At 34.7% G+C, this 140,909-nt stretch overlaps 19 protein-coding genes, 1 long non-coding RNA gene and 2 pseudogenes across 23 annotated transcripts; 15 read left to right on the forward strand and 7 right to left on the reverse strand.

Moving 5' to 3' along the window:
* Positions 1-2,670: 2,670 nt before the first annotated feature.
* LOC18009819 lies at positions 2,671-6,421 on the reverse strand. 2 transcript variants are annotated; one of them, XM_006391614.2, is made up of 7 exons: positions 5,992-6,421; positions 5,358-5,660; positions 5,056-5,181; positions 4,245-4,579; positions 3,594-4,113; positions 3,483-3,515; positions 2,671-3,405 (listed from the first exon to the last, which is right to left on the reverse strand). In XM_006391614.2, exons 1-7 carry the CDS (start codon positions 6,182-6,184, stop codon positions 2,906-2,908), a joined length of 2,010 nt encoding a protein of 669 aa, XP_006391676.2. In that variant the 5' UTR covers positions 6,185-6,421; the 3' UTR covers positions 2,671-2,905. The 2 variants fall into 2 exon arrangements, with proteins under 2 accessions (XP_006391676.2, XP_024004306.1); XM_024148538.1 differs by having other exon boundaries at positions 5,358-5,654; positions 5,992-6,415.
* Positions 6,422-7,202: 781 nt separating this feature from the next.
* On the forward strand, positions 7,203-9,504 carry LOC18009597 (serine/threonine-protein phosphatase PP1 isozyme 3). Its single transcript, XM_006391615.2, has 4 exons — positions 7,203-7,662; positions 8,284-8,843; positions 8,959-9,171; positions 9,257-9,504. The coding sequence occupies exons 1-4, from the start codon at positions 7,485-7,487 to the stop codon at positions 9,269-9,271; spliced, it is 966 nt and encodes a 321-aa protein (XP_006391677.1). The 5' UTR covers positions 7,203-7,484; the 3' UTR covers positions 9,272-9,504.
* Positions 9,505-16,744: 7,240 nt separating this feature from the next.
* Positions 16,745-17,143, forward strand: LOC112089865 (serpin-Z2-like). The gene is made up of 2 exons (XM_024160628.1): positions 16,745-16,749; positions 16,834-17,143. Exons 1-2 carry the CDS (start codon positions 16,745-16,747, stop codon positions 17,141-17,143), a joined length of 315 nt encoding a protein of 104 aa, XP_024016396.1.
* Positions 17,144-26,664: 9,521 nt separating this feature from the next.
* LOC18009661 (factor of DNA methylation 5) lies at positions 26,665-27,924 on the reverse strand. Its single transcript, XM_006391616.2, has 5 exons — positions 27,886-27,924; positions 27,744-27,806; positions 27,387-27,620; positions 26,985-27,197; positions 26,665-26,886 (listed from the first exon to the last, which is right to left on the reverse strand). The coding sequence occupies exons 1-5, from the start codon at positions 27,922-27,924 to the stop codon at positions 26,665-26,667; spliced, it is 771 nt and encodes a 256-aa protein (XP_006391678.2).
* Positions 27,925-30,962: 3,038 nt separating this feature from the next.
* LOC18009749 lies at positions 30,963-32,177 on the forward strand (annotated as a pseudogene).
* Positions 32,178-33,488: 1,311 nt separating this feature from the next.
* Positions 33,489-34,228, forward strand: LOC18009587. Its single transcript, XM_024160674.1, has 2 exons — positions 33,489-33,968; positions 34,064-34,228. Exons 1-2 carry the CDS (start codon positions 33,489-33,491, stop codon positions 34,226-34,228), a joined length of 645 nt encoding a protein of 214 aa, XP_024016442.1.
* A 1,527-nt stretch (positions 34,229-35,755) lies between these two features.
* LOC18009850 lies at positions 35,756-38,386 on the forward strand (annotated as a pseudogene).
* A 4,517-nt stretch (positions 38,387-42,903) lies between these two features.
* Positions 42,904-44,177, forward strand: LOC18009763 (serpin-Z1). The gene is given in 3 exon segments (XM_006391620.2): positions 42,904-43,305; positions 43,447-43,711; positions 43,714-44,177. Coding segments are annotated over 3 exon segments (1,116 nt in total). The 5' UTR covers positions 42,904-42,918.
* A 12,658-nt stretch (positions 44,178-56,835) lies between these two features.
* Positions 56,836-57,631, forward strand: LOC112089872. Its single transcript, XM_024160683.1, has 5 exons — positions 56,836-56,958; positions 57,051-57,120; positions 57,235-57,285; positions 57,369-57,434; positions 57,579-57,631. The coding sequence occupies exons 1-5, from the start codon at positions 56,929-56,931 to the stop codon at positions 57,629-57,631; spliced, it is 270 nt and encodes an 89-aa protein (XP_024016451.1). The 5' UTR covers positions 56,836-56,928.
* Positions 57,632-68,781: 11,150 nt separating this feature from the next.
* Positions 68,782-69,276, forward strand: LOC112089873 (toll/interleukin-1 receptor-like protein). The gene has a single exon (XM_024160686.1). It carries the CDS (start codon positions 68,782-68,784, stop codon positions 69,274-69,276), a length of 495 nt encoding a protein of 164 aa, XP_024016454.1.
* Positions 69,277-88,641: 19,365 nt separating this feature from the next.
* Positions 88,642-89,327, forward strand: LOC18009678. Its single transcript, XM_006391621.2, has one exon. It carries the CDS (start codon positions 88,677-88,679, stop codon positions 89,325-89,327), a length of 651 nt encoding a protein of 216 aa, XP_006391683.2. The 5' UTR covers positions 88,642-88,676.
* Positions 89,328-90,120: 793 nt separating this feature from the next.
* LOC18009839 lies at positions 90,121-91,154 on the forward strand. Its single transcript, XR_002896759.1, has 5 exons — positions 90,121-90,260; positions 90,353-90,421; positions 90,542-90,592; positions 90,679-90,744; positions 90,858-91,154. It is a non-coding gene; the product is annotated as an uncharacterized LOC18009839 (long non-coding RNA).
* Positions 91,155-91,959: 805 nt separating this feature from the next.
* Positions 91,960-92,454, forward strand: LOC112089874 (toll/interleukin-1 receptor-like protein). Its single transcript, XM_024160693.1, has one exon. It carries the CDS (start codon positions 91,960-91,962, stop codon positions 92,452-92,454), a length of 495 nt encoding a protein of 164 aa, XP_024016461.1.
* A 6,577-nt stretch (positions 92,455-99,031) lies between these two features.
* On the forward strand, positions 99,032-104,268 carry LOC18009696 (disease resistance protein TAO1). 3 transcript variants are annotated; one of them, XM_006391624.2, is made up of 6 exons: positions 99,032-99,795; positions 99,934-101,059; positions 101,139-101,549; positions 101,637-103,226; positions 103,310-103,890; positions 103,960-104,268. In XM_006391624.2, the coding sequence occupies exons 1-5, from the start codon at positions 99,323-99,325 to the stop codon at positions 103,841-103,843; spliced, it is 4,134 nt and encodes a 1,377-aa protein (XP_006391686.1). In that variant the 5' UTR covers positions 99,032-99,322; the 3' UTR covers positions 103,844-103,890; positions 103,960-104,268. The 3 variants fall into 3 exon arrangements, with proteins under 3 accessions (XP_006391686.1, XP_024004356.1, XP_024004361.1); XM_024148588.1 differs by having other exon boundaries at positions 103,310-104,268; XM_024148593.1 differs by having other exon boundaries at positions 99,655-99,795; positions 99,891-101,059; positions 103,310-104,268.
* Positions 104,269-104,880: 612 nt separating this feature from the next.
* Positions 104,881-107,266, reverse strand: LOC18009781 (probable WRKY transcription factor 56). The gene is made up of 2 exons (XM_006391625.2): positions 106,795-107,266; positions 104,881-105,067 (listed from the first exon to the last, which is right to left on the reverse strand). The coding sequence occupies exons 1-2, from the start codon at positions 107,187-107,189 to the stop codon at positions 104,881-104,883; spliced, it is 582 nt and encodes a 193-aa protein (XP_006391687.1). The 5' UTR covers positions 107,190-107,266.
* A 1,753-nt stretch (positions 107,267-109,019) lies between these two features.
* LOC18009701 (meiotic recombination protein SPO11-2) lies at positions 109,020-111,269 on the forward strand. The gene is made up of 11 exons (XM_006391626.2): positions 109,020-109,103; positions 109,204-109,287; positions 109,461-109,590; positions 109,686-109,823; positions 109,928-110,016; positions 110,129-110,257; positions 110,336-110,430; positions 110,515-110,577; positions 110,667-110,743; positions 110,822-110,949; positions 111,100-111,269. The coding sequence occupies exons 1-11, from the start codon at positions 109,020-109,022 to the stop codon at positions 111,232-111,234; spliced, it is 1,152 nt and encodes a 383-aa protein (XP_006391688.1). The 3' UTR covers positions 111,235-111,269.
* Positions 111,270-111,300: 31 nt separating this feature from the next.
* LOC18009857 (PIN2/TERF1-interacting telomerase inhibitor 1) lies at positions 111,301-113,986 on the reverse strand. The gene is made up of 11 exons (XM_006391627.2): positions 113,812-113,986; positions 113,647-113,731; positions 113,344-113,420; positions 113,212-113,248; positions 113,030-113,123; positions 112,878-112,944; positions 112,603-112,699; positions 112,354-112,517; positions 111,998-112,258; positions 111,793-111,915; positions 111,301-111,574 (listed from the first exon to the last, which is right to left on the reverse strand). The coding sequence occupies exons 1-11, from the start codon at positions 113,887-113,889 to the stop codon at positions 111,509-111,511; spliced, it is 1,149 nt and encodes a 382-aa protein (XP_006391689.1). The 5' UTR covers positions 113,890-113,986; the 3' UTR covers positions 111,301-111,508.
* Positions 113,987-114,347: 361 nt separating this feature from the next.
* Positions 114,348-116,126, forward strand: LOC112081856 (2-C-methyl-D-erythritol 2,4-cyclodiphosphate synthase, chloroplastic). The gene is made up of 3 exons (XM_024148629.1): positions 114,348-114,771; positions 114,883-115,013; positions 115,683-116,126. Exons 1-3 carry the CDS (start codon positions 114,432-114,434, stop codon positions 115,914-115,916), a joined length of 705 nt encoding a protein of 234 aa, XP_024004397.1. The 5' UTR covers positions 114,348-114,431; the 3' UTR covers positions 115,917-116,126.
* Positions 116,127-116,554: 428 nt separating this feature from the next.
* LOC18009776 (heavy metal-associated isoprenylated plant protein 15) lies at positions 116,555-117,758 on the reverse strand. Its single transcript, XM_006391628.2, has 2 exons — positions 117,677-117,758; positions 116,555-116,865 (listed from the first exon to the last, which is right to left on the reverse strand). Exons 1-2 carry the CDS (start codon positions 117,756-117,758, stop codon positions 116,555-116,557), a joined length of 393 nt encoding a protein of 130 aa, XP_006391690.2.
* A 1,049-nt stretch (positions 117,759-118,807) lies between these two features.
* LOC18009719 (monodehydroascorbate reductase, chloroplastic/mitochondrial) lies at positions 118,808-122,604 on the reverse strand. The gene is made up of 17 exons (XM_006391630.2): positions 122,476-122,604; positions 122,210-122,384; positions 122,022-122,121; positions 121,834-121,911; positions 121,583-121,654; positions 121,320-121,438; positions 121,116-121,200; positions 120,918-121,007; positions 120,608-120,709; positions 120,404-120,493; positions 120,202-120,282; positions 120,004-120,075; positions 119,824-119,918; positions 119,639-119,727; positions 119,486-119,548; positions 119,330-119,370; positions 118,808-119,163 (listed from the first exon to the last, which is right to left on the reverse strand). The coding sequence occupies exons 1-17, from the start codon at positions 122,483-122,485 to the stop codon at positions 119,044-119,046; spliced, it is 1,482 nt and encodes a 493-aa protein (XP_006391692.1). The 5' UTR covers positions 122,486-122,604; the 3' UTR covers positions 118,808-119,043.
* Positions 122,605-123,246: 642 nt separating this feature from the next.
* On the reverse strand, positions 123,247-124,550 carry LOC18009794. Its single transcript, XM_006391631.2, has one exon. The coding sequence runs from the start codon at positions 124,511-124,513 to the stop codon at positions 123,260-123,262; it is 1,254 nt and encodes a 417-aa protein (XP_006391693.1). The 5' UTR covers positions 124,514-124,550; the 3' UTR covers positions 123,247-123,259.
* Positions 124,551-132,830: 8,280 nt separating this feature from the next.
* On the forward strand, positions 132,831-134,852 carry LOC18009787 (transcription factor MYB46). Its single transcript, XM_006391632.2, has 3 exons — positions 132,831-133,089; positions 133,200-133,329; positions 133,850-134,852. Exons 1-3 carry the CDS (start codon positions 132,957-132,959, stop codon positions 134,679-134,681), a joined length of 1,095 nt encoding a protein of 364 aa, XP_006391694.1. The 5' UTR covers positions 132,831-132,956; the 3' UTR covers positions 134,682-134,852.
* The last annotated feature ends 6,057 nt before the right edge of the window (positions 134,853-140,909 follow it).

Genomic DNA, 140,909 nt, shown 5'->3' on the forward strand with positions numbered 1-140,909 from the left:
TTCAATATATTTTCAAATAAATATATATGATGTAAAAGTCAAGATTGATTCTAGTTGCTTAAGAAATATTTTCCAACGTAACTAATCTCATTTTAAAAAAACCTAGGTTTTTCACGCTACACGTAATCTCGACGTCAATTTCAATTTCACGAAATATATTACTGTTGATGTATTCACTCTTGTAATATTTTATATGGATGAATAAAGCCAAGAGGGCTTTAAATAATTTATAAACACGTACTTAAGTGAAAAAAAATGTGTATATACAGTGTGTAGTTATGTACACACATGCGCATATCGTAATTCTTAAGACAATGGTATATAACGTATATATAACTTTAGGATTTTGATTCACTATTTTCTGCAACTTTTGACGAAAGTAACTTGTCCTATAAGTAATTCTTGAAGAAGGAGAATGTGATATGAATATTCTATATATCAATCATTGTTTCGAAACAATCCTTATATTTTAATATTTGGACATATATATACATCTGAACTCCTTATCACAAAAAAAAAAATATATATATATACATTTGAACTTCAATGTTGTCAGAAAAAAAGCACCCCACTCTAAGAAAAGATTTATATCAATATATAACATCTTTCTCTTAACTGTATTCTATAATATCAAAGGGAAGTTAACCAACCTGCTTGACTTTTAAGGTTTTCAAATTTGACATACCCATTGCTTTTATTGATTCCAAATGTTTTTAAAATGATGGATTAGCTCTAAACTAGTGTTCTATTTTCTCTGTTTTTTTTTTCCCGTCCCACAGAAAAAGTCATGTACACAATTACGCTAATAATTATATCATATTGGTTATTTGCTTAAGAGATCAGACAAGAAAATGGAAAACCTTTTATTAATCGTAATATGGAATATATTCAAAGTCAAGCGGATAGAACACACGGTGGCGGCTGCTCGGCTGACGTCGTGCCTTAGTCCCTTAGAACAACGACCAGAAGCAGCCGAGCTCTCTCTCTCTCTCTCTCTCAGGGGTACTCTCTGCTGCATTATATTTCTCTCGACCTTTGATACTCTTTTCTGCTTTCTTGTTTGTGAGTAGCTTTTTTTCGATTCCTTATCTACATAACTACATTTGATCATTCTTTCTCTGAGTCGTTATAATTTGCAATTCTGTGTGTAGAATTTTTGGTTGCTGTGACCTGATTGGTGAGCTCGCATTATAGTTTGATACTTATATGGTTTGCACATTATTCATGGGTATGCCTCTTAGCACTCGGTTTTGTTAGTTAAACTTTCATAATTAGATTGATACTTATATTTGATACTTATATGTGAAGTGTTGCACGCTATATAGTTTTTATCCTATTCTGTCTAATGCTATGTTTATTACTTTATGACTATGTTTAATGCAAAATACAAAATATCAGTTCATTATATTGTTTTCTCTTACCAAATACAGAATTTGACGTTGTTTATGAAAATGGATGCTTACGAAATGAAGTGAACCATAAAAATGATAAAATGATACCGAGAATGATGCGTTTGCTTCTATAGTTCTAACATCTATTACATCGGCAGACATAATGACTTTAGATTTTCTCGAGACAAAATATGTAGGCAGATTTAGAGGTGAGAGATAAAAATCAGGAGTGTTTGGAAAACATAGGAGAGGAGATGATTCTGAACAAAAGTAGAAGCTTGTAAACTACACTAACTTACCCTTTGAACTGTTTGGTCCGTCTAGCTTCCCTTATCCGATTAGGTTTAGATCGGTAAAGGATGTTTCGTCGTTCCTCGTGTCTCTCCGACGCCGGAAGTCGATTGTTTTCGGTTCTGTTTTACCGTTTTGCCGACGATCCTTTGGTTGAAAAAAGCAACTCAATAAACTTTAAAAAACCAGTAATTTAGAGCAAAATAATTACAAACTAACCGACCGTGATCGGTGTGACACCACATACATACACAAGCGATTCAAGTTTGAATCAAATAAACGACTTCATCATGATGGCTTTCCAAATTTAATATGTTATCTTACTTTTATAATCATTTAATACACAACCAAATTCATTTACATCCTTAACAAATAAACACGATTGGTTATAAGGTGTTCAAATGAATCATACAATGTTTTACATAGTTGTATAAGAGATGAACACTTGTTTTTGTTCGTTATCTTTTTACAATCACATGTTTATTAAAACTAAAGTCAATAATTTATTTTAATTATTACTGGTAAACCTAAAAAGCACATCAAATTCATGAGAATCTTAGGCGTACGCGTCGTCTGATTTGTGACCATTAGTGTTGGTGGAGAGTAATAAAATTTTAGGAAATATTCAAAGCTAATAGTCTAATTATGATATGATATCTAGAAGCAGACCAAACTCTAACAACCGATTAAATTGCGTAATGTTTTTTTCTTTATCATATCGAGTATCTCAATGATGGAATTATTTTTTTTTCGGAAAAAATTCTACGTTTTGACTTGTGACAAAGTGATAACTCTTAACCCCAATTATTGAAAAAAAATAAAATAAATAGAAGTGCAGTTGGTTCAGCACGTTAATGGGATATGTTTCATTTCAATGCTACTACTAGACTCGAATTAGAATCCCAAGTTTAAAGATATACAAAGATATTAAAGTTGAGATTTATACCATTAGCCTCGTAGAATTAATAAACTTTAAACACAACAGACCTTGAAAAGAACTGTTTGGTTACAACTAAGACTGAAAAATGTTACAACATGAAGGCAATACATATATAAACTATATAGATATATATATATGTAGTCTTCTGCACCTAATTAAACTGCGCACATAGAGAAGAACTTACCTTATACCGTGACAACATTCATATTTACAGACGACGCCTACGACGTGTAACAGATCGTTTTTCGAGTAAACAAGATCAGTTTCTATGGATAAACCAGGCTTATTTCCAACTGATTCCTGGAAATTTCCGAGGTTTCTGAGGATAAGTGGATGCTTTTTGGAGTGTTCTTGTTGGTGGTGGAGGCGGCGGCATCATCATACGGGAATGGTTCTTGAACTTGCTTGAAGATGAATGTTTTCTGTCTGATTCTATTGCGGCTGATGATGAGCTTGGGAAGGATCCTTTCCTGTTCTCCATCGTTGATAGTTTCAGTCTCTTTGAAGGCTTAGGATGATGATGACGATTCTGCTCTGCTGCTGAATCTTTTCTCACGTGGTGGTTGTTCTTGCTGCTTAAGTTATGATCAATGGAGGAAACAGTAGCTCCGTGCCTTTCCAGAGGCGTTTCGATTAGTATGGATTTGCGGGCTTTCATGGACTTCTGCGAGAGCTTCTTTGGCCCTCTGAGGATTCCGTCTGGGTTGTTGTGGTGGCTTCCGGATTGGACTGCAATGTCACACAGCGTTTGAGCAGCTGCTAATAGCTGAGGACAGGATAGAGCTGCACCACAACATATCATCATTATAAGAAGATTCGAGGTGATGATAAATTGAGTAATAGCATTTGTTAAAGCATACCATCGTCGTGAACATCTCGTGTTTCCTCTGGTTCTGCATTTGATGAGAAATAAATTGATATTATATAGTCTTAGATAAGAGAAAGAAAGGAATACGTAGACAGATTCTTACCTGTAGGAACAAAGGAAGCTTTTTGAAAGGTAGAAACAGATGCTTCTGTGCATTGGCACGAAGTGGTGTTAGCGAAAATTTTCTGAGACGCCTTGGTTCCAGAAATAGTTTGCTTCTGTACTGGAAGGACTAAGCTTTGGTTGAAAGTGAGTGAATCCAGATTTGCGAAATGATCGGTTATACTATCTGGAGAAATCATAGTAGGATCGGCTATTCGTAGCCATCGTCCTTGACAAAGCGTTTTGCCGTTTAGAAGCTTTGCAGCTTCTGAGTTCGTTCTAGAGCTATTATAAGCCTGTGACCAAGGGAAATGTGGCAATCCACCACGAGGAGGTAGTTGTCTAGCTGAGCGCTGCTGATCCGACATATTCTTAGGGTTCTGAGAAGGTTTTGAAGCATCTTGGAGCAGAGAGTCTAAATCTTTCGGCGGAGGAAGGCCTAATCTTTTCAATACATCGCTAGACTCGCATAATGGAAAATTAAGTGGCGTGGAAGGAATTTCAGGGTTGACACAAGGATCCTGAAAAATACAGAAAGTAGAGAACTTTTGAGTCAAAGCAACAGAGGCATCTACGCAATATTATACTCGAATACAGGTCATTTCGGAATATATCGGAGTTTTCAAAATGTTGAATCAAGTCGAAAATCCACCTTAGAAGATGAGGATACATCTCCATCAAGTGCATTTACTTTATCGCTGTTTTCACCATTGAACGTGGCAGAGATAGAGCTTGGTGAGCCCAGAGTTCTGCTGATGCAAGAGTCTAATTCAGCAGAGCTTTGTGATTGAAGAGGCCTTCTAGTTGGAAGAACAGACCAAACATTCCTGACCACACTTAGCAAAATGTCATTAGTATTGTCCAATTTCTTCATCTTGTCTTTGCCCAAAGCAGGACACTCATAAGAGCCTTCAAGAAGTTTGTTCAATGACAAATCTTCAACGAGTTTGGTAACATCATTTATTTCAGGCTTCAGGCCATAGGCACCTGCATGTAGGGAAAATTAAGAGGTAGACACAACACTAGAAAAAGTAAGATCAGAGCATATCATGTGAGGAGGATATACTGACAAGACCTTGCCATATCAACAAGGTCACGATTAAATGAAAATAGTAGTGAAATGCACTGGTGCTATGACTCTCACATTGTCCTTTTGGTACCTTAGCGATACAAAGAATATGTCAGCCAATGAAATTTTCCAATTTGATGTTAGGGAGATTAAGAGAAAAGAAACTCAAAATCACCAAAAATAACCGAGAGAACCTCTAAAACTACCTCAGAACAGGTTCAATGGTAAATCACCACAAAGTTCAAACGATGCAATCAATATAACTGAAAGTATACAAGAAAAAGAATTAACTAGCCAAAGTAAATGGACTATGTTGAGGACTCATGGCTTAAAACTGGCACCATGCTATTGTTGGGTACCACGGGGCTGTGCTAGTTCAGAAACAGTGACATACCGAAAAATGCATTCTCGCCAGTAGCTGAATTGACGGTTGAAAAATTTCTGGTGGGAACTTTTGTATTTCTCTTATCACCTCGCCTGCCGTTACAGCTGCTTCGTTGCTTCACTGCTAGGGGTTTATCTATGTAGCATTCAACACAATATAAATAAGTAATCTAGCCAAGCCAAAGTTTACACACAAGGAAATCACGTGAAAATTGCAGATAAGGATTCTTATCAATTAGCAGCATCAAATTAGTCAAAAATTTTATCAGTCCAAGGCTCATGAAAGAAGAAAGTAAAAAGCCTGAGAGTTACCCGAGTGAGTAGATACTTGTCCACAAATCTCCTTAGTCTCATTTTCTCTGACTGTGTTCACCGTGTCATCTAAAAGAATCAATTTTGTCCTTTTCGAACTGACATTACTACTACTTCTCGAAAGTTTTCCTCTTTTCCTAGGAGACTCGGCACTTTCTGGACTGGCAATTGGTAGATAACCGTTTTGAGGCTCGGATGAATTCTCAACGCGAAGTTTGGTAAGCCTATCATGTACAAAGTCGTGTGAGTGCATTAATTTGCGCCATAACGATGAATCTGAAGCCCCACTGCTGCTTCCTGCTCCTGGATCAAGTAGAAGAGTATATAAACATCGGTACTGATTGATTGCAAAAGTCCTTATCAAACTTGAGCAAACGGAAAAACGCACAAACCTACAAGTAGCCAACGAATCTTTGAAAAGCTTGCAAATTTACCAAACTCACATATTGGATCTACAACTATAAACTGTACCCACTTCGTAACTATCCGATAAGTCTAAACTCAATACAAATTGAATAGACCCAGATGATTTCAAAAGTCAAATTAGAAAGGAGGCAGAACAAGAACACCAAAGGAGATTACAAAAAACATCAAATGAAGAGGTAATAAAAAAAGCATTAAAATTTAGCTGAACCTTTCTTGCTAATTGAAGCACTGCAACGCTCAATCGAAGAATTTACACCAATCGAGACACGACCCGTCTCACAGTTGTTATCTGCTTTGTTCGACGAAACCCTAACTCCACCACACCCTTCAGATCCCATAAGCTTAGCCGGCGGAAGAACGTCCACGGGAAAAGAAATCTCCAGACCATCCATCACCACCATGAGAAAACCAAATCGACGACGTCGCAACCGTGTAGGCTGCGAGACGAAGCCATCTCTTTAAAGCTAAACCCAGACAAGTTCGAAGCTTCGATCGAGCTAAATCGCAGAAATTCGTGGGAAAAAAGAACCAAAAAGGAAAGTGAGCTAAAAGAGTGAGATTGATTTGGGGATTTCTCTGATGGGGTGAAGAGGAAACGCAATAGTGCGGCTGCGTAAATCGTGGGATTTTTCTAGGGCAAATGAAATGAAGGGAAAAAGATGACTATTTATAGTTTTCGGGAAATTAACTTTGGGCATCTTTAGATAAGCCGTCGACGGTGAGATATTCCGGTGAGCTCGTTCGTACCCGGTAAGAATGACGTGGCGGATACATTAGACTGCGAAGCTTAGTGATAGAGTGCCGTTCGATACAGAATGGTGACGGGGATTTTATGATCTAGCGGCTTAGAAAATGCCACGTAGACAAGTGAATTTTCACTTGTTCATGTGATTTTTAGGTGAGTTTCCAGAAATGCCACTGGAGGGAGTATTCAGGTGTTGGCTTGGGCACGTAAATTTTATTTGACGATATTACCCCTTATCTGATTACGAACGCCGTTAGATTATGTAGATTTCGTTATACATATCTATTTTCTTTTATTAATTAATTAGAGATCACTTCAAGTCTTGAACAAGTCGCAATGATGAAAAACAATTTAAAGAATAATTACAAATACTTTTATATTGGCGAACGGATTTTATTTTATTTAATATAAATCAATCAACGTTTGGATCCGTCGGAGAGACAAATTGATGATAGGCCTAAGCAATATTTGATTGAACATGGCAAAAAATCGTAGAAATATTAGTTTAAATTTGTTTATACCCGAGCCAATTTGTTGAACCGAAAAAAAAAAAAAACTCGAGCCGAATAAAAATGTTGTAGTATCTGCAAACAATAGTGTTTAAATGTCAATTTCTGTTTAAAAAAATAAAGATAAAAGAAGTACTATACGTTTGGTCAAAAGACAAAGCCGTCCCTTCCGGTTCACACGAGCCGCACGTGTGTATCCTTTTCTCCTTCCCCGTCTCTAGCCCGATTCTGTCTAGGGCTCCGTCTTCTTAGCTTCACAAATCCTCTCTCTCTCTCTCTATTGATTCTGTTCAAAGAGGTGATTTTGAGCCACCTTGATCAGGAAGCTGAAGCTCGGAAACGGAAACGCTTATCTCACCCGGTGTTTCGACTTTTGATTCCTCTGGTGTTTCAGATTCGAGGGTTTTTGTTCGTCGCTTGTTTGAGGTTCTTTAGTGTTTGAATTTGATGGAAGATAGTGTGGTGGATGATGTTATAAAGAGATTATTGGGGGCGAAGAACGGGAAGACGACGAAGCAGGTGCAGTTGACGGAGGCGGAGATAAAACATCTCTGTTCGACGGCGAAACAGATCTTTCTGAGTCAACCAAATCTTCTGGAACTCGAGGCTCCTATTAAGATTTGTGGTATTGATTGATGATGAAGCAGAAACCTAAATAAATGATTTCTCTTCTTTCTTTTTATTTTTTTGGTTTACTCTGTCGTCTTTAAGTTCTTGATTTCGTTTGATGGCTTCTAACGAGAACTTGCGTAGAGTCTGTTGGTTATAGCTTGATTAAGGGATGGTGATGGAGATTGATAGCTAATCAGAGTGATTGGAATCTAGAGAAATGCATATGAAATTGGTCAAACTGCTGTTTTTTTTTTATGGAGGTGTTTCGTCAATAGCTAAGCAGAGCTGTTGAGATTTATACAAATGCATATGAACCTGGTGAATCTGGTGATTTAGATGAAGGTATTGGGTTACTTGATCAGTAATCATCAGTGAGATATCAAGTGAATTAGATATGATCATTGATCTTTATTTTGGATTGTTCTGTTCATTTACGCAGGAGGCTTAAAGAACAACTTTTTTTCACCTGCATATTTTCTTTCATTTTGCTGTATAGTGGTATCAGAAAGTTGCTAATGTAGTTGATTTGGGTTTTTTGCTCGGCTTCATTGCATACAGTAGCCTGTATTCTCGTGGCTTGAGTGTCTAGTGACATTAGCACTCTTATAACGGTGTTTTTTTCATGTTTTGACAGGAGATACTCATGGTCAGTTCTCAGATCTCTTGAGATTGTTTGAGTATGGTGGCTACCCACCGGCTGCAAACTATTTGTTCCTTGGGGATTATGTAGATCGTGGGAAGCAGAGTGTAGAGACTATATGCCTCCTTCTAGCCTACAAGATCAAATACAAAGAGAATTTCTTTCTTCTGCGAGGGAACCATGAGTGTGCTTCTATAAACCGCATATACGGATTCTATGACGAGTGCAAGAAGAGATATAGCGTTCGAGTGTGGAAGATATTTACCGACTGCTTTAATTGTCTCCCTGTTGCTGCTCTTATCGATGAAAAGATACTCTGTATGCATGGCGGGCTATCCCCTGAGTTGAAGCACTTGGATGAGATCCGGAACATCGCTCGTCCTGTGGACATTCCTGATCATGGACTACTGTGTGATCTGTTGTGGTCCGATCCCGACAAGGACATTGATGGATGGGGAGAGAATGACAGGGGAGTCTCTTACACCTTTGGGGTTGATAAGGTCGAGGAGTTTCTTCAAACACATGACCTTGACCTAATCTGCAGAGCTCATCAGGTACCTGAGGAAACTGTTCTCGACAAGTCAGAGCTGATGACTTTGCTAACTCTTGAAGAGTATAATCTTGAATTCTGTCTTTTAACCCATTCAAGTTTAATTGTTTTACCTATAGGTCGTGGAAGACGGGTATGAGTTCTTTGCAAATAGACAGCTAGTTACGATATTCTCAGCCCCAAATTACTGTGGAGAGTTTGACAACGCAGGTGCCATGATGAGTGTGGATGATTCCTTGACATGCTCTTTTCAAATCCTTAAAGCATCTGAAAAGAAAGGAAATTTCGGATTTGGCAAGAATGCAGGAAGACGAGGAACCCCACCTCGCAAGGTAAGGTTCTTTTAAAGCATGAAATGATAAAACTTTCTCGGGTTTTGATTCTTACGCATCTCATTCTTTTGTTTTTCTCTTTTAGGGTGGAAAAGGCTGAAGGCAATATCCCATAAACATTACTGTGTGTATGCAATGTTTCTTGGCTCAAAACACTTGCCTGAGCTCAAGTTATCATCAAACTGTCTTCTTCTGCTCTGAATCACTTTTGGCAAGGGGTATTCCTCCTGTATTTTCCCTTAACTTTTTTTCTCACGGAGTGAATATGAAATATCTGACTTTATATAATCTTTTGTATCTTTGAGCTATGTGAATCTGAGATATTATCTGTGAGATACACTTTGTGTTTTTTTTTGTGTTAATAAATAACCCTGAAAACTTGAACAAACCGGAACGTTTATTTAGTTTGGAAACTTTAACAAATGATAGGTCGATTCGCAAACCCTATGTGTCTTATATCTTCTCTATGTACATACCATTCACAATAAACAGAAAACGCTTGTGAGAGTATATGCTCGGAAGAAATAAACAGAAAACTCAAAAAGAATGATTGCTCAGACTATTCGCAATGGCAAGATCCTTTCTTTCAAAGATGAAGATAGAAAAACTTTGCACATTTTCAGAAACAGCAATTACTCCATTCATAAAAGACATGCTATTGAATGTCTTCCTAAGTAGGTATTCAAATGAAGGTCTTTTGCGAGTAGTTCCTCAATCAAAGGAAGGAAGGGGTTAACTGGGATATCAGAGTAATTTTAAATCAAACTTTAATTAATTGAATACCCGTTGAATAAGACATTCAAGATAATGTCTTTTAAGAGTATGCCAAAATTTCATTATATATTTTAGGTTGTACAGCGTACTATACAACTACATACGGTGAATTCTCGATTCTTAGAAATTAGAATACATGCCATTGAACCACCGTGTGCTATGAATAGAGAATCCACCATATGCATATTTGTACCTTACGCAATTAAGATCTTAGTGAAATAATGACGCAAGAAATCCAGCATGTGTGGTCAATTTCTTTCTCTTTGCCACGAGAACACAGCAAAAAATGTCATACAAAAAAATTAGCTAGATAAAAAGACGTGAGTTTTGAAGTTTAATAAACAAGTTTACATTCATTATGAAATAGCTCCATAATGTATTTTAGATGTTTATTTTTACTACTCATATCATGCATGTTGAATTGAACACATGACTTTGCATTTATATATCTTTTTTAAAAAAAATATTATTCGAAGTAGGAAAAAAGTTAGTATGTTATTCCGTGAGACATACGGGAAATAACAACTTGTAATTTTTTAAAAAATTTTTACTTCTTTTATCAATAATTTTGTTATAAAGTAATGAAATACTGTAAGTAATTTCCAGTAATGGAGTACAACTCCACCTCTATACAAAGGGTTGAGGAAGTAATGATAAGAATTACGTGTTTTTTTTTTTTGGCAAACCAGTACGTGTTCATTTTATGAGAACAATATATTATTGAGGCTTATGATAATTTCAAGGTCACTGAACTTACCATACCAACAAGGCGATGCTGCATGCCTGCGTGATACCAACCAAATATTTCTTTGTGACTTCAGATGATGGATGAAACGGCACGCCGTTTCTTTTTTGCAAACTTAACAAATTGATAAAATGGCACACTGTTTCGTTTGGAAACTTAAACAAACATTCGCAAAACCCTAGTTCTATCTTCATTGATCAGAAATTAGGTCTCTTAATTATATCTTCTTCTTCTTTTTTTTTCTCTCTCTCTATATATATATATATATATTTATAGACACACATAGATAGATGTATGTGAGAGTATATGCTCAGAGGAGATAAACAGAAACACGTAAAAAAGATGATTGCTCGACGATTCGCAATCGCAAGCTCCTTCCTTTCAAAGATGAAGATACACAAACTTAGCACATCTTCAGAAACGGCAGATCCATTTCTCTCAAAGATGAAGAAAAAGCAAGAGGTAAGAAAATCAGAAGCAATCGAAATTCCATCTCTATCAAAGAAGGATTTGCGAGAAGCATTGAAAAAGCAAAACGACGCCGACATGGTCCTTATGCGTCAAGTAATCGCTTCCGAAGGAACAAAGTCAAACTTCATCTTCTCTCCGGCATCACTTAACGCCGCCTTCAAGTCTACCGGCTCCGGGTCCAGTTCCGACGAGCTTAACGCCGTCTACAGCGAAATCGCTACGGTAGCGCGACCGGTGGCCACAAGATCACGGCGATTAACGGCGTTTGGGCCGAGCAATCACTACCGGTTGCTAATTCGTTGAAGGATCTCTTTGTGAATGTCTTCAAGGCTACTTTCACTCTACTTCTGGATACATATGAAATTTAAAAAATGATTATAATGAAATTCTTACAGCCAGATAGTTTTTTTTTTTGGTATAAATGTTAAGAGTACAGCCAGATAGTTGAATACCTCGAGTTGATTTTCTTAGTATAATTAATGCTTTAAGATTTTTTTGTTGTTGTTTAGGGTTTTAGACCATTTAAAACATATTTATATGACAGTAATAATAAAGATCAATGATATTTCCGGAATAAGAGAAGATTTGTACATCGGCTTCGTTGAATTCATTAAACATAGAGTGTTTAGAGGACTTATAATTTTGTCTGTGTATGCTAAATTATAGGACTTATAATACCAAGAAGAGAAGATTAGCACAAAAGCTATTTGAATGATTCATGTTTTGAAAAACCGAATCTGGAATCTATGCAATTAATTGGAACTAATACTGACATATATGTTTTACTGTCTTCAAGGCTGAACAAGTACGCATGGAGGTGAATAAATGGGGTTTCAAATCACACCAATGGTCTCATCAACAATATTCTTCGTGGTGGATCCGTTACATGCGACACCGAGTGGATCTATGGAAATGCGCGCATTGTACTTCAAGGGAGCTTGGGAACACAAATTCCCCAAGTATTTGACGAAAGACAGAGACTTTCACCTTCTCAATGGCACCTAAACACCTCAGTCTCTGATCACATTCCTGTTGGTCGTATAATTGAGTTTAGTTATGTTAATTATACAAACAGTTATACAGTTAGAGTCAAAGGACGTGTGTGTCTATGTGTCAAGAGTCGTGTCTTGTTAGTGTGTCAGTTATGTCCAAATAGAAGAGTTGCATCTCTTCACTTAGTGTCTGTTGTTTTAGTTTATAAGTATAACGATGTCGTGATGTAAAAACACAAGTTTGATATTCAATAAAGTCTCTGTTTCTTTACATACTCTGTTTATCAAACGATTAACATGGTATCAGAGCCCTACTGATTCAAGGGCCAAATTCAAGTAAAAAAAAAAAAAAAAAAAAAATCAGAGAGTGATGGAGATGATGTCGCATATCGTGACACCAATCTTCAATGGTGAGAATTATGGATTTTGGCGTATCAAGATGAAGACAATCTTCCAGACGAAGAACCTGTGGGAAGTTGTCGAAGGAGGAGTTCCAAATCCACCTGTACAAGGTGATCACAGTCCTGAAGCAATTTTACAGAAGAATCGAAGTGATGAGGCAGTTCTACAAGACTTAACTGCATTACAAATTCTTCAAACAGCAGTCTCGGATTTCATATTTCCTAGAATTGCTCCTGCATCAAGCGCAAAAGAGGCTTGGAATGCTTTGGAGATGGAGTTTCAAGGATCTCCACAAGTAAGGATGATAAAGCTTCAATCACTGAGAAGAGATTATGAAAATTTGAAGATGAACGAAGATGATAATGTCAAGGTTTTCACGGGAAAGTTAATTGATTTGGCAAATCAATTGCGAGTCCATGGAGAGGAGAAAACAGATTATCAAATTGTTCAAAAACTTCTCATCTCTCTTCCTGCAAGGTTCGACAGCATCGTGGCTGTGTTAGAACAGACGAAGGATCTACAAACATTGGCTGTGACAGATTTAATCAGCACACTTCAAGCACAAGAAAATCGTTTCTCATTACGATATGAGAATTCAACAGAAGGTGCGTTCAATGCACAATCAAGAGGAAAGAAATCTGATTTCAAAAGGGAAAACAGATTTGGTGAAAATCAAGTAAAAGAAAAATGGTGTGATGTCTGCAAGAAAGACAACCACACAGAGGCAGATTGTTGGAGGAAACAAGGTTCAAATGTTCAAAAAAAGGGTTCGAAGAAGAAGAAGAGATGTTACAACTGTGATAAGACAGGACATTTCTCAAGGGATTGCCCTCTAAAGAAACATGAACGAGCACACATGAGTCTTGAGGAAGAAGACGATGAAGACGAAGGTCACATGCTCTTCAGTGCAAGTGAAGAAACACCAACAATCACCAAAGAAGAAGTATGGTTGGTAGACAGCGGTTGTACCAATCATATGACAAAGGAGGAGAAATACTTTATCAAATTGGATAGAAGTATTAAGGTTCCAATTAAGGTTGGAAACGGAGAAGTTGTAATGACAGCAGGCAAAGGCGACATTGCTATCATTACAAACAAAGGAAAACGAGTCATTAAAGATGTTTTCCTTGTACCTGGATTAGAGAAGAATCTACTAAGTGTTCCACAAATAATATCTCATGGATACCGTGTCATGTTTGAAGACAAGCGGTGTATAATCTTAGATCCTATGGGGAAAAAGATTATGGAGATTAAAATGGTTCACAAGAGTTTTCCAATAAAATGGAATTCTTCTCAAGAAAGTGCTATGAATGCTCGTGAAGAAGAAGACATGGAGTTATGGCATAGGAGATTGGGTCACGTGGGAAATTCAAGAATTCAACAAATGCAAAAGAAGAAGATGGTGGATGGCTTACCAAAATTTCAAGTGAACAAAGAATTGTGTGGAGCATGTAAACTTGGAAAGCAAGCAAGAGATGCGTTTCCGAAGGAGTCTCATACAAAAACAAAGGAGAGACTTGAACTTGTTCACACCGACGTTTGCGGTCCGATGCAAACTGAGTCACTTGATGGAAGTCGATATTTCTTATTGTTCGTAGATGATTATACTCACATGTGTTGGGTATATTTTCTCAAGAACAAGTCTGAAGTTTTCTCGATGTTTAAAAAGTTCAAAGCCTTGGTGGAAACTCAATCAGTTTGTAAGATCAAGAGACTTCGATCTGATGGCGGCGGTGAATTTACTTCAAGTGAATTCATCAAATTCACTCAACAATGCGGAATCGAGAGACAAGTAACAGTGCCGTATTCGCCTCAACAAAATGGTGTAGCGGAACGTAAAAATCGTTCATTGATGGAGATGGCACGGACCTTAATTACGGATCAAGGACTTCCATATAAATTATGGGCAGAGGCGGTGTATACGTCGGCATATTTGCAGAATCGATTACCCACAAAAGCCATAGAAGATGACATCACACCTATTGAAAAGTGGAGTGGTCATAAACCGACAGTTGGACACTTGAAGATCTTTGGAAGTTTATGCTTTGTACACGTGCCCAATGAGAAGAGAAGAAAATTAGATGAAAAGGCCAAACGTGGAATCTTCATTGGTTATAGTAGCCAATCAAAAGGCTACAGAGTTTTCATCTTAGAAAGTGAGAAAGTGGAGATATCAAGAGACGTGGCATTTGAAGAAAGAAAGAAGTGGGATTGGGATAGAAAAGAAGAAATCAAGAGAAACTTTATCGTACCCGTGAATAATTTACAAGCACAAGGAGATCATGTCGAAAATATCTCCAGCCCTGTTTTATCTCAACTTGGTAATCAAGATCACGATAATGAAGAAGACGCCTCAACATCTCCTCAACCGCCAAAGAAATTCAGATCCATGACAGAAATAATGCAAGTCGCACCTATGGTGGATCTTGAAGAAGCGGCTCCAGCCTATGAAGCATGCCTTCTTGTAACAGAGGAACCACAAACCTATGATGAAGCCTCAGAGATTGCAGAATGGAGACAAGCCATGGAAGAAGAAATCAACATGATCGAAAAAAACAGAACATGGCTACTTGTGGAGAGACCAAAGGAAAAGAACATCATTAGCGTGAAGTGGATATATCGTCTCAAGACAAAAGCTAATGGTGATCCACTTAAGTACAAGGCAAGGTTAGTTGCAAGAGGTTTCTCTCAAGAATATGGTGTTGATTACCTTGAAACTTTTGCACCAGTTTCAAGACATGACACAATCCGGGCAATCCTTGCTCTCTCGGCACAAATGAAGTGGAAACTTTATCAAATGGACGTGAAGTCGGCGTTTCTCAATGGAGAACTTGAGGAGGAGATCTATGTAGCACAACCTCCTGGATTTGTGATTGAAGGAGAAGAAAGAAAGGTGTTAAGGCTGAAAAAAGCTTTATACGGCTTAAAACAAGCCCCTAGAGCTTGGTATGGAAGGATAGATTCATATTTTCTTCAACATGGATTTCAAAGAAGTATGAATGATGCAGCTCTATATGTGATGAAGAAAGGAAAAGAGATCTTGATCGTGAGCCTGTACGTAGACGATATCATCATCACGGGTAACAATTCTCAACTCATTGAAAAATTCAAAGAAGATATGAAGATGGAGTTTGAGATGACCGACTTGGGGCTGCTAAATTATTTTCTGGGAATGGAAATAATTCAAGATGAATATGGAGTTTTTCTGTCACAAGAAAAATATGCCAATAAGCTTGTTGAGAAGTTTGGAATGAAAGGATGCAAGAATGTAAGCACACCACTTACACCAAACGGCAAGAAGATTGAAGATGATGAAGAATATGGTGAACCAACAAAATTCAGAAGCATCGTTGGAGGGCTGTTATATCTTTGTGCATCAAGGCCAGATATAATGTTTGCAAGCTCTTATCTCTCACGTTACATGTCAAAGCCGCTGAACAAACACTATCAAGAAGCCAAAAGAGTTCTAAGGTATGTCAATGGAACGTCTCACTTTGGAGTTCAGTTTTCAAGTGTCAAGTATCCAGAACTGCAAGGATATTCAGACAGTGATTGGGGAGGATCAAATGAGGATAAGAAAAGTACATCCGGGTATGTTTTCTCTCTCGGATCTTCTGTCTTCTGTTGGAACTCTAGTAAACAGCAAACAGTGGCACAATCAACGGCGGAAGCAGAGTATATCGCCGTGTGTTCAGCAACAAATCAAGCAATTTGGTTACAAAGACTTATGGAAGATATAGGCTTTGATTCTCAAGAAGGAGTTCCAATTTTCTGCGACAACAAATCGGCAATTGCCATTGGGAAAAATCCTGTTCAGCATCGAAGAACAAAGCATATCGAGATTAAGTATCATTTTGTTCGTGAAGCTGAACACAAAGGTCTTATAAAGCTCAAGTATTGCGAGGGTGAAATTCAACTTGCGGATCTGCTTACTAAAGCACTTAGCAACAGAAGGTTTGAAGAACTAAGGAGCAAGCTTGGTGTGGGACCGAAACTCAATTAAGGAGGAGTGTTGGTCGTATAATTGAGTTTAGTTATGTTAATTATACAAACAGTTATACAGTTAGAGTCAAAGGACGTGTGTGTCTATGTGTCAAGAGTCGTGTCTTGTTAGTGTGTCAGTTATGTCCAAATAGAAGAGTTGCATCTCTTCACTTAGTGTCTGTTGTTTTAGTTTATAAGTATAACGATGTCGTGATGTAAAAACACAAGTTTGATATTCAATAAAGTCTCTGTTTCTTTACATACTCTGTTTATCAAACGATTAACAATTCCCAGGTGGAGAGTTCAAGTTGGTGAATTCAGGATCCCAAAGTTTAAGATATCTTTCGGGTTTGAGGCTTCAAGGGTTTTTAAAAGATTAGGATGGGATGAAGATGAAATGGCTTTGTACCGTAAAGCTTGTGTCGAGATCGATGAAGAAGGCGCTGAAGCTGCTGCTGCCGCCGCTATTTGTGTGCCAGTAAGTTTGACTAATTATAAGGTAGATTTCGTGGTTGATCATCCATTTCTTTTCTTGATTAGAGAAGACACAACCAGAACCGTTTTGTTCGCTGGTCAGATATTTGATCCTTCCATATCCTCTTAACCGAGGGCTCAGCTCAGGTTTAATCGGGCTTTGGTCTGGATTTGGTTCTTCGGATCGTTTTATTTGTTCGGTCGGTTTTTCATATTTTTCTATCAACAAAATTATTATTCATAAAGTTTGGTATTTTTTTTTTAACAATGGTAGTATTTTATATTTTAGTAGCTTCGTATAGGTTATAATTTTCTTAGTGATCTTTTAATTGATTTGAAGCTTAATTCGTTTGACATTATTGTGTGTGTTCAATGTTTCTTACTTTCTTGGCTCAGAATACTTGCTTGAGGTCAAGTTATCATCAAACTATGTCTTCTTGTGCCCGGGATCACTTTTGGCAAGGGGTATGCCTGTCTTTTAACTTCACTTTTTTCTCACGGAGTGAACATGAAATATCTGACTTCATATAATCTTGTATCTTTGAGCTATGTGAATCTGAGATATTATCTGTGAGATACACTTTGTGTTGTTTTTTTTTTTGTTTGTTGATGAAAACCCTGAAAACTTGAACAAACCGGCACGTTTGTTTGGTTTGGAAAATTTAACAAATGATATATAGATCGATTCGCAGAACCTAATTATCTTATATCTTCTCTGTATGTATCTATATACAGGACTATTCGCAAAATAAAAAACAGAAAACTTTTGTGAGAGGACATGCTAAAAAGAAATCAACAGAAAACGTAAAAAAGATGATTGCTTGACTATTCGCATTCGCAAGATCATTCCTTTCAAAGATGAAGATACAAAAGCTTAGCACATCTTAAGAAACAACACAACTCTCTTAGCAATAACTTTATTCATAAAAGACATGCTGTTGAATGTCTTCCTGTAGCAGGGATTCAAACATGCCAAGGAAGACATACAATTGCATGTCTTTTATGAATGGAGTTATTGCTTAGAGAGAATGTGCCAAAAGTTCATTATATCTCCAAGGTTTTACAACTACACACGGTGAATTCTCGATTCTTAGAATACATGCATGCCACTGAAACCATGTGCTATGAATAGAGGATTCACCATGCATTACAAGAAAACTAGCTAGATGAAAGAAAGATGTGTTTATTTGGATGAGAGGGAGAAGTGTTAACATTCACAGTCTCCATATTTTCTAGTTTTAATGATTCTTTTCTCATAAGACTATGTATTTATACCCAAAATTGTCAAGATATTTTATCAACAATATCATCTGAAAATTTAAGAACAAAAATTTAATACTACATTTTTAGGTAATATATTAAATATTTGTCAAGTCAAGGTCAAAATTTTACAATTTAAAATTTTGGTACGTTAGTTATGATTATATTAAAAAAATAATTTAGGCACGTTATTAATTTTGGTTGAATAGATATTTTTTACTGATCCCGGTAGTCAAACTGAAACTAATTGAAAATTTTAAATATTTCCAAATTTGATATATAATGAGTCATATATAAATTTAATAGTTTACACCTTTTTTAAGTATTGTTATTTGTTTCTCGTACTTTACGTGTGTTTCCAATTTTGTTAATTTCCATTTTCTTAAAACACAATTTTATTTAGGGTTTGATTTTTTTTTTTTTAATATGGTTTGAAAATTTTATATAATTATATTGGCATATGTCACAATATAAATTAACAATGACACATAATGATAATGATATGGTGAGTTATAATTATCATTTATATGTGTTATGCTCACATTTGAGCGATTCAGTTTTATATACTAAGATTAATTGATAGAGATGGTTAAATTTCAACGGAGTACGTATATTACTCCAACTCCATACAAAGGGTTGAGAAAGTAATAATAAGAATTGATGATTTAAGATACAAGAATTACGTGCATGTATTTTTGCAAACCAATACGTGTTACTTCATGCGAACAATATATTGAGGCTTACGATGGTATCCAAGGTCCTTGTGTATGCATTCATGCATGATACCAACCGAAAATTCCTTTGTGACGTCACCAGTATAAAACGGTACTCCGTTTCGTTTGCAAACTTAACAACGGCACGCTGTTTCGTTTGGAAACTTTAACAAAGATTCGCCAAACCCTAGTTCCACCTTCATTGATCAGAAACAAGATCTCTTTATATCTTCTATATATATATATATATATATATATATATATATTATGTGCGAGTATATGCTCAAAAGAAATAAATAGAAAACGTAAAAAGATGATTGCTCGACATAACGCAATGGGAAGCTCCTTCCTCTCAAAGACTTAGCACATTTAAGAAACAGCACATCTGCATGCCCTTGAATGTCTTCCTGTAGCAGGTATTCAAACATGCCAAGGGAGACATACAATAGCATGTCTTTTATGAATGGAGTTATTGCTTAATTAGAGAGAATGTGCCAAAAGTTCATTATATCTCCAAGGTTTTACAACTACACACGGTGAATTCTCGATTCTTAGAATACATGCCATTGAACCACCTTGTGCTATGAATAGAGAATCCACCATGCATTACAAGAAAACTAGCTAGAAAAAATAAATATGCGATCAGTTTATTTGGATGAGAGGGAGAAGTGTTAACATTCACAGTCTCCATATTTTTTAGTTTTAATGATTTTTTTTTGGAATAACTAAAAATATAGGACAAATAAACACAACTATTTTTTCCTTATTACTTATGTAGTAAATTTTGTCTCCTTAATACTTCTACAAATAATTTAACCTCTTCTACCCTTCTACATCGAATTTACCCATAATAATAAAAATTTATAATACAAAATTTAAACATATTAAATTAAAATAGATAAAAAGTAAAAAAAATATTTACCCTTACACTTTGTAGAATCCACCTCCTACCATCATCTTCTTCGACGGGACAAAAAAAAAAGTCAACGTCGGTCTTCTTCTCTCCAGGGTAGTCTCCGCTGGAACTTCTTCTCTATTTGATGTGTGCTGTCGTAAGGGTGTCAAGTTTTATCCTAAATGAAATCAATAGCCGCAAGTGCACAGCTGATCGATTGTAGTACTTAGGGATCGAATCCACAGGGAAGGAAGATCTATCATGCAAAAGTCTTCGAAAGAAATATAAAGTAAGGAAGTTTAGAACCAGATGATTTTTGTGAGGGTTTTGGTGGTGTCTTTAAAACTTAAAAACTAATCTTAAAGAGAAAATACGGGAATTAAAATGACCTAATAACTAATCTTAACGAAAACGACTAAAAACGAGAAAAACGGCTAAACCTAATTGCTTAAATGAAAATTGATTGAAAGAGTAAAGATATTAGACTAAAACTTGAATGAAAATCGGTGTAACTCTATAGAAAAGAAGGCGCTGGGTTTCAAGGAACTTTTCTCAGGGATATGAACGATTCAAAACATTGCTAGAGAGTAAATTTGATAAGATCTTAGCTTAAACTTTTCGAACTGGAGTCACAGACGTATGAATACGCCACTATCGTGATCATAGACAACTATTTCTCTCAACCCTGACCAGTATGTTTCCACTCTGGTCCTGGAAGAGAAGAGATGCATTATGTTTAAGACTCGTCAACATTCACAAATCGCCCACAGGTAGGTTTCCACTCCTATGTTTGTTTTGCTCTCCCAAACTAGATCTGACACCGGATGAACACTTTCGTGTCACCAAGCATCTGGATCAGATTGTAGTTCATGACACTACTCTCATGCAGTAAAAACGAATTCAGAAGAAAAAGTTCTAAGATTTGGCTTCAATAGCTCATGAAATCCTCATCGAACATGTGTATCCCCATCGAAAATCCCTTAGACCCAACAATAAAACTACTCAGACATGATGAACGAAATCAAAAACATAGTATTAAAAAGTAGAATAGAAACCGAAATTGAAAAAGAAAGAACAATGGTTCAAGAGATAGATATCTTTCTCCCTAAAACCTAAAACATAAAAAGTATTCTAAAACAATAAGAGCATATGAGGTGATACGAATTAGGATTCCTAAAACATGTACTTATAGTGCTCAAGACATCTCTGAGCGTCACTTAGGGTTTTTCCAAATGAGGGAATCATTTTGGGCTTCAAAAATGGGCCTTCGGGTTTGGAGTTGGCTGGCTGCGGTCGGGAAGTGCGTGACCGCGGAGAATGGATGGCTGGCCGCGGTCGGGAAGGTTGTGACCGCGGGGAATGGGCTGTTGGCCGCGGGGAATGGGCTGTTGGCCGCGGGTGGAAACGCTTGCCGGCTGGTTTACGAGACATCTTGCTCTTCACGTATCTTTTGATTGAACCGTTGGATTGCCAAGCTGTAAAGTGTGCTGGAAAGCTGATACTTCCATTGTTAAGATCTCCAAATTTGAGCTGGATCAGACGGTGAAAAAGCCTTCAATCGGAGGTGAACTTCTGACGGTTTGACTCTTTGCTCTTCTATCCATTTTGTTAAGCTTTTCCCTATTCCTGAAAAGAGTTTTGGAACTATAAATACTAGGAAAACGTAATAAAAATATTTGAAAGCAATTAAAAACATAGAAAAAGTATTTCAAATCGATCCATAAAAGTGGTCAAAATACGGTGTTATATCACTATTTCACTCCGGTAAGTCTAAATCAACCGCCATCCTCCTATTATCTCGTCTGCTTAATCCTTCTTTGCTATTTTGTTTCCATCGATTGCATTGTTAGGGTTTGTTTAATCCCAAATTCCACTCTTTCTTCAAACCCGATTTCCAGAGAACCACATGTCACGAAGGTATGTAACATATTTTAAGGTAATTAGAAAAAATCAGAATACTTAAAAAACTGTGAAAAAACGTGAGAGTAGGTGGAAAAATGTCGCCAAAAAAATTTCCTAAATTTTTTTTTAAAAAAAATAAATTTGGAAAAATATAATTTGAAAAGAAAAAATATATTCCCTAGATCTAATCCTAGATTCTCGGAGATTTAGTTAACCGCTTTGTAGAATTAGTATTCTATAATTGTAGAACAAAAAGTTTACTATAGAAATAAAAATCTATTAAGTTGTAGAACGAAGAGTTTACTATAGAAATAGAATTCTACTAAGTTGTAGAAAAATGAACATGTTGTAGAATACGGTTTCATAACTTTGTAGAATATAGAGAAAACTGTAGATGACAAATTCTATATATTTCGTAGAAAACTATTGAATTAGTAGATACCTTATTCTACAAATTTATAGTTTTATTGAATATGCTTTCTATTAATTTGTAGAACAGTGGTAAAAAATTTGTTTCCAAAAAAGTAGTAGAAAATGTATTTGTCTTTCTTTTTCAGAATTTTCCCAATTTTTTTAGATTTTAAAAGTATTTTTTAATATTTCGTAATTATTTAAAAATTGTATATAAGTCCAAAAATGGTATAATTTGAAAAAATACTAAGGGGACAATACTATAGTTTTTTTGTCCTATAAACACAATTGTCCTTTCTTTTTTTGATAACTAGGAGGTTTTGGGCCGAAACCTGTAATCCCCACAAGTTCGAAACCACAACATGTAATATTAGTTTTGTCCCAAAAGCCACTCGAATCAAGGATCTCTAGATTTTGTGTTTGCCTGAGATCTTTATCAATTGAGCTATTGGCTTTTGGTTTTAATGATTTTTTTCTCATAAGACTATGTATTTATACCCAAAATTGTTAACATATTTTATCAACAATATCAAATGAAAATAACAAATTTTAATACTACATTTTTAGGTAATATATTAAATATTTGTAAAGTCAAGGTCAAATTTTTACAATTTAAAATTTTGGTGGTTAGTTATTATTATATTCAAAAACAATTTAGGCATATTATTAATTTTGGTTGAAAAGATATTTTTATTACTGAGTTTTGAAGGTAATATATTAAATATTTGTAAAGTCAAGGTCAAAATTTAGAATTTTAAATATTGGCGCATTAGTTATTATATAGTAAAACCTCTATAAATTAATACTCTATAAATTAATAATCACTATAAAATAATAAATTTTGCCGGTCCCAAGTCGGGCCAATGTAAAATTCAATCAAATTCGATAAGATAATAAGATAATAATTTTTTTTGAAATCCCTATGTAAATATATGGTCCTAACAAAAACATAAATTAATAATTATACAAATTTATGTAAATATATATAATATACTATACTAAAATATGACTAATGTATTTTTTTTACTTAAAGTTGAAATTTCATTGGTGTTTATCTTTTTACTTAGTACATTTCTATCTCTTATTTTTGTTTTTCTATATACATTCAAATTTGTGAAGATTTTTTTGATGTGATAATTGATTTTTTTACACGTAATTGTTTACAAATGTATTGTAGTATTGTCTTTAATTTCATCTTTTTGATAATAGCCATAGTTTCTTATAAATTTTGAATTTTTAAACATGTATATTTTTAATAGACAAATTAATATACTATTAAAAACTTTTTTGTTATGATAACTATGTTTATTAATCATAATTTTTAATAAGATATTTTCTTAAATTCTTAAATATAACATTATTCAAAAAAAAAATGTTTAGAAGATTATAGGCGAAAACCAGATTATCTCTATAAATTAATAATTATTAATTTATAGATAAATTAATATCACGATAAATTAATAAAATTTCATGGTCCCAACATTATTAATTTATAGAGGTTTTACTGTATTATGAAATTTTTTTAGCGCATTATTAATTTTAGTTGAAGAGTTATTTTTTATTCTACTGTCTTATGAGTCTTCGTGTCAAAAGGTTCCACCTGCACTATGCTGAAGATCTCATGTGAATTTGGCTCCATTAATTTGCATAATTGATAATAATCTTATTTTTTGGGATTCAAAAATCAAAACTTTAATAAACCTTTGACAAATCATTGGGCTTCCACGAAGAGAGCTTCCACGAAGAGTTGTTTTTTGGGCTTGTTTTTTTAGTACTGAGTTTTGAAGTCTAATAAACAAGTATGCACTCATTATGAAATAGCTCCATAATGCCATTATAGATGTTGATTTTTATTAGTCATATCATGTTGGATCTTCAACACATGATTTTGCATTTATAATTTCTTAAAATTTTTGTTATTTGAAGTAAAAAAAAGTTAGCAAGTTATTCCAACATACGGAAAACAACATTTATGTAATTTTTAAAAAAATGGGTAAACCTTTTATCAATAGATTTTGTGATAAAGTAATGAAAGAAGTAATACTGTAATAGTAATTAGTAAATATTGCAAGATCGACATAATGTATGGGTAACAAATCAATTAGGCATCATGAATATGAAATCTATACGTTATATCAATTGATAGAGTTGGTTAATTTACGACGGAGTAGTAGTATAGTACTCCACCTCCATATAAACGGTTGAGAATAATAAAAATCTATTGGACTACCATACCAACAAGGCGATGATGCATGATACCAACCGAAAATTTCTTTGTGACGTCCTATGGATAAAACGGCACGGGCGTTTCGTTTGCAAACTTAACAAATTGATACAAACGGCACGCTGCTTCGTTTTGGAATTTTTAACAAAGATTCGCAAAACCCTAGTTCTATCTTCACTTATCAAAACCCTAGGTCTCTTAATTATGTATACTAGATTTGTACCCGCGCATACGGACAGGTTTTGTTTCACATAATATTTTTAAAAATATGTTTGTGTTGATATATAGTTAATTATACGAATATGGTAATTTGTTTGATTGTTTAGTATTAGGTTTTTTAAAAATAAATTCTTTGTAAAACAAATAACTTTTTTTTTAAGATTGGAAGTATGGTAATTAGAAAAATTATACTACTATTCTAGAAATTATAAACATGATATGAGTAAAAAAGACGTACAAAGACTCTCAGTTGAGGTATCCGCCATCACGAGTTCGAGTCCCGGCCACTGCGGAATTCACATATGGGCTGCAGCGTCCCAGGAGCCGACACGTGGAGTGCCATTTAGCCGGCCACGTGGCTAGTCTGGACCCACTCCGGTGGGAGCCAGGACACTTGAGTTATCAAAAAAAAAAAAAAAAGACGTAGATAAAAGTCATATTTTCTGTTGAATTGCTTGAAAACATATAATTACCTCTAATTTTTAATGTTCTCAAATTTATGACATGTACAATTGCCTTGATTCTGCAAAAACCACCCCATAATTTATGTTTCACAATAAAATGCAGCTATAATAATATTATATTTGATCCATAAAAACCACCAAATCTTTGAATGAAAATAACGCTACATCTTTACATTTTTTCATACAACAAGCTTCGAAAAAAGTGTTTATGATGAGGATAAACCGGAAGAAAAAATATCAAGTTAGTATAAAAAAAATATTAAAAAGTTTTAGACGAATACCAAAAAGTTAGAAATGTAAAATGTTATAAATGTTATTTATTTATTTTTGTTAGGAATGTGAAAAGCCTTAATAGTTATGAACATAAATACATATGAAATAAACATTGAATAGATAGTTAAGTTACAAGTAGTGGTATTAATTAGTTTTTAATTTTTTGTTTTAAAATTTATGATTTATTAATTAGATGAATGGACAGGTGTCCTCCATTCAGATGCTGATGTGACAGCAAGATGGAGAGAGTTCACCTAAAATCATACCCGCGCATACGCACAGGTTTTATTTCACATAATATTTTAAAAAATATGTTTGTGTTGATATATATATATATATATATATATATATATATATATAGTTAATTATAAGAATATGATAATTTGTTTGATTGTTTAGTATTAGGTTTTTGAAAAATAAATTCTTTGTAAAACAAATAACTTTTTTTTAAAGGATTGGAAGTATGGTAATTAGAAAAATTATTCTACTATTCTAGAAATCATAAATATGATATTAGTTAAAAAGATGTAGATAAAAGTCATATTTTTCCGTTTGAATTGCTTGAAAACATATAATTACTTCTGATTTTTAATGTTCTCAAATTTATGACATGTACAATTGCCTTGATTCTGCAAGAACCACCCCATAATATATGTTTCACAATAAAATATACCTATAATAATATTAAATGTGATCCATAAAAATATAGCTACATTTTTACATTTTTTTCATACAACAAGCTTCGAAAAAAGTGTTTATGATGAAAATAAACCGGAAGAAAAATATCAAGTTAGTATAGAAAAATATTTAAAAATTTTAAGACGAATACCAAAAAATTAGAAATGTTGTTTATTTCTTTTTGTTAGGAATGTGAAAAGCCTTAATATTAATTAATGTAACTTAATAGTTATAAATATTAATACATATGAAATAAACATTAAATAGAATAGTTAAGTTAGAAGTAGTGGTATTAATTAGTTTTTAATTTTTTATTCAAAATTTATGATTTATTAATTAGATGAAAGGATAAGTGTCCTCCATTTAGATGCTGATGTGGCATCAAGATGGAGAGAGTTCACCTAACATCATATATACTAGCATCTGCTTCCTGCGCAACACAAGAACACCAAATTGAAAAGCCAGTTACTTAAGCCACGTAGAGATCCTAATAGGCTACTTCTATGTCTCTAAGCGAGAGTGATACATTTTCCAAGTTATAGCATAAGCAAACATATGTCCAAGCTTAGGATAACTAAGGAGTCAAAATAGTGAGTATACCTAGCACATTCATTAGTGTGTGAGATTTTTGATCTGCAGCGTCATGTACTCAACCACTTCTTTCAGTGTGGCTCTTCTTTTTTCTTTGAGATTCCACAGTTGCGGGACAGGATACCGACCACTTGCATTAAACTCATTCAGCTCCTCGAGTGCTGTCTTAACCGCGTTCTTCACATTTTCTCCCCACTCTTCTCTCAGACTCTTAAGTTGCTTATCTTCTTCATAAACCACTTCCTGCACCATATCCATATAACAACAGCACTATCAGAATGAAGAAACATAAAATGGGACAGAGAGATAGAATCTCGATGGAACAAAGAGACATATCAAACCTGCATTTGGTCTCCTGTCCCTACTCGTTTGAATGGGTGCCATGCTGCAACCTTGAGGTTTTCCTGCCATTTCGAGAAAAGCATGGCGTGTTGCACATCAGCTTCTTCCCCAGTGAATCTCTCTTTGCATGCTTTTATGAACGGCTCCTCATCAAGCTCTCCCATCTTCTTTATTGTGATGCTGGTTCGATCACTCACCAGTTCTCTCAATTCCTGCACAAACCCAATAAATGTAGACAATTTCATCACTCACAGCTAAGGTGCCACAGAGACCGTTGGAACTATTCACAGATTATGGACTATATATCATGGTGAGTATTTGTTTGACCATGTCACCAACAACATTTCACCCGCACATATTATACCAGCACTAAAGAACATGGAAGCATTCAAATTATATACCTTGATCAATGCTTCCCGGGCGTCTTGTAACTCAGCATTGCTTTGGCGTTCTTTTATTACGAGGGCCCATTCAATACACTCTAGATTTTCTAACTCAAAACACTTCTCCTCCAACTCTTCATTCATGACTTGCAGCTTTCCTTTCAGCTCCTGAGTTTCCATTTCAAGTTTGTCCTTGCAGTCTAACTCCTTCTCAAGCTGATGGATCTTGTTCAAAGTCTCTTCTTTTTCCTTCTGAGTTAAGAAAGAATATAGTTCCAATCATTCAACACAAGCGAGAGAACTTTTTTTTTTTTGTTTGTTTGGAACTTGGCATGTACAAATATATCTGGTTTGAATCATTTACTGAAAACTCACCTTTTGTTCTTCCACAAGTCTCACGAAGCAATCATCAGTCTTTCTCTGGTCCAGTGAACCTAACTGGAGATAACAAAAAGATTATCAGCACCCTGGAAAAACATAAACGCATAAGTATACTAAAAACAGACTAAATGTTTACCTTCTTCTTGTTGCCTTCATCAAGCCTCTGTCTCTCCATTTCCGTTGGTGCTTCCTTTTTGTCTCTCAGATTCTTCAGGTTATATATTATTCAGCCTTTCTTTTTCTTTCAAGATCCTGTCGACATTGCGCAGCGAATATTCCACCATCCTTTTGGCTTCAGGAGAAAAAGAAATTACAGAAACACGAGTCACAAATCTAAACCTAGATGCAGCCGAGGCAAAACATTAGCAATAAGTATTCGGTACAAACCTTCATCATAAGCTTGGTCCAGCTCCTCTTTCTCTCTGATCACTGAATCTTCATCAAAAGATCTGTTATCCATCCTTAGTAACGCAAAGCAGACAAACATAAATTTAAGTATCAAACCACTTACAAGTTAAACTTAAAAGCTTTCTAGACCAAACAAACATGCGTTTAAGAATCAAACCACTTAAAGGTTAAGCTTAAAACTATCATAGAGCAAACAGAACTTCTCACCAGATTTTAAAGATAGTTGACAAAGGGTAGTATATGTCTAAGCTTATTCCCAACATTTCAGAGCAAAGCAATAGAGAAGCTGAAACAAATCTCAGTTTTCTGAAAGGAACGCTTAGAGACGCATCATAGCTAACTTTTGAGAGAATCAAACCTTAGAAACTTAACATGCAGCTCGCGTGGTATAGAATGAAAGAGAGAGAGATTACCTTGAGAAAGCAGATTTGTCGAAGCAAGCAAGAAATGGCGAGATGAAACACTGAAGAAATCCGCAACAGTATTGTTGATTCTGAGATTTCTCCATTCGGGTTGGGTTTTCTGAAAAAAGGCTTAGAGACACACATTACAGCCAAGTTTTGAGAGAATCAAAACTTAACATGCAGATCGAGTGGTATATACTTAGAACGAGAGAGATTTTACCTTGACAAAGCAGTTTTGTAGAAGAAGCAAAACTTTAGGAGGCTCGCGGCGTGCAGAGTGTGTGATGACAGTGACAGTAGAAGAGCATTTGAGGGGAAATAGGAACCGTCTAAAGAGCTTGTTTTTTTTTTGGGTCACTCGATTGCGATTAGTATCTGATTTATTCATATGTTTAAGATTAATACTATATTATAAAATTCGAATTATATGAAACTATAGATTTTATAACCTTACTAGTATAATTTTTAAACTTTAAACTTATTAAGTTTTATTATTTTTTTACTTGCATTAAAATTTCAATAAATTTCAATTATATTTTTAATTTGAAAATGAAATTTAAATCACTTAAAAAAGAAAATAGAATGATGCATTTAAAAAGTTTTATTTTTATTGTGATTTCAATCATACTCGTCCACTATATACGTTTGAGTGACACATCAGCAAGGGAGAGAATGACATCTGTCAATTTAAAATATTAATAAATATATAATTAATTAAATTTAAAGCAAATACATTAAAAAACATATAAATAAACATTAATATATTTTATATTACAATGAATTCAAATTGATTTTCAATATACAGAATTTATAAATATTATATAATACAAAACTTTTTAAATGTACCATTCTAATACAAAACTTTTTAAATGCACCATTCATGAAATGTAATAATGATGTTGCACGTAACGTGCATGTTTTTTTCTTCAACTATTTCAAATTTATATATTTTTATATTTTCTTAAAAAATATAAACATTATTTGTTATGTGTTAGTATATTATTATAAATCAATCAATTTAAAATAAAATATCATTAAAAATCAAGAGTTAATATTTATATAAATTCTTGTTTAATTATATATCAATATATTTAATTAATTATAACATACTTGTTTAATATTTACATAAATGTTATTTAAAAATCAATTAATAGATATTTTTTTGAGTAGTTTAAAATTTAATATTAAAATTTATTAATTAATTTTCTTTTTTAAAACTGTAATTTTAAATAGATTTTTTCTTCAACTATTTCAAATTTATATATTTTATAATTTTTATTAAAAAAAATTGGTCATCATTTGTTAATATTTTATTATAAATTAATTAATTAAAAATATAATATCATTAAAAATCAAGAAGTTATTAAAAACATCAATTTTTAATTAATTATAACATAAATTCTTGTTTAATATTTACATAAATGTTATTTAAGAATCAATTAAAAAAACTTTTCATTTTCTTTGAGTGGTTTCACACTTAAAATTTATAAATGAATTTTCTTTAAAATGACAAATGTCATTCCTATATCAATTCTCAAATGCTGATGTGTCACTCATATTATCAATTCTCAAATGCTGATGTGTCACTCATATAGAAAGAGTTGAGCAACTTTTATATATACTAGGTGAATATCCGCACATAATGTGCGGGTTTTGCTTTTCAAATTTATATACTTCTATATTTTTGTAAAAGTAAATATAATCAATATGTTATTATAAACAATTTTAAAAATTAATTTAAAAATACATACTGAATATTATTAAATCATTGAGAAGATAAAAATAAAAGAAATATTCATCAGTATTTTTAATTAATTATAACATAAATTCTTGTTTGATATCTATACATAAATGTTATTTAAGAGTCAATAAAAAAACTTTTCATTTTCTTTGAAATGATTCATCAGTATTTTTAATTGAGTATAACATAAATTCTTGTTTAATATCTATATAAATGTTATTTAAGAGTCAATAAATTTTTTTATTATTTTTTTTGAAAGGATTAAAATTTAATATTAAAAATTTATTAATTATTTTTTTAAAAGAAAATGTGACATATATCATCTCCATATGATCAAAAATAATGAGGTGTCACTCATATGGAGAGAGTTGATCCTCTTTTATATATAAGAAGTTATTCTCTCTACTATATATATATATATATATACATATTTATAGACTCAAATAGATGTATGTGAGATCGTATATTGTTGAGAAGAGATAAACTGAAAACGTAAAAAAGATTATTGCTCCACGATTCGCAATGGCAAGCTCTTTCCTTTCAAAGATGAAGATACAAAACCTTAGCACATCTTTAGAAACAGCAGATCAATCTCTCTCAAAGATGAAGAAAAAGCAAAAGGTAAGAAAATCACAAGTAATCACAGTTCCCTCTCTATGAATGAAGGATTTGCGAGAAGCAATAAAGAAGAAAAACGACGCCGAGTTGGTCCTTATGCGTGAAGTAATCGCTTCCAAAGCAAAAACCTCAAACTTCATCTTCTCTCGCATCACTTAACGCCGCCTTCACACTGAAGTCTGCCGGCTCCGGCTCCGACGAGCTTAACGCCGTCTACAGCGAGATCTCTAACACCGTTTTAGCTGACGATAGCGCGAGCGGCGGCCCCAAAATCATGGCGATTAACGGCGTTTGGGTCGACCAATCACTCCCGGTTAATCATTCGTTGAAAGATCTCTTTGTTAATGTCTTCAAGGCTACTTTCACTCAAGTTGATTTCAGGTCTAAGGTAAGTTTTCCCTCGTCCCTTAATTTTCTTATTTTACTAGATAGTTGGCAAGTTTACATGCATGAATGCTTATATATGTAATCCAATCTATGGAACTAACTGACATGTTTTTTACTGTTTTGAAGTATAAACAAGTGCGTATAGAGCTGAATAAATGGGCTTCAGATCAAACCAATGACCTCATCGAAGACCTTCTTCCTCATGGATCCGTTACAAGCAAAACCAATGAGGTTTATGGAAACGCATTATACTTCAAAAGGAGCCTGGGAAAACAAATTCAGGAAGTCTGAGACGAGAAAACAAGATTTTCTCCTTCTCAATGGCTCGTCAGTGTCTGTGCCATTCATGAGGAGTTATAAGAGGCAATACGTCGCGGCTTACGATGGTTTCAAGGTCCTTAGACTACCATTCCGACAAGGTGATGGTGATACCAACCGAGAGTTCTCAATGTACTTGTATCTGCCCGACAATAAAAATGGACTGTATAATGTCGTGAAGAAAATGACATCAACTCCTGGATTCTTGAAAAAGCACATTCCAAGAGACAAAGTTCAAGTGAATTCAGGATCTCAAAGTTTAAGATATCTTTCGGATTCTCGGCTGCTTCAAGGGATTTCGACGACAGATTAGGATTGGATGAGTCTTTATACCATAAAGCTTGTGTCGAGATCGATGAAGAAGGCGCGGAAGCTGCTGTTGCCACTTGTTTTCTGGGGTTTAGCTGCTTAAGTCGTAGTAAAAACATAGATTTCGTGGCTGACCATCCGTTTCTTTTGGCCATTAATTCGTTTCTTTTCTTGATTAGAGAAGACAAAACCGGAACCGTTTTGTTCGCCGGTCAAATATTTGATCCTTCCAAATCTTCTTAACCGGGCTCAGCTCAGGTTTAACCGGATTTGGTTCGGTTAATGTGGCACGTAAAAAATATGATATATGTTTTAGTCTTGGGCTTAGTTCATGTTTTCATTTGAGAAATTATCTTTAGAAACCGAAAATTGTTCAGAGGCTTAGGAGATTTGGGATTTTTGTAGCTTAGTTTGGTTTAGGTCATGTTCATTGAATTTTTTTAGTAAAAGGTGAAAGTATAGTTCGCTATGTGTTCACCACATGACCAGTAGATTCGTATCGTCGAGGGCTTCGATTTGATATGTAGATCGTCTTCTGGTTCCTCACAGTTTGGAAGATATGCGTCTATCTATTTATATATTTTATTTGTGTAGTGATTTACTTATGTGTCGATTCCAAAATCAATTTCAGCTATAAAAAAACTGTATTGTTGTGAAAACTTCTTAGAAACTTTATTAATCACTGGAATGTATATATAGAGTACATAGGGAATCTAGGTTAAGTACAATGCCCTGATGGGCCTAATGGGCCGGTATAAGAGTCCATATATGATATGTGTTACAACACTCCCCCTTGGACGAGTGAACCGGGCCAGCTACTCAATCGGGATCTCGCTGCTGATGTGTGAAAAAAACTTAAAACAAACCAGTCTAAATTATTATGATTTAATGTTTAATTTTATAGTCAATCAAACCGTTTCTAAAATCATATAAAACTAAAATTTAGAAAAAATTAACAAAAACGTTTTTTTAAAAAAATAACATAAAAGTTTTAAAAATAAAAATAAATTTGGAAACTATATCTCTTAATGATTACCATTAATATGTTACCGAAATTTAGAAAAAATTAACAAAAATGTTAAAAGAAACAAAAAACTTAATGATTACCATATTTTATGTTACCAAAATTTTTTAAAAAAAATCTAACAAAAATGTTAAAAAAAAAAACAAAAACTGAAATCTATTTAAAAATTAATGGAATGTCTAATCAAACCGTTTTTAAAATTATATAAAACTGAAATTTAAAAAACATAATAAAAATTAAAAAAAATCAATAAATAAAATATATATGTCCAATGAAATGTCGTTAATTATAATATCTAGATTATGATTTTTGATTTCTTATCTATATACTACTTCAAACCTCTTTACCTTTTTACTAAAATCAAAGCTTATTTATAAATTTTAGATTCGTCTAACTTAAAGCAGAGATGAAAAAAATTAATACTCTTAAAATAATTTATATATAAAAATACATTTGATAGATATATATAGGTCAAGCAAGACGTGGATAAACTAACTAGTTAAAATTTTTGTTAGGTTTAGAGTATGACGATGCCCGAGAACGACAAGGCGCAGCCTGAGTACGTGAAAGCTAAGACGGCGGTGTGGTGGGACATCAACAGCTGTCCGCTTCCACATGGTTATGATGCTCGTCGGGTGCGTCCGAGTATAGAATCGGCGTTGAAGAATTTAGGATACTCTGGTCCTGTCGACATCACTGTCATTGGCTACCTAGAAGACACCCCTCAAGTCGTTCTGCGAGGGCTCTCTTCCACAGGGATCTATGTTAAACACGGTCGCGCAAACGGGATCCTTTTTAACTTGTTGATATCTTGGCAAGAGCGTAATCCACCTCCGGCTTCAATGATGCTCATATCCGATAAAGTGGAAGATATCTCTTTGGCTCTTTGCCATCGACAGCAACGGATTAGTGGATACAACCTTCTTCGTGTATATAACTGTATTCCTGAGTATGTTTCAATTTTGTACAATACTGGGGAGTGGCTCTGGGAAAGCTTACTGGCGACAGGTGTTTGTCTTCTCTCTCTCACACACAGAGATCAGTTGAATTACCAGGAATTAAATCTGTTTCTCAACTAGTTTATTTGTTTTTTTTTTTCTTACAGATGAAATCAATAATGAACCGGAGACAAGAATACAGTCTTCGTTTCGTAGGACCTTTATTTTGCCCGAACAGCACCTGTTTTATTGCTCAACATGCTGCTTTCCTACCCAAAGCCTTGAAATTTTCACCACGCATCTCTCGGGTGAAGAACATGAAATTGAAGTAAGCTCTCTGCTTGTATCATCTAATACATTTTTTCATTGTCCAACTATTTGAGCCAACATTTTGACCACCACAATGTTGTTGTTATCTTTTTCCACTCAAGCAGCAGACGGACCTTGACAATTCTAGGATTCAGTACAAACAATCAGAGGCAAGTTTTTATATCTCAATACCTTCTCTTCTTAATGAAATTATTTAGAGATTCAACAGAGAAATAGATAAGCATGAAATTGACTTTGGTTGATGCTAAAGCATTTTTGAAGAAAAAATGTTGCAACTCGTTGTTTCTGTTTTAAAAACATGCTTCTACATCTTGATTTTTCCACATGCCCGTCGTGCTCTGTTCTCATGTCTCCAAATACTCATTGTTTTATATGCATCTTTTGCAGGTAGAAAAAAATCCTCCCAAGAGCAAACGTTCGAAGAAGCGAGCTCGGCGTCGTGCCGCTGCTTGAGAATTCCCAAGCCTGCTAGAGAGGGAGTTTCTGCTTGAAGAATAATTATTGCACAAGTCAATCACTCCTGTATACCTCTCTTGTTCGATGAATTTTTTCGCTAAATTATCGTTTCACAAGATGACTCGTTTTTTTTTTTTGAAGTTTTTTCTATTTTCGTTTTGGTTTGCTTTAAAAACGATAAAAGATTCCGTGTCCTCCGTATTCTCAAGTTTTTTTTTTATATATTATATCCCGATTAGAGAAAAAAAAAACTTTCTCAACCAAACACACAAATACAAAATAAAATCTCATGTTACAAATTAAGCTAAATTTTTTAGGTAACGTTACTTAATTATTTTTAAGTACGGAAACACTTTGCATACTTTATCTTTAGCACGTAAACAAGAAACGAAAAAAGTTTCGTATGACTTTGTGACGAATGAAGCCTACATGAGACGAACTGAGCGAACACAAGATAATAAATTGGAACGTGTAATTGACTCATTGCTAACGCTCTCGGGTCTTCAATATGACTCATCTTTATGTTGGGGAGGACTTGAGTGGCCCCAACTTGGATTTGATTTTTGACAAAAGACGTGGCCATAAACTTCCCTTTTCATGCCTAAACCTAACATACAATTCAGAGAAAATTCATAGGCCATGTACGTTCATTTGCTTCTTTCGCCCATCCTTAAAGCCCCCCTGCTGGGACAGTAACTTGAGAGTCAAGTAAATAAACAAAAACTTGTGCAACAAGCAATGACTCAAATAACTAATAAGTAAAATTTACAATCATTTCTTTATTTATTTTAATTTTTAACATTAAAATTCTTTTTTCAACCGGGAAAAGTAATCTTTATATATAGTATATAGATATGACAAAACTGTATATCATAGTAGTAAATCTTATAGAAAGTTAGATTTTCCAATTCTATAATATCTGATTTTTTTTATAAAACAAATACCGACTATAAGCCACAAGGTCCAAACCCTAGTTGTTTACTGATCAGAAACTAGGCATTTACATATTTTCTAAATATATATATATATATATATATCATGTGCGTTCACAGCAATAAACAAAAACGTTGAAGATGGAACCAAAAAAGAGAAAACAAAAGCTTCTCACATCTTCAGATACAGCAGATGATCCATCATCTCTCTCAAAGATGGAACGGAAAAAAGAAGAAAAAGCAAAAACGCAGCAAATCACAAGTAATCGTAAGTCCCTCTCTCTCAGAGGAGGAGATGCGAGAAGCCATGAAGAAGCAAAACGACGCCGCTTTGAGTCTTACGCGTAAAGTAAAATCGCTTCAGAAGCAAGCAACTCCAACTTTATATTCTCTCCGGCGTCAATCAAAGCCGCGCTCACAATGATGGCTGCCGGCAACGGCTCCTGCTCCGACGAGCTTAAGGCCGTCTACAGCGAGATCGCCACCATCGTCTTTGCTGACGTCAGTGCAAGCGGTGGCCCCAAAATCTCGGCGATTAACGGCGTTTGGGTCGAGCAATCACTCCCGGTTAATCATTCCTTCAAAGATCTCTTGAAGAATGTCTTCAAGGCTACTTTTGATCAAGTTGATTTCAGATCCAAGGTACATTCTCCCCGTTTCCTCAGTTTTCTATTTTAACGAGCTAACTTTATATTCAATATTAACATGATCATGTTATGATAGGATTCTAATTTATGATGTTTTAAGACTTTGTTTTGGACAAAAAAAAAAAATTAATTATAAATAAAATTTGTTCTTGAGTACAAACTGTTTATCTAAAGAAACCTTTAAACCATAAAAGGATCATCATATACTTTGACAACAAAAAAAAAATCTTTATTTTGATGGAGTTAACCGTTAATGAACATATTAGTACAAAAGTCCTTGCTAGTATCGATTTAAATAGATCAATTCATGTTTCGAGAAAACTTAATCTGAAACCTATGCCATTAACTGAAATTTACTGAGAACAGTTGTTATTGTTTTGAAGGCTCAACAAATGCGTATAAAGCTGAATAAATGGGCTTCAGATCACACAAATGGTCTTATCAGAGACCTTCTTCCTCCTGAGTCCGTTACAAGCGCCACCGAATGGATTTGTGGAAACGCATTGTACTTCAAAGGAGCCTGGAAAAACAAATTCTCTAAGTCGAATACAAAGTACAAAGACTTTCACCTTATCAATGGCTCGTCAGTGTCTGTGCCATTTATGAGCAGCAAGAAAGACCAATACATTGAGGCTTATGATGGTTTCAAGGTCCTTGGACTACCATACCGACAAGGCCGTAGTGATGATGATACCAGCCGAAAGTTCTCAATGTATTTCTATCTTCCGGACAAGAAAGATGGATTGAATAATCTTGTGGAGGAAATGACATCAACTCCTGGATTCTTGGACAGTCATATCCCAAAATACAAGGTTCAAGTTGGCGATTTCAGAATTCCAAAGTTTAAAATCTCTTTCATGTTTGAGGCTTCAAGGATTTTTGAGGAGGTTTTAAATGACCTTGTACCATAAATTAAGCTCGTGTCGAGATCGATGAAGAAGGCGCTGAAGCTGCGGCTGTCTCTTATGTGGTAGGGAATAGGTTAAGCTTGTGTCGTGTCACTCGTGGTAAGCCGCCTCCTCCCAAGAGGATCGATTTTGTGGCTGATCATCCATTTTTATTCTTGATCAGGGAAGACAACACCGTAACCGTTTTGTTTGCTGGTCAAATATTCGATCCTAGCTCCTAGGTAGATGGTATTCGGGATCAGATCAGGTTTAACCAGACTCCGGTTTGGTGAAATGGGTTGCAATATTATGTTTTGAGTTAAACGTCGAACTGCGTCTAGATGGTTTTGGATTTAATTTTGTTATTTTTTAAAAAAGAAAAATTTCTACTGAATTGAGATCTAAGGAGGTTTGTTTCAGACCGGATCATTTTGATTCATTCGGTTGGGTTTTTGATGTTTTTCTATTATGTTCTGACCGAGAAAATTTGATATTTATAACTTTTGTGATTCATAAAGGTTATTTTTTTCGTTCAATGGTAAGAAAATTGAATCCGAAGCTTAAGCAGATTATCTGATCAAATTTGTTTGACAAATGGTATCTACTACATTCAACAAATTGTGTAACAAGATAGCTTACATTAATTTTTCTTTTATTACTAAGATTTATTATTAATTATTTTTTAGAATTTCCTAGCCAAGGCAAATTAAGGCGACAAGCTAGATTACTTGTGTAACAAGTTAAATATGTGAATACCACTTACGAACTACGAAGACATTTTGGAAGAGGGAGATTATCGTTTATAGGTCATAAAGTTCTCAATGTATTTCTATCTGCCCGACAAGAAAGATGGATTAGATCATCTTGTGCAGAGAATAGCATCTACTCATGGATTCTTGGACTCTCACATTCCGAGACAGAGAGTTAGAGTTGGTGTGATTTCAGAATTCCAAAGTTTAAGATCCAATACGGCTTTAAAGCTTCAGAGGTTTTCCGTGATTTGAAGCTCAAAGTGTCATTGTACCATATAGCTTGTGTCCAAATCGATGAAGAAGGTACTGAAGCTGCAGCTGCTACTGCTCTAGTACTTAATTAGGACTACTTGCAGCGCTTTTGTGCCGAAGAAGATAGATCTTGTGGCTGATTATCCATTTCTTTTCTTGATCAGAGAAGTCAAAACCGGAACCGTTTCGTTTGTTGGTCAAATATTTAATCCTTCCAAATCTTCTTTTGCTTAAGACCGGTTTTTTTACCATATTATAATATGTTTATTAGGGTCAGGTATTAATTTCTCTAAATTATATTTGAGATACAACTGATTGAGATTGGTTTGTTTCTGGTGGGTTTGGGACTTTGGGGTTTCAGTTTGGGTCTTATTGGAAAATATTCATTGGATTGAAACCTAACTAGATTCGGTTCAGACCGGAACATTTTGGGTTCACTATATTCAGTCGATAAGTTATCTAAACTTCTTTTTCTTTTGTCGATAAGTTATTCGGTCTATAAGTTATCTAAACTAACCATAATGGCATTGTTTTCATAATGAATTATTAGGTAGTCCGTAGTTCATGAGTTACGTTACAACATTTTCACGGAATCGTGTATTCTTTGTATATTGAGAGGTTTTTTGGATTGATATTTAACATTTAAAGATTATATTTGACACCACTAAAATAAAACGTCTAAATAGAGAGAGAGTCAGAGACATTGTACTGGTGCCGTGGATGATGGTTTATTCCGATCGTGGTTAAGTCCATTTAATTAAACCGGTAACTTCAGAGAACCGGATAAATAGAACCGGATATCTACACATTTTTGATACCTTCATCATTTTGGATATGGATGGAGATGATAACAATCGCCTATCTCCAAATTGTTTCGAGAGCAGCACATCATGATAATTGTATTAGTAAACACTTATCATAATCTTATTTATTTAAATTATTATTATGATACAGTAGTTTAGTTTGATGTTTAATTTTTTTCAATTGGGTAATCGACTAGACTAGTTTACCTACATATATATATCATATATTTGTTATGTTCAATTTTATATATAATAAAATAATCAAATTTGTTGCAGCCAAATTACGTTCTTTAAATACTTACTTCGCATGTAAGAAAAAAACAAGGGATATGTTTACTTTCCACAAAAAAAGAATATTTACCTTTTTTCCGAGTGGACGTATCCAAATATGGCATTTATCTATAGTATATCTTTCCAGATTTCATTCAACAACAGAGTCAATAATAGTACTTTTAATCTAAAAATGAGTCAATATATCTAAAAAAGACATTAATTGTACTTTTTATCAACTGAGTTTCTCAAATTATATATATTATACGCAAAGTAAAATTTTGAGTTAAAGCTCTCTAATTCAATTTTAGAGTGGCTAATTACCCTTTACCCCTCCTTATATTTTTCTAAAATAAAATTTAATAAAAAAAATTATTGAAAATCGAAAATTAATAAAATTTATTATTAAAAATCGTAAATTAATAAAAAATTATTAAAATCGGAATTTAATAAAAAAATATTTAAGTTTTAAAAAATATTAAAAATTGTAAATTAATAAAAGAATTATATAAATCGGAATTTAATCAAAAAACATTTAAATTTTAAAAATTTATTAAAAATTGGAATTTAATAAAAAACATTAAAATCATATCATATATACTATATGCGAAGTAAATTTTTCGGTATAAGTTCTCTTATTCAATTTAGGTGACTAATCATCATAGTATATATTAAAAGCGAAGTGAATTTTAGCTTTAAAGACCTCTCATTCAATCTCAGCGTGATTAATTATTTTTTTGTCCCTTTCTAAAAGGTCATTAATATCTTTTAATTGGTTAAAATTAAGTTTTATTTATAATTAACTATACCAAATTTTGTTACCATAAAGTTAATATTGGATCTTTTAATGCTATAAAATTGTATGGTTTTGTATATGAAAGCCCCAAGGCTCTCACTTTAGCCCTAATCTTCGATTAGTCAGAGCTTCTTCTTCAACCGGTGGTTTCTGTGTTTTGACGTTTGAGTTGTATTGCTTTATAAAAAATTTTGAATTAGGGTTTTTTGTTTAAAATCTTTGGGTCTGTATTCATGATGAATGAGGACGATTGAGTATTTAAGCTTTGCGATTAATTTCTATCGATATTGCTCTATAAGTCTATGACCAGTCGGATCCCATACTGTTTATGCTCCTCCATCTCAACTTTGTTTCTGTTTTTGCAATGTGTCTGGTTTATCCAAAAATAATTTTGTTTAAGACTTGAGATTCTATTTGGATTTCATGTTTAAGGTGTATTCATCTCAGTTAAATTTTGAGGAATCAAAGTGATGCTAATCATACTGATTTAGCGTTGTTTATTGTGATGTCCAGTTATAGTGAAGAATATATTCACAAGCATAAAATCGTAGCAAAACAAAAAAAAATATTCACAAGCATAAAAGAGACCATATTGAACGAGTTTTTACTGTTCTCTAAGCCAAGTCAAATTGATCGCTCTACTTCTTCACTCTAATTATAGTAAAGACTGAAGAAATCGTTGGAATAAAGATTTCGATGAGCCTGGGACTCTTGCCCCAACCAGACTTTCTTGGCCGTGCGAAATACATGGTTATTCAAGGTGAACCAGGATGATGCATAATGGAATATAAATGGGAAATTATTGATTAAATTTAAACAAACTAGACCAATCAGGGTTTTAAAATTATATTTTTCATGTTAAATCTTGTGGAATTGTTGAACAGAAAGTGTGATTTCACTAAAGACTGTTATTGGTAAAATCTTGCAATCATGCTAATTTAGGAATATTAGTAATGACACTTTCAGTGAGACTTTTGTTACAACATTTTTCTTAAATGGACCAAAGTATTTATGTGGTTGATTTTACGATTGGATAATGGAATGTAGGAGGGTCTTGAATTGGACATTTGCATATGGATACTACCTTGCTCATAATGAACATGCAAAGACACAATTTTTTCGAGTATTTGAAAGGGGAAGCTCGAGCTGGTTTGGAGAGGCTTCATCATTGTGCAGAGATGTAGTTGGAACAGTTTGTCTCCGGAACTAATGAACCATCCAAAAGTTTCAATGATTTCGTTTGACTAAAGTAACCAAATCTACTTCGAAAAACATGTGAAAGCTTTGGAGAATGGTCTTGCTGATGTGGAACACAATGAGAGCACAAATCAACAACAGACTCTAGATCTTTTTTCAAATGACAAAGGTTGACAAGGGTCTAAGAAAGATCCAAGTGGTAAGTGAGAGATCTTTCGGCTTCAGATTTATATTATTGGTGCAAAAAACCGTATGGTTTATTGCAAGTGGTATTTTCCAAATTAAGGATCATATCAAGTATTTGGGTTACAATTCGGAGGGACATGTGAAAAATTGTAAGTTTATAGTATTGAGAAGCTATTGGTTAAGATAAATAAAGAATAAATTTGTTTCCCCCTAAAAAAACCTATAGCATCACTCCGCTAATTAAAAGATTTTTACTTCTTTCAACGTCTTATAGAAAAAATAATCTCATTATGTAAATCTCAATAACAGAGTACATTGGTAAAGTTTTAAAAACCAAAAAATAGTCAAGATAATACCAGTAGGTACCTTACATAACGATCAAAGGGAAAGTGAGTAACTCCTATGAGAGAGTCATCTCATTTATAATTGTTTAAGAATCTAATATTTTTTTTAAAACTAATTGGAAGAATATATGTCTGAAATAATAAATAATTCATTATGTGAAGATTATTCTTTCTACAAAATATAAGAAGTGAATACAGTTCTAATTTTTATGATTAAAAATTAAAACATGTTTTAGTTGTTTGATTTATATATAATTTTAGAATTACTTTTTAGGCAATAAAGAATAACAACTTTAAGAGTGACTTGGTTTCAGCTTCCAAACTATATTTCATCTTCGTTTAAGAGGAGAGTTCATATTAGAATACTCGGATAATATGTGTCTATGTTATCTTTGTGCTTCACTTTGCAAGATTTTTTGAAATTGATCGTTTATACAAAGATAATCAAGCCTATAAAAGATGTGAAAATATACATCTGAAAACTTCCAAAATTCCAAAAATAAATAGTAGAAGAAAATACGAAGAAGGAATAAAACTAAAAAAAGAAGAAAAACACAAAGAAGAAGTCTGTTTATTTAATAATTTATGTAGAAGAATAAGAAATTGGAAAATATAGACTATATAAAGAATAATAAGAAGAAAAAAAATTGAAAGAACAAGATAAAAAGAAATTGAAAGAAAAGATGATGTTTTTGTCCGCGCAACGCGATTTTGAGTAAGTTTTTCAAGTAAATTAGCGATTTTGAGTAAGTTTTTCAAGTAAATTAGCGATTTTGAGTAAGTTTTTCAAGTAAATTAGCGATTTTGAGTAAGTATTTTAATGAAACATTTCCGCCCGCACAAAGTGCGGGCTAAACACCTAGTTAGTTAAAAGATTTGACATGCTATTAAACGGATTCTTTTATAAGAAGTTTAAATAAATTATTTGAGATTCACTACCATAAAAGCACACTTCTGTTAAATAAATTATTTGAGATTCACTACCATAAAAGATTTGACATGCTTTTAAACGGATCTTTTTATAAGAAGTTTAAACAGTTGAGTTTCTCAATTCAACTGTAAAATAAAATTACTTGAGATTCACAACCCTAAAACCACACCTCTGGATCCTTTTATAAGAAGAAGTCTGACCTTAGCTCTCTGAATCCTCTCTCTCTGTGGATCAAAAAGATGGATGTGAGCGAAGCTATGAAGAAGCGAAACGACGTTGCGATGATCTTCTCCAAGCACGTCTTATCATCTTCCGTGTCTAACGTCGTCTTTTCGCCGGCGTCAATAAACTCTGTGATCACCATGCTCGCCGTTGGTCCCGGAGGTGACTCAGTCGCCGGTGAAATCCTCTCCTTCCTCAGAGCTTCTTCAATCGATGAGCTCAAAGCCGTCTTCCGCGAGATCTCCTCACTCGTCTTCGCCGACCACAGCGCGAGCTGAAGCCCCAAGATCACTGCAGCGAATGGCCTCTGGATCGACAAGTCACTTCCCATTGATCCCAAGTTCAAGGATATCTTCGAGAATCTCTTCAATGCTATCTACGCTCCAGTAGATTTCCGATCAAAGGTACTTTCTTCTCTTGTAAACAAGAAAAAACTAGGGTTTCAAAAACTAGGGTTTCAAAAACTAGGTTTTAGTAGTAGAAACTCTGTTTGAATTTGTGTGTTTGATCCAAAAAATGAAATGATGATTTGGTATTTTTCGAAGGCTGAAGAAGTGCGTCTAGAGGTGAATTCATGGGTTGAAGACAATACCAATAATCTCATCAAGGATCTTCTTCCTTACGATTCCGTCACAAGCGTAACCAACAAGATTTTTGCAAACGCATTGTATTTCAAGGGAGCTTGGGAAACGCCATTTGATAAGTACAATACAAGAGACGAAAATTTTCACCTTCTCAATGGCGAAACAGTGTCTGTGCCATTCATGAGCAGCGATGAGGATCAATACGTTGGAGCTTATGATGGTTTCAAGGTCTCCCTTATAGACGAGGCAATGATGATACCAATCGAGAATTCTCAATGTATTTCTATCTCCCGGACAAAAAGGATGGTTTGAATGATCTTGTGGAGAAGATGTCATCTACTCCTGGATTCGTGGATAGTCACACTCCGAGTTACCAAACGGAAGTTGCAGAATTCAGAATTCCAAAGTTTAAGATCGAATATGGGTTTGAAGCTTTAAAAGTTTTCCCTGATTTGAAGCTCAATGACCTGTTATTGTTGTACCATAAAGCTTGTGTTGAAGTTGATGAAGAAGGTGCTGAAGCTGCAGCTGCAACTGCTATGATGGAAGGCTGTTGTTGTTACGAGGAGCCTCCTAAGAGGATAGATTTTGTGGCTGACCATCCATTTATTTTCTTGATTAGAGAAGACAAAACCGGAATCGTTTTGTTCGTTGGTCAGATCATTGATCCTTCCAAATCTTCTTCTGCTTAGAACGGGATTACTTGTTGAAGATGACGAAGAAAGAAAGTTTCTGTTATTGATTATGTGAAAATGTTGTTACAATGCTTTATATATATAAACATCATAAACACGGTTCAATCCGGTCTAATACATTTCTGGTGTATCCTAAAAATTACGGTTTGGTATTATTCTTGGTTTGGTGTTAGAGGTCCCAAGCTTTGAACCCGATCAAAGCCAAAACAACTAAGAACACTCAGTAACAAAACCTTGAACCCGATCAAAGTTTAGAACAGAGTAAGAACACAAAAGCTTAAACCCGATTAAGCTAAAGAACAAGAACTCAAACACAGTTTCTTTTGGGTAGTTTAGACTACCTCTTTTTGTTGAATTTCATTGATTAAATAGGGAACGTACAAGAAGCAAATTGGAGTTATCAAATCCTACAAAACAGGAAGTAGAAAAAATGGGAAAAGTGGTTGATGGGTTCCTCACAAATAGGAAGACCAATTTCACGTTATTTGCAACAATGAAAAGATAACATAACAAAAGGAAAAACAAAGATTAAGTATTGACTTAATCAAACTTGCAATTGACTCTTATCATTTGGTGCTTCCCGTAGTTTTAGATTTTGTTTTGATAAAGTTACAAAAAAAACTTTCGCTAAATTAGCTATAATCAACTCAGAGCATTAGTTCTCATAGATATGTTATTCTGATTATGACTCTTTTTGTGAGTTTTGATTACGAAATTTGTGAAAAACATAAAACTTGTGAATTCTGATTATGGACTCCGAAATACTCTGAAGTCTGAATCTCAACTCCAACAAGAGACTTGAGAGTCTTCTGACCCAAAAATAAAAATAAATAAAATAATTGGAGCCTTGAGAGTCAAGAGAGCAAGCAAACTTGCATAACAAGCGATAAACTAAAGGAACTAAGATATACATCTTTCTCCCTTTTAACACATTGATCAATATGATTTTAAGAGAACACCACCTTTGACGCCAACGAGAAACATGACCTTAATTAGACTCTTCTCCCTCAATCACTTTATTATAATAGACACACGTTCACCCAAATTCATAGAGAAAACCAGGAGAAAAAAAGATGCCTCAAAAGAACGATACAGTGAAGTTGATAAGTTCTTGGTCAAGTCCCTATGCCATTAGGGCTCGAGTGGCTCTACATTTGAAATCCGTCAAGTACAAAGTACGTGGACGAATCGATGTAGTGATGTCCTCAAGTCAAAGAGTGAACTACTCCTCAAGTCTAACCCAACTTACAAGAAATCTCTTTTCTCATCCATGGTAATGATCGGAGGATTCTTCCGAGGAGAAAAGATCGGCTAAGATGATATTTCTTGTAGACATTTTTAGGTCCAATCTCCGTGATCGAGGTGTTTTCTGGTGTAACTGATCTTTTCTCCTCCGAAGATTTCTCCTCTGAAGAATCTTCCTCCGGATCCTCCGGATCCTCCGAATCCTCCGGATCCTCCGAATCCTCCGGATCCTCCGAATCCTCCTCTGAAGAATCCTCCGAATCCTCCTCGGAAGAATCCTCCGATGAAAAATACTCTTCCGAAGAATCCTCAGAATAATCCTCCGATCCTGTGATCGAAACCATGATTCCGCGAAACCATGATTCCGCGAAACCCAGCAGAGATCTAGAAGCAATCTATTGAAACAAAATCAAATCACCATATCATGCATAAATATGACATGAAAATTAAAAGCAAAACCAAAACGCAGCTAAAAACCTACTGAAAATGTCTAGTCTTGCACAAAAAATTCATTATTGTATGTACACATTCTTTGAGCTTTATAGTAAGATTGCTTCAATGACATGGTACTACCCTATAATTGAGACACAAAATGAATGGCTCACATTAAACGACATAGTTTTGATTTGTCAAGTTCTGCACAAAAAAATCAGAATTTAAGTGTAAGAAAAACAAAAATAATGAACTTATAACAAAAAAAAATTAAAATGAGCAATAAATAATAGAACATGTGTTGAGAGAAAAATTAGGATCTTATTATTTTCTATAAGCAGTATATATATACATTACATAACTAATGTATCAGAAACCCTAATGGGCCAATATGAGACATTAACCTGATGGTTAATGGGCCGGTTACTAGAAGTCCATTTGTTTATAACACTCCCCCTTGGACAAGGTAACCGTGCCTGTCACAAAACCGGGATCTCTATAATGCGCTGGGGAACGTTGCCTCATTAAAACCTTACCAGGAAAACCCAGTGGGAAAAACCATGGTGAAGGAAAAAGAGTACAACACGCATTACTCCCCCTGGTTTAGGCATCACTGTAGATCTCTAAGTCTACGCATTCCTATCTGATGAATGAGCTTCCGGAGTGTAGAAGTCGGTAATGATTTAGTGAATAGATCGGCTGAATTTTCGCTTGATCGGACTTGCTGAACCTTGACCTGACCATCCTTCTGTAGCTCATGAGTGAAGAAGAATTTGGGCAGAATATGCTTCGTCCGGTCACCTTTGATGTAGCCGTCCTTGAGTTGAGCGATACAAGCTGCATTGTCTTCATACATCACCGTAGGCTCCTTATCTTCGTCCATACCACAATCTGATCGGATATGCTGAGTCATGGACCGCAACCAAACACACTCTCTACTAGCTTCGTGAATGGCCAAGATTTCCGCATGGTTGGATGAGGTAGCGGCAATAGTCTGCTTCATGGATCTCCAAGATATGGCTGTTCCTCCATGCGTGAAAACATAACCGGTTTGAGACCGGGCACAGTGCAGATCTGACAAATATCCTGCATCAGCAAAACCAACTAGACCATCCTTGTTATGGTTAGAATAAAATAATCCCAAGTCCTTAGTACCTTGAAGGTATCTAAGGATGTGCTTAATACCATTCCAGTGCCTTTGAGTTGGACACGAACTAAAGCGAGTTAAGAGGCTCACGGCAAAGCAGATGTCTGGTCTAGTGTGACTAGCCAAGTACATTAATGCTCCTATGGCACTGAGGTATGACATTTCAGGACCGAGGATTTCTTCATCGTCCTTCTTTGGACCGAATGGATCACTATCCAATCCAAGGCTCCTCACAACCATTGGGCTGGTCAATGGGTGGGCCTGGTCCATATTGAATCTCTTGAGTACCTTTTCAGTGTATGCCAATTGATGCACAAGGATTCCGTCATTGACGTACTCAAGTTGTAATCCCAAACAGAATTTAGTTTTGCCTAGGTCTTTCATTTCAAACTCTGCTTTTAAGCATTCAACTGTTTGGGCGATTTCACCAGATGTTCCGAGGATGTTCAAGTCATCCACGTATACTGCTATGATTACAAATTCTTTGTTTTGATATTTTCTGATGAAGATGCATGGACTGATCGGATCGTTTTCGTAGCCTTCTCTGATGAGATATTCGCTTAACCGGTTATACCACATACGTCCGCTTTGTTTCAGTCCATATAAGGATTTGTTCAGCCTAATGCAGTGTTTATCACGAGATGCATGCTTATCTTTGAGCTCAATACCATCTGGTAATCTCATATAGATTTCACTGTCCAGTGGTCCATAAAGATATGCGGTTACAACATCCATTAACCGCAAATCTAAGTTTTCTCTTATGGCCAGACTTATGAGGAATCGAAATGTAGTTGCATCCACCACTGGAGAATAAGTCTCCTCATAATCGATTCCGGGTCTCTGTGAGAATCCTTGTGCTACAAGGCGTGCCTTGTCTCTAACGACTTCGCCGAGTTCGTTTCTTTTACGCACAAAGACCCATTTGTTTCCCACTGGTTTAACATCGAATGGTGTCCTTAAGATCGGACCAAACACATTCCGTTTCTTTAAACTATTCAACTCCACGTTTATGGCTTCTTTCCATTTCAGCCAATCTGATCTACGAGTGCACTCAATTATAGACGTGGGTTCTAGATCCTCTTGCGTGTGCGCAATCTCAAGTGCTACTTTGTATGCAAAAGTTTCATTGATGTCGACATCTTTTCTGTTCCATAGAGAACCGAATATGATATAATTGATTGAGATCTCATTATTATCAATCCCTTCAGAACCTTGAGTTTTGGCGTCCCAAACCTCTTGAGATGGTTCGATAGGGTAAGTATCAGCTGAGGCTGTATCCGTGTTCTCTTGAATCCCGGTTTCAATCATTGCACCTTGCTTTGATTTCCGGGGATTCTTATCTTTGGAACCTGGTGGTCTGCCACGTTTCTTACGTGCGTCAGACTCTGTAGCAACTTGACTTTTCCCTGAGGGGACATCTATTCGTACTGGTGCATTACAAGCTGGTATGTACGATTTGGTAACTTTGTTCGGGTCAGCAAAGGAATCTGGCAATTGATTAGCTAGCTTTTGTAAATGTATAATTCTTTGGACCTCTGAATCACATTCTAGAGTCCGAGAATCTTGCCATTGTGTGGATGTTTGATTCCATGAAAGTTCTTTTACCAGCTTGTCTGTCTCACCACCTAATCTAGGATATACCGATTCATCAAATCGGCAATCTGCATATCTGGCTTTAAACAGATCTCCTGTAGTTGGCTCGAGATATTTTATGATGGTGGGAGAATCAAAACCAACATATATTCCCATCCTCCTTTGAGGTCCCATTTTAGTCCTCTGTGGTGGTGCAATGGGTACATAGACTGAACACCCAAATGTTTTAATATGGGAAACGTCTGGCTCATGACCCGTTAGCAATTGGGATGGTGAATATTTGTGCTCACTAGATGGTCGTATGCGTATTAGTTCAGCGGCATGTAAGACTGCGTGTCCCCAAGCTGAGACCGGGAGTTGTGACCTCATGAGTAATGGTCTAGCAACCCATTGAATTCGTTTAATGAAGGATTCAGCTAATCCATTTTGTGTATGGACATGTGGAACGGGATGTTCAACACTTACCCCCATGGACATACAATATTCATTAAACGCTTGGGAAGTGAATTCACCAGCATTATCAAGACGTATAGTCTTTAATGGGAAGTCTGGAAAATGGGCTCGTAATCTGATGATTTGGGCCAATAACCTAGCAAAAGCCTGGTTCCTAGAAGAGAGCAGACAGACATGCGACCAGCGGGTCGATGCGTCAATGAGGACCATGAAATATCTGAATGTCCCACAAGGTGGGTGAATTGGTCCACATATATCTCCTTGGATTCTTTCCAGAAAGTTCAAGGTCTCTTTAGACACTTTGACTGGTGAAGGTCGGGTAATCAGTTTCCCTTGTGAGCAAGCTGTGCACTTGAGGTGCTGAGGGAAAATACCATTTGGTTTAAGGCTGTGCCCTTTAGAATTCTGGACTAATTTACGCATCATGTTCGCACCGGGATGACCCAGGCGATCATGCCAAATAGTGTAATCTAAAAACCGTGCTTTGATAGCAGCATTAGCCTCAATCATACTGACTTTAGCATGGTAAATGCCAGTAGATACGGCGGGTATAGTTTCAAAAACTTGTTTATGGCCATTTATCATTTTAGTGATAATTAAAAACTCTTTGTTCCCTTCATCCTGAGTTTCGATATGGAAACCATTCAATTTTATGTCTTTGAAACTCAATAGGTTTCTCTTAGAACTGGGTGAGTATAAAGCATCAGAGATGTCTAAATGTGTGCCATTTGATAACAACACATTAGCTTGGCCATGGCCCTCTATTAGGCTCGAACTACCCGCTATAGTGCTAATGTTTGCGGTTTTGATTACTAAATTTATGAAGTAATTCTTGTCTTTTAGAATGGTGTGGCTCGATCCACTATCCACAATGATATCCATATTGTCTTGCATATCTTCATTAATCAAGAATTATAATTCAATAACATGCAAAAATGAGATGTAAATAAAACATTACTCCATAAATTAAAATGTAAAAGCAAAAGGTCTTAAAAATCCAAAGTAAAGACAATAAATCCCAAAAACAAAAGATAAAAGTTTAAGGAGTAATGAAAAACAAATTCAGATTTTTTTGAGATCAATCAAGAAGGTCGGAGAGCTCATAATCCATGCCATCAATCTTATCATCCTTTGAGTCATCTTCATTGACTTGATGAACCAGGTTAGCCTCATGATTATCTTTCCCATACTTCTGGTAGAGCTCAGCAAGATATTTGGGAGTACGGCAGTTCTTGACCCAATGATTAGTCATTCCGCATCTTGAGCAAGGAGTTGGTCTAGATGAACTGCCTCTTTGGGTCGGTTTGTTGATACCACGACCCTTACCCCGACCAAAACTGAGGTTAGGTCGGTTATCTTGGTTCGGTCTACCGCGTCCTCTGCCGCGCAGTCCATGTCTATTTCCACGTCCACGTCCACGATCTGAGGATCTGTTACGTTGGACGAAGTTGGACTCTTTTCTGGTTCCTTCTGGCAATGGGGCTGATCCTGGAGGCCGCATGGCACTGTTCCTCAACAGACGCTGATTGTTCTTCTCAGCAAGCAGTAAGCAAGATATCAAATCCTCATAGGTGCTATGATTCATGGCACGGTATTGTTGTTGGAGAACAACATTGGGAGTGCCAAAAGTAGAGAATGTTTTCTCTAGCATATCCTTATCAGTGACCTCCTCGCCACATAGTTTTATGAGTGCAACTATCCGAAAGAGTTCGGAATTGAATTCTTCGACGGATTTGAAATCTTCGAACCGTAGGTTCTTCTAGTCGAACTTGGCTTGGGGCAGTATGACCGTTTTCTGATGATCATATCGCTTTTTCAGTGCCACCCAAAGTTCGAGTGGATCCTCAAGAGTGAGGTATTGTTGCTTGAGAGACTCAGCGAGGTGATGGCGGATAATAAATATCGCCGAGTACCGTTCTGTTTGAGTCGCGGTGTTGGGATCTTTGATGCATTCACCCAGACTTTTTGAGTTGAGGTAGATCTTGGTGTCAAGGGCCCATTTGAGGTAGTTATCTCCGGAGACAGTGAGTGCCTCATATTCGACCTTCTGAATGTTTGACATCTGAAACATATAATAATTTATGTTAAATAATCAATAGTATGAGACTATAATCATTGGAATAAGGGATTTAAGGTATTCTTGGGAAAACTTTCCATTTCAGGAAACTTGCTATTTTAGGAAACTTGCTATATAAGGGAACTCTAAAATCGAACCTTAGGGTTTATAACCTAACCGGTTTACTAGGGTTTCCAAATTTAGCTCTAATAGATAAACATTGGTTTATCTCTTAACCATTTTTAAAAACCAATCTAGAGATTGATTTTGGAAACTAATTTGAAATTAACCGATTAAGCTTAAACCGATCGGATTGATCGATTAAACAACAAAACCGGTTAAATTAGATTTAATTTTGGAAACCGGTTATTAGGGTTATTAATCGGTTAAGGGATTAAACTAAACGGATTTGCTAGGGTTTAATTTTTATTAGGAAAAACCGATCGGTTTAAACTTAAACTCTATCGATTTAGGATTAGAATTTATCGGTTTATAAACGGTTTAGGTGGATCGATTGGTTTAGAGTTTAAGGGGTCGATCGGTTTTAGGATTTAGGAGCTTGCATGTACCGGTTTTAGGGTTTTCAAGGATCGGATCTAAGATAAATAACCGATCGGTTTAGGATTTAAACCGATCGATCTCGGTTTAACGATAGACAAACCAAAACGATTTTAGATCTAGGGTTTTGCAAGATTTTAGGTTTCGGTTTGCAAGGAATTTTAATGTTTGGTTTAGATGATGCTAGGACCGATCGGTATAGGGTTTTAACAAAGCATTAGGGTTTAGGTTTTATATGATAAAGCCGATTAGGAAAAATAAAACCAATTAGGGTTTTGACAAGAAGAAAGAGGATCGGTTTGGTTATGGTTTTAAAAACGAAAAAGACGATGAAGAATCATGAAAAGAACCGATCCATATTAGGGTTTTCAAAAAAAAAAAAAACCAAAACTTTGATTAGGATCTATAGTTTTAGATAATACCTTTTCGCCAAATGGATTTCTGACCGGCTTATGATCTGGGAGCTAAAGACCACAGATATCTACTGGAAACTCCTGAGAATGATGGCCAGAAGGGAGGACGAACAGCTGCTACAATAGAGGAACCACCGCTTGGAAAGAATCACCCGCTAAGGTGGGACAGCGCCGATTGTTTTGAGTTGTGAGGGCGCGTCTGGTGTCGGATTGAGGAGCGGTTTTCACCACTAGATTCTTCTCTTCCAGGGCTTCAAAATGATATGTAGATCGCCTTCTAACTCCTTGTATTTTGAGAGATATTATCGTTTGAAGTTGAGCTTCGTGCTGATAACGTGTTGAGAGAAAAACTAGGATCTTATTATTTTCCATAAGCAATATATATATACATTACATAACTAATGTATCAGAAACCCTAATGGGCTATATGAGACATTAACCTGATGGTTAATAGGCCGGTTACTAGAAGTCCATTTGTTTATAACAACATGAACAATAATTCGTTTTCTATTAAAAATGAATAGAAAATAAAAATGAGCAATAAATAACAGAACATAAACAATAATTCATTTTCTATCGTAAGAAAACAAAAAAAACAGAGAACAATAAAATACAATAAAATAGAAATGAAACTCATACAAAAGAATTAATAATAATAGAAAAAAAAATCTTTACGTAGTGTTAAGGAAATCTTCGTGTACGTAGTATACTTTGAATGGAACAACAATTAAACAAACAAAACGATCTGGAGAACTGAGAATCTGAAAATAATCAGAGGGATCAAAACAGAGGAATCTACGATCTAGAACTTGCCTTATACACCAGAGAAACGAAGACAATTAAAACAAGGAAATCGACCTGGAGAACTGAGAGCTTGAGAAACACACCTTCCGTGAAATTCGTGATCAGATGTAGGAGAAGAAGAAACCTGCAGAAGGAGAAGAGGAAGCAAACGCAGACTTAGAACTGATCACTACTGAATCATAAGCGAGCCATGAGCGAGCCAGTCTATATATAAGCTCAAACCGGTTTTGCTAGTGTCATGGTTCCGGTTCAATTGATCAGTTTTGTGTTACTACAAACTATTGTGTGTATCTTTTGGTACGCTAATTATTTTGTAGCAACTAGCAACACTAAACAATTCCCATGTCGTAGTTTTGTTTTTTTCTTTATCTCTAAAGACATCATGGCTGATGATGGCTTTATCAAGTAATGAATTAATTAATGGTAATGACGTTTACAAAGATAATTCATATTCGATAAATTTGACTTATGTTTTGTACTTTTGTTAACTTAATTTTGATAGTTATAACTCTTTTGGAATAACCTAATGTCATATCCTTGCTTGAGGAACACACTTCTTGTATACCCAACTATTCTAACATGCATGAGATTCAAATTCTTAACGGATTAGTATATAATTTGAATAGAACATGAACAATAGTTAAAAAAAAAAAACATGAATAATAATTAACACCAATAGTTCGGGTTTGGTTTATTCAGTTTATCCCGAACAAAATTTTACCCATTGAAAGCTCACGACGGACGAATTGCATCAGGAATCTATATTCTTCACGCATCTTTCACTGCCAACAATATAGGCCCATAAATCAAATATCAGGCCCATCTGGTACTGTCCTTTAAAAACTAAACAAGCCCTCATCCGGATAAACAAACCACCACCTAATTTATCGATCATGCAGATTCTGAGATCCCTAGTTGCGCAGGTATAACGTCTAATAATCTGAATCACTGATTTAGTGATTTATGTTTATGTTTTTTTTTTCTTCACTTAATTTCTAGAGACAATTGGCGAAAAAATCCAGTTTGGAGACGAATTTGCGGAAATGGCCAAGGGTCCACCAAAAATAAATAGTATTGTGTGTATGATCATGAGTAAATACTATTATACCCCTAAAAAGATTTGCCATGTTGGTCGATGCACTATGACAGAATAGATATAATGATTTTGGATAGGGTAACTACAAATATAAGTAGAGTAGGCAATGTTTTTATACAGAAAAACACAACCACACAAATTTTTTCTGGTAGACGTACCATATATATTATAATAACAAGATATATATTTTTTTATAGAATAACAGTTATTATATCATATATAAATATAGATATAACATTATGATTTACATGATAAAGATAATGTTAGATTAATAATAATATATATGATAGATATTATTGATATACTCAACATGTTACATATAAATTAACGTATAACATTATAACTAACTAGGTACAAAATATGTTAGATTGATAACAATAGTGAGTTATATAGATGATCAAAGATGTTATTGGTATACTTAGCATAATACATATAAAATTAACGTCTAACATTATAATTAACAAGGTAAAACATATGTTAGATTAATAACAATAATGAATTATCTAGATTATTATAGGTGTTATTTTTGTAGTTAGTGCGCTACAAAAACATATAACACTCTAAATGTATTGTTAGTAGTTTAACAATAAAATTATAAAAGTAATTCAAATAGATACACAGTACTATATATATATATATACGTTAGCTCGACGGATTTAATGGCGGAGATGCCAATACTGTCGCTGGAGGCGGTGGCGCGATTGTTGTTTCTGGTGTAGATGGAGGCGTGCAGTGGTTGTATCCGAATCCGGCGGAGGAGGTAAAAATTGTGGCTGAGGATTTGGATTAGGCGTAGAAGGAGGCGGAGGCGGTTCGGGTTTACGATCGGCGCCGGCGGATTTGAGAAAATTGGAACAGACGGGTTTGGTGATGATGAATCGGGTGGAGCGGGTGGGGAAGATCCAAGAACAGGAGGGTCCAGAATTGGATTCAGGTCAGCATTAGAAAATAGAGTTATAAAAAGGAAAGTGGAGGAAGAAGAAGAAGAAAAATAGTCACCGGAAGAAGAAAAAGAATCAGCAGAAGAAGAATCAGTAGAAGTGTTCAAAATTTTATAAAATATTAAATTAATATTTTTGACATAATATCAAATCAAGAATGTGTATAGATGCAAGAGAGATAATAGGGATAAGGATGCCATTATGAAAATTGCACAGTAACGTAATAGTGTGTTTTCCTATTCTGCAAATTAGGAATAGTAATGAGGTTATTTAGTGCATTTACTTTAATTTCTACGATACACACAGTGTTACCGTGGAGGGAGATTGGTTAGGAATCGCGATATCTCCTCACTGACGACTAGTAACAATAATGGTAACGCCTCCTTCCTTGTCTGTTTCCGCATTCTCGAGCGGATTTTTGATTGTCCTTTTCGATTGCAGTGCTCAATGGAAAAAGAGCAGAGGTGAGAGCTTTCTCGAACGGAATCTTATTTTGTAGTGCGTTTGTGGGAAGTGGTTGCATTGTTTACTATGGTAATATATGTTCATGTCATTAATTAATTACCTTACATAAGTATTATTTTTTTAGATGATTCAATTAAAAAACATGATCGCTTCTTCTCTCATTTCTTAGAATATAGATCCATTAAAAGAATGAATCAACGGGCAGAGATACATAAGGACGAGCTCAAACTCCGTGCTAACGCAGGAATCGCACAGGTATATGATTTATCATTTTTTGTTAGACACACACAAAAGAAAAAAAAAAAATTCATTGGGAGAGATATGATTTATGATGTAAACCAAAAACTCTACATCCATCCTAAAATCAAAGAGGAATATTTGATGTTTTATTTTATTTCATTATTATGATTCAGGTTTTGAGTGGAGAATAAGAAAAAACAAAAATAATCATCATTTACTTGTTATATTAACAGTTATATTTATTAGTGTCTTCTCTTCCATATTTAATAGATTAGTTTCTTCCAGTGACCCTTTGAAACTTATATAGCATAATATATGCCAATGTGAATCCCTTTCGTGCGTTTTCAGGTATCGGAGCCACGAATTAAGAAGAAGGGGGAGAGAGAGAGATGAATAAGTTGAAGCAGTGAAGAGTAATAAACACATGCATGATAGTTGGTGTTTTAATTTCTCTCATTTCATTACTAGTTAGATATTGCAGCCAATGAGAAAGTAAGAGTTGCAACTGGATCCAAAAAAATAAGTCAGTTTTATTTGGTGTAGAAGTTAGACATCTTTAGCTGTGTTCAGATGTGTGGAATCATGGCAGAGATATATAATAATTCGATCGTCAATTTGTTTCGGATTTTCCTCACCTCTTTGTTCAAAATCAAAACCAAAATTTGAAACAGATATTACAATATATATTACCGTAGTTAAACCGTATATATTGCTAAACGAACTGTCTTTTAGTATTTACCTCAAGCAATGAAAATTCAGATTTAGTCCATGTAGTGTGAGAGCACCGAGTATCTCATCGTGGTTTAAAAGCAGGCCTCAAGGGATTCTGGTTATTATGAATTTGGTTTTGTTTCATATTCTCGGTTTAGCTTTTGGTTTGGTGAGATCTTTTGTTGATGCCTTGTCCTTATCAGTTATTTGTCTTATTCTTCACCTAGGTAAAGGGAGAGAGAGATCCGTATAAATAGGAAATACAAAGAAGAATAAATCATTTCTTTCTTAAAAACATTAACTTAACCAGAGAATAAACCTTTTGGTGCTTCAGTTTCAACTACTTTGATATGGAGAGAGATCCGGTAGAATCTCATGGGTTTGTTTGAAGTGAGAGGACAAAAAAAAAACAGTATCGTGTAAATAAAATCTTCAAAATTCTTAAAATAATTCTATTTAATTTCTCAAATTATCCAAGCATTTTGTAATTTGTAGTTCCCACTTCGCAATATTAAATGTAATCTCTCATTTATCTACAGCTAAACTCAATTTTCTGTTCGTCGCATTTACAAACCACCACCTAATTTTTCGATCATGCAGATTTTGAGATCCGTAGTTGCGCAGGTATAACGTCAAAAAGAGTATAATTATTGTTTAATATTACGTTTGTTCTTTGGACTTTCTTCGAGCGATCGATTGATGAAAGTAATACACAGTGTTACCGTAGAGGGAGATCGCTTGGGGATCGCCAATCTCGCAATTTCTCTTCATCAACTTGTACCAATGGTAACGTTCTTTGTTTTCACATTCTGATCTATTAAAACTCACTAGCGTTAATTATTGGATTTCATGTATGTGTATTCGGATTTTTGATTATCTTCTTTTTTTTTTAAATTGTAGAGTGGAAGCGAGAAAGTCCGAAAGCTGGAGACTGGTTATATGGTGGTTTTTGTATGTATCATTTTTTTTGTTTTGTATTCCCTTCTTTTTCGAAGAATTAGTCAGCTTTGTGAATATCGTTTGCATGTTTTAAGGTGTTTTGCTGTCCTGCAAATTTCTGCAACTAGGGGGAATGATGCTAGAGATGGATGTGTATGAAGGTAAAAAAGCAAAATCAAGAAGAAGATTGTTACCAAGGAGGGAAAGAAAGTGACGTTTAGTACGTATATATTTGTGCAAAATCAAGAAGAATATATATATTTGTGCTTATTCTTTCTCATCTTCATTTTCTTTGTGTGCTTCAGAGATTGCAGCCAAGGAGGGAAAAAAAGTGGCGTTTAGTACGTATCTATATTAGTATTTGCGAAGTGATTCGGGCTGTGGTTTAACGCACAGATTTTTGTGTCGTTTTGATTAATGAAATTATAAGGATTTGATTGGTTGATAATTGTTATAATTTGATTGGTTGAATTAGTTAATTTTAAATCATTAAAATCGATATTAGTTGCTAAAAAATGGAAAACTTCTTTAATTCAAGTAAGATTTGATTGGTTGATAATTGTTATAATTTGATTGGTTGAATTAGTTAACTTTAAATCATTAAAATCGATATTAGTTGCTAAAAAATGAAAAACTTCTTTAATTCAAGAAAACAAGGCATGGGCCATAATCTCTTCTCTCGAATAAATTGGCTCAAATTTCAAACCCAAAAAAAAATATACATACCTTCCAATACGTCGTTTGTGCTGATTGAGATGGTAGTGTGTTGGTTAAGTGCTTTGTCCATTTTTCGAAGGTTCACGGGTTCGAATCCTGTGATTAGTGTTTTTTTTTTTTAATTCTATTTTTGGAAATATTTTGTATTTATTAAATATTTTGTAAAAGGGAATATTCCATAATTTCTTTGTTATTATCTACAATGGAATCTTTACATTTTTATTATTAATAGCTACGAAATTCATGGGAATATAATATCGCATGTAAATCAATAATTACATTTTAGTATTTTTCACAAGAAAATAAACCTTAGGTTGTTTAGACGTATAAATATGAGCGTTTTCAACCAAACTTCTCATAATTAACGCATTAGTTTTTCTATTAGGGTTCTGTGATTATTTTGCTAGGGTTTTTATAATAGCATTAACTTTTTGGATCTCTTTAGAAAAGATTCAGCATGTTTGTCTATTTGCATGCAAAGCTAACAATGTGTTCGTTTAAGTACAGCTTTGATCATCCATCTAAAGTCAGCATCACTTGGGAAGTTCCGTCTACCGATTCTGGTATATATGTATAACTATTATCAAATTTAATAATAGTATGTATGCTCTCAATTTTTTTAGATGAATTCTAAAAATTTATACGACTATAGGTTTTGATAACCAGGCTTATGCTCGCGGGTTAAAGTCTGTGTTGAAATCGCATCGTCAGAATATGGATAACAAAGACATGACTGATTATCGTTACGTGACTCCATATGTTTTCGTGGATATCACAAAAAAAAAGGTTGTTGAACCTCTTTAGGTTATTCATTCAATTTATAATACTTATTAGTAGTTGTTTGTATTTGTAGGTTATCCATGCAAGCTACTTATCGATTCTGCTATCGATGAATGGACCTTGCGGACATATAATCCTGTTATCGAAGGTAGTCCTGTCTATTAATCTTACAGTTTTTACCTTTTGTAATGCTATATCTTAGCCTTTCAGATGCATACCCTTATTATATATTAGTCTATGAACGTTTTCAATTTTTATGTAGATATTGATTCTTCGTATCATATATCTATTCTTGATCACGAGTTTTTTATCAAAGAAGGTATTTCCGCTCTTAATGTAATATATTTTTGTTAATGGTGTATATTAAGTCTTTCTGTTTGTTCTAATGTTTGTTTTGTGTATTTAGTTTCTGATCGTGTTAATACGAGTGATCATGCTCAGAAGACTTTTCTATGGGATTTTGCGAGGAATGCTTGAGTTATGAATAAAGAATCTAATGGTTTCAATTCTTTGTTTTTTGTTTTGAACACTGTTTTTTGGTTTTTTAGGATACTAATTACATCGTTTTTACATATATTTATCTATGCAGAAGATAGTGACTCTGATGATATTGAGGTTTTATCGGGTCGTGGTACTGATGATGATTATGGTTTTAGAGATTATATGGGGTCTGATTCAGAGACGGGTGAAGATACTGATGATATGGACCAAACAGATGAGTATGATTCTGAGGATGATTTTATTGACGACGATGAGACTTGTGAAGAATCTGATGGTTCAAGTGATAGCTCAGAAGATGATAGCGGTGATGACGAAGATGAAGATGACGACGATGCCGATTCAACTGATGATAATGAAAATGATGATGAAGATGTTATGTTGGATGATGAGACTGATATTGACGATGATAGTGAAGATCAGCGAAACGTTGAACTGAGTGATATACTCATCGAAAAGAGTATTAGTATATCTGGACACCAGGATTCGGTGTGTACTTATACAGTTTCTCTTGGTTCAATGTGTTTTGGTAAGTGTGTTTCACGTTTGAGTCCTTCCAAAGATGATTGTACTATCTTTGTTAAGGTTTTACAAACGTGGGTGCATATGCTAATTTCGAAACGTTCTTCTATGGAGCTCATATTGTCGGATGAACAGGTATTTATTGTACTATTACATAAAAGTATCATAAATTTTAGTCGGTGTCTAATTGACTGTTTTATTCACAGGGTGTAAAAATTCAGGCCACTGTTAGTGATGGTGAGATCAGTGTTGCATCGTCTCGCATAGATGTTGGTAGTTGGATTATTATCAGTCGTTTTTCTGTTACCGATTGTGAGGATAGTTGTAGACCGACTTCTCATAGATACAAAATATTGTTCCTACCATCAACTATCATTGACAAGACTTCACGTAGATGTGAAAATGCCTATTTTGACTTCGTTGATTTTCAAAGGATATTGGATCGTTCCCATGATCATGACTATTTAGTTGGTGTGTTTATTTTGATTTAGTTATTGAATTTCTTTATTGTTATCTTACTGATGTTAACATTGTTTAATTTTTGTTGTCTATGAAGATTTGATAGGTCATGTCTTAAATGTAAGACTATCTGGAACGTCTTGTGGTTTACTGACTGGAGAGCATTCTTTTCCTTCATATGGCAGTCTATGTAATGATATATGTGATTCCGAGATATGGGGTTCATATTCAACCGTCACGTTCTGTCTTAAAGATAAACGGTACTGTCTGCTGAATGTTTTAAACTGTATAATATCGTTTTAATTATTCTATCCATCTGAATATGTGTGGCATGTTTTAATTTAGTGGTGTTGATTTGAGTTGTGAATTGTTCGGTGAGATGGCGAAAAACTTTTATGCATCTTGGAGACGATGTGATCAAGATATCATTGTGTGTGTGCTTAGATGGGCTGTTATTGATTATTTTGGAGGTATTTTTAGTATACTAATTTATATTCTCTATGTTCGTTTCATTTTATTGTTTTGACTCTGTATTTGGTTTATCAATATAGGCAAGATCACTATATCTTCCACATCTCCTACTAAGTTCGAACTCAATCTCCGTATTCCTGAGTTAGATGAGTTTTTGGAACAGTGAGTTTCTAATACTTTATGTTTGTATTTTGACTTTTTGGTATTAATTCGTGGTCGCCTTCTCTCTCTCAAGTCTTTTTTATAACAATGCAGATATCCGCGTAAGAGGCCATGCACGTGTGGTAGTGTAGCACGTCTACAATGAATAATGTTATGACGTCTACATTGAATATCATTTTTACCATGTATACAAATTATAGTTTAATTATTCTTTGTTTTTCAGACCTCTTTATTTTAATCAATAAATATATTTTTTTAATGAAATTATTATTGTTGTTTGATATTGAAGTATATAGAGCGGAGAAAATAATATAAGTTATATATTCACATAAATAACACATGCTTTTATTAGTTTCTTGGACTCCAAGTAACTCATATTTATAAATATTTAAGAAGATTCGAATATATCCCCGATCATATCATAAATTTTAGTTTTTTCCATTTAGTGTCTATGAGAATCATGGTGTTTGAATGGATTGTTTTATTGATTTCTTGGACTCCAAGTAATTTATATTTATAAATATCTAATAGGATTCGAATATATCCCCGATCATTCCACAATTTTGTTTTTTTTTCATTTAGTAGCTATGAAAATCGTGGTGTTTGAATGAATTGATTAATTAGTTATTAAAAAGGAAAAACTCGGTAGTTGAGAGGTGTGTATAAAATGTAAATAAAGGAAAACATTCTAAGAAACCTTAGAAAAAAAATAAACAACGCGTAAACCACATAATTCTTATATCTCTATATATATGCATATATTTTGGTATACGTATATATATGCGTCTATCGCGACTTCACAGGTTATCAGTCTGCATTGTTAGAATTGTTTGCATTCGGGTTCTTCGATGAAAGCGTTTGGTAAATGAGTTTTGTATTACGTTTTTGAGGACGTCACTAATCGTTAGTTTTCTTTACGGTATTTTATTGATTGTTGTTATTGTATATATGATTGTTGTTCTATTGTACATGTCTAGGTGCTCACAGGCGACCACGTGTTAATTGGCAAGTTATGCCGTTTCATCTCCCGGGGGAAATTATTGTGTTTTCTAATAATTTAGATAGACGTGATGCTGCTAGAAAACCTAAATTCCTTGCTTGGTTTAGGTGTAATCAGTCTTATCCAGAGGCAAGGAATCTTTTATACTCGGAGATTCCTTCTATGTTTGTATGGGATCGTAAAAATAGGACATGGAGGCCAAGACTAAAAGGAAATTCTGGTGCTTGTGTTGTGGACGAATCGCCGACTGAGTATGGAGAAGAGTATTATCTGAGACTATTATTGGACATAGTTAGGGGTCCATGTAGTTTTGATGATATTAGGACTGTTGGTGGAGTCGTTTATCCTTCGTTTAGAAGTGCATACCATGCATTAGGGTTTGTTGGTTGATTATCAGAAGTCAGTAATTTTTTACCATGTTTTTTTTTAGTTTCTTTATCGTGGTATACTTATCTCTTATTTTAACAAAAGCAATATATAATAAATGATATTAGAATAATTATATATATCAGCTTTGTTATAACAATAAAGTTTAATTATAACATATTATTATTCCGCTTTTCCATAATCTTATCGTTGCTTATATTTTATCAAAATAAAATAAAATAACTATATATGATACGCTGTATATATAGAGTTGTTTATCATTCTTTTGGTGTTTTGCAAACTGCAAACTTCGGTCGGTGTATTTGTGATGGATAACTCATATCGTTGCTTTTCTTTTACCGAGTTCGAGTATATAATAGATGGATCCTGCGACGTTAACAGTTATGTGGGTAAGCTGTGTGTATTACGTATATTCTTGTGATATGACACATATTATGTTTTTAAGTTATAAATCGCTATAGTGTTGACTTGCCTTTTATGTTTTTACCGTTAAGATCTAATTGGACGTGTTATGACTGTTGGAAACTACGTTGATCCACAATATCCTTTTGAAAGCTACATGATGAACGAGATATATATCGAAATGTAGAATCAGAGGTATTGTGTATTATCATACAGTTTAGAATTCAGAGCTACTTATTTACAGCCAATTTTCCGCTGATTGTTTTATTTTATAATTATTAGAGGATGTCGTCTACCATGTCGTTTGGTTGGTAATTTTGGTCGAGATTTTCTCGATGGTTTGACGCATTGTGATGATGATATGATAATATGTATCGTTCTGGCTGCAAAAGTTGATATCATTCGAGGTATTCTAAGGCTGGAATTTATGATACTTTCTCGAATATATATATAACTATATAAAAACTATAAGTGTTTGTTAAGTTATTAATTATTTCGATTTTTTTTTTGTGATATTAAGGTAATTGGATGGCTATAGCGGCTCCTAATTACACACGGATAATGTTGGCACCAGCTATTCCTGAAGTAGTACGTCTCCGAGAGGCATTGGTGTCAACCGATCAATATTGATTTCCATTCCACGAATACATAAATCTTGGAATAACAGCCTATGAATTTTTTTATATCGTGTAAAACTACATTGCAATTTTTTAGTTTGTTATTTTCCATTTTCTTCTCATATGAATTATCTTATATATCTCTGCATGTGTGCGCGATTTTTACAATATATTATAGTAATTGTTCATTTTATATATTGATACTAATAAATTTGTATATCAATGGTTTTGTAGTGTTTTGTCTTTTTTTGGTGATGTATGATGATTTGAAAAGTTGATTTTTAAACTATAGTCTACTCAAAGGGCTAAGTATTCATTGCGCTTTTGAAAATATACCTGACAAGTTTCTGATAGTTTTGAATAGATGGATATCTATAGTTTTTTTATTCTTAATAATGTTCTGATTTGATTCTAAATCTGTTTGATGTAAACGATTTATTATGTTACATTTAAATTATATATCATCTGAGCCCAAAATTTGTATACATCTTATGGGCCAAAAAATTTCTGTTGTAACTAAAATTCGACCCTTCCTTTAACAAATAGATTGTGATGGTCTTGAATGGTCAAGAGGTTAGTCCTATAATTTATGAATATCTCGGTTATTGCCCTGATCTATTAAATTTATTAGTGATTAATAATGTTTTCAATATCAATCATATTGTTAATGTGTTATCTTAATATTTTCTAATTTTATTACGTATAATAATTCTTTCATCTAATTAAAGAGTTTTAAAATTCAAAATAACGAGAAAAAAGTCAAATAGAATTGTCAAACAAAATAAATGAAAACATCAAATGAAATTGGTAGATTCAATGGCTAGGGAAAATTGGTGAGTGATCAAAAAAGTAGCCATCTTCAATGTTGTTAAAATCATCAGTGTAGTCAAGCCTGCAAGAACAAGATAAATAATGAGTCGAATATTCAATAATTTTGTTTAGTAAATTTACAAGATGATAACGGTGAACAATGCTTACATAAAATGAGAATTTTTGACTTCAGGAATTGGAGGATCGAACAATATTTCAGAGAATTCTCGACCAGAACAAACACATATTTCATCTGTACAATATAGAAAATTATATTAGGTACAATTGATATGAATATAAATTGATATATGGTTGGTCGATAGAATGAGAAATAACCTCCATATCGACACATCTCCCAAAATCTCAATACACAGAAAACGATTTTGCGACGAGGAGTATTTTTCCATAAGGACTCAAAATGTTCAGCATCTCTTCCTCACGCTATGCAATTGATGTCGACACCCCTAAAAAACAGAATTAATATATCATTTTCTTTAACATCGAGAATATGATAGTAAAGATTTATATATGTATTAGTCTTTGTATCAATGGATTCTTACTCAAAATCTCTTATTGTAAATTTTAGAACACTTGAGTTGATTCTCTGATTTTCGATCCAAAATTGGTCTTGACGTTCCAATTGACAAACTTTGATAATACCTCCGATCAAATCAACTAGCATAAAGCAATATATTCGTATAATTAAGTAGAGTATTAATTAATCTAATTGAGTATAATTAAATACTAAGAAAACATACCAACGTCTATGTTTTCCATCAGAGATTCGTCAAGGACATTTCTAAAATTAGCAAATGAATACAACTGGTCATCTGATTTAGGCGATGTCTTCTCAACATGAGTATCCTCATCGATACAGATATGGAGACCATTGACTGTAATCCTCGAAGTTCCTATGTGTGGAGTAATTTTGAAGTTACCAATGAAATACCAATCTTTATCACACATCATGCCTTCATAATGGTCTACTAAACGATTCGGAATCGATGCACGTATTCGATCACCCTAGATTTTCAGTTAAAAAATAATGATGGTATTGATAATATATCAAGATTCAGACTGTAATATATTAAGATTCAGACAGTATGTTATTTTTGAAGTTATACTTACATGTTCGTCTGCGAATATAAACGATCGCTGAATACAGTGAACACCTAGGCTTTCCTCGACACTCTTGATAACTTGAACACAGATAGAAGATCGATCAGATGCTATACCTAAATCAGAAATCATCGTGTAAGGAGACATTTTTTTCAAAGATAGATGCAGTTATTCTTAACAATGAATAAAATCTGATTATGAGTAACAAATGGGTACTACTTTAAATTGAAAATCACCGTTACGACAACCAATAGTAGTATTTGCACTGTTTTGAAAAATAACGGTCATATTTACCACCGCTAATTTAGTTGACTATATATGTCATGTTTTGTTATAATTATAATATAATAATTATAAAAATCAAAAATAGAAAGAACCTCATCAGAATCATTACTAGGTGATAAAATGACATATAATTGTGATGATTATTAATATTTATTTTATTGTGATAATAATTGTGATACTAGCTTTTTTAGAGGCTTAGACATAGAAATTTTTTTTTTAAAGGAATATTTATAAGATATTATTTTGTTTATTATATAAAGTACAAATTTTTCTATATTTGGTTATTATTAATGGTATAGTTTCATTTTATTATTGTAAATAAGTGTTGTTCATCTTAAAAAATAATATATACCGAAAGTTTGGCAAAAAATATTATACAATTTAACTATTATTAATAAACTCAAATATAAAAATATTACACGATTTCTTAAATATATAAACCCGTGTTTGGCGAGAATTGAAAATAAAAATGTGATGTTTCAATAATCAAATTATAATAAGGTTTATATAATGATTGTGTCCGCGCAACGCGGGCAGATACCTAGTATCAGTTATTTCGGGAAAAGTACATTTACTCCGATGTACTACGATGATGAACTCGGTCGTTATGTAGAAGAAGCCTAATTAATCTGCCTTTGGTTTATGTTCTGAAGAATAAAGTAGCTTCATATTGATTCATCTGTCTTTACAGTCTCTTGACTTGTTCTAAGTAGAATAAGTCTTGCTTCCGATTCTTTAGGAAACAAGTACAGTTTATTTAAGAGACCAGTTTGTTCTGTTTTCAGTATTTATCAATAGATTTGGCTTATGTTATGTAAATGATTACTCTATTTTGATTTATAACTACTAGACTTGTACCCATACGCGTGGGTTTTGTTTTACATAATATTTAAAAAAATATATTTGTGTTAATATATATATATATATATAATTATAAGAATATGGTAATTTGTTTGATCGATTGTTTAGTATTAGATTTTTTAAAAATAAAATCTTTAACAAATAACTTTTTTTTAAAGGATTGGAAGTAGGATAAGTAGGAAAGTTATTCTACTATTCTAGAAATCATAAACATAAATATGATATGAGTAAAAAAACGTAGATAAAAGCCATATTTTTTTGGGTTGAATTGCTTGAAAACATATAATTACCTCTGAATTTTAATGTTCTCATATTTATGACAAGTACAATTGCCATGATTTTGCAAGAACCACTCCATACTTCATGTTTCACAATAAAATGCAGCTATAATAATATGATATATGAGTCCAGAGCCGTGCCTTCAGTTAAATGAAAAAGGCAATCGCCTAAGGCCACATCTTATATATCAAGTTCAGAGGTCACATTTAACAAGTGAATTATAGTTTCCTTGGCTGGCTAATTTGTCTGGTGTATATTTTTATTTTGTTCAAGTTGGATCCTCAGCCGCATAAAAGAATAACCTTTTTTCACCAAATTTTTTAAAAATATTACTGTACATTTGATTATTGATTTTTTATATAATTTTATTAAAAGGGCTACATTTTAATTTTAGCCTAAGGCCTCAAAAATCCTAGGCACGGCACTATATATGACCTATAAAAACTGCCAAATTTTTGAATGTAGAGAACGCCACATCTTTACATTATTTTATACAACAAGCTTCGAAAAAAATGTTCATGATGAGGATAAGCCGGAAGAAAAAGTATCAAGTTAGTACAAAAAATATTAAAATTTTTTAAAAGAATACTAAAAATTATAAATGTTATTTATTTATTTTTGTTAGGAATGTGGAAAACCTTAATTTTAATGTAACTTAATAGTTATGAACATAAATACATATGAAATAAACATTAAATAGAAAAGTTAAGTTAGAATTAGTGGTATTAATTAGTTTTTAACTTTTTATTTTAAAATTTATGATTAATTAATTGAATGAAAGGACATGTGTCCTCCATTCAGATGCTGATGTGACAGGAGGATGGAGAGAGTTCACCTAAAATCATATAGGATTAACCTAATTTCATATCTTTGCTTGAAGAACACATTTCTTGTATACTAACTATTGCAAAAGTAAACAACCATTTTATGTTTTTCTTCCTTATTCTTATTGAAAGATATTTATTTATAACAAAATAAGACATATATATGGAAATTACATAATCTCTAAACCGATACAAATCATTAAACATTTTGACAACTTTCTAAAGTTTCGATTGATAATATCTTTATATTAATATAGAAAATATTAATGTTTGATTACTGTTCAAAGAGAAAACATTTTTGTAGTTAATTAATTAAAGCTTGGAGACGATCCATTTCCGTTGTTTTGGATATGACAGCTTCTACATTTATACGGTTTCCACCTCCCAAAAGTCAATTCATAGAAGAAATCAGAATAAACTGAACAAGTGTGTGTTTTAGCAAAAAAGTGTGTTTAGCACTAATGATAAGAACTTTCAAACTTTGAATAAACACTGTGTACCGTTCTCATTTGTTTGAAATGAAACTATGTGACGTTTCCGGCTTACAGAAGAGCCGTGTTCGTTACTATGGATATGAGGGCTTCTTCCATCTTCCAAACAAAATATATTTTATATGTTGCGTGTGTTGTAGCACCAACTAAAGCTATCTGCCTATACATAAAAGCTTTCTCTTAGATTCAAGTAAAGAATTTTCGGAATCGTCTAGCAACAGGTGATCGTATCGCAAGCTGGAATATTGGAGGGAATTCCAGTTGTGTACTATGTGGTGATCCAGCGGAGACAAGAAACCACCTATTTTTTGCTTGCCCTTACTCGCAGGAAATATGGAGTTCGATGGTGAAGGGGTTACTTGGCAATGAATATGTTTCGACATGGGAGGCAGTGGTGGGTCTCATTATCAAACCTCCGGGGAACAAAACACGAGCTTATCTCTTACGGTACGCTTTTCAAGCATCGATCTATTCAATTTGGAGGGAACGCAATGGTAGGAAACACGGAGAAAAACACTCACCGGCGAGACGTATTTCAAAACTGATGGACAAGAATATCAGTTGTTATTATTTCAAAAAACACTCACAGGAGTTGCAGCGACTCAAGATATGAAGATGGGCTTATTATTTGGTTTGATACGAGAAGATAATAGTTTAAAAGGAGCGATGTAATTTCAAAAAACAGATTGGCAAAGTTGTAGAACCAGTCTTTTTTTCTTTGAATATAATTTAACATTTATTCAAAAAAAAAAAAAAAAAGTAAAGAATTTTCTGTTACAGTTTCCATCTTTCAAACTTGATTTCGAAGAGGAAAAGAATCAGAGATGGAACCTATCACCGTTTCAAGGCTCAGATTTGACGTGTTTCTAAGTTTCCGAGGCCAAGACACTGGCCAAAACACCACAAGGCGTCTCTATGAGACGCTCAACAACAAGGAAAACGTCCGGGTTTTCTGCGGTAACGACGGTATGAAACGTGGGGACGAGATCAGTACAAGTCTTGAGGCAGCAATGGAGGACTCGGCGACCTCTGTCATCGTCTTATCCCGGAACTACGCTAACTCTCACTGGGGCCTAGATGAACTAGCTATGCTCTGCGATCTGAGAGCATCTCTGAATCGTCCGATCATACCCATCTTTTATATGGTCGATCCACGGCATTTTAGAACACAGAATGGTACTTTCGAGGTGGATTTTGAAGAGCACTCGAAAAGTTTTAGCGAAGAGAAGATACAGAAATGGAGGAGAGCCATGAATCTAGTTGGAAATATCTCTGGATTTGTTTACAGGTATGACTACAATATGGCAATATCTTTATAATCTCTAGTCTCATATTCAGATACTTTGATACAAACATCTCATCTAAATTTTTTTGAAGCATTCATTTCATGCGGCTAGTTGTTCTCTGATTATCTTCGATAAGACATGGTCTCCAACACTAGAAATATTTATTGATCTACATTTTTCTCTTTTTTATTCCAAGCTTGAATCTTTCTGTTGTTTTTTTCTGAGATCTTCAAGTTTTTTGAGAATGGTTCCTCGTTTCATTTCCTATGACTCATCTTCCTTGTCTCTCTTGCTTCTCAAGCAACATGCTCTGTTTCTTTTCAAGTAAGAACTAGAGCATTTACAAAAAGTCTAGAACCCTCTCCTTGAACCTGTGACTTTCACTCACATGTTCTTATGTCTTCAAAACAGTGAAACACTCTCATTCTTGAAGAGTCTTTGAAAACCTCCATCTCTCTTACTTATCTGTTAACTCCGACAGTAACCCAATTTTCTTCAAACCATAAATTTCAAATTTCAATGGACAATGGATACTTAAATCAATAATTAAGCTTACGGTAAATTAAAAAAACGAGTCAAGTGATTTTAACACTGGGTGATAAGGCTGGAATTATTATCCGGTATCCGGTCCTATCCGATCCGTAAAAACCGAATATCCGTGAAGTTCGGATCCGGATCCGAATAGTGAAATTAAGTATTCTTTTATTTCGGATACGGATCCGGATAATAGAAAATTTTGAAACCGGATATCCGTTATCCGTTTGTTAAATATTTATTTAATTTTAATAATATTTATTCATTTTTAAAGCTAATACGTGCAACAAATTCCGACTTCGTGATTTAACACTGGGTGTCGTTCTGATATGCAATAGCCATGGAACTGCGTGACGTTTTATGTTGGTCCTACACTTGAAAGTCAATGCGATAATTTTGTTTTACAAGAGAAGGAAATAGAATAGAATCTGGAAATTGGCAATTTCTAGTGATTCCCAAAATCGAGAGCTTCGTTCTCTTCCTCTAGCCAAGAGACTTTGTCGATCGCTGTCGCTTGAAGGGTGAGCTGAAGAAGGAGAGAGTCGAAGATAATTGCGAAGCCGATCAAGAGTCGACTGCCATGAACTGACTGAAGGAGAGGAGATCCGAGTTGACTTTTGGTCAGCAGCTTCCGAATTCACTATTCGAGCTTCTCTAGTAAGCCGATGACTGATATGGATGCGTAGAATCAGAAGCTAAGCTTCACGGAGAAGAGGAAGATCGGGAGATGGAGACCGAGGTTGTTTCGAAGCCGCACAGGCTGAAGTTTGACGTCTTCCTCAGTTTCCGAGGCGAGGACACGCGCGGCAACATCACGAAGCGTCTCTATAAGGCTCTCAACGAGAAGGAAAAGATCCGAGTCTTTTTCGACAACGACGGTATGAAAAAAGGGGAAGAGGTCGATCCAAGTCTCGTCGCAGGCATGGAGGACTCGGCGGCCTCCGTCATCATCTTATCCCCTAAGTATGCTGATTCTCACTGGTGCTTAGATGAATTAGCTATGCTCTGCGACCTGAAGAAATCTCTGAATCGTCTGATGATACCCATCTTGTAACATGCTCTGTTTCTTTTCATGTAAGAACTAGCTAGAGCATTTCCAAAAAGTCTAGAACCCTCTCCTTGAACCTGTGACTTTCACTCACATGTTATTACGTCTTCAAAACAATGAAACACTCTCATACTTGTAGAGTCTTGGAAAACCTCTATCTCTCTTACTGGTCTGTTAACTCCGATAATAACCCAATTTTTCTTCAAAACCATCATAAATTTCAAATTTCAAATATTAATGGGTACTTAGGCTCTGATTGCACTACAAGAAAACAATCGATTTCCAACGGTCCATTACGACGGTTTTCAAATCGTCGCAACATTACAACGAGTTTACGACGATCTTACGTCGAATTTAAAAACCGTCGTAAAACCGTCGTATATAAAAATCGTCGTAAACTCGACGTACAATTTACGACGAATTACGACGATTATACATCGATAACGAGAGATTTGCTAGTAAATGTAAAATCGTCGTATATTCGTCGTAATTTTGCGACGAATTTACGACGACTTTGTTTCGATGTAAATATTACGACGATTGTACGTCGAAAAAGGAGTTAGGTGAAAAACATTTAAAACATGTTTATCTAACAATTGTAGATTATCGCAAAGTCGTCGTAAACTCGTCGTAATATGATTGTTGGATGTAAAACCGTCATAAAAAGTCGTCGTAAAACCGTTGTAAAGCCCGAAATTTTCCTATAAATAGATCTTCATTCCTTCATTCAATCACAACACATCATCATTCAAACATAAGAGCATCTTCATCTTGGAGACCCATTGTAGGTCTCTTAAATTTTAGTATAGTGTTGTAAATCCTTATATATTGGGTTGTCCATTGCTGAAAACCCGAATTAAGATTATATTACTTTGAATCAAAGAAGTAATAATATTATAAGGTTAATTTACTTCATTCACGTGGATAGACGTGACACATTAACTAGTAAATTTTTCCGCGCCTTGCGCAGACTAATATAATTGTCAATTTGTTTGTTTAAAATCTAATATTAGTTTTGATTCATTTGTTTTGTTTGTTAGATTTCCTTACATTTTAATATTTTTTTTTGTTTTATTAAATTTAAAAAACGGTTGTTGACAGCTACAAAAGTAGAACAATACGTACGGATTTATATAAGACTATATAGTATATGTTTATACTTGTTTAGAAAAACATTAGTATATGTTTACTTGATGACTCTATGAGTTTTTAGTTAGAATGAAAAAGGAAGAGGTTAGACAATTTTAAAAGTTGTGAGAGAATTAGAGAAAAGTAGTTGATATTTATACTAAATCATAAGAAATAGGAAACCCTATAAACATTAGCGATATTCCATTAGTTATAGATGATTTTTTTTAAACGACATCCATTAGTTATATATATATATATATATATTAACTTTTTCTGTTAGATTTTTTTGTTAAAATTTGGTTTTTTTTTAAAAAAAAAATGACATTCCAACTTTTAAAATAGATTCTTTTTTTTGTTTCTTTGAACATTTTTGTTAATTGTTTTCCAAAATTTTGGTTTTATAAAATTTTTAAAACGGTTTGATTGACTACAAAATTAAGCATTAAACCATAATAATTTAGACCGGTTTATTTTAAGTTTTTTACACATCTATATACTTATTTGTGTAGTGATTTGCTGATGTGTGAGCTCCACAGCAAGTTTCGCAGAGCTTTGCTTACGTGTCAGCTCTAGAATGACTTTCAGCTGCAAAAATACCTTTTAACCCTATTTACTAATTACATGTCATTTTTGGATTGGTTCTTATCGGATGATGTGTTAAAATAACTTAAAACAATCCGCTCTAAATTATTGTGGTTTAATGCTTTATTCCATTGTCAACTAAACTGTTTTTCAAATTTAATAAAACCGATATTTTGTCAAATCTAACAAAAAAATAAAAATTAATAAATTAATAAATGGAATGACAGTATTTGTGATGTGTCTAGATTAAGAGTTTCAGCTTCAAATATTTTAATATAAATATGTACGACTTCTCTCTAATTATCTCACACCTTTCTAAATTGGTAAACCTTTTCTATTTGTCTCTAAGGGCTTACCATGAATTTTTTTCGTTTTGTTTTTTTGTTTTTGGTCAGAAATTTTATTTCCATATATGGTTGAAACTTGTCATACAATGAAATATATAAAGGTAGAAATCACAAAAATTCATAAAAATAACAAGTCTCATTTCGTTAAAATAGCCGTCCGTAGAAAAGGGCTATGCGGCTTGATCTTGATAAGGTTAGTTTTTACTGAGAAAAGACTGGTCTTGAGATCTAAAAAAATCTTTTAACTATAGAAACTTTCTCATAAGGTCTGGTAGCAATATAGCATCATATGTCTTGCCACTGCAAAATTGAGGCAAAAGCTAGTTGGAAGAGAGAACAAAGGAAACTTTTTGTTTTACCATTAGGCTATGGTCTTGAATCAGTTTTCGGTTCCAACGACGGATGCTTCTTTGGTGCCTGCAGTTTTTGCGTTTTTCAATGTATACATATGCATAGGTGGTGGCCAATTCGCTCATCTTGAATGGCCTGAGAACATTGATATCAATGCAGCAATCTGAGGGTCTCTGTAGTATCTGAGAGTCCGTTTGATTCATAGAGCTAAACTAATCAACAGTTGGTTCGGTTTCGTTTGTAAAGTCTTTTCCCGTGTTAGGTTTTCCATTTTTGGTGTTTTTCAGCTACTACACTTTCAATCGACGTCTTTTTGGACGAAGACATAAAGTCAACGGTTTTGTTTGATCAAGTGGTTAACCACTTGGATTATAGTTGTTCAATTTTCTCCATATGAATGATACATGTATTTGAGAGTTAATTAATAAATTTTAATATTAAGTGTTAGACTATTAAAAAAAATTGTTTTTTTAATTAATTGATTCTTAAATAACATTTATGTAAATATTAAACAAGAAATTATGTTATAACTAATTAAAAATTGATATTTTTTAATAAATTTATAATTTTTAATGATATTATATTTAAAAGTAATTGATTTAATATACTAAGACATAACAAATTATGATCATATTTTTTTAAAAAATATATAAAAAATAGAAAATTTGAAATAGTTGAAGAAAAAACTTATTTCAAATTACAGTTTTTAAAAAGAAAATTAATAAATAAATTTTAATATTAAATTTTAAACCACTCGACAAAAAAAAATATTTTTAATTAATTTTTAAATAATATTTATGTAAATATTAAACAATAACTTATGTTATAATTAATTAAAAATATTGATGAATATTTTTTTGATATAAACTCTTAATTTTTTAATAATGTTACATTTCAAATTGATTGATTTATAATAATATACTACCACATAACAAATGATGATTATATTTTTTTAGAAAAATACAAAAATATATAAGTTTAAAATAGTTGAATCCGCACGTTACGTGTCGGTATTCACCTAGTAAATATAAATATCAATATATATGTTCAAAAGGATATGAAAACAAATCTTGGAAATTAAGGTCTTTGGAAATCGGTACCTGATTCAATATATAACTTAACTAGGTGGAGACCCGCACGATGCGCGGATTTGCGAGGTTCATGAAGCTGAGTACGTAATTTTTTTTATAATATCAAAACGCTAATGTATTATAGAAACTTTTAATTTTGGAAGAGCATTCATAGTCATCAAATTGATTAGTTGGATAATTATATTTTTTTAAAATTCATTAATTCTGCAAACACCATTATTATTTTGTATTCTATTTGTTTTATGTTTGATTCTCGACAATGAGGACAATCATTAAAGAAAATGATAAGTAAACTAAAATATCATTTAATAAATAATTAAATAAACTATTTAAATAGTAAAATTCTAAACCTTAAAAAAAAACTATTGTTTCCTTACATTATGAAAGACGGCTTTGTATACAACGTTCAAAAGTCTTGGTTTGTTGCTGACCTATTGTATCCGTTATCAGAATCTTCAAACCAGCTTTTGAAGTAACACGTGATATAGCCACATAAAGTTGTCCATGGAAAAATACTGGTTTTGGTAAATACAGGCCAACCTTTTGCAAAGTCTGTCATTGACTTTTATTGATAGTCATTGCATAGGCGATAGCTACCGGAAATTATCTACGACTCATTCTAAAAGGAAATCTTATCTCTGTGGGGGAAACAAACATTTGTGGGATCAAGACCTTTTGACCAATATATTCTCCAGTTATGTGGGTAGTTTGAATAACATATTTGGCCAACTATGTTACCAAGAGTCTTGTTCCATTGCATAAATCACCTCTATGGTCAATATTCTAAAGCAACATAATAGGTGTCCCTATTTTCAATTTCAATTCATGGTTTAGCAATCCTGAAATCTTAATACTATTAAGATATTCCTGTGTGTAAACTTTCTCGTCAATGTTGCCCTTATCAGAAGTATCGATGCTGTCCGAGCTTAAATATGTATGTTCCTCAGCTAAAAAAATGTTTTACGAAGTTCAATTGATCGCATTATGAAGCTAATGTGTAAGATCGTATGTATAAAGCGTTAAATATGTTTACCTTTTATTTCTGACAACATGTATTCGTTTATTAATCCCACGTCTGCATTTCTCGGGCTAAGAATTGCTCTGTCTTAAAAAAAATTTGGATCTCTTTCCGATCTGTATGAATCACCATACACTTCTCTTACTATCTCTTTAACAGGATCAGCACATTCTTTTATCAGTAAATCGTTAGGGATTTTAATCTTAGCTTCATCGTTGTTAGTCGAAATAATTTTGCCGTCTCCTACATCTAAAATACACTTTGTAAAGGCCTAGAGCTCATTAACGCGATCACCTCCAGCACCATTTTGAAGACTCATATTCTTGGTTAGTTCTAAAACTGTACAACTGTCCCATAAAGTAGAAGAATTTATGGTAGGCATAAGAGTTTGGGTGCTATTACCTCCTACAATGACAGGCAATATTTGCCTGAAATCTCCTCTGAATACAATGACTTTTCCACCAAAAACGTCATCATTTTTGAGTATATCACGCATACTTCTATCCAGAAATCAATGTTGTAAACTAAAACTAAAAAAAAATTAAAAACAATTATTTAATATATACATAATAAAATAAAGCAAATCCAAAAAGAAAACACCATCTAAAATTAACAAAAAATATATTTACTATTGAACTCACAAATCAATTGAATTAAGACAAAAGCGAGTTTTTCGTCTTTACATAATTGTTTTTCTTCTTCTTCATTTTTATCTTTTAGTTTTTATTTTTTCTAATTTTTTTATTTCTTCATCGTCTTCTATCTTTATCTCTCCTTCTTCTTTCATGTTTTCTTCTTAGTTTTCTTTCATTTTCTTTTTAGTTTTCTTTTATTTTCTTTTATTTTTTTCTTTCTCCTCTTCATTCTATATCTCTTTTGTTACTTCTTATTCTTTAAGTTTTTTTTGTCACATCTTCTTCTTGTTTTCTGTTTTTCTCATCTTCTTCCTATTTTACTTCGTCTTCTTCTTCTTCATCGCCTTTGTCTTCTTCGTTCTCTCCGACTTTATATTCTTCTTATTTTCCGTCATTTATTTATATCAATCAAATATATGTACTTGAAAACTTTAACTATTTCTCTCTCCTCATCCATGTGTCCATCCCTCTTTCAATATTTATCTCTCATTCTCTCATTTTCCCCTCGTCCTAAGTTTATATATATCATATGATTTAGATAACTTCATCGTCTACAACTTCTATTTCATTTCTCTCTTCTGATTTATCTTCTTCTTCTTCTTCCTCTTTTGTTTTTTTCTACTCTTCTTCCTATTCTTTATCTTTTGGTTTAGTTCTTCTTCGTATTTTTCTTATTATTTTTTAGTTTTATTCGTCTCTTCTCAATCTCCAATTGTAAGGATTTTGCTTTCTTTTTCGGCCCCAATTTATTCATCTTATTTTTTCTCATATTTTCTTTTTTCTGCTTCCTCATCTTTGTATTTTCTCAGTTCTTCTTCTTTTTAAATTCTTATTAGCCTTCTTTATTCTCTACTTCTTATTGCTCTCTGGTCTTCATCAAACTCTTCTTCTTCTGGTTTTTCTTGATCTCTTTCTCATCCTCACCTACTTCATTTTCTCATTTCTTCTTCTTTTATTTTGTTTTCTTTCGGTTTCCTTCTTTAACTAAAACATCTTTTTTTTTATATCCTTATTCTTCTTCACTATTTTGTGTTCTCATATGCTTTTTTTATTCTCAATGGTTTTATTCAAATTCATCTTTTTTTTAGTTTTTATCATTAACTACATCTTCTTCTTTATACTTATACTTCTAAGTTATAAGAATTATAGGTGAATAAAAGTAAAAGCAATATATATGATTTATTAGGAAAACTCTTTGTATGTCTTTTTTAACAATAAATAACAATTATGAATGGCTTAAAATAAGAACAATATATAAATTATTAGTAGCAAAAACTAATTAGGAATCTGTTTAATTGTTTATTTTTATTGATGGTAACTAAACTTAGAAAGTACATTAGGGAAAACAATTAAAATCCAAATACAACAAAAAATCAAAGAAAATTGTTAAAATAAGATAATTAAGGAAAATTAATCAAAGACAATGCAAAGAATTGACGAAACTTATACTAAAAACATTGAATGGATCGACCAAACATAAAAAGGATTCATCATAGAAGCTGCACGTAACAAAGCAGTGTACATCATAAGAAGAAAGGAGTGGGAACCCATTGACTTTCCTTATAGATAGCTTCGACATACTCGGTATCATCGTGCATTAAACTCAAAGCATAACATGCATCTTTGAAAGTACGGTGGACAACACCATTAATTGTTCTTATATCCATCTAAAAACATGGATCGCGAACAACATGCAATGAAACCTTCAAGTAGTAGGCTTCACCAGCGTTAGAGTTACAGTTGGCTATTAATACTCGGTCTGGAATTACCGCAAAGACGGGGGTGCCATTGATATTTTATGATCCCAGCCCCAATGGATCGGAAATTCAAAATACATATACGATATGGGTTCAGGATAGTCCTGATTACACTTTAACGAACCTGTAAATTTATCGTTGTAAACATCGCAGAAAAATGTTCATCTTCTGTAAAAATGATTTGAGATGGAGGCAGATGTTACGGCAAAATCTGAGGATCACGGAGGGAAAGATTGTTGGTCGCTATAGAAAATTCATAAAATTTTTGAAGGAAAGAACTATTAGGCAATGGATTTACATAAGACGAAAGTCTAGAAGCAGAAAAAGACATTTAAAGCACAAACTAAAATAAACAAACATGAATTTTTATTTACCTGACAATTTAATTGTAAAGCGGGAGATAAAATATTCAATTAGCAAAGTATGAACTATAAGAGTAGGTTGTCATTATGTAAATGCATAAATAATATATATATATATATATATCAATTTTTTTAAAAAGATATGGATTTATTTTTTAAAAAGATGCTAAACCTTAGAAGACGAACATTGTATGTAAGAAAACATGAAGACCGAGAGGAGTATATATAGCACGATGTATTCGCTAGGGTTTAGATTAGTGCTGACTTTGATATCGATGGCCCATAACCAAAATCAGTGGCTATGACCAAAATCGAGATTAGTGGCCCATAAATAAAATCGATGGCCTAAACACATCACGGGTATTTCCATGTAAGATTAATGATTGAGCTATCATAACAAATTAAAACGCCATATAATATTTTCTTAATAATGACACATAGGACAATTGCTGTGGAGACGGCACATCAGATGTTGTGCGGGGAGGCAGAGAGAAATTGAGTTAAAGCTTTCAGGGACATATAGATGCTTCAGGGACATGTCGATGGAGAGAGAGAGTGTGAGTGATAGAAATAGAGAGAGAGAGAAAGAAAGAGAGAGAGAGAGAGAGAGAGAGAGAGAGAGAGAGAGAGAGAGAAAGGGGATAAAGAGATAATGGTAGAGACAGTTAACCTTATAGGTACATGATATTCAGTCTATGTTAGCTCATATTTTTTGTGTTCCTATATTTTTTGTGAACCTATTTTTTTATTTTCGAAATACTTCTTATTTTAAATGTAGTTATCTAAATCATATGATATATATAAATTTAGGACGAGGGGGAAAGGAGAGAATGAAAGATAAATATTGAAAGAGGGATGGACACATGTATGAGGAGAGAGATATAGTTAAAGTTTTCAAGTACATATATTTGATTGATATAAATAAATGAAAGAAAATAAGAAGAAAATAAAGTCGGAGAGGACGAAGAAGACAAAGGCGATGAAGAAGAAAAAGAAGAAAGTAAAATAGAAAGAAGATGAGGAAAACAGAAAAAAAGAAGAAGATGTGACAAAAAAAAACTTAAAGAATAAAAAGTAACAAAAAGGATATAGAATGAAGAGGTGAAAGAAAAAAAAATAAAAGAAAATGAAAGAAAACTAAGAAGAAAACGTAAGAGAAGAAGGAGAGATAAAGATGGAAGACGATGAAGAAATAAAAAAAATATAAAAATTAAAAATTAAAAGATAAAAAAGAAGAAGAAGAAAAACAATTATGAAAAGACGAAAAACTCGTTTTTGTCTTAATTCAATTGATTTCTGAGTTTAATAGTAAATATATTTTTTGTTAATTTTAGATGGTGTTTCCTTTTTGGATTTGCTTTATTTTATTATGTATATATTAAAGAATTGTTTTTAATTATTTTTAGTTTTAGTTTACAACATTGAAATCTCTATGCCCGCACAACAATAAATTAACAACAATATAAAACCCAAAAAATAAAATAGAAAATTAAAAGAAGGCGAGAAAAAAAAAATAATCACTATAGAAATCACAAAAAGAAAATATGGGAGACTATGCCACAGAAACAAAAATCACCGGCTTACTAAAATACAAAATCGATTTACTTTGAGAATGAGCGAAGAGTTGACCTTCGAGAAGGGTGAGTTAGTTGTTTTAGGTGAAAAACATATGTAAGCTAACGATATATATAATGTAGAATAAATGTTTTAGGGTTTTTTTTTAATCTTTTTTGGTGTCCCATTTTACAAATTCGGTGAATTAAACGAAATCAATGGTCCATTAACTAATAGTATAGATGGCCCATTAAAATCATATTAACTATAGTGACATGTAAGATTAATGATAATCCAATTAGAATTAAGAAAAATGACACGTATATATGACACATAAGCAAATCGCTTTGGTGTTGACACGTAAAAATTTTGACTTCGCAAATAATAGTATAGATTTCATTTTATAAATCTTAACACAGGCTATGTTTTTAATTTGTATACAAATAATTTTCTATTTTCAGTTTTAATGGAAATAAATCAAAAATCAATTTTTAATAGATATTTTTGTCAATGATTTTTTCTTTAAAAAATGGATCGAGTGATGAGTACTTTTTGAGTCTGTGTATACAGTTATTGAAGTGAAATCCATGCTCGAGTACGAGCCGGGTAAAACCAGACTTTTAAAAGTGGATTTTGTTAAGTGCATGCAGGACAAAATCAACGGGCAGTGGTGGCTGTACGTGGCCGGAGAACAAGTTGGTTTCTGGCCGGAGAACGGGCAGTGGTGGCTGTATGTAATAATGTTTTGTCACCACTTCTTCACAATCACCCAGACTGGATATTTTAAATAATACACATCTAATAATAGTTTCCGTCTCTATAATGTCAAAACGCCTTTTAATTAAAGTGTCAATAATGGGAAAAGCATTAATTAATAAGTTAAGCTACAACTTGGCTAATAATCAAAACCAAACTCGGAATTATTTAGCTAGCACTACAAGAAAGAGGGGCTTTTCCGTCGAATTATTTACGACGATTTGTAGTCGTCGTAAATTTACGACGTCATTACGTCGTATTTACGACGATAGAAAATTTCGTCGTAAATTCGACGTAAAAAATAACCCTCGTAAAATCGTCGTAATGTTACGACGATATTACGACGAATAAAGAACGAATTTTATTTCGTCTTAATCTTGTCGTAATATTTAGATCGATAATACGACGAATTGTCCTCTATCTTGTAGTTGACGTAAAATCGATGTAAATGTGATGTAAATTTTATTTCGACGTAAATTTGATGTAAATATGCAATGGTAATATGTTGGTAACCAAACAAAAAATTCTATATATACCCTTTCTTCTCTCATTATTCCATCAACCAAAAAAACATATAAAGACACAAATTTTTTGAGTCTTTGAATGTTTAAGTAAAATTTTTAGTAGTTGAAATTTCTATCAAATTTCAGAAACAAAAAGTCAAATATTTGTTTTTGAAATGTCTATATACGATCTACGAAAGTGGATGTATACGCCCAAAAATGGTGATGGGTCGTTGACTGAAGACTTCAAAAACGGATTGGAAATATTCATGTACCAAGCCGGCCTTCTGGAAACTGTAATTTAAAGCAGCAAAATGTATTGTCCTTGTGTGAAATGCAAAAATAGGAAACATATTCTTATTGACACTGTCTGGCAGCATTTATTGAATAGAGGGTTCATGCCCCAATACTTTATTTGGTATCAGCATGGAGAGGGATATGGTCAAAGTAGTGGTCAGATGGCTGCACGGAGTAGTAGTAATCATCAAGAACATGTGGATTTTGAAGCGTCCAATGATTATCAAAGTAGTCAAGTTCAGGGTGAAGATCATGATAGGATGCATGAAATGATTACTGATGCATTTCATGAAACACATGCTGATACTGTTGAGGAGCCCAATGCAGATGCGAAACGCTTTTATGATATGTTAAACGCAGCAAAACAGCCTCTGTACGAGGGATGTAGGGAAGGTTTATCAAAATTATCATTGGCAGCTCGGATGATGACAATAAAAACTGATCACAATCTATCTGAAGTTTGCATGACCGATTGGGCAGATCTTATTAAAGAGTATTTGCCAGATGATAATTTGGCTGCTGAAATGTATTATGAAATTCAGAAGCTGGTTTTTAGTCTTGGATTGCCTTCTGAGATGATTGATGTTTGTGTTGATAATTGTATGCTTTTTTGGAGAGATGATGAGAAGCTTGAAGAATGTCGTTTCTGCCAAAAGCCAAGATATAGACCGCAAATTGCTGGGCGTAAGAAGATTCCTTACCAACGAATGTGGTATCTTCCTATCACTGATAGGTTAAAAAGACTATATCAATCCGAACGGACAGCTGCGTCGATGAGATGGCATGCGGAACATTCACAAACAGATGGCAAAATGACTCACCCGTCTGACCGGAAATCTTGGAAACATTTTAACACCGTACATCCAGACTTTGCTAGGTCTAAGCGAAATGTTTATCTTGGTCTTTGCACTGACGGGTTTAGTCCATTTGGTATGTCTGGTAGGCAATATTCATTATGGCCTGTGATTCTTACGCCATATAACCTTCCTCCAGATATGTGCATGCAAAGAGAGTTTTTGTTTCTAAGTATATTAGTCCCTGGTCCAAATCACCCGAAGCGGGCCCTTGATGTGTTTTTGCAACCACTCATACATGAGTTAAACCAGTTTTGGCATGTTGGAGTACGAACATATGACTGTTCGAGTGGTAAAAATTTTACGATGCGAACGGTGCTTATGTGGACAATAAGCGATTTCCCGGCATACGGAATGCTATCAGGTTGGACAACGCATGGGAGGTTATCATGTCCTTATTGTTTTCATAGGACTGATGCATTTCAGCTTAAACATGGTAGGAAAACCTGTTGGTTTGATTGCCACCGTCGGTTTTTACCACCAAACCATCAATATAGAAGAAATAGGCGTTTGTTTATAAAGAACAAATTGGTTCGTCTCCCTCCACCAGTGTACCTAACTGGAGTAGAGCTTGAAGCGCAAGTAGATCATTGGGGTGGACTTGAAACGGTCCCCCTTGGAGGAAATTGGCACACTCCTGCGAATATGCCTGACGGATATGGGGTTCATCACAATTGGCACAAGAAAAGTATATTTTGGGATCTGCCTTACTGGAAAGATCATTTGCTTAGACACAATCTTGATGTTATGCACATTGAGAAGAATTTTTTCGATAACATCATGCATACTGTTTTGAACGTCCAAGGAAGAACCAAAGACAGCGTTAAATCACGGATGGACTTACCTGATATATGTAACAGAATTGAGTTGCATATGGTGAGTAATGGGAAAGCACCTGTTCCTGTATTTCGGTTGGGTGCTGAACAAAAAACAGCATTGTTTAATTGGGTATCATCAGCCGTGAAATTTCCTGATGGATATGTATCTAATCTGGCTAAATCTGTGGATAAAGGACAAAAGTTTTCAGGGATGAAAAGTCATGATTGTCATGTGTTTATACAACGGTTACTTCCTTTTGCGTTTGCTGAACTCCTACCGGGACATGTCCATGAGGCACTAGGAGGCATTGGAGCTTTCTTCCGTGATCTAAGTACAAGGACATTATCAGAAGATGTAGTTGCACAACTGTCTACAAATATTCCAATATTGTTGTGCAATTTAGAGAAAATATTCCCACCTGCTTTCTTCGATGTTATGGAACATTTACCTATACACCTCCCTCATGAAGCAGATTTAGGAGGACCTGTTCAGTTTAGGTGGATGTATCCGTTTGAACGATTTATGAAGCATTTGAAGGGTAAGGCCAAAAACTTAGCATAAGTTGAAGGGTCTATCGTGGCGGGAAGTCTGACAAAAGAGACTTCTCATTTCACGTCTTATTACTTTGCTCCAAAGGTTCGTACACGCAAACGGGCTCCAAGACGTTACGACGATGGGGGTGTAGGAAAAAGTTACGCAGTAGAAGGTGTGCCTGATATATTCTCACCAATTGGACGTCTAAGTGGGAAACTAAAAGAAACTTGTTGGTCAAACGAACAAGACTACCACAGCGTACATACATATATACTTCTGAATTGCGAGGAATTGGCACCTTACGAGAGGTACATAATTATAACCATGTATTATTAAAATTTGATTGAACAGACGAAATGTCCTTAACAATGTTTTAAAATTTCAGCACTTTCGTCAGTCAAGTCCGAGAATGCATTGACGGTGTTTCAGAAGATGAAATTAACAAGCGAAAAGACCAACATTATGCATTGTGGTTAAAAGGTCAAGTCGAGCATGATGACATGACATATGCAGTATGGTTTCATGAGTTGCTCCTAGGTCCTATTTCGAAGATAACTACTGCAGCTATGTATTTCACACGTGGCTATATTTTTCATACTTATAGTCATGGCACTCAACGGGCAACTACAAACTATGGAGTTTGTGTACGAGGTGAAGTAGACATTTATGGGATCATCAAAGAGATAATTGAAGTGGAATACCCCGGATTAGTCAGAATGAAAACTGTTCTATTCAAATGTGATTGGTTTGATCCTACGGTAGGTCGTGGAGTGCGAATTAACAAATTCGGAGTGGTAGATGTAAACGCATCTCGGCGATACAATAAGTTCGAGCCTTTTATACTTGCATCTCAAGCAGAACAAGTCACCTTTGTTCCATATCCTCGAGTTCGGAATACGGGAATTTCATGGCTGGCGGTTGTCAAAGTTGCTCCAAGGGGTATAATTGATGGTGTAGATCTCCCGCCAATGCAACAAGATGATTGTGTAGACATTACAGCACCGGATGTTGAAGAAAATGTTCTTTTAATTGATCCACGTAATCGACAAGTTGAAGATCTACATGGGGACGAAACTGAAGAAGGTGCTGACGAATTTCAAACAAGCAGTGATGATGATGACAATGATGATGAGGACACCGAGGAAAATGTTGATGAAGACTAATTAAATATGTTGACATTTAATTGCATGCTTTGAACGTTTCAATGTAACATTAATTAAAGCCAATTAATGAAAACTAATTAAATGTTGATGAAAATTTGTTAAAGTGTTGACTTGGACATATGTTGACTTTTACGACGAATTTACGACGATTTTTTTGGAATTCGTCGTAAATTCGTCGTAAAATGCAAACCCTAAACCCTATAGGGTTTAGCTTTCCCAACTTACAGAATGGTTTTTGGGTTTATTTTCCTAAGTAAACTGATGTATTATATAAGGGTCTGTAGTATAAGATTCAGGATCTTGTAGAAATGTGGTTTTATTACGACGAATTTACGACGAATGGGTGTTAACGTCGTAAATCCGTCGTAATTTACCATCGAGATTACGACGAATGGGTGTTAACGTCGTAAATCCGTCGTAATATACCATCGAGATTACGATGACATGTAACCCCTAAATCTTATAATCTATCTTTTCTGGAGTTTAGGGGGGATTTTGATGAAGAGAATGAAATGTCTTACCATCTCATAAGGTAAAACAACTTTCTAAACAAAAAAAAAAAAATTTCAAAATTTGACATATATGTGTTTATCAAATAATCTTAAGGTGTTATATACATTTACACAAGATGTATGGATTTATCTTACATCTTACTAAATTCTTCATTAAGTTATGTAAACATGCTAGAAAGTTATACACACCACATTTATCATGAATAGACATGCTTATATGTCCTTATGGAAGTTTCAATTTTTGAATTTCATCAGTTTTGGTATAATTCGTCGTAAATTCGTCGTAATATTACGACGAATTTACGACGATTTGTGGATACACAGCCGTCTTAAATTTTTATGATTTATACGATTCGTCGTAAAATCGTCGTAACATTACGACGATTTTACGACGAATAACACGGATCATCGTAAAATCGTCGCAAAGCCCAGATACAGCCACGTGTGTTTGTCTTATTCGCTTTGTTATACGGTGGGACCTTTGCGACGAATTTACGACGGATTCGTCGTAAATTCGACGTAACTATTTACGACGAATATAAATTCTATATATAGGACCTCACCCCTTCCTCATTTCGTCGCTTATCTCTCCTTCCTCTCTCTTTGCTTCGTCCCCTCTTGCATTCCTCCTCTTTTTGACGCAAAAAAAGGTAATTATTTTTTTTTAATTACTTTAAATTATTTATTATTAAATAGTTTAGAAATTCAAACGGTTTAGGTCGGGAATTAGTTTAGGCTCGGAATTTGTTAGATTTAGGATCGGAATTTCTTAGATTTAGGATCGTAATTAAAAATTAATTGTAATTAACTTGAAAAATAAAATTTTATCGGTTTTGCAGACGATGACTCGACGGAGGACGCATTACATCAATTTCATGGCGGACGGACACTCTTCCCGGGCGTCTGCCTCGGGAAACACCGGGACCGATGTCCCTTCATCTTCCGGAGCCTCCCAGGTTCCGAATACCGCGGAGCCGTCTCCACCACCGCCTCCACCATCATCTCCACCACCACCTCCACCGCCGGCTGCCGAACCGGTACCCGCTCCTCCTCATCCGTATGCCCAGTTTACGGTTGAGGATTTACTAGCCCTACCGGGACGGGGGGCTTTACGACGTCTGGTTCCCGGAAAAGCGGAACCGGGCTCTTATTGGTAAGTAAACTTTTTAGTTTTTTATATTTTTTTAAATTAATGTTTTAATTTACTTAAATATTAATGTAATAAGTTTTTTTTTGTTTCATAGGTTTAGTTTGGATAATTGTGTCGGTCGGAGCGTTTCCGACACAATTAAGAGTCATTTCGTGGAGCCACACTACAATTGGAGCAAGGTGTCGCAAGAGACGTTCGACACCTGGTACAAGTGCTTTGCGGTACGTAATATTTTTTAAATATTATTTATATCATTTTAAATTGTAGTAAAATTCAATTAATCTTACTTTTATATTATTTATCTAATTTTTTGTTTTCTTTTGCAGCAACGGTGGAACTGGGACATCGGGATCAACAAGACGGTCCGCGAAGCTTTCCGGCTGAAGGCGCAGAAACGCCTAGTCAACACCGTTTCCGATTGGAAGCGGAAATGGGAGATCGACGGCGACGACGCAAAGCCGAGCTCCATGTCCACTACCTGTTGGAACGGGTTGAAGGCGTACTGGCTGGACCCGCATGCCCAAACCACCGCTGCTAAGTGTTCGGCCGTCCAAAACCGGGTCGATCTGGTGACTGGTGAGAAGTTAGTGACCCCGCACACTTCTGGCCAAATATCTTTTGCGGGAAGATGTCTCATGATAGTAAGTAATTATTATTTTAATTTAATTTTATTTATTGCTATAATTTATTAAATATTTTTCACTAATGTTTACTAATTCGTAGGCCGAGGAGAACGGAGGAGAACTACCTCCAATGACGAAGCTCTTCGAGACCACTCACCGGAAGAGGGACGGGACCTTTGTCGACGCTCGGTCCGAGGAGATCTACAATGCCGCTATGCAGCGGATCGCCGAGCGGGAGACCCAGGCCACACCTGACGGTACTATCCAAGTACCGTTGACCGTCGCTGAGCAAGACCAGATTTTCGAGGAGGTATGATCTATTTCAATTTTTTTTAAAATTTATTATATTTATTACTTAATAAATAATTAACGTTTTTATTTTCTATTTGTAGGTTGCTCCGAAGAAGAAGGGCCGAAGCTTAGGGATGGGCTCTATTAGAGACTGTCCTGCCGCCTCGGCTTCCGGATTCCGCACGCAGGAGTATCCGAGTCAGCTTCGCCAGGAGCTTGCTACGGCCAATGCTGAGATCACCACTCTCAGGCATGAGCAAGTGGCCCAGAAGCAGGAGCTCACCGAGATGCACGGTCTCTTCGATATCATTGCGGAAGCGGTTCCGCAGTTGGCCACCGCAATCCGAGCGAGGCAACAGCGAGCACGAGGGGTCTTTGAGACCGGTGGTACTTCCGGTACTGGACCATCGGACCAGCAGACGCAGGGTCAGTCTTCGGCTCCGGTAGTGCAGACGGGAAACGACGGTCCAGCAGCGACGGGCGGCCAAGACGGAGAGCCTCCTCGTGACGTCGATCTGAACCTCGACGATTACGAAATCACATTGTAGATTAGGTTTTTTTGTAAAAAACAATTTGTATTAAATTTTTTTTTATTTATAAATTATTTTTGAATTTAAATTGTTTTTTTTCTATTTTTAATTTTTTATTATTTTCAAAATTCATTAATTAAATTAAAATCGAATTAAATATTTAATTTATAAATCGACGTAAATTCGTCGTAAATTTACGTCGATCTAACGTCGAATATTTAACGACAAATTTACGTCGAATAAGTTTACGTCGAATAAGTTTACGTCGAATTTACGTCGAAAATTTACGACGATTTAACATCGACAATTAAAAAATTAGTTTCCTTTAATTGAAATTGTTCGTCTCCTAATCGTTGTTAAATCGATGTAATTTAGCATCGATTTTACGTCATTTTTATGTTGGAGTTCTTTCGTTGTACTTCCGTTGGAAATTTTACGTCGCATTTACGACGAATAGTTTCCGACGATTTTACGACGATTTTACGACGATTTTGGTTTTACGACGATCGTTTTACGACGAATTTTTTTTCGTCGTTAATTCGACGTAAATGCTGTTTTACGTCGATTTTACGTCGATATATGCCGACGTAAAACCCGATCTTTCTTGTAGTGTAGATTATAGAAATCACAAATCATCTATAAAGACATGACATAGATAGTTAAACATAATTAAAAGAGGGTTGGCCAATTTGATATTAACTAGAATATATGTTTCTGCATCTCAAAGGTCAACCCTCTTATATAAAGACATGACATACATAGTTAAACATAACTAATAGAGGGTTAGACATATAATATAGCTTTTATAAAGACATGACAGATCAAACTGAGATATGACATTTATATAAGCTACAACTTGGTTAATGATTAAACCAAAATCATAATTATAGATATAAAAGTTTTATACAGTTTTGGGTATTTACAGTTCCAATTCATTCTCCCACAAAGCCACAAAACAATCAGAAACCCTCAAAAACATATTAAGAACAGTATGGGTTCAGAAAAAACTATTGACTGCCCATCCGTGAAACACCCAAGTCACAATCATCCGCTGTGGGTCTTCAAATCCCAAGAAGAAGATGAGATCATTTGCTCTGGATGCGAGCTTGACCTCACCGGACAAGCTTTCAAGTGTATGAAGAAAGACTGCGATTACTTTTTGCACAAGTCATGTTTCGACCTACCTGGTGAAATTACTCACAAGTCTCATCCTGACCACCCTTTAACTCTGCTTTATTCCCCACCTTATGGTCAGTCTTATGGGTGTAATGCGTGTGGTGAATTGGGATCCGGATTCACTTACAACTGCTCTGAGTGCCAGTACGATGTTCATGTGGGATGTGCTTTTATCCCCGAGACCGCGGAGCCTGAAGATCATGAACACCCACTCACTCTCCTTTACAACACACCATGCAAAGGTCGTGAGGATGGTGTTATGTTCATATGTGATGTTTGTGAAGAAGATATGTCGGAGGATCTTTGGGTTTATTACTGCAAAGAATGTGATTATGGGACGCATGTGCAATCTTGCGAGGCATCAAAGTTGAATTCGTTGATATTAGCTAATTATGCGATGACCGGGATGCATCTCCAAAGAAGTAGGAATGCGATCAATAATTCTATAATGAATTTACGGGGATGATCGGGATGCTCAGCATCAGAGAAATGTTGGTCGATTGAATGAATAAATTTGAAACAATGATGAACTTAGTGATTGTTCTTTCTTTTGAGAGTTTTTTTTTTTCCATGTGAGTTGAAGTGTTTGTTTTTTTGTTTCATGTAGCTTTACTTTTAATTTGAATTTAAGAATAATAAGCTGATTAATAATATGAATTCCTTTAATTAATTACTATTGGAACAATTTTTAAAGCTAGTTTACTTTATACAAATGTGTGTAAATTAAAACAAGTTTTTTGGGCTAAGTGAAAAAACGCTTGAATTGGCTAACTTAAATAAGGGACATGTCAAAAGCCTCACATTGAAAGTTTTGAAAAATTTAGAGTAATATAAATAAAACTTTAGTTTGATTAAGTTATCGAGTATCGTAGAATTTAGTTTGATAAATCTGTTATCAAGGGATTCTGGTTATTATGAATTTGGTTTTGTTTCATATTCTCTGTTTAGCTTTTGGTTTGGTGAGATATTTTGTTGATGCCTTGTCCTTATCAGTTATGTGTCTTATTCTTCACCTAGGTAAAGGGAGAGAGAGTATAAATAGGAAATACAAAGAAGAATAAATCATTTCTTTATTAAAAGCATTAACTTAACCAGAGAATCCTTTATGGTGGTTCAGTTTCAACTACTTAGATATGGAGAGAGATCCGTTAGAATCTCATGGGTTTGTTTGAAGTGAGAGGACAAAAAAAAAACAGTATCGTGTAAAGAAAATCTTCAAAATTCTTAAAATATTTCCCTATTTAATTTCTCAAATTATCCAAGCATTTTGTAGTTCCCACTTCCCAACATTAAATGTAATCTCTCATTTATCTACAGCTAAACTCAATTTTCTGTTCGCATTTACAAACCACCACCTAATTTTTCGATCATGCAGATTTTGAGATCCGTAGTTGCGCAGGTATAACGTCAAAAAGAGTATAATTATTGATTAATATTACGTTTGTTCTTTGGACTTTCTTCGAGCGATCGATTGATGAAAGTAATACACAGTGTTACCGTAGAGGGAGATCGCTTGGGATCGCCAATCTTGCAATTTCTCTTCATCAACTTGTACCAATGGTAACGTTCTCTGTTTTCACATTTAGATCTATTAAAACTCACTAGCGTTACTTATTGGATTTCATGTATGTGTATTCGGATTTTTTATTATCTTATTTTTTCTTTTCTTTTTAATTGTAGAGTGGAAGCGAGAAAGTCCGAAAGCTGGAGACTGGTTATAGGGTGGCTTTTGTATGTATCAATTTTTTTTTTTTTTTGCATTCCCTTCTTTTTCGACGAATTAGTCAGCTTTGTGAATATCGTTTGCATGTTTTAAGGTGTTTTGCTGTCCTGCAAATTTCTGCAACTAGGGGGAATGATGCTAGAGATGGATGTGTATGAAGGTAAAAAAGCAAAATCAAGAAGAAGATTGTTACCATATTATATATATATATATATATATATATATATATTTGTGCTTATTCTTTCTCATCTTCATTTTCTTTGTGTGCTTCAGAGATTGCAGCCAAGGAGGGAAAAAAAGTGGCGTTTAGTACGTATATCAGTTATTTCGGGAAAAGTACATTTACTCCGATGTACTACGATGATGAACTCGGTCGTTATGTAGAAGAAGCCTAATTAATCTGCCTTTGGTTTATGTTCTGAAGAATAAAGTAGCTTCATATTGATTCATCTGTCTTTACAGTCTCTTGACTTGTTCTAAGTATAATAAGTCTTGCTTCCGATTCTTTAGGAAACAAGTACAGTATATTTAAGAGACCAGTTTGTTCTGTTTTCAGTATTTATCGATAGATTTGGCTTATGTTATGTAAATGATTACTCTATTTTGATATTTATAACTATTTTAGGATTAACCTAATTTCATATCTTTGCTTGAAGAACACATTTCTTGTATACTAACTATTGCAAAAGTAAACAACCATTTTATGTTTTTCTTCCTTATTCTTATTGAAAGATATATTTATTTATAACAAAATAAGACAAACACAAACTCATCATTAGGGCCTACTCATCATAATATGGACATATATATATATGGAAATTACATAATCTGTAAACCGATACAAATCATTAAACATTTTGACAACTTTCTAAAGTTTCGATTGATAATATCTTTATATATAATATAGAAAATATTAATGTTTGATTACTGTTCAAAGAGAAAACATTTTTGTAGTTAATTAATTAAAGCTTGGAGACGATCCATTTCCGTTGTTTTGGATATGACAGCTTCTACATTTATACGGTTTCCACCTCCCAAAAGTCAATTCATAGAAGAAATCAGAATAAACTGAACAAGTGTGTGTTTTAGCAAAAAAGTGTGTTTAGCACTAATGATAAGAACTTTCAAACTTTGAATAAACACTGTGTACCGTTCTCATTTGTTTGAAATGAAACTATGTGACGTTTCCGGCTTACAGAAGAGCCGTGTTCGTTACTATGGATATGAGGGCTTCTTCCATCTTCCAAACAAAAGATATTTTATATGTTGCGTGTGTTGTAGCACCAACTAACGCTATATACTTAAAAAGCTTTCTCTTAGATTCAAGTAAAGAATTTTCTGTTACCATTTCCATCTTTTCAAACTTGATTTCGAAATGGAACCTATCACCGTTTCAAGGCTCAGATTTGACGTGTTTCTAAGTTTCCGAGGCCAAGACACTGGCCAAAACATCACAAGGCGTCTCTATGAGACGCTCAACAACAAGGAAAACGTCCGGGTTTTCTGCGGTAACGACGGTATGAAACGTGGGGACGAGATCGGTACAAGTCTTGAGGCAGCAATGGAGGACTCGGCGACCTCTGTCATCGTCTTATCCCGGAACTACGCTAACTCTCACTGGTGCCTAGATGAACTAGCTATGCTCTGCGATCTGAGAGCATCTCTGAATCGTCCGATCATACCCATCTTTTATATGGTCGATCCAAGACATTTTAGGACACGGAATGGTACTTTCGAGATGGATTTTGAAGAGCACTCGAAAAGTTTTAGCAAAGAGAAGATACAGAAATGGAGGAGAGCCATGAATCTAGTCGGAAACATCTCTGGATTTGTTTACAGGTATGACTCCAATATGGCAATATCTTTATAATCTCTAGTCTCATATTCAGATACTTTGATACAAACATCTCATCTAAATTTTTTTGAAGCATTCATTTCATGCGGCTAGTTGTTCTCTGATTATCTTCGATAAGACATGGTCTCCAACACTAGAAATATTTATTGATCTACATTTTTCTCTTTTTTATTCCAAGCTTGAATCTTTCTGTTTTTTTTTCTGGGATCTTCAAGTTTCTTGAGAATGGTTCCTTGTTTCCTTTCCTATTACTCATCATCCTTGTCTCTCTTGCTTCTCAAGCAACATGCTCTGTTTCTTTTTAAGCAAGAACTAGAGCATTTACAAAAAGTCTAGAACCCTCTCCTTGAACCTGTGACTTTCACTCACATATTCTTATGTCAGTGAAACACTCTCATTCTTGAAGAGTCTTTGAAAACCTCCATCTCTCTTACTTATCTGTTAACTCCGACAGTAACTCAATTTTCTTCAAACCATAAATTTCAAATTTCAATGGACAATGGGTACTTAAATCAATAAATAAGCTTACGGTAAAGTAAAAAAACGAGTCAAGTGATTTTAACACTGGCTGATAGGGCTGGAATTATTATCCGGTATCCGGTATCCGATCCGGTATTCGGTCCTATCCGATCCGTAAAAACCAAATATCCGTTCGGATCTGGACCCGGATAGTGAAATTAAGTATTCGTTTATTTCGGATACGGATCCGGATAATAGAAAATTTTGAAACCGGATATCTGTTATCCGTTTGTTAAATATTTATTTATTTTTAATAATATTTAATCATTTTTAAAAACTAACTTTAGATTTTTTTTTGTTTAACTCTTTTACATATGATTGAAATTCATATTGTGTGATAAATTTCTATTTTAGATTATGAAACAAGAACATGAAAATGGATAACATATGATAAATTAACTTGTTTATTAGTATTTTTTGTTATGTAAACTTTATGCTATTTGAATGCTATTTGAATGTTTTTAAAATTTTGCTATTTGTAACTTGATATGATAATATATTTTAATTATCTATGTTATTTCATTATAATTTTTAAAAATTAAAGATTTTGTTGAGGTTTGGACTAAATCTTATCATTGCTTAGTTAAGATAAGTCTAGCTCTTAGTTAATGAAACAGGGTATGATACACTTGGTTAAGCTGGTTAACGCTAAATTGAGGGTTATCATATATTCTTGGTTTACTTAGTCCGATTATATTTTGTAAGGCCTTAAGTATAAAAGGTCATCATTAACCGAGTTTGTTAGATCGTCTTCTTTATATCGTCAAACAGTTGGTGTGCGAGTCTTGTAGAGCTTCTCTGTTCTTGAGAACTTGATTCCTCGGTGTTAGTGGATTTGCTGGACTGAGTCTGGCCCCAGAGACGTAGCTTACCATATCGGTGGTGAACTCTGGGTAATCAAAAACTGTGTGCTCCTGTTTTACAATTCTGTTCCTTACGTTCATTTTCTTGCGAATTGGATCGAGAGTGAAAGCTGAGTGAGTGAGTTAGGTTAAGTCGTATTCAGATTCTGAGGCTTCGGCGCATCAATTGGTATCAGAGCTTCGGTTTGCTCTCAAGATGACGACGATAACAACGACTCGGCACGAAGTAGTTTGTTTCGATGGCACCGGTGATTTCTCGATGTGGACCACAAGGATGATGGCTCACTTCGGCGTCGCGGGATTGAAGGATGTGATCCTCAGTGACGATTTCGAGATTACAGTCCCATTGTCTAAGGCTGAGCTCAAGAAAGGAGCCGAAGCAGATCCTGCAACAGGATCGGTCCAAGAAACTAAGGTAATCACTGATCCTGCAAAGTTAGAAAAGGACGAACGTGCGAAGGATATGATCATAGTGAACATAAGTGATCAGGTTCTCAGAAAGATAAAACACTGCACTACTGCTGCTTCCATGTGGTCTTTGTTGGAGAAGTTGTATATGTCTAAGTCTCTGCCAAATCGAATCTTCGTTCAATCTCAGTTCTATACCTTTAGATGCGATAGTTTGAAGCCGATTGATTCAAATGTTGATGAATTCCTCAAGATCGTTGCTGAGATGAATAGCCTAGATGTTAACGTTACTGATGAGATTCAGGCTATAGTTTTCTTGAATTCGCTTCCAACGACCTATGATCAGTTACAACATACCTTAAAGTATGGAAAGGAATCTATATCTTTGGAAGAGGTGATTTCAGCAGCAAAGTCAAAGCAAAGAGAAATGTCAGAGACGTGAAAGACATCTACAGGATCCGGGAGTGCTCTCTACACAAATGACCGTGGCAGACAGCAAAAGCGTGACTCAGGTGACAATCGCACAAGCAGAAATAGGAGTAAATCCAAGAATGGCAGGAAGGTTACCTGCTGGTACTGTAAGAAGGAAGGACATGTTAAAAAGGACTGTTTCGGAAGGAAAAAGAAACTGGAGCTTGAAGGAGATGGAGAAGCAGCAGTCGTTATCGATCAGATTGAGGCAGAGAAAAGTGTTTTGAATGCTTCTGTGGATGATCCCAGCAACACATGGGTTATTGATTCAGGTTGTACTCATCACATGACCTCGAGACGAGATTGGTTTGTGGAGTTTGAAGAGAGGACGTCTAGTAGAATCCTCCTCGGTGACTTCCACTCAGTTCAGGCTCAAGGGATCGGTACGGTAAGGCTGGATACTCAGGGTGGAACAGTCAAGCTGATGAAAAATGTTAGGTATGTTCCAAGTTTGAGAAGGAATCTCATATCTACGAGCACCTTGGACCAGTTGGGGTTTGTTCACTCTGGTGGGAATGGGAAGATAAGTTTTCACAAGAACAACAAGCTAGCCCTGAAAGGAACATTAATAAACGGTCTCTACATCTTAGACGGTAAGACGATTACAGAGGAATCGTGTCAGGTGGAGGGAGCAGGGTCAAAAATGTCCATTTGGCATAGCCGGTTAGGTCACATGAGTTACAAGAACATGCAATCCCTGGTCAAAAAAGGTGTCTTAAAGAAGACTGAGGTGGGAAGAGAAGGGTTCTGCGAGCACTGTATAATGGGGAAATCCAAAAGAGTAAGCTTCGAGACAGGTAAACATGACACAAAAGCAATTCTTGATTATGTGCATGCCGATCTATGGGGTTCTCCAAGTGTTCCACCGTCTCTCTCAGGTAGTAAATACTTTCTATCCATAATAGATGACTTCTCTAAAAAGGTATGGGTCTGGTTTCTAAAGTCTAAAGATGAAACTTTCTCCAAGTTTTGTGAATGGAAATCCTTAGTTGAAAACCAGGTTGATCGAAAGGTAAAATGTCTAAGGACAGATAATGGACTTGAATTTTGTAATAATACCTTTGATGAGTTTTGCAGAAAACATGGCATTGAAAGACATAGAACCTGTGCCTACACTCCACAGCAGAATGGAGTAGCCGAGAGGATGAATCGGACTATTATGGAGAAGGTTCGTTGCTTGCTAGATGAATCAGGTCTAGGCGAAGAATTCTGGGCCGAAGCTGCAGCAACATCTGTTTACACTATAAACAGGTCACCAACAGCGTCAATCAACCTTAAGTCTGCTGAAGAGGTTTGGATTGGTAAGAAACCTGGTTATAAACATATGCGAAAGATTGGTTCTATTGTTTATGTTTATGCAGATCAGGGAAAGTTGAAGCCGCGTGCTCTCAAAGGAATATTTGTTGGTTATCCTATGGGACAAAGGATACAAGGTTTGGCTTCTTGAAGATGAGAAGGTTACAGTGAGCAGAAATGTGAAGTTCCATGAGGAGCAAGTTTACAAAGATCTCAAAGGTGTTAAAACCACTGACTCCATCAACAGGCATGATGTCACCAAAGAGTTAACTGAGTTTGAAGTTCAAGGAGATGCACATGGTTCGGAAGGTACTGATCAAGGTGGAGCATCTCAAGGTTTTTCTAGTGACAACGAAGATGATGAGCCACATTTGGAGTCAAGTGGTGGAGTCAGATCAAGTCTCGAGAATTATCAGCTGGCAAGGGATCGAACAAGAAGAGTCATTGTCCCACCAGCAAAATATCAAGACTATGATTGTGATGAAGAGGAGATTATGTTTGCTCTCTCAGTGGCTGAGTCAATGAATATTGAGGAACCAAAAGATTTTACAGAAGCTCAGTCAAGCAGAGATTGGCATCTGTGGAATGGTGCAACAGACGAGGAAATGGATTCCCTACAGAAGAACAAGACATGGGTATTAGTTGACAAACCGAAGGATAGGAAGATTATTGGATGTCGATGGTTGTTTAAGGTGAAGCCAGGAATAGAAGGAGAACATGATCGGTTCAAAGCCCGTCTAGTTGCTAGGGGTTTTACACAGAGGGAGGGCATTGACTATCAAGAAGTCTTTGCCCCAGTGGTAAAACATGTTTCTATTAGAGTTTTGTTATCTCTAGTAGTGAATCTTGACCTGGAACTGGAGCAGATGGACGTGAAGACTGCGTTTCTTCACGGAAACCTTGAGGAGGATCTCTACATGCATCAGCCTGAAGGGTATGTGGATCCAAAGAACAAGGATAAAGTTTGTTTGCTCAAGAAGTCTCTCTATGGCCTAAAACAGTCTCCAAGGCAATGGAACAAGAGATTTGATCAGGTTATGTTAGCTCAAGGTTTCAGCAGGAGTGAGCATGACTTGTGTGTATATACAAAAGAGGTATCACACGACAATTACATATATATTTTACTATATGTTGATGACATGTTGTTGGCCGCAAGAGACATGTCAGATATTAATCAGCTGAAGGAGTGTCTGAGTTCAACCTTCGAGATGAAGGACTTAGGTGCTGCAAGAAGAATTCTTGGTATGGATATTTACAGAGACAGAGTTCAAGGTACCTTAAGGCTGTCTCAGTCGAAGTATCTGGAAAAGGTGGTTGAGAATTTCCGAATGAATGGAGCAAAGATATCTCAAACCCCTATAGGTGCACACTTCAAGCTGTCTGCAGTCAGAGATGAAGATGAGTGCATTGACACTGAGGTAACTCCTTATGCCTCAGCTGTAGGTAGCATAATGTACGCTATGATAGGTTCTAGACCGGACTTAGCGTATGGAATTGGCCTCATAAGTAGATTTATGAGTAGACCAGGCAAGATTCACTGGGAAGCTGTAAAGTGGTTACTTCGATATATCAAAGGATCAATAGGTGTTCATTTGGTATATCGTAAAGGAAATGATTTGCAGATTCAAGGGTTCTGTGACTCTGATTATGCTGCTGACTTAGATAGGAGGAGATCTATTTCGGGTTATGTATTTACGGTGGGTGGAAATGTCGTGAGCTGGAGATCGTGTTTGCAACCTGTAGTTGCATTATCGACGACGGAAGCTGAGTATATCTCATTGACCGAAGCTGTCAAAGAAGGTATATGGCTAAGGGGTCTTCTCGAAGATTTTGGTTTCAAACATGGAGCAGTAAAGGTTTGGTGCGACTCGCAAAGTGCTATCTGTCTCTCGAAGAACAGTATGTTTCATGAGCGTACTAAGCATATAGCCGTCAAGTACTATTTCATCAGAGACATTATCGCCGATGGTGAGGTTGAAGTACTCAAGGTTCATACAAGTAGAAACCCCGCGGACATCTTGACAAAGGTAGTCCCTGTATCCAAGTTTAAGTCTGCATTAGACTTACTTGGTGTGGCTCAAGCATAAGTGATGAGATGAGTCAGCCAGATGGTGTTAAGTCCAGAAGGTGAATCCACAGGAGAGCCCAAGTTGAATGATGAAGGTGTACACTGACTTATGATAAGATGTATCCAAGGTGGAGAATGTTGAGGTTTGGACTAAATCTTATCATTGCTTAGTTAAGACAGGTCTAGCTCTTAGTTAATGAAACAGGGTATGATACACTTGGTTTAAGCTGGTTAACGCTAAATTGAGGGTTATCATATATTCCTGGTTTACTTAGTCCGGTTATATTTTGTAAAGCCTTAAGTATAAAAGGTCATCATTAACCGAGTTTGTTAGATCGTCTTCTTTATATCGTCAAACCGTTGGTGTGCGAGTCTTGTAGAGCTTCTCTGTTCTTGAGAACTTGATTCCTTGGTGTTAGTGGATTTGCTGGAGTGAGTCTGGCCCCAGAGACGTAGCTTACCATATCGGTGGTGAACTCTGGGTAATCAAAAACTGTGTGCTCCTGTTTTACAATTCTGTTCCTTACGTTCATTTTCTTGCGAATTGGATCGAGAGTGAAAGCTGAGTGAGTGAGTTAGGTTAAGTCGTATTCAGATTCTGAGGCTTCGGCGCATCAGATTTTTTTTAAATCAACAAAACCGAATATCCGGTCGGATATCCGTAAATATTCGGTTCAAACCGGATATTCGGATTTTTCGGATCTGGATCCGGATAATAAAACTGATTATCCGATGAATCCGGATCTGGATCCGGATACTTTGAAAAGTGTGGATATTCGGCTCCCTTCCATGTAAGACGATAAAAAAGAAGAAGGTGATTTAACACGGGGTGTCGTTCTGATATGCAATAGCCATGGAACTGCGTGACGTTTTATGTTGGTCCTACACTTGAAAGTCAATGCGATAATTTTGTTTTACAAGAGAAGGAAATAGAATAGAATCTGGAAATTGGCATTTTCTAGTGATTCCCAAAATCGAGAGCTTCGTTCTCTTCCTCTAGCCAAGAGACTTTGTCGATCGCTGTCGCTAAATGGATCGCCGTCGCTTGAAGGGTGAGCTGAAGAAGGAGAGAGTCGAAGATAATTGCGAAGCCGATCAAGAGTCGACTGCCATGAACTGACCGAAGGAGAGGAGATCCGAGTTGACTTTTGGTCAGCAGCTTCCGAATTCGCTATTCGAGCTTCTCTAGTTAGCCAATGACTGATATGGATGCGTAGAATCAGAAGCTAAGCTTCACGGAGAAGAGGAAGATCGGGAGATGGAGACTGAGGTTGTTTCGAAGCCGCATAGGCTCAAGTTTGACGTCTTCCTCAGTTTCCGAGGCGAAGACACGCGCGGCAACATCACGAAGCGTCTCTACGAGGCGCTTAACGAGAAGGAAAAGATCCGAGTCTTTTTCGACAACGACGGTATGAAAAAAGGGGAAGAGGTCGATCCAAGTCTCGTCGCAGGCATGGAGGACTCGGCTGCCTCCGTCATCATCTTATCCCCTAAGTATGCTGATTCTCACTGGTGCTTAGATGAATTAGCTATGCTCTGCGACCTGAAGAAATCTCTGAATCGTTTGATGATACCCATCTTTTACATGGTCGATCCCTCGAATGTCCGCAAACAGAATGCTCATTTCGCCAAGGATTTTGAAAATCACGCGAAAAGATTTAGCGAGGAGAAGATACAGCGATGGAAGCGAGCAATGACTTTAGTCGGAAATCTCTCCGGATTTGTTTGCAAGTAGGACTCCATATCTCTTCTCTATTTTCCTTCCTTATGAAGTGAATTTAAGATGAGACTGCTTTTTGTTGAACTTGTGTATTTTTATTTTGTAGGGAATTTGGCAATTTGTTGAACTTGTTTAATTTTATTTTATAGGGAGTTTGGTAAAGACGACTCAGCTGATGATGAGATGATAGAGCTTGTGGTGAAAAGGGTTTTAGAAGAAGTGAGAAATACACCAGAAAATGTGGGAGAATTCACGGTTGGGCTCGAATCACGTGTCGACAGTTTGACGAATCTGTTTGACATTGACTCCAATTCTGGTGTTCAAGTCCTGGGACTTTACGGTATGGGTGGTATTGGGAAGACGACTCTTGCTAAAGCTTTCTATAACAAGATTGTGGGAAGTTTCAAGCAACGAGTTTTCATCTCAAACGTTAGAGAAGGGTCATCAGACCAAGATGGCTTAGTCAATCTTCAGAAAACATTCATCAAGGAACTTTTCCGTTTGGTAACTGAAATAGAAGATGTTAACAGAGGCCTTGAAAAGATAAAAGAAAATGTTGCTGAGAAGAAGATTCTTGCGGTTTTAGATGATGTTGATAAGGTAGACCAGGTTAATGCCCTGATTGGTGAAACGAGATGGTATGGTGAAGGAAGTCTTATAGTCATTACTACCAGAGATTCTGGGATTCTGAGTAAGCTCTCAGTGAACCAACAGTATGAGGTCAAGTGCTTGACTGAGATGCAGGCGTTGAAGCTGTTTAGTTATCATTCACTACGAAAAGCAAAACCAACAGCTGGTTTATTGGAGTTGTCGAAAATGATGGTCGAGATGACCGGACTGTTGCCACTGGCTGTTAAAGTGTTTGGTTCTCTTTTGTATGACAAGGAGAAAGAGGAATGGCAAGCTCTACTGGAGAAGCTGAAAAATTCCCAACCAAACAAGCTTCATGGTGTTCTGGCCCTGAGTTTCGAGTCTTTAGACGATGAAGAAAAGAAAATATTTCTCGACATTGCGTGTCTCTTTATGATAATGAAGATAACAGAAGAAGAAGTTGTCGACGTGCTAAAAGGATGTGGGCTAAACGCTGAGGCTGCTCTCAGTGTCCTCAGACAGAAATCTCTCGTTGAGATCAAGGCAGACGATACTATCTGGATGCATGATCAAATTAGAGACATGGGTAGGCAGATGGTCCGTAAAGAAAACGATGAGGATCCTGGAATGCGAAGTAGACTCTGGGATCGTGGTGAAATTATGAATGTATTGAACAATATGAAGGTATTTACATTCTACCAATTATATATCATATGTATTAACTTACATTCTCATGATCCTTTGTTCTGTAATGGGATGACAGGGAACAACATCCATCCGAGGAATCGTACTTGACTTCAACAAGAAGTTTCCTAGTGACCCGACTGCAAATGAAATTGCATCCAGGAATCTACACAAAAATCCTGGCAAATTCTCTGTGTTAAATTACTTGAAGAATAAACTTGTAAAATTCCCAGCAGAGGAAAAGCCAAAAAGTTCTGGAATCACCATTCCCGTAGAGTCTTTTGTACCAATGACGAAGTTGAGACTTCTTCAGATTAATAACGTGGAACTGGAAGGAAATCTTAAACTCCTCCCATCTGAACTCAGGTGGATACAGTGGAAAGGTTGTCCATTAGAAAATCTCCCCCCAGATTTTCTTGCTCGGCAACTTGCTGTTCTTGATCTTTCAGAGAGTAGAATAAGAAATATCCCGAGTTTCTGTAGTAAAAATGTAAGCTTTTTTTTTTCATACAGCATAAGGAAGTATATTGTTTTATGCTAAAGTCTCACTGCTAAAACATTTCTCTCTGTCTTTCAGGTGGATGTGAATTTGAAGGTTGTAAATTTGCGTGGTTGCCATAGCTTAGAAGCCATTCCTGATTTATCAAATCATAAAGCCCTAGAGAAGCTTGTTCTGGAGCGATGCAAGCTTCTGGTGAAGGTTCCTACATCAGTTGGTAATCTTAAAACATTGCTTCACCTGGACTTCAGAAACTGTTTGAACCTTGCTGAATTTCTTGTTGATGTTTCTGGACTGAAGCATGTTGAAAAACTTTTCCTCTCTGGCTGTTCAAATCTGAGTGTGTTACCAGAAAATATTGGTGCCATGACATGCTTGAAAGAGCTTCTACTTGATGGAACAGCAATAAATAACTTGCCGGAATCTATATACCGCCTCCAAAAGCTTGAGGAGCTTAGTCTAAAGGGTTGCAGATCTATTCAAGAGCTACCTATGGGCATAGGAACGTTAACATCACTGGAGAAGCTATATCTTGATGATACTGCATTGAAAAACCTTCCGAGTTCTATAAAATATCTGAAACATCTCAAGAAGTTGCATTTAGGACGCTGCAGATCCCTTTCTGAGATTCCGGACACTATCAATGAGCTTAGATTATTGAAGGAATTTTTCATTAACGGAAGCGCGGTGGAGGAGCTACCTGCTATAAAATCAGGCTCACTGCCATGTTTAACTGACTTTTCAGCAGGAGAATGCAAATATCTGAAACAGGTTCCGAGTTCAATTGGTGGACTGAGTTCTCTTCTCCAACTTCAGTTGAATAGTACCTTAATTGAAACTCTACCAAAAGAGATTGGTGACTTGCATTTCATTCGCAAACTTGAGTTAAGAAACTGCAAATTTCTGAAGTTTTTGCCTGGATCAATCGGAGATATGGACACACTCCAAAGCTTAGACCTTGAAGGCTCCAACATTGAGGAACTACCCGAAGAGTTTGGCAAGCTTGAAAAGCTAGTCACACTCCGAATGAACAAGTGTGAAATGCTCAAGAAGCTTCCTGAATCATTTGGAGACCTGAAATCTCTTCGCTATCTATACATGCAGGAAACTTTGGTGGTAGAGCTGCCACAAAGCTTTGGAAACCTGTCAAATCTAACGGTATTGAAAATGCTTAAAAGGCCTCTTTTTAGAAGTTTTGGGGGTGGTGCTCCAGGTACAAGCAAAGAATTACCAAAATCTTTCTCAAAACTCGTGTCGCTCGAGGAACTGAATGCGTGCAGTTGGGGAATATCTGGTAAAATTCCAGATGCTTTTGAGAAGCTTTCGTCTCTAAAGATACTGTATCTTGGGAATAATTATTTTCACAGTCTTCCGGCTAGCCTGAAGAAGTTATCAAGTCTCAAAGAACTTTCATTGTATGACTGCCGAGAGCTCAAGTGTATTCCTCCTCTCCCATGTAAACTAGAGCAGCTAAACCTGGCAAACTGCTTGTCATTGGAGAGTGTATCCGACCTTTCAGAGCTGACAGTCTTGCACGAGCTCAATCTCACAAACTGTGAGAAAGTGAATGATATCCCAGGCCTAGAGAAAGTGACGGCTTTGAAACGATTATACATGAGTGGATGTAACTCTACATGCTCCCGTGAAGTTAAGAAAAGACTTTCCAAGGTGATTATCTCAGAATCTCAATTAGTTGAATCTCAGCGTGTGTTAACAAAATTTGCCTGCAATCTTTTGAATTCTCTCTGCAGGCTTCTTTGAAAATGATCCGGAATCTCAGCTTGCCTGGAAACAGAATCCCGGACTGGTTTTCACAAGGCCCTCTCACATTCTCAGCTCAACCGAACAGAGAGCTCAGAGGTGTAATATTGGCTGTTGTTGTGGCTCTTAACCATGAAAATAAAGATGATTACCAGCTGCCTGATGTGATGGAGGTTCAAGCCCAAATTCTCGACATTGATCACGTCGCGTTTTACACCCACACGTTACACCTTTGTGGAGTGCCCATAACAAGTAATGATCAACTCCACATCTGCCGATACCCAGCTTTGCATCCAATGGTTAGGTCGTTTAAAGACGGGTACACCATTCAAGTGATCAAACGAGAACCACCATACAAACCAGGCGTTGAACTAAAGATGCATGGGATTCATCTGGTTTACGAGGGCGATGATGATATTACAGAAGAAGAACGTTTCTTAAACGAGACACAGCAAACCGTTTCGCAGAAACTTGCCAATTTTTTCAGCTCCTTCAAAGAAGAAGGCGATGCTACTGTAACATGATTTGCTACAGAGAGTCAAAAGTGTCCTGCTCAGTACTCCAACAAATGGTACTCTCTCCCTCTTTCTGATGTATATGAAACAAGCATCCCCACTATAGTAACATGCCCATTGTTCAGGTGATACAAGTTTGCCCAAAAACGTTGCCTCTCTTTTCGTTATGTCACAAAATGGATTCTCGGTCGTTATGTGAGAGAAGCCTAAATCTGCCTTTGGTTTATGTTATGAAGAATAAATTAGTTTCATTTTGATTCATTTGTCTTGAAGGTCTGTTGACTAGTTCTAAGTAGAATAAGTCTTGCTTTCGATTCTTTAGGAAGCAAGTACAAGTTTGTTATGCATTTGTTTCGGTCAATTTGTTGTACGTGACTCCAGTCTATTTAAGTGACTTGTTTATTCTGTTTTCAGTATCAATCAGAGAAGCATTCTCAGTTCTTACTCGTGTTATACAAAAGCTTTTCTGATTGAACATGTTCAGATGTTTAATTATATAAGCATAAATAAATAAAAACTTATTCTGGCGTTTCTTCTGATTGATCATGTAAATGACTTGAAGGCTTGCCTGTGAAATATATAAAGACCAAACATCAATCTTTGCTTTTACTACAAAGATGGTTTATTAATTCCCAAAAAACAATGACCATCATTTTCTTCTTCTCTTCCCAAGTTTTGGTGGAGGAAAACAATTTGTCTGTAAAGTTTCTAATTTTGGAGATTGAATCGTTCATGGGTTTTTGGGGCCAGTATGCGACTGTATCCTTAATGCCCATAAAAGTCCGGTATTTTTCACGAAATGATCCGTGCATTTTCAAAAGTTCAATATTGGTATGTCTAAGTTGTCCCTCAAACTAAATAACACAACACATCAAAGAGAGAACAAATCAAAATCAAACATGAACAAATCATCTCAAGAATTATAAAATATTTATAATCTCAATTTAATTTGTTTTATACATTTATCTCTTGGGAGATTAGGGTCAATGGAGTGAGTAAACCATGATTAATATGCTTTAATTACACGGCTAACAATTAACATTGAGTCAGAGATCAGAAACTCTGGTGAGGAATTGAAGTTGCCGAAGGAGAGGACTAAGAGTCTCCATGAGCTTCTCGCAAGGATGATTGTGAACACCTTCGTAGGTTGTTACGACAACGTTTGGATCTTTTGCCAATCTTTGCACTTGTTTCTTCACGTTGCATGTATGGTATGTACATCTGTAGTAGCTCCTGCAATTTATTTTTGTTGCAAAATACAAATGAATAAATAAATCAATCCACGTATTGTATTTAAGCAATTAAAAAAAAAATTATCTATTATATTAAAACAGAAGCACTTTTAGTGTTTGTTTCCTAAAATTTTATTTAAATATTTTTTAATATATATATATATATATTTAGTTCCAAAAATTAAATATTAATTTAAATAACTAAAAGTTTACTTAAATATAGGTTATATCTATAGTTTATAGATATTAATTTAAATAGACTTCCTTAAATTTAAATTAGATTTAATTAAACATTTAAAATTTAAATAAAATTTTCAGAATAACATATATGATTAACAACTATCTTATTATATTTTTTAATCATATTCTATCAGATTAAAATTTCACATATTGAAAATAGATAAATATTAATATTATATAATAATTTGATGGAACAAGTTAAATTTTTTTAATAATTATGATCTTATGCGGGTTAGGTTATTAAAGCATGCAAAATATTAGGAGAAAATTATTTCAAAATTAATAAATATTTATATTATAAAGTAATATAAACGGACGGGTTAGAATGATCATTTTTGGATTAATAAAATGAACGAGTTAAAAATATATTTTTATAATAACGGTCACTTTTTGATTAATAAAATAACCGGGTTAAAATTATATTTTTATGATCATGGTGATCATAATAATAAAAAATTTTAAAAAAAAATTTTATATCACTTATTAAAAAATTATATTTATAAAGAAAATATAAATATTACAAATTTTGATTAAAAAATTCTTGTGCGGATGCACGGGGTAAAATCTAATTGTTATTTAAAACATAAAATTCATTTCAAAAGTTCATTTCTACTGATGTTGTTAAAAACATAAAAAATGCATTCGTTGTAAAACAGTTTTTTGGTTTGAAATTTTTTGACAACAATTAAAAAAAAAAAAGATATTGTACATTTAAGAAGCTATTGTGCCAGGTTAATATATAAATTCATTTCAAAATCTTACAAAAATGCAGATTCCCAATAATTTCATAGTATATATCGTTGTAATTTTGAGTATTAATTTCTTGAGTTAGTTTGGGACTTTGGGTCATCTGCTGATCTGCGTAGACATCATCTAAACGATAAATATACTAGGCCGGACGAACGGCACAGCCAAATCATGTTTGCTTCATGATCACGGATTCATCAACATATGACACTAATAAATTTAATGTTTTAAGTATCTAATTAATTAATGATAGGTCGCCGAAACATTTTAGATAATTTTAAACTTGTGTCGACTAAAATATGAACCAACAACAACGATTATCCATTGTTAGCAACAATGAGACAAACAGATCCACATTGGCCTGTTAAAAATATGACATAATGATCCTATTATGGGGTATGACATATTTGCTCTATTTTTGGTTATCTATATTCTATACCAATTTAATTTTTGTTAATTTAATTCAGGGACCGGTTGGGATAAACCAATTCGAAATAAACACCCCTGCTAGTTCAAAAGACACGAGCATTAACGTAAAGTAATCGGTCTTACACAATTTGACTTCGATAGTTTAGGTTGTTAAACTAATATTTCCAACCAAGATGGCAAGATATACACGTGACTATTGACCAAGAGTACGTGTGTAAATATATTCTTAGGTTAATTTCGAAATCTACTTTGACGATGTCATATTTTCATCAAAACACATTAATATGTATTAAATGTAAGTAAAAGAAGAACCTGGGATGTGCATTGTTCTTAACAGATTTCTGACCATATTTTCGCCACCGATAACCATCATCAAGAACATCGTCATCACTCCTCGTATGAAATGCAATCCTCTGCATCGTCGACGATCTCATCTTTCCTTTCCCTTTATTTTTCTTATTGTGATCACTTAATACTCCCATTTCCTCCGCGTCTCCTCCTCCTCCTCCACCATGAAAGTTCTCTGGCTGAGCAGACATATGAAAACTCGCCGGAGAACAGGAAGAAGAAGATGGGCCCATATCGCCGGAAAACATTAACGAAGGAGCCATCATCATTAAGGTTTTGTCGTCAAAGGAAGAGAAAGAGTTGTTTTCGCCTTCTTCTAGTGTTAACATTGGGTTTGTGTCAATATCGAACCCTTCCATTGTTTGTAAAAGCTCTCTCTATCTAGATATCTCTCTCACACGCACTATATGTAATTATATATGTGTGTTTATGGATCTATGTGTGCATATCAAGAAGAAAGAGAAGAGAAGAAGGAAGGTTATAAGGATATTTGTAGGGGAGAAAGAAGAAGAATGAGTAAAAGGATTGAGGCCAACTATATTCACCTAACTTTCTGTTCAACTGCCTTAGTCTCTCCTTTTCCTAGCTATATATCTCTTCTTCTCCTTAACAAAGTTTTTGGATCAATATTATTATTTAGAATAATATATTTATACGATACCCTAAAATGTATGTAATATGCCAAATTATTTTAATTGAATCTAAATAGTAAAATATCTCTATCAAAATAGAAAAAAAAAATGAACAGAAATTAAAGTGATTTTGACAACTATATATCCATATGGCAATGTCTCATATAACCAATCAATATACATCTAATTAGTGGTCAAAGTTTCTATTTGATGTCCCAAGACAAAAGGAATGTTTGGTAAAAGCTTAATGAGCTTATACATTTCCATGTAACAGGTAAAATAACAGCGTTCTCTTTCATTTCAAATGTGTGGTTAATTATAGTATAACATTATTGATCTGGTAGATTCCACCGATCGATCAAGTTACGAGTTTTAAAAGTTCATCAAACTTTTATAAATAAAGCGATATAATATGGTCGTTAGATTCACGTTCCCTTTTTGGTTTCGTTTTTGCAAAGTTTCATTCTGAAATTTCGTTCGTCCACGGTCCAGCCATATTAAAGTTAATTATGATAAAAGAAATATATAATTTTTTTATTTTTCAAACTAGTACTAGACATGACTCAAAAAAAAAAAAAAAAAAAAAACTAGAACTAGACTAAACATGCATCATGAAGTCGCTTATAAAATTATTGTTCACGGGCATTTTTGGCCAAAAAACAAACAAAAAAAGTTGAGCACTATATACGGATAAACGAACTTAAGCAAATTATTCTGGTTGTAGTTGTTAAGAATCTCATTTGACCGGTCGAATAAATCCAAATAAAAATTAGCATGATTGTACATATGCAAGCTCATGCATGCACGTGGAAGCTTCTCAGATCATGAACTATTAACTATAATAAATGAAATGTTTAATAGATCTATTTTTTTTTTTAATAAGTATGTGCCTTCTTTTTAAAACGTGATTTTCCGGTTCAACTTATAGCTACATTACTGTAAATATCCTATAATCGAATTATGTGATATTAACTAGCTAGTCTAGTTAATTTAATTACTTTTTTTTTGTTGAAACATCGATGTTTTAAATAAGAACTTAAACAGAGTTTATGGAATACAATTGCAGGGCCTGCTTAGCCAAATTATCTGCCACAAAATCTACCACAACAGAGTTAATTTATTTACTTACGCATCGCTTTATATTGTAGAATATGCAATCGCAATCAATTTTTCAACTTTCGATTATATATTTAACCACACAAAAGAAAGCTTGGATTGCATTTAGGTCTTTATAATAACATTCTGTAACTAAATTAAATTTGCTTAAGTATGACTAAGAGTTAATTTTGTTTTCTTATCAAGAAAAGAAGTTAGGACTACTGTATGAGTTCCGTTGAAGGGTTCATGAACTGCATGCCGGTTTCTTATGCTCGCAACGGCATACAGTTTACTAGCGCTGTTCGTGATTGTGTAATTGGGCCGTACAACGCATCAAGCTAACGCGGCTTTCAAAATATCATCATCAATAAACTTTGCGCGCCTGAAGAATTCAAATCAAATTCACTACAGTTTTCAAAAAAAAAAAAAGAGATTGGAAGCGGAAAAAAATCTCTGGAAATGGAAGAAAATTCATGTCTATCATCCATGAAGTTCTTCTCAGATCAATACCTCTCTTACGCTGATATTCTTCTTCCTCACGAAGTAAGTTTCGCTTCCCATTTTCAAATTCGTGATTTATCTTCCCCCTTTTTTTTGTCGAATCTCGTGGTTCCGATTTGAATTTGAAGATCGTTGTTTACAGGCTCGTGCTAGAATCGAAGTTTCCGTACTCAATCTCCTCAGAATTTTGAATTCTCCAGATCCAGCCATCTCCGATCTCTCTCTGGTACTGTAATTTTCGGCTACTAATCTCCTGATTCCGTTTCTTAAAATCTCATCACTAGATCTTCCCGATTCCGAAATGACTAGAACCAAAAATCGTTGTTGCTTTTGTGTCGTTCTGTTTCCTTTCTCGATTTTTCTGGGTTATGAGATAAAGTTGAAATTCTCGTTTGACAGATCAATAGGAAGAGAAGCAATAGCTGTATAAACCCAGGGATACTCACAGATGTTTCATACATATTCCTCTCTACTTCATTTACGAAGAGTTCATTGACGAATGCAAAAACAGCGAAAGCTTTTGTGCGAGGTAATCTCTCAATGTCTCTTCTATTACTCATCCAAATCCTTTGATTGAAATCATATCAGTCAGAGATTAATGGGTCGTTGTGTTCAAATTTCTAGTGTGGAAAGTTATGGAAATATGCTTTCAGATTCTGCTTCAAGAAAAACGAGTGACACAAAGAGAGCTCTTCTATAAACTGCTTTGTGATTCACCAGAATACTTTTCTTCTCAGATTGAAGTCAACAGAAGCGTTCAAGGTCATTCCAATGTTCCTTTAAAATCATGCTTAATTTAAAGAGATTTTTTTTTTCTCTGAAACATTTATGCTTATGATTTTGTTTCCTGCCTGTGGTTTATACAGATGTGGTAGCACTTTTACGTTGCAGTAGATACAGTCTTGGGATTATGGCTTCTAGCAGAGGCCTTGTTGCTGGAAGGTTATTTATACATGTGAGTAATTAAGCAATCTGTTTTCTCTATGCCGGTTTTGCTTTTTCCGATGAATCCTTGATGTTTTAAGCTAACATTGTGATCTCTGTCCGTTTCTTTTGTTCGCACATAGGAACCAGATAAGGAAGCTGTAGATTGTTCAGCCTGTGGTTCTTCAGGTTTTGCAATTTCAGGAGACTTGAATTTGCTAGACAATACTATCATGAGAAGCGATGCTCGGTACATCATTGTTGTGGAAAAGGTATAGTCATTGGTCTAATCAAGGACATATAACATAAATGTAATCGTTCATATAAGTCACTCCTAGATCTGTTTTCAGCATGCGATATTTCATCGGCTTGTGGAAGATCGCGTGTTCAATCACATTCCTTGCGTATTCATCACCGCAAAAGGGTATCCGGATATTGCCACAAGGTCAATCTTTTAACTCAGATAACAAAACCATGGTTGCAATGTATGCAGACACTGATATTGAGCTTGGTAGTTGAATGTTTTTAGGTTTTTCCTTCATCGGATGAGCACAACTTTTCCTGATCTGCCAATTCTTGCTCTAGTAGATTGGTGAGCATAAATGAATATCGTCCTCTTTGTATAGATAATATTTTAGTTGCTCATAATATCAAACTGAGAGGTCTATTAAATTTTATAAGGAATCCAGCTGGGTTAGCTATACTATGCACCTTCAAGTTTGGAAGCGTAGGAATGGGTCTTGAAGCTTACAGATATGGTAAAAACTAAAAAGACCCACTGTTTGCAACAAATAATCCCACAGGTCTCTGTATTAATAGTTTTTGCTTTGTCTTAGCTTGCAATGTGAAGTGGATTGGGCTGCGAGGAGATGATCTGAATCTGATACCAGAAGAGTCTTTGGTTCCCTTAAAGCCAAAGGACTCACAGATTGCTAAAAGCTTATTGTCCTCCAAAATCTTGCAGGTAACTAACTAACTAACTATACATTATAAAGCAGAAATCAGTAGTAATGTTCAATTGGAAGCAAATATGTTGATTGAAAGTTCCAAGATTCGAATTACGTAATTTACGTATTCAAAATTCAAATCAATTTCGACTTACTTTTCTGATCAGGAAAACTACAGAGACGAGTTGTCAATGATGATTGAAACTGGTAAGAGAGCTGAAATTGAAGCTCTGTATTGCCATGGTTATGATTATCTGGGTAAATATATAGCCACCAAGATCGTGCAGGGCAAATACATATAACAATTCAGACACCAATATGTAAGATCTTCCCCCAAAGACCAAACCAACAAAAAAAGTGTTTTTTCCTTTCAAATCGATTATTATATGAAAGCGATTACGTGAAGTTTTATGAAAATTCATAGAATGTATAAATAGATTACAAACAAATCAAAATTTCCGAATGATAAGGATTATCTTTGTTATACATACGGAATGGTGATGATTTAGTAACAAAACTTGTCCTAATCTCCACTGTCCTATTCAGGAATAATGATAGTTCCAACAAATATAGTTCTCACTTCTTTTTTGATACGAGACTGATCTTCTTTCCCTCCACAACAAACTTCCCACTTCGCTCCAGCTGTAACAAAGAGGTTACAACAACATCAGTAAAATTGACATGTTTTTTACCTTTCTATAATGAAAGATGAGAAAATCCTCTAATAAAATGATTTATTTTACTAACTCCACCATCACGTTTCATTATTCTCACATCCGATGAATTTCTATCTCAATGTAACCAAGCACAAGAAGTAATAGGAGAGATTGGGAATAAGATAAGCTAAGATTTGTATTTACCTTAAGTTTCAAGTAAGCAATAGCATCTTTGCTTGAAGAGAATTCTGAGAGAACTGATGGTGCTTGTTCATCAATTAGAGATTTAAGCTGTTTCATCTTCATAGATCCACCACGACCAGCATCCTGAGAATGTGTTTGCACATTAACAAGTATGAGGAATATGGATGACAAAGATAAGACTGTTCAAAGCAAATTGTCAACATACCTTCCTAAGAATCTCCTTGCACAGTTTCTTTAACTTGATTTTGGGTTCAATGATTTCATCGTGCTTCCTTTTTGCTGGGAGAGTATTTTGGACAAGAGAGCTGTCTTCACTATCTTCCTCATTCTCGTCTTCTTCCTCTTCCTCATCATCATCATCATCACTGTTATCAAAGGACGTCTTCTTCCCTTGGTAACGAACACCGGCTATTTTCTTCGGTCGGTCTTTGATACCCAGTCCTTGTTTTCCAGCCGTGGCTTTATCCTGCAGACATTTCACGGTTTAAGCTACAAGATCCCAACCTCTTTTCCAATAACACCTTGCAAAGAAGAGTGGTTGGGGGAGACAAACACACATACCTGAACCAAGTTGTAGAGATTCTCTTGATCGTCCTCACAAAACATTCTTCTCTCATTAGTCTTCGATGATTTCTTTTTGCCAGACTTGGCACCAAGAAGACCGCCTGAGACAAACCCAGATTTAAATCCCCACCAGTCTGAAGAAGGTTCTTCGATTTTCTGTTCTGTTCAGTCCAAAAGATCCATATGTTTTCAGCTCAAAGAACAAAAAACAGCGAAAAGTCGCACCATTTCAAGAGTAAAGGTCACCTTTAACACTAGCATCTTGGTCCTCAGATATAATTTCAATCTCCATAGTATCGGCTATGTCACAAACCACAGGAGACGGTTCCTCAGTTCGCTTAACCTACAAAACAGTAAATAACGTAGACTATCACTTTCATAATGTGGTTTGTTTATATAATGGTTATAGCAGAAAAAAAAATCATGATAATATGCACAAATTAACAATATCTAGAAGTTATGAAGTTATGAATATCCTGCTCACGAGCAGATAAAACAAGGAGAGTGGAAAGCAAGCTTACCAATATTCCTTCAAGATCTTTAGACGAGTATGAATTGACACGCTTCCCTTTCTCTCTACGTTGATACCTAAACCCATGAAAAACTCAAAAATTAAAACACCATACATATTTGCCAGAGAGGGCTGATAAGAAAATTAAAAAAATCTAACAACCTTCCTTGTGGACGAGTGACTTTTGCAACGGTCTTAGACTTGGCAGGCTCAGATTTGGAAGCATCGTCTTCACTTTCCGCTTCCTTCTCTGAATCTGGCGTATGCCACAGAAACAAGAATCATAAGGAAAATTAAACTTCCATAATCAAGAAAGAGATTAAGTTAACAAGAAGTAATGTTACCATCATCATTCTTGCTAGTCTTGGTAGGTGCTGCTTGCTGCAATTAGCATCCAGAAAAAGAAAAAAAGTTGAAATCATTTTCGATTTTTCCAAAAGTTCATAGATAAAACGAAAGATGAACACAGCCATTACCACTTTCAATTTCTTGAGAATGTTATCGAACTGAGTTGTATCAAATGCCCATGGATTCGGCTTATCAACACCAACACCTGCTCCCAATTCAAAATTTTTAGTCCTCTACATGAACTATAGATTTATATGCATCTACATAACACACATTCCCCCAAAAGAAACAGAACATTATGATTATGTTTTATTGGTGTATAAGTTGCAAAGTAGTTTTATTTCAGTCTCCTCTATCATAAAATTGCACAGCTTCACATATACATCAGGCAATAGAGAGAATTAAAAAGAAGTAAGAAGAATGAAACGAACCAGTTGTATCTTGCTTGTTCTTCACTCTTACATAGCCTTTGATCCCTTGCTTATCTTTACCAAGTCCTTCTCCTTCTTCCCAGCCCTAAAAAAATCAAAATTACAAAAAAATTAGGTCTTTACAGAATTTTCTAAGCTTAGATCATTTAGGAGAATTTAACTCACCATCGATTTCATAAGCCGGAAGGCGGCGGATTCCTTGAGGATACCGACATACTTAACCGGAGCTTCCGGCGCCGACATCTTCTCTTCCTAATTTCCGGCGATCGATTGCAGACAATCCGTCGCCGTTTAGTTGGAGCTCAAAAGAAGAGTTGGCGAGGGAGTTTAGGGAAAGCTGGGAAGAGAAATTAAACCTAAAGCGGAAGAAGTGATGAGCAATTATACTCTACAACGCGGCCTTTTGTAAAGTATCCTGTAAGGCATTTGATCGACGGTAGAGATCTAATCAAATTTAAATGGGCTAGTATAGGCCCAAACAAGTATTCAAAAATCTCTGCACCTAAAAGCCCAGCTTAAAGCTTCTTTTACACTTACGTTGCTGCACAAAATTTACAACTGAAATTTGGCAGTTTGTCTTGAAATTAATATTTCTCAAAATGTAAAAATATTACTTAGCAAATAAATTGATATAGAGCCAAAACAATGTAACAAAAAGAATTTGCTAGTAATTTGTGAGTTAGTACAAGAAAAATGTGACAAATTTTTTTTTGAAATTTCCACCACTTAATTTTTTTGGTAAAATATAATGGCGAATTGAGTGAGGGAGAGAAATCACAGAAGAAATGGCTATGGCTACTTCTACTCAGCTATCTTCTTCGTCTTTGTTTCACTCTCAAATTACCAAAAATCCACTCCTTCTTTCGGCGACGACGATCAGAGGCTATGGTTTCTCTATACGGAGGCCTATCTCTCCCTCGTTATCGCGTCGTGCTTCAATCTCAGCTTTGGCTGCGTCTTCCGCCGTCGGCGTCAATGAACCGGTGACTTCAGGGAAACCAACCAGAACTCTTCCGTTTCGAGTCGGTCACGGTTTCGATCTGCACCGGTTGGAGCCAGGGTACCCTCTGATCATCGGCGGCATTGATATCCCTCACGATAGAGGCTGCGAAGCTCACTCCGATGGTGAAATTTCCCGGAATTCGATTAGTGAACTCTATCTTTTTGATTCCATTGGATTTTAGTTTATAGATTATAGGTTTTTTATTTGAATTTGTGAAACTTGTATTGGTTCAGGGGATGTGTTGCTCCACTGTGTAGTGGATGCAATTTTGGGAGCTTTAGGGCTTCCTGATATCGGTCAGATTTTCCCAGATTCTGATCCTAAATGGAAAGGAGCTGCATCATCCGTCTTCATCAAAGAAGCTGTAAGCTTTCAGTTTTGTGTGAAATTGTGTGTATGCAGAGATTCCCTTATCACTACCAACTTAGGTTATAGCTCTGTCTTTAAGCCTGATTTTGTCTGCGGTATTTTATAGAAAGGTTCGGACTTTCAAGTATGATTCGTAGGTTGATGGAAATTACTTAGTTTTCAAGCTGTTGATTAGTGGATATCAAAGTTCTGTAATACTCTTGACTCTTGAGTATAATCTTTTAACTTATAGAGGGAGTAGACAAGATATGGAGAAAAGAAAAATCTTGCAAAGTCTTGGCATTACTCAAGTTTAGATTAGGTTCCTGCTTATTGTGTTGATGAATTATAGAATAATCTCGTATTCTTACCATTTTCTTGGTGACAATACACAGAATTGATGTTAATTATGGGTACTCGAGTTTCTTTCATGTCTGCCCTTTTAGATTATGGGTCAGGTTTAGTGTAATATATTTCGTTATGATTGACTGTGAATGTTTGATTGCATGGAAGCTAATGTAAATCAAGCTATAATATTTGAATGATGGTCACTTGTAATTAGGTGATGTAATCAGTTATAATGAGGTTATGGTTATGTGGATCGAACAAAATATCAGCTTCTTGTCGGATATGAAGAGTGATTCAATGAACTTGAAACAAGGTTTTGTTTGGCTTTATGTTTCAGGTGAGACTCATGGACGAGGCAGGGTACGAGATAGGAAACCTAGATGCTACATTGATTCTACAGAGACCAAAGATAAGTCCACACAAAGAGACGATCCGATCCAATCTGTCCAAGCTTCTAGGTGCAGATCCTTCTGTTGTGAACCTAAAAGCTAAAACCCACGAGAAAGTTGATAGCCTTGGAGAAAACAGAAGCATTGCAGCTCACACTGTTATTCTCCTCATGAAGAAGTGAGTCAATTTTATATCATATTCCTTATATGTATCAATCTCCTAAAGAAACACTTTTTATTGTAAATTTTTAATGTAATCATCCTTTAGACTTTAGAGGTTTATTATCCCTTCTTAGAACAGTAAAATCGAATCATGTGATGATGATACATTGAAGTGGAAAAATGATTCTGGTTTCTTTGTCAGTTTTGAATTATGACTTTTTTAGCTGGAAGCTTCTTGTGACGCAATTTTCTACGTCTGTCATTTTCATCCTCAGACATTTCATCACATGAAAAACTGTTATATTTTTGTTGATCTATGTATCTTGTTGATGTGTATGTGTGTGTGTTTTCAAAATACATATCTTTTTATCGAAGTATACATTAGAATTTACCACATAATTATTTTGTTGAATATCATACGAAGTGTTCTCTCTAGCTAACAATGCTAATTGCTCACAGGAACGCCTACTAATTTATGTGAAAAAGATAGTGATATGACACACAGAAAAAACTTAAAACATCTTAATAAACGCTAACTAATCAAAACAAACAAAACAACTTAAACATCTTAACATCATGATCAAATCTAAAATATCCTTACTTCAATTCTAATATCAGAACATTACCATATGCCTTTTTTTTGTTTCTCTTGAATCTCTTAAGAGATTATACATCCATGGGAATTGTTGTCATGATCGTATACACTAACGTGATGATACATAGGAGGAGGACCACAAAGAGACTGATTTCCACGGTAAGCCTCGACTTCCTTACGTTCACTTTCTTCCTTCTTCTTCTTTTCCGCAGCGGCAGCGGTTTCAGCTTCTTTTTTCGGATCGTAAGGTCCAAATGTTGCCATTTTAGCATTTCTCCATCTGCTTTCGAGTTTGGTAAGAATCTTCCTGATGTCGAACTCTCCAATCACCGTTAATTTCCCATCTTTGGAGTCCATAGTGATCGTTGTAATCCCTAAAAGAAAAAAGAACGTTTCAGATTTAGGAAGATCTTTAAAAGGGAGCTTTTTGGGTTTCAATTCATAACTTGTTATAAAAAAAAATCCAAAAACAGAGCTAAGTGTAATTCAAAGCTTTGCAAAAAAATTAATGAACAAGAAAAAGTCAAGTTCATTAATTTTTTTTAATACATAACCCATGAAGGATCCCAAAAACAGAGTGAATGTGTAATTATCAGCTTTTCTGTTTTTTTAATACATAAAATTCATGAACAAGACAAAAAATCACATTTTCTTTTGTTTGGTTTCAATTCATAACCCCAAAAAAATCCCGAAAACAGAGTAAATGTGGGTAATCAAAAGCTTTGTTGTTCAATAAAACTCATTAACCAGACCAAAAAAAAAAAAAAAAAACAGATCCATTTTTCATCGGTTCCAATTCATAACCCATAAATAATCCCAAAAACATAGTGTATTTATAACTAAAAGCTTTTTTTTTTCTTTTTGAGTGTAACTAAAAGCTTTGTTTTTGCAATAAAAACTCATGATCAAGAAAAAGAATCAAATTCACCATTTTGGGGTTACAATTCATAACACATAGAGAATCCCAAAAACAGAGTATGTGTTTTCAAAACTTTTGTCTTTTCAAAAAAAATTCATGAACAAGAAAGAGAATCCAATTCAACTTTTTGGAGTTTCAATTCATAATCCATAAAGAATCCCAAAAACAGAGAGTGTGTGTACTCAGAAGTTTTGTCTTTTCAATAAAATACTCATGAACAAGACAAGAATCAAAGAAAAATACTTTCATAGTTTGATGTGAATTACCTGGACAGCTAGCAACTGTTCTGATGATTCTCCCTTTTGATCTCTCATCGTAACAATCCATCATCACTACCATCTTCTGCATAAAATGTAAGAAAAAAAACACCATTAATCTACTAGTCCTTAATGAACTAAATAAAACACCTACATTTTCTGTCGAAAAAAAAAAACATATTACCTTCATTTTCTGTGTAGAGAAGAGCAGAATATTGAGAGGAAATAAAACAAAAAAGGTCGGTGGTTTTTACTCCAAAATGAAACAAGTCGATTCTTTTATACCAATAACAAACCGCCTCATGAAAGGGGTTTAGAGGAAAAAGGAGAAGACGAAATATAGGAATTATGAATTTCACACGCGCCTTTCACAAATACCAAATTGTTTATATCAAGAGCGTGAAAATCACTTTCGAGAAGTGGGTGTACGTGGGATTTTTCAGCTTCATTTTTTCTGTGTTCTTCTGTGTTCTTTGGCATTTTCTACTGTTATAATGGCAAATGATAGGTGAGGTCGATTATTATTATTAATCGTTTCTTTATTTAGTAACTAGCATTGCGAACTTTTTATTTTGTCAAAGATTCTTCCAAGGTCTATTGATAGTGCCACATATCATCATCCCATATTTTTTGCATTTTTTAATTATTTATAAACACTTTTGTTTGCATTTTGCAATCTTCCCTAGTAAACAACGAAAACAAAAAGAACGAGAAAAACTCCGAAAAGCCTTTTTTAAAACATATGATAAAGGTTTCAAACGAGAAGAGTTTATGGTCTTTGGGAGTTATATGATAAAAAAAAATTCTATTCAGTCTGTTCAACTTAAGCAGTACGTTTGTGTATTACATAAACTGATAAAATCATAAAAGAAGTAACGAAAAAAGTAAATATGGTTTGTAGGCTCGACAATATACAAGTTTTTAGTTAATTTTTTGTTTCGTTTAATAATTTCACCATTCCATTTCATATATTTATTTGATTTTCTACGATTTTACAACATTACTAAATACTAACCATGGTAAACCCCTCCAGCGAACTTCCCCATGGATCATAAACAGATAAACATTTTAGGGACGGTAAATTACTTTTATCTAGCTAGTAAAATAACTTTGAACGGCATGACTATCATACTGTATGAATTTACGAGGAACAAACTCTCTCTTTATTTTTGAACTTCTCGGAACAAGCTCTCTAGTGAGCAAAATATTATTTCTCAAAAAGAGGCAATAACTTATTCGTGCGGATTATTGACAACAGTGCTCTCTATAAATCACTTTTCCATGAAAAGATGAATACTCTCACCGAGAATAAAGATGTTGCTTTCTTTTATCTGAACCCAAAAGCTAAAATCCAATGAACCCCTCTCTCTTTCTCTCTAACTCTGTAGAGCGGCTTGAGCAATCTCGAGGGCTTCTTCGACTGAAGATGCGCTGGCGAGTTTAGCCTTATCGACTATTGGTTGGCTTCTTGCTAGCTTTGGGAGAAGCTGAAACTCCTGTGTAAGAAATAATACACAACAATGCAAGATACTATTAAACCAAATATAACTTTTTATATAAATTCATGAACAAACCCATATGTAATATGCAATGGTCCAGATTCATATGCTTGATTGGCTGGTTCAGGATGTTAGTGAGGGAGTGGCTAAGAAAGACGCTTACCTCGGGAGAACCGCTTTCTACAAGAACACCTTTTAACCTGCCTGTAATACGATAATTACTCATCAAAGTTAGTTAATTAGCTAAGCTGTGTGTAATCTTGCAATGGTCAAGAATCGGAAGTGAAATGAGAAAAAAAAGTTCGAATGCATGATTTACCAGAATCAATCCAGAATGTAGCGATTTTCGGGTCGAAGTTCCCAACCTCAACTGTTTCTCCCACTGGCCAAATATGAATCAGTGGTTTAGTTACAGTGGAAATATTGTCTGAGTAATTGGATTGTCTACTATTCAGGTTCTAACGAGATTTACCATTATCCCCAAAAAACTGCCACCAAACTTTTCTTGAGCTGCCTTCATACTCGAATACTCTCGAGTAGAAATACGGGAGATAATCGTACCTGCAGTGTTTTGAACAAGAACAGGAACTAATAGGTGAAGATCTGTTGAGAGATAAACGCAAGTCTACAGATCTTTCCAGGGTAGAAGAAGCTTACGTGTCAGTGTGTGCAGTGAGCAGAGATTTCACACAGTGTTGTGCAGAACGGCGGGCGTGATCAACATGTTCAACTCGGGTCATACGATCATATATCTGTTTCATCAGATAATAACAGGATGAGTTTTTACCAGGCCAAAATATTGGTGGCTTTAACATGTTGTATCTAACAGCAAAGTACCTTCAAAGGGAAGGCTGCGACATCTCCAATAGCAAAAATTCCAGGGGTACTTGTCCTGAACAAGCCATCGACCTGTGGTTGAAGATAAGATTTTGTCAGACTTTTTGATTGAAAGAAAACAATTCTCGTGGAGTTGAGAAAATTTCGAAAACCAATTATACTTGGAAACTAAATCAGGATGTATTGTGATAACATTACCTGAATTCCTCCAATAGATTTGTTCATGGCCAAAGTTTCAAAGGGGCCAATAGCAGGCTTAGCTCCAATTCCGATCACTACCTGTAGAGTAAGAATACACAGGTTGTACAGCGTTCATTGACATTAACAGTTTCCATTTGATCAGATTACTGAAGTTGCATCATTTGAGAAAAGAAAAAGTGAAGCTGAGTTACAACTATACCGTGTCTGCCTCAATGGTAGATCCATCAGCAAGCTTAACAGCTGTTACACGCCCATCTGAACCTGCTTCTATGTTATTTATGGAAGCGCCCTATTCAACAGAAGGAATGAACTTTAAGTTTACTCAGTGTGTTTCTGAAATTCTTAGGTTTGCAGGAAAACAAAGGCTTTAGTCTAAGGCATTGATCGTGGGTTCATATCTTACCTTAACAAACTTAACACCATTTTGACGGTATAGTTCTTCGTATTTCTGAGCAAGGGATGGAGTGAACAGTCTTTGCAAAAGCTGATCTTCGGGGAATACAATCTATCATTGCACAAGAGAAAGACCCAAAAGCAGCTGTAAGTTATTATTATATTCATGCGAAAATGCAACTTTTGCACCACGCACATTGCATGAGTGTCTGTCTTGCATATTATCTGAACGCTTCCAGGAATTTTGTTTTACTGATCGAATGACTAATATATACCTCATACTAACACAATCTAAAGATTAAAGTCAACGGAATACTAACCGTTGTATCTAGGTTCCACGCAACAGCTGCAGCAGCAACCTCCATGCCGATGTAGCCACCACCAACAATGACAACTTTCTTTGCCTTTCCCTGAATCATATATTGGAAGGTTATTTTGTCGCCAAGGGAATTTAGAGTTTCCTGATGACGCATAGTGTGACATTTGATAGAGATGACATAAGAATGCTCTTAGCTTACCAAAGATGATATCAGTGAATCAGCATCTGCAACCTCCCGAATATAGTGAACTCCAGGCAAGTTCCCGCCAATTTTATCAGGGAGCCTGCCATACAAATTGAAAGCAGAAATTTAACACATCAATGGAGAAGATCAAGTAGAAATTGAAAGCTTCTCTGAAGTTATTTATTCAATTCATTGGAAATAGAATGTCACTTCACTCACCTTGAGGCTGTACACCCTGTGGCGATAATGAGGGATCCATATTTTAACTGCTTCCCTGTGTTTGTTGTGAGGGTTTGCTTTTCAAAATCAGCTCCAGTCACTGGATCTTCATATATCATCTGTTGAAACCAAATATATTTGGTTTAACACGAGAAGACCACAAATGTAGATTCCAAATTGGAGAAATGAACAAACTGAAGACTCCTGACTTACATACACAGATTATGGAACAACACAAAACCATGAATCAGGAGAAGAATTACCTCAATTCCTTTCTCCTTGTACCAATCTGGTGTTTGCCTCTCTCCACCACCTCCAACACAAGTATGAAATCCCTGCACATTATAGACAGAACACACAGATCACATAACTAAACCATACAAATCTTCGAACTAGAAACAAGCCTAACGCTGTACAAAAATCTATAGCCCATTCAATAACACTAATTAAACCGCTCATATTGATATCAAATCAAACGTTATTGAAGCAACGGTTATTGGTAGGCTAAGCTTACTGGTAAACGAGCAGGCTTCTTCTCTGGAGGGAACAAGTAAGCTTTCGTCAAAGCCGGTCTCTCATAAGGTGCGTAAGCCTAAATGAAAACAACAACAACAACAATCACATACAGATAAACAATCAAAGAGAGTAAAACCAAGATTCGATACTCATATTGAAAACACTCGTCGATCGATTTTGGTTCACCTCTTTGGTCACAATGCAAAGGCGACCATCAGCCATTCCATTTTCTACGAAAGTCCTAGCAGCATAACCCGCAGCATTTCCTCCACCAATTATCACAAACCTACAAAATTACGCGATCCCAAAACTCAATTCGCATACAAATTCCTCCACCCAAGGAACAAAAAATTTGGAAGAATTATTATACTAACTCGCGATTCTCGTTAGCGAACGAAGCAGTGACGAGGCCTCTGGAAGCGATTCTAGAACCGATCGGAGAAAAACGAGCGGGAAAACGGCGAACGAGAGACGAAGAAGTCGGACACCAAAGGGACAATCCGGTCTTCGTCGGCAACGCGGTGGATGCTAACGCCATGGCTCTACGAACTGCAACAACAGAGCGATTAGAGAAGAGAGAGAGATTCGATCTAGGAATTGAAATCGAGGAGGAAGGTGGTGTGAGAGTGAGAGAGAAGACCTGGAGACATTTGTTTATAAGAAGAGGCAGAAAACAGATAAAAGTATTGAAAACAAGTGCGAGTCTGCAGTGTTGGCTGGCTCTATATCAAAGCTAAAGGTCATAAAAGGTTAAAGAGAGTTTTAGTTTGAAATTGTGAAAGAGAGAGATGATTATTGTAAAGATGGGTAGTGAAGAATGGAGCTGACTTGTCTTCTTGTTATTCATTTGTCCTTTTGTATCGAAAATAAATTACAAGAGAAAGATATTTTATTTCTGACATATAGATATTTTTGACAAAGAAATATTAGTATATTCCAAACCAAGTTTTTGTATATCTTGGTGGCCAATATAGTGGAGACACCGAGTAATGAGGTTATTAAAAAAAAAAATCAGGTTTTAGATAGGAATAAATTAAGGTAATTGAAGCTCAGTTTAGGAGAAAAAACGAGTGAAGTTTCAATCCATTCGACATGTGTAATATTATAAGTTAGATTTATAACTTACAATTTTGTTAATGATTTTTCTGTTCCATGATTCATTTATTTATTCTGCTATTTTCTTATTTAGACATACTAATCAATCCTTTAGTTGACTAATCCAATTGTTTGTATATTTTGCATTAACGAAATTTAACCAAGTTAAATATAGAAAGATATAGAAGAAACACATATGATATGGGCTTATTCCAGAGATTTGAAAGCCCAGAAAAACAGTACATGGAATGGAACTAAGAAAATAAATATCCTAATAACCCCCAAAGAGTTACAAAACTTCGAATTTCATCCCCAACAATTCAAAACATTTACACAACTGGCGCCGAAAGTTTCCCGGCTTGCTCCAACACCTCCAAAATCTCCGCACGACTCCTCACGATCCTATGGAAAACCTCTCTGATCTGTTGCTGCAACGGCACAAGCTCCTCCTCCATTCTCCGGCATATCTCCGCCATCTCCGCCACTTGCGTAGCCGCAGATTCAGCCGCATCTTTCTCCGCCGGGTAATGAAACCCATCGGCGAATTCCATCAGGGAGTGACCAAGCTTCTCCATCCTCGTCATCTCCTCCATTAATCCAGCAGATCCTTTCTTTTCTTTCTTCTTCCACTCATCTCCGATCTTCTCATGGATTCCGATCAAACTCTGAGCCCAATTCAAATGTTTCGGCGGCACAGGCAAATGATTCGCTAATCCGGATCTCTCCTGACACGGAACCGCCGCCGTTAACACCCACATCACGAACACCATCACCGTGCTCATTATAAACATCGGCTGAGGCAATCCCGCCGCTTCGTTTCCACGCGGCGGCGTTAGATTCGCCGTCATCGCGTGGATCTGCTTCGCCGCCGACCAATTCCTCCCAACGGCCCACGACGTCGATTTTAGCTGACCAATCGTCGCTCCTCCTTTACTCGCCGCCGAAGATCCGCCGCTACGACGGCCAAACGACCAAGATCTCTCCGTCGTTTTGTTTCCTCCTCCGCCGCCACCGCCTCCGCCGCTTACGTTTTCTTTGTCCTCGAGGCTCAACGCAATGACGAGATTCGCCAACGCGCGTTTCGCTCTCCTCACGTTACCGTCACCTAACGGACGTTGTTCCAATGCCCTTACGGCGATCTCAGCTAAGCGCTGGTAATGTCTAACGGAATCGATTCCGTTAACAACGGCGGTACAGATGTCAAGCGCTTTAATCGACCGGTCTAACATTTCCGGAACTAACCGGTCGAATGGCGGTTTAGAAATCTGGGTCGGGTCACGACCCATTAAGAGAATCGCTTTGAATTCGGCTTCGCAACATAGGAAAACATCCATTAGCTTACGAAGCCAAGTCACGGACATAATCTGCTCCGTCGCGGCTACGGAAGCAACCGTGTTCGCTTCATCGGACGGTGGTTGTGGTGGAGGAGGAGGAGAGAGAAGCTCGGTGAAACGATCGGCGATGTGTTTTTGGAAAAGCTCGAGATCTTCTTGCTCTTGTTCGTTGTTGACGTCGACGAATTGGTTGCGACGGATACTAATCCGGCCAAGGAACGATCCCTGATTATCCTGCGCAGGTCTCATGATTTTGAGTCAATTTTGAAGGAGAAAGAAGAAGAAGATTGGGAAGGTTTTGGAAATGGCGGATTTATATACGGAGACGAAGGAGTTTGTGGTGCGCATGTCTTGTCGGAGAGCTTGAGACCCGTTCTTCGTGAAGACAAATATCCTAAAAATATCCTAAGTGCATGTCGTTTATTTTATATTTTGACAATTTAAACTGCATGCTGTTTTATTTTTTCAATATTAAGAATGCTAATCATGATAAACCAAGGTGGTTCAACTTGAATCGAATTGAACTGAAATTTTGTTGAGGAATTGAAGTATTGAACAAGTACATGTTAGCGCTGGACCTTTAAAATCGAATCAAAATGTTCATCTATCTATTCTATATATTTATTTGTGTAGTGATTTCTGATGTGTCATGCTCACAGCAATTTTCACAACTTTTTGTTTACGTGTCAGCTCCAAAATGAATTTTGGCTGTAAAAAAACCGTTTACCCATATTTTGCAATTACGTGTTATTTTTTTATTGGTTCTTATCTAATGATGTATAAATTTTTCTAAAAAATAAATCAGTCTAAATCATTATGGTTTAATGTTTAATTTTATAGTCAATCAAACCGTTTTATAAATTATATATAACCAAATTTTTTTAAAAAATTAACAAAAACGTTTCTTTTAATAAAAAAAAATGGAATCTATATCTCTTAATGTTTATTCTTATGTTTCCAAAATTTAAAAAAATCTAACAAAAATGTCAAAAAAATAGAAAATGGAAACTATTTAAAGTAATGGAATGTCGTTAAAAAAACACTAAAATTAAAAAAAAAAACTCTAACAAAAAAGTTTAAAAAAAAAGAAATTATATATAACTAACTAATGGAATGACGGTATTTGTGATGTTTAAAACACATAAACATGATCAAAATCAAGTAAGTTTATACGGTACTTTAAAAAATTACGTTTAAAATGCATAGAACAGTGATCAAAAGATCTAAAAACTATTTAAACTAAATTATTTTGGATACTATAGTGTTTTTATTTACTCTCTTCTATTCTATAATGTTTTCTTTTTTGTTAAAGGGCTTTCATTGATTAAAAGAAGATTACAAGATAAACCAAATGGTTAAATATAGAAAAACAGCTCCAGCATAGGAGATCCTAGAAAGGAAACAGACAGATTAAAAACAACCAAAGATAGAAACCTGCACTACACCATGGAAAGAGATTAGTCTTGCTATGGAGACCAGATTTGGAGCAGATCCGAGGCAAAAGACACTCCTCTTTGCTGCATAGCAAGGCATTTAATCCTTAAGTCGGCGATCAATTTCCTCGCAGTGAGCAGAGGCGGTAACGTGATGCCTTGGTGAGACCTGCGGTTTCTCTCTGCCCATATAGAGTAGATACAACCCTGCCAGGCTTGTATGATCGCATAGGAGATGTTAGCATTCTCAGAAGCATTTGGCAACCATTCAATGATATATTTGATAACACCGTATTTTGACCACTTTTATGGATCGTTTTGAAATACTTTTTCTATGTTTTTAATTGCTTTTAAGTACTTTTATCACGTTTTTCTAGTATTTGTAGTTCCAAGACTCTTTTCAGGTAATTTAGAGAAAAACTTAACAAAATGGACAGAAAACCAGATTTCAGCTCAGAGTCAAACTGTCAGAAGTTCACCCCTGATTGAAGGCCTTCTCACCGTCTGATCCAGCTCAAATTTGGAGACCTTAAAGATGGAAGTATCAGCTTTCCAGTGCACTTTACAGCTTGGCAATCCAACGGTTCAATCAAAAGATACGCAAAGAGCAAGATGTCCCGTAAACCAGCTGGCCAGCACTTCCACCCGCGGCCAACAAGCTATTTCCCGCGGTCAGGAGCTTCCCGACCGCGGCAAACCACTCCTCCACCGCGGTCAGAGCACTCCCGACCGCGGCAAGCCAACTCCGAGCCCATAAAGCCCATTTCTGAAGCCCACATTTGGAGAAATCCTAAGTGACGTCCAGAGAGGTCTTGAGCACTATAAATACATGCCTTAGGAGCCCTAGAAATCGGGAAGAGGGTGCAACCTCATATCATCTTTCATTACTTCAAACTTTTATTGTTTTTGCTTTAGATTTTAGGGAGAGAGAGATTTGTTCTCTTGAACCCTTGTTCTTTCTTTTTCAATTTCGATTTCTATTCTACTTCCTAATATTATGTCTTTGATTTCGTTTACTATGTATGAGTAGTTTTATTGTTGGGATTAAGGGATTTTCGATGGGGATTTATATGTTCGATGAGGATTCCATGAGATTTTGAGCCGAATCTTAGAACTTTTTCTTCTGAATTCATTTTTACTGCATGAGGTAGCGTCATGAACTACAATCTGATCTAGATGCTTGGTGACGCGAAAGTGTTCATCAGGTATCAGATCTAGTTTGGGAGAGCAAAACAAACATAGGAGTGGAAACCTACCTATGGGCGATTTGTGAATTAGGACGAGTCTTAAACATAATGCATCTCTTTTCTTCCAGGGCCAGAGTGGAAACCTACTGGTCAAGGTTGAGAGAGATAGTTGTCTATGATCACGACAGTGGCGTATTCATACGTCCCTGACTCCAGTTCGAAAAGTTTAAGCTAAGATCTTACAAAATTTCCTCTCTAGCAATGTTTTGAATCGTTCGTACCCCTGAGAAAACTTCCCTAAAGCCCAACGCCTTTTCTCTATTGATTTCCTGCGATTTTTCTTTAAGCTTTAGTTCAATATTGTCTTTCCTTTTTAGTTCATTTTCATTTAAGCATTAGAATATCCGTTTTTAGCATTTTTAGTTATTTTCGTTAAGTTTAGTTATTACGTCATTTAATTTCCGTATTCTCTTTTAATATTTCGTTTTTAGATTTTAAAGACACCACCAAACCCCCATTAAACCGTTTTAGTTCTAGACTTCCTTACTTAACTTATTTTCAAAGGCTTTTTGCAGTAAAAGATCCTCCTTCCCTGTGGATTCGATCCATAAGTACTACAATTGATCAGCTGTGCACTTGCGGCTATCGATTTCAATTAGGGTAAAACTTGACAACCCTCGACACTCAGCACACCACACATCAAGTTGACATCAATATTCTATAATGTTTTCACGATCATGTATTTCAATCTTAAAATGCAAGGAAATCTAACAAACACATATACTTAAGAATAAAAAATAAATGAATTCAAACTATTATTAGATTTTTAAACAATTAAATAAAAATTATATTAGCCCGCGCAAGGCGCGGCGGGAAAGTTAACTAGTTGTTAATAAAAAGTGTATTCAATCAAATAATTGCTTGTTGAACAAACAAAAAAATCAAATAATTGCTTTGATTTATATTAAATGATAAACCAAGAACGTGTGGATCATTTGGTTTGTTGATAAATGTCTCGTCCTCCGAGTTAAAGACAAAGATCAAACTTTCCTATCTAATGTAGATTTTTTTTTAATTAAATGTAAAATTATATTCAAAACAAAATAAAAAATCATTTTTACAACTGGTGCAACATTATGCTAAAAGCAAAACCAAAGATATTTTGTCAAGGGAGGAGTGTTTCAAACCACACCAAAAGACTGTCGTCGTAGTTTTCTGAATAGAGCTGATGCAATCTTCGAACGTTATGTGTTGTAGATTTATTTTTATACTGTAGAGGTTTTAGAGAGGTAAAAATTTCCTCAACTTTGGCGCATGATCTAACCCGGTTATCAAAAGCATCTTCTAAAACATGGTGATGTTGGTTATGCACCTAAGTTTTCCCTCATGCTTGCCACCTAATCATTTCAAAATTTTGATCTTAATCTTTGAATGGTCTGAATAGAGTTTATTACCAGTCATGAGATTCAGTTCGAGATAGAACGAAAAATTTATTATTTCGAGAAGACGTGTTAGGAATCTCACACCAAGCATACTTTGAGTTGAGACCAAAATAATTGGATTGATTTACTTATTAATTGGATTTAGTTTAGAAACTCATGAAACTTTAACACTTGTTAACCATATGTTTAGCTTCTTTATAATGCATACTGAAAATCGGGAATTAGAAAACAAAGACAGTGTTAACACTATAGACACAAAAATAGAAGGAAAAAGGAGCAAGATCAAAATATTCATTTAAGGTATTAAACTCAGGTGTCATGGGAAATGAAACACACACACAAAGTGTTTATTACTGTATCATCTAAGAGACAAATAGATCAGAGACTTCGTCGTGAATCGATTTCTCGATGTTGTAAGCAAGCTAAAGGTGACAGATGAAATATGTGGGGTGACGGAGAAAAAAATTATGTAAATATAACTTTAAACTTTAAAGTTCATAGGATCTTAACTAATCAAACAAGCTTATGCCAAATAAATTACAATTATTCTTACCAATATTTTGTTATTATTATTTGGGAGAATATTCATCGCAAAAAGAACGCAAGGCCTTCATAAAATCGAATAAAGTAGAAACAAGGGTTCATAGTTTTTATTTGGTGATCAGAAAGTAGTTCTCGTCAAGTTTCAGAGAACACTATAATTAACTCCAAAAGCTACTACATAAAATCACGACGGCCACGTTGTTTTATTTAATTTGCTACTTATTTTAAATTAGGCGGCCATATTTCATGAATGGATGGGCGTGAGTACTCAGAAAAACCGACGTACACAATCTAGAGTTAGTACGTAGTTTAAGGCTTTCTTTGTAGATTTTGAGGTGTTTCTACCAAATACTAATTGACTGTTACCAGAATTGTAATGCAAAGAGAGCGTCAAATTTTCAATTTCTACTAATTAAATCTCAAAACTATAGCACAAAAAATCTCAAAACTATTTTTTTTTGTTTTTCTTTCTGCATAAATTTTAAAACAATATAAATTCCAGAATTGTAATCTGTTTTTTGTATTAAAAAACCATAAGTGAAAATTTTAAATAAAATCTCTTACTAAATTAGACAACTTAAAAACTAAAAAAAAAACGATAAATATTTATTCCGATCTTTATCCTACACTACATCTCAAAACTAGTTTTTCAGTTCTTTAAAAAGGGGTGTGCATAAAGGAGAGAAAACTTAATTGTGTATGGTAGACACATCTCGTTCTAATGATTATCATTAACTCGACCAACCATCCCTTGAAAGGCTTGTATTTTAATTAATTAATTAACACATTTGCTTCGTTAGCATCACTAATTAATCACCAGAGCTATATTATTCATGTTGACAAAACATTACCTTATTTTACAATATATATGATTAAAAAAAAAACAATGTGGACCCAAACTAAAAAGGTCATTTCATTGCTCCTCCTTAAAGGTAAGCCCTTAATGATTTCATTGATAGAAAACTAAACCTATGCTTAAGTTGGGTTATAATTATATAAGGTTCAAAATCGTCGAGATAGTGCTAATTATTTTCAAAGAAAGAAAAAAAGATAGTGCTAAGAAACTCTAGCTCTCTTACTTCACAAACATAGGGATTTCTAGTTATGAAGTTCCGAGAAATTATGATTCCTAGAATGCATTAATGCTTAAAATAGAATGTTTGCAATTTTCAGAATTCCTTTTTGAATGTTGGCAATATTGTCCATTTTCTTATAAATTGAGTAGAAGAAAAATAGCACCGGAAAAGATTGCGATCTATAGAAGCAAAAGTCATCTTTCTATGTGATCATATTCACATCGATGTTTGGTAATTGATTTGCTCCAATCCAACGGCCCCACTTCTCCATCAATTTCATCTACGTACATATGGCCTCGCCATACATGTGTGTAGGGCTATATTTATATCATCTGGAACACCGTTACATCTTCATTAATTGGATCGCACGAAGATTTAACATTAAAATAGCGGAATAAATTGTATGAAATGATTAGTGAAACGGAAGGAATATATGAAATGAAAAAAACAAAACAAAATTAATGGAACAATAGTTTAGTGATGTATGTAGAGTGTTTAAAATCCGTTGTAGTGAATCAATATAAGTGAAGGTTCAATTAATCAACATTCTAAATTTATTGGTAACCTGTATGCAATGGGTGGAGCAGACGAAATAAATGAAACCAGATAAACATAACAAAATCGATGAACAATGATTTAATGATAATGTTAAAAAAAAACAATGATTTAATGATGTAAGGCTAGCGTTTTGGACATTTCGTACTAAACTAGTACTATAAGGCTGTACATATAAGCTCAGGTCCAATTAATCAACAGCATTAAAATCTATCCATATTAGAAATATTTTTGTTGAAATTAAGCATTCATCAATTACAGCAAAACCCTGTTTAATTAATTCTCGTAAACACTAAGCAAGAAAAAACATTAATTTGTCTCAGAAATCAGAATATCCATTTTAGAATACTGTATAATAAAATCATATGTATCGTAATTTATACATATCCTTAGTCTACACTTCTTTAGTTAGGATCCTAGCTATTTGAAAAAGAGAATGCTTAATCAATGACGAATTGACGATCAATATGAATTATTCCAATTAAATATTTGAGCACGTTAAAAGTACGATGATAAGATATCTTCTTATACTGTAATTTGGAATAACAAACACAGAATATTAATCATAACTATATAGGTGCCGTAAGCTAAATATCACGCAATAAGATCTGTTATGAATACATGGGATTATAATTTAAACAAGATTAAGTAATACATTAGTATTACTTGTTAGAACAAAGTAATAAACAAAGTCCATGCCGTCAACAAAAAGAAAAAACAAACCTGATGTGACTAATATGAATGTAATAAATTTATGTAGAATTGCATAACTATCTTTACAAGTTATCGTCAATACGAAATATAAACAATGAAGGCAACGTTTTATAAACGAAGAGATTTCATTTTCGGCAAGGTCTCCCGATATGTCTCCTCCTAACTAATCGAAGCCTTGTAATTGTAACTTATAAAGATTATAATTCCACATATGTATCCTTGGAAAAAAACTTCACTATAGGACAAACATTAATATCTTCAATCTACTTCTCGATATTGTTATAGACTTATTAAATTTATATGTGAAAAGATCATTACAATTGTTCGGCTACATGGTACTTAACCAGTTATTTCATGTCGAATAAAATATTTAACCAATTTCTGAAAACTTCATACATATTCCAATACGTGTCCACATATTAGAATCCACAATTTCTAACTTTTACTAGAAATATGAGTTTTTTGTCTTTGTTTTTGTTTAGAAAACCATGAGAATTCTGAAACTTTAGCTTATAATCTCTCTAGGTAGTCATAATCAAATTTTAGATATTTCAATTTAAAAATAATTAGATTATAATCTGTACGCTTGTGCAGAGTAATAGAAATAAAATGAGAAAGAAAATATAATTTCCGTTTCAAAAAAAATAATATATATATATAATTTACATATCTTTTTAAAACAAAGAAAAATCTAATTTACATTTCTCCTTTTGAAATAGGTCACTTGTTTCAAAAGGAGCTTAAACCCGTAGCATAAAAAACTATGTTTTTTATTGTTATCTTTGACAAAAAAAAAATTATGTTGTTATTAATATAATTATGAATTTCAATAAGTCTATCGATTTAAAACTATATAATTTTAAAGGAAAAATATGTAATATATGATGTATATTTGTGTTGTATAGCTAATAAAAATTAGACAATGAATACATTTTTAAAGTCAGGCGAAAAAAATTAACACTTTTATACATTTTCCACATCATAATCTTGAAAATACCATGGATTCATGTTGCAACTAGCACGTATAGGGAAATTAAACAATTTTTTAAGCTAACCGTTATTAATTCAGGCATAGCTTCAATTATAATATGCAAACGAAATATTAAGAAGAAAACTAGTTTTGGTTTCTTTTTGGCTCGTGATCATCAAGTGATTCAAGTTTTACTTTATTTAGAGTATTACTACGATTAAGAAACAACTTTGTATGTATTCATGTATGTAATTAAAAATTGTAACTTCCCTCAAACTTTGTGTTTGGTCAAAACGGAGTTCATAAACTGCCATCCTCTGCTCAGTTCCCTTAGTAAAATCCTTGATAACATCAGGCAAAAACTTTAGCGGGAGACAAAAGGGTACGTGAAGAAAAAAACATATAAAAGTGATAAGGGCTTAACGTAATAATACTACAACAAAAACTCTCTACGTACAACGAGTAATAACACATGAAAATAGAAAGTCGATGAGACGTCGTTTTAAGGTTAGATCGATGGAGAAATGTCTCAGGCCCCACCCGTGGGACCTGACCCGACCCGACCTTTGTCTCCTCCCCTTTTAAATCTCTCTATTATTTCCGCTTCTTCTCCTCTCTTCTACTGCAACAAACCCTCATAAACACAACCGAAGAAAGAAAGAAAGGGTGGTATATACATATATATATATATATATATGCATAAATTAATTTAAGATACTTGTTGTGATTAAGTGGTTAATTTTAATTAAGTTAAGTTGAGGAGCTACAAGTCATGGGTCATCACTCATGTTGCAACCAGCAAAAGGTGAAGAGAGGGCTTTGGTCTCCAGAAGAAGATGAGAAGCTCATTAGATATATCACAACTCATGGCTATGGATGTTGGAGTGAAGTCCCTGAAAAAGCAGGTACTTTATCATCATTTTTAACTTCTATTTTTTTTTTTCTCTAATCAGTTGCACTGATCTTTAGCTAATTAACTTATAAATTATTACAATGCATATATGATTTAATTCAGGGCTTCAAAGATGCGGAAAAAGTTGTCGATTGCGATGGATAAATTATCTTCGACCTGATATCCGAAGAGGAAGGTTCTCTCCTGAAGAAGAGAAATTGATCATAAGCCTTCATGGAGTTGTAGGAAACAGGTTTCCATTTTTGTTCCCTAATTTTAACCTAAAGTTATATTCACAATTTATACATTGTATTATTATGCATAGAGCGTTATTCTAATTTTTTTATTAATATTGATTTAGTAATGAATTTGTTGGATTTGGAATACATACTATACTAAATATGTTTCATAGTTTAATTCAGTTTAACAGGTTATTATAGATATAAATATATTAAATAGGTTATATATATATAAATAAATATATTAAATATATCAAACTATGATATGTTTAGTTGGCCACGGTACTAAGCAACGAGTAGCCTACGGTCGATGACTAAAGAATCTTTGACGTGTAGTTTCATTCATCTTCTTGTATTTTTGTCTACTTGCTCGAGCTATTAAGTAGTGTATTTCAAGTTACTTAATATCGAACATTCTCAACATATAGTATTATGTATACAAACGTACACACATTACACATACAATATACATATATGTAATATGTGCTTATAATCAATTTTTTTTTTTCTTATTGCTTTTGTGTATGATTTCAGGTGGGCTCATATTGCGAGCCATTTACCTGGAAGAACAGATAACGAGATAAAAAATTACTGGAACTCATGGATCAAGAAAAAGATACGTAAACCGCATCACCACTACAATCGTCACCAACCATCAATAGCTACTGTGACATTGAACACGGACGCTACATCAACTTTTACTCTGGTCCCCTCTACCACCACGACAACATCGACTATAGAAAACCTACATTTTGACGGTTATATGGATTCTCCTAACCAACTAAGTTTCAACAATGAGCAAGAAACTAATACAAAGATTCAAGAAACCCTTTTCTCCCATAAACCTCCTCTCTGTATGGTAGACACAACACTCCCTGTCCTTGAAGGTATGTTCTCCCAAAACATCATCACAAACAATAGCAACAAGAACAATGATCACGAAAAACAAAGAGAAGGAAGAGGAAACGTTAGCGAACAAGCATTCCTAACAACTAACACGGAAGAATGGGATATGAATGTTCCTACAATGGTGTCACATTGGTTCAACATCTCTACCAATTCAAATATGGAGACGGTTATAAGTTACAATCTACCGGCATTAGTAGAGGAAAATGTTGATAACATCGTCCCAATTGACAATAGCAATGCTCAAGATGGAGATATGGCGTCGACATTCGAATGTCTTAGAAAACAAGAACTAAGCTATGATCAATGGATGGATTCACAACAATGCTCTAATTTTTTCTTCTGGGACAACCTTAACATAAACGTGGAAGGCTCATCTCTTGTTGGAAACCAAGATCCATCAATGACCTTGGGATCATCTGCCTTATCTTCTTCTTCTTCTTTTCCTTCTTCATTTTAAATTAATAATGTTTAAAACGCAGGAGAGAAACTCACGCTAAGTTGTCTATAAGTTTGTTTTTGGATTTTTTTTTTTTTTTTACTTTGATATGATGTTGTATACTGAATGTTTTAAATTGTTGATGAGGAGATGGTGTGACTTACTGTATGTATGTGTTATTTGTTAACTCATGATTTTGTCCCTAAATTTATGTAATAATGGACAAAAAATCACTACTTTCATGTTGCAAACCAAAGTGGTGTCGTATTCAATGACTCAATGTATTCACCAAGGTCGTTAACGTTTGTCGTTTGGTTACACGAACGTAGAGATTTGGTCACCCACGGGCCACGACAACGTACAACTATGGATTCATATAATTGTAGAAAATAGAATAAAGATCTAATTTGTCTTTTCAACAATAAGATGTCATTACTATAGCATTTGAAAAAAAATATATATAGTTGTGGATTTATTACCAACCTCTATTTTATTAGTTTATCTTTTAACAAATTAAAAAATCTTGAATTGAGTCTTTTACCACATATCTATACTATTATTTGCGAAGTCAAAAATCTTATGTGTCGTTTCCAGAGCGATCGTCCTACGTGTCATTAATATATTTCGTTTTAATTAGTTTTCATTGGTCAATCATTAATCCTACATGTTAAAATCTGTGACATGGATTTATTTACTTTAAATGAGCCTCATAAGCCTGAATGATCTACTATGGGCCAGCGATTTCAAAAACTTTCCCAAATCGGTGTTAACTAAAAACCTAATATGTCCATCCGGCTATATATATACTAGATAAAAACCCATATATATAGAGGTTTATAGTTCATTATTTTATAGCCGGTAAAAAAACAATAACTAAAAAACTCTTTTATATAGAAAAGAATTTTTTTTTTTGAATTAGTAATTCATTGTTCAATTTTATTCATCTAAATGTGAAAACTAAAACAAAATTTTTTTTCATTTTCTTATTAAATTTATATTTTAGAATAAAATTTAAGTTTTTTTTTTTTTTATTTTTTATTTTTTTATTTAGTAACATTATCTTGTATGATTAAGATTACGAATAGGTTATAACTATTTTCTTCTTAACTTTGGCTTTTATTTTAATTGTATTTTCTATTTTCTTTATATATTTGATAACTTAACATTTTAGGATTCGAAACCGATTACAATTTTTTCCATTTATTTTTAATATTATATATCAGAATCTAATTAAAAATTTATTAAACACATGTCAAATTCTAATTGTTTATCTTGACAGGTGTCACGATCTCACGAATTACTAACTTTGAAACACTCTACTTATATATATAGAGATAGATCTTTGTTTTGTTAGATATAACACTGATGTTTTTTTTAGGTCTAGCGCTTTATCCCCTTTTTGTTTGTTCATCATTTAATTATTTTATTAATAATTTGCATATGATTGTTTTCGTACGTTTTGTTTTGTTTATGATTGATACATTATTTCTTCATGTGGACGCTTTTGAATCACGTCGTTTCGACGATCTATAGCATCTGAAAATGTCATGCTCTTTTGGTTTTTTTTAGAACGGCACATGATTAGTTTCTAAAGTTAATTGATCCCGACTCGTATATTTTTTTCGTCTACTTCATTTATTGTTTCGTTCAGTGTTGTATCGATACACCACTTCATCATGTGGACGTTTTGTATCTCGCCAGGTGTGTGGCTCATAAACAAATGATCTAATGTGTATTTATACATGTTGGTTCTTTTGTTTAGTTTTTTTTTTTTAAGTAGAAACCTAATTACTACCTAAAGTCCTTTTGTTATGTACCCAGTTTGTATTTGTTGTTTCTGATTTGTATATTTTATAATGATTCGTTTCACCTATTTGTATTGACGGATTTTCTTGTATTTTTTCTTTCATTCGAAATTGATTCGAACTAACGTGTTTTATTTCTTTTTTGTTGGTGTGGGTCTTTGAGTTGATTAAGTGAGTAAAAAGAAAGGTAATTTTTTAGGTTCGTGGAGTTTGTCTAATCAACCGTGTTGTTTTGCGGGTTTAATCATCGTGTTGCATGTGAATGGTTTCAAGCCATGGCATGGAGCCAACACTTCTTTATACAAACTTTCATGTTCCACATCAATCTTCATTTAGTAAAAAGTGTATTATCTTAAGAGTCTTTTATTGCTTAAGCCTCAGGTAAAGGAAAGAGAGAGAGATTCTTACGCTAGGGCAGTCCAATTAGATTATTGCTGAAAATTAGACCAGAGAAGTTGATTGATGGCACTTGTATAATCAAAGCAAGAGCAACCAATGCACCAAAAAAATTGAGTTCGAGATCGGTTACTCTCGCAATGGCCAAACCTAGAGATACTATTGCTAATGCCACAACATGTGAAACAACAAACTCTAAAACATGGTTAGGACGAAAAAAACACGTCATGAGAGTTCTTAATTGACCAAGTGAAATCTCACAATAAACTAGCAAGACCTTTGTGGAAAATGTGTTCTTTTTGAAGAGAACAAACTCTGCAAGGGTAATCGTTGGTGTCACCATGATCTTAGCCATTTGATAGAATTCAACTGGACAAAAACAAAAGCTTTCAACTAACAGATAAGAAGGTAAAACAAAGCAAAATCTCTTTATCTCTTCAGTGTCTGAACTCCGATCTACATAGTTTGATTAGGGCTATCAAAGGTCAATTTACAGCTTGAGCTATAATTCTTGATGCAATCATTATAGATTGAGCTAAGAACCTGTTGTGATTGAGGCTGGTATTAGCGAGACCAGAAGCAAAGGTCAAGACAGATCCAAAAGAGAAGAGAGAGAAGAACGGTATTGTCTTTGATGTAGGAGACATATTTGAAGTGATTAGAGAGAACTTAAGAAATCTAGAAGTATCCAAGCTACCAAAAGGATTGTTTACCTCCTTACAGATACCATGGTTCCGCGACCACACTTTTGAGAAAGAAAAGAACCGAGAAGACAAAGTGACAAAAGCTAGGAAATGGATTGTTTATCTACATTATGATACATGGTTTTGCGCCCGTGCTTGCGAGAGTCAAAGCCTTCAGGGTCATGAAATTGATCAGCATTTTTCACCATTTGAGAGAGATTTAAAGCCTTCAAGAACATGTAACTGATCAGTATTTTATCACCGTTAGTGTGTCCCCTCTGTGTTTTTGATATCTGATTAATATGGTTGACAAAAATTTGAAGTCTCCAGGTACATGTAAGTATAGGTAAGAACTGGCTAGAAGGAGAGATAAAAGCTACCAAAGAGGTTGTTTACCAATGCACTAATACCATTGTGCCCACGCTTATGAGAGAGAAAATAACCTAGGACATATAAATGATAACGAACTTTGGCGAGAAGTAGAGAATAAAGAAGGCTAATACAAATCGAAAAAGAAGAAGAAGAAGAATTGAGAGAATACAAAGATGATGAAAGAGAAATCAAAGATGATAATGAAGATGAAAGAAAATGGTGAGAAATAATAAAATCGAAAGATATATAAGAGGAATAAGAAAAAAAAGTACACGTCAAAGACGATGAAGGAGAAGAAAGAAAATATGAGGAAAAAGAAGATGAAGAATTTGGGGCAGAAAAAGAAGACAAAAGACATAAAATTGGAAAATGAATAAGAAGACGAATAAAAATAGGAAAAACCTAGAGAATAAGGAAAATACAAGGAATAACTAAACCATAAGATTAAGAGTAAGAAGAAGAGTATACCAAAACAGAAGAGGAAGAAAAAAAAGAAGACAAATCTGAAGAGGGAAATGAAATAAAAGTTAAAAATGATAAAGAAGAGAAAAGAAAAGATAAGGAATAATAACAGTTGAAGTCAATGATAAGGAAGACGGAAAAGACGAAGAAGAAGACCAAAAAAAAGAAAGAAAAAAAATCATAATAACAAAAATTATGATAAGACAGAAATGTTGAAGAATAAGAAGGGGAAGAGGCTGGTGAATTTGGAGAAAGAATGAGAGAGAGAAATTGAGTTAATGCATTCAGGGATATGTAGATGCTTCTAGGGGCATATAGATGGAGAGAGAGAGATAGAGAGTGTGTGAGAGGAATAGAGAGAAAGAGAAATGGGAAAGAGATTTAAACCTTCTAGGTACGTGATATTAAATATATATTACTTCGTCTTTTTTGTGTTCCTATTTTTTTTATATACAAAACACTTTTTACTTTAAATATAATTGTCTAAATCACATGATATATATAAATTAGGACGAGAGTGGAAGGGAGATAGTGAGAGAGAAATATTGAAAGAGATAGATGGAGAGAGAAAAAATGATAGGGAGGGATGCATGGAGGGGGATGGAGAGAGAGAGAGAGTTAAATTTTTGATGTACATGTATTTGATTAATACAAAAGATTAATGAAAACAAGAAGAATATGAAATCGGAGAAAACGAAGAAGCCGAAGGCGATGAAGAAGAAGAAGAAGTAAAAGAGGTAGAGGATAAGGAAAAGATGTGGAAAACACGAAGAAGAAGAAGAAGAAGAAGACGCGACAAAAAACTCCAAAGAATACCAAGTACGACAAGACATATCGAATGAAGAGGAGAAGGAAGAAGAAATAAAAGAAAATAAAAGAAAACTAAGAAACAGATGTGAGGGAATAAGGAGAGATAAAGGTGCAAATCGATAAATAAAGATAAGAAAAAGACGATATAGAAAAAACCAACATATAAATATGAGGGAAAAATAAGAAGATGAAAAATGAATATGTTGAGATGAAAAATTCGCTTTTGTCTTAGTTCAATTGGTTTGTGAGTTTCATATACTTATTTACTAGCATTTTGTTTTTAATTTTGGATGATGTTTACTTTTGGGTTTGTTTTATTTTATCATTTATGCTTTAAATTATTGGTTTAATTCTCTTCAATCGTCAGTTTATAACAGCAAGTTATGTTGTACGTTTTTGAAACTCCTATTCACTTGCAAGAGGTTTAGAGTTTAGGGCAATATTGATGAAAAAGTCTAAACACAGGAATATCTTAATAGTATTAAGATCTCAGAATTGCTGAACCATGAACTGAAATTAAAAATAAGAACACCTATTATGTTTCTTCAGAATATTGACCCTAAAGGTGGTTTATGCAATGGAACAAGACTCTTTGTAACACAATTGCCCAAACATGTTATTCAAACTAGCCACATAACTGGTGAATATATTGGTCAAAATGTCTTGATTCCACGAATGTTTGTTTCCCTCCACCGAGACAAGGTTCCCTTTTAGAATGGAGCATAGACAATTTCCTGTAGTCATCGCTTTTGTAATGACTATCCATAAAAACCAAGGACAGACTTTACAAAAGGTTGGATTGTATTTACCAAAACCCGTATCTTTCTATAGACAACTTTATGTGGCTATATCACATGTTACTTTGAGAGCTCGTTTGAAAATTTCTGATAATGGATACTATAGGTAAGCCACAAACCAATACTTTGAACGTTGTATACAAGACCGTCTTTCAGAGTGTAAAAAAACAATAATTTATTTTATTTGTTTTGGTTCAGATTTTTACTAATTAAATGGTCTATTTTAATGACAATTTGGTTTACTTATGCTTCAGAATTGATACTCTTTCTCTTTTTCTATTATGGTTTTCTTGATTGTCGAGAATTGATACTTTTATTAAACATAAAAAAATCGAATACAAAATCATAATGGTGTTTAAAAAATACATACTAAAACAAACTGTAACTTAAAGATCTGCAATATTTGAATATTGTACATCAACAAATCTTAATGCACATAACGATAATGGTCATGGTTGATAAAGTGATGAGTTTTTCCAAAAGTACTATTATCCAACTATCGAAATTTATGGGTTTATTAAAGATATAGATCACAATACCATTATCTAACTATCGAAGTTTTTCACCATTATTAAAAAAATTAAATAAATGATTCATAATAATTAGTATTGTTAGAACAATAAAATATTAAAACATATCATTTCAAAAAATTATATATAACTTACAAATCTTCTACTTATCAATAATCGGCTCTATAAATTTTGTAATAATTTTGTATACATCGTAAGCCCGCGCTTGGCGCGGGTTCCCACCTAGTTTTATTTTAAAAATATAGAATAGTATCTTAAGTTGGTATAAATTATATACTATTGTGTATATTTAGGTATAAAATCTATATTATTTAACAAATTAAGTTATAAAATCTTGGTACAAAGTATTAAAAAAATAAATGCAACATTAACCAGTGAAAATGTTTTGCTTAAA

Source organism: Eutrema salsugineum, unplaced genomic scaffold (genome assembly GCF_000478725.1).
Source record: "Eutrema salsugineum unplaced genomic scaffold, Eutsalg1_0 scaffold_8, whole genome shotgun sequence".
NCBI classification, from domain to species: domain Eukaryota; kingdom Viridiplantae; phylum Streptophyta; class Magnoliopsida; order Brassicales; family Brassicaceae; genus Eutrema; species Eutrema salsugineum.

Coding starts and splice junctions, on each gene's coding strand:
- LOC112081856 (XM_024148629.1), top strand. CDS start 114,432: ATGGCTATGGCTACTTCTACTCAGCTATCTTCTTCGTCTTTGTTTCAC. Junction 114,772..114,882: donor CTGCGAAGCTCACTCCGATG/GTGAAATTTCCC, acceptor GTATTGGTTCAG/GGGATGTGTTGCTCCACTGT. Junction 115,014..115,682: donor CCGTCTTCATCAAAGAAGCT/GTAAGCTTTCAG, acceptor TTTATGTTTCAG/GTGAGACTCATGGACGAGGC.
- LOC18009701 (XM_006391626.2), top strand. CDS start 109,020: ATGGAAGAAAATTCATGTCTATCATCCATGAAGTTCTTCTCAGATCAA. Junction 109,824..109,927: donor AGTCAACAGAAGCGTTCAAG/GTCATTCCAATG, acceptor TGGTTTATACAG/ATGTGGTAGCACTTTTACGT. Junction 110,258..110,335: donor ACATCATTGTTGTGGAAAAG/GTATAGTCATTG, acceptor ATCTGTTTTCAG/CATGCGATATTTCATCGGCT.
- LOC18009819 (XM_006391614.2), bottom strand. CDS start 6,184: ATGGTGGTGATGGATGGTCTGGAGATTTCTTTTCCCGTGGACGTTCTT. Junction 5,661..5,991: donor TGCTTCAATTAGCAAGAAAG/GTTCAGCTAAAT, acceptor TACTTGATCCAG/GAGCAGGAAGCAGCAGTGGG. Junction 4,114..4,244: donor ATGTATCCTCATCTTCTAAG/GTGGATTTTCGA, acceptor TGTATTTTTCAG/GATCCTTGTGTCAACCCTGA.
- LOC18009678 (XM_006391621.2), top strand. CDS start 88,677: ATGGGTTCAGAAAAAACTATTGACTGCCCATCCGTGAAACACCCAAGT.
- LOC112089873 (XM_024160686.1), top strand. CDS start 68,782: ATGGAACCTATCACCGTTTCAAGGCTCAGATTTGACGTGTTTCTAAGT.
- LOC18009794 (XM_006391631.2), bottom strand. CDS start 124,513: ATGAGACCTGCGCAGGATAATCAGGGATCGTTCCTTGGCCGGATTAGT.
- LOC18009696 (XM_024148588.1), top strand. CDS start 99,323: ATGGAGACTGAGGTTGTTTCGAAGCCGCATAGGCTCAAGTTTGACGTC. Junction 99,796..99,933: donor CTCTCCGGATTTGTTTGCAA/GTAGGACTCCAT, acceptor TTTATTTTATAG/GGAGTTTGGTAAAGACGACT. Junction 103,227..103,309: donor TTAAGAAAAGACTTTCCAAG/GTGATTATCTCA, acceptor TTCTCTCTGCAG/GCTTCTTTGAAAATGATCCG.
- LOC18009661 (XM_006391616.2), bottom strand. CDS start 27,924: ATGGAGAGACAGAGGCTTGATGAAGGCAACAAGAAGAAG. Junction 27,807..27,885: donor ATGAAGGCAACAAGAAGAAG/GTAAACATTTAG, acceptor TGTTATCTCCAG/TTAGGTTCACTGGACCAGAG. Junction 26,887..26,984: donor GGACAGGAGACCAAATGCAG/GTTTGATATGTC, acceptor GATATGGTGCAG/GAAGTGGTTTATGAAGAAGA.
- LOC18009787 (XM_006391632.2), top strand. CDS start 132,957: ATGGGTCATCACTCATGTTGCAACCAGCAAAAGGTGAAGAGAGGGCTT. Junction 133,090..133,199: donor TGAAGTCCCTGAAAAAGCAG/GTACTTTATCAT, acceptor GATTTAATTCAG/GGCTTCAAAGATGCGGAAAA. Junction 133,330..133,849: donor CATGGAGTTGTAGGAAACAG/GTTTCCATTTTT, acceptor GTATGATTTCAG/GTGGGCTCATATTGCGAGCC.
- LOC18009857 (XM_006391627.2), bottom strand. CDS start 113,889: ATGTCGGCGCCGGAAGCTCCGGTTAAGTATGTCGGTATCCTCAAGGAA. Junction 113,421..113,646: donor GAACAAGCAAGATACAACTG/GTTCGTTTCATT, acceptor AATTGGGAGCAG/GTGTTGGTGTTGATAAGCCG. Junction 111,575..111,792: donor TTGCTTACTTGAAACTTAAG/GTAAATACAAAT, acceptor TCTTTGTTACAG/CTGGAGCGAAGTGGGAAGTT.
- LOC18009776 (XM_006391628.2), bottom strand. CDS start 117,758: ATGCAGAAGATGGTAGTGATGATGGATTGTTACGATGAGAGATCAAAA. Junction 116,866..117,676: donor AACAGTTGCTAGCTGTCCAG/GTAATTCACATC, acceptor TTTTTCTTTTAG/GGATTACAACGATCACTATG.
- LOC112089872 (XM_024160683.1), top strand. CDS start 56,929: ATGCAGATTTTGAGATCCGTAGTTGCGCAG. Junction 57,121..57,234: donor TTCATCAACTTGTACCAATG/GTAACGTTCTTT, acceptor TTTAAATTGTAG/AGTGGAAGCGAGAAAGTCCG. Junction 57,435..57,578: donor AGAGATGGATGTGTATGAAG/GTAAAAAAGCAA, acceptor TGTGTGCTTCAG/AGATTGCAGCCAAGGAGGGA.
- LOC18009719 (XM_006391630.2), bottom strand. Junction 119,728..119,823: donor CTCACTGCACACACTGACAC/GTAAGCTTCTTC, acceptor AAAACACTGCAG/GTACGATTATCTCCCGTATT. Junction 119,164..119,329: donor TAGAAAGCGGTTCTCCCGAG/GTAAGCGTCTTT, acceptor TTTCTTACACAG/GAGTTTCAGCTTCTCCCAAA.
- LOC18009597 (XM_006391615.2), top strand. CDS start 7,485: ATGGAAGATAGTGTGGTGGATGATGTTATAAAGAGATTATTGGGGGCG. Junction 7,663..8,283: donor GGCTCCTATTAAGATTTGTG/GTATTGATTGAT, acceptor ATGTTTTGACAG/GAGATACTCATGGTCAGTTC. Junction 8,844..8,958: donor TAATCTGCAGAGCTCATCAG/GTACCTGAGGAA, acceptor TTTTACCTATAG/GTCGTGGAAGACGGGTATGA.
- LOC112089874 (XM_024160693.1), top strand. CDS start 91,960: ATGGAACCTATCACCGTTTCAAGGCTCAGATTTGACGTGTTTCTAAGT.
- LOC18009781 (XM_006391625.2), bottom strand. CDS start 107,189: ATGGAAGGGTTCGATATTGACACAAACCCAATGTTAACACTAGAAGAA. Junction 105,068..106,794: donor AAGAACAATGCACATCCCAG/GTTCTTCTTTTA, acceptor AATAAATTGCAG/GAGCTACTACAGATGTACAT.
- LOC18009587 (XM_024160674.1), top strand. CDS start 33,489: ATGCCCGAGAACGACAAGGCGCAGCCTGAGTACGTGAAAGCTAAGACG. Junction 33,969..34,063: donor AAAGCTTACTGGCGACAGGT/GTTTGTCTTCTC, acceptor TTTTTCTTACAG/ATGAAATCAATAATGAACCG.